A 122888-nucleotide genomic window follows, 5' to 3' on the forward strand; every position below is an offset into this window, starting at 1 on the left:
CTAGCCAAATATGTATCTAACAAGTTTTGTCACAACACGGTTTTGGGATAATAATTTTATTAATTAAAGTGAAATTTATACTTTAAAGAATTTAATCGGTTTAAATACAAAGTTAAGGACCCAATTGAATGGGAATTTAATTTATTAAGGATTAAATCAGAATGAATTTGAAGTATAGTTCCCAAATTACAAAGGTCAGGATTGAATTGAATGTGGGGTAAAATCTAAAATATGTTTTGAAAACCTTGAAATAGTTCATCTGTCGTTTCCCATAAATTCATCGTCGGTGGTCGCCGAGATTTTTTTAAAACCTTTATTGTTGATAATTTCTAAGCCTCATGCTCTGTCGTCGTTTTATCTTTAATCGAGTTGCTTCTGGTCTCAGATGACTCGCACTGTCATGCTCGTTTCAGATCAATCCTTAGATATGGGATTTGAGGTTAATATCCACGGTTCTCCCCAAAAACCCAAGAGACATCACTCTCACTGTCATCTCCTCCATCAAGTTGTCGCTCGAGGTGATCACGTATCATCGCTCCACTCTTAAGTAGATCGGAACCACTCTCATTCAAGCCAGCCTTACTTTGCATGTTCGACCCGAGTTATGCACGGGTATTATTAATTAAATGAGTAGTTTCTTCATTTAAGTATCGTGTTTCAGTGCTCATGTAGAGTTATGTTATCGTAGGTTTTCACATCACAAGACCTAGTATTGTCGATTGTGAAAAGGTTGTTGTTAGCCGATAATGTTAGTATATAGAGGTGTGTTCCTCGACTAGTGCTACACTTTATGCTTAAAGCAAAACTATGTGTGGTTTACGTTTCATAAACCGCATTGAGTGTGTGATGACATATGTATGTAATACTGATGTTTTATGATTTCTAATTGCGAGTATATTGTCTTTTCGTCTTACATTAGGTAAGTATGTTTAATTCCTGAATTATTTTACAACTATATGTGTCTCAAGCCTTATTATGTACTTGGGGTTTGTGATGATTTGATAAAAGATTATTTTTTTGAGTTCCAATTCGAAAGGTAATGTTCATACCCTATTTTCAATTTTGAGTTTCTCTTCGAAAAATAAAGTCTCTATCCCGTTTTTTATTTTGAATTCTTCATCAGAGGTTAACTTAGTCTCCTCTTTGGAGGGTTAGTTCACATTGAGTTTCTTGTTTTGAGTTATTTGGAGATTAACTCAGACTCCTCTTCAGAGGATTAGTCCACATCTTATTTCCTGTTTTGAGTTGCTCTTCGAAGGCTAATTCAACCTCCTTTTCGGAGGGTTAGTCTCCACCTTGTTTCCTCTTTTGTGTATCCTTCGGAGGTTCGAGGATTCTCTTTGGAGAGTAAGGTCGTCATCATGTATGATTATAAGGAGACGTAGATTTGACGATCAGAGGTTTAGAATTGATTTTATATTATAAGGTCTTCATGTATGTTGATTGAAATAATTTTGTTTTGTGATTGTAAGGTCTTCATCATGTATGTTGATTGAGATATTTATGTTTTTATGTCAATGTTTATTTGTACTTAGAGTACACACTACTCTCTATAGTTCACTCATTTTTATTCTTTTTTTTCAGATTATCCAAATATAGGACTAGTTTGACAATCAAATATTTGGTTTCGATTTTATATTATAAGGTGATTAAATATTAATTTAAACAATATTTAAATTATGACATGAATTTATTTTTATTATCTTATTTAATAATAATTTTAAGATTGATTCGTTAAATATGTGTTTCTTAATTTGATATTTATGATTCGATCGTTACTTTTAGACCGAATCTTGGGAGTTACAAGTTTTTTAGGCGAGTATGTACCAATTGCCATTGTAGTGGTTGTCCATAGATGACTAAAATCCCACCTAAGAAATCTCAGCACCAATCCGCCCCTCTAATTCCTTGTTTTATTTCGTTGAAATGGGTAAAGGCTGCTGATTTTAAAGTCAATCCACTTGGTCTTCCTAATATGTACTTTACTACCGTTGACAAAATTTCAAACAAACACAGCTATAGTTTACTGTATGTTATTGGTGCATTACTCTAGGGATGGCAGTATGACCCGAATCCACGGGGAAACCTGTAATCCGATCAAGTTCGGGTCGGGTCGGGTTGAATGATATCGGGTCGGATATCGGATATTTTTTCGGGGATTTTTTTCGGGTCGGGTTCGGGTTCGGGCAAGGTATCCCCGCCCCGATTATACATATATATAATATATTTTTTATATTAATTATATAAAATAGTTTTGGGTTCGGGTTTGTGTTTGGGTATAATATTTCGGGTCGGGTTCGGGGACGGGGTAAAAAAAATCCCCGACGGGACGCCCCGATAAAAAACCCGTCGGGGTCGGGGATTCATTTCGGGTTCGGGGACGGGGCGAGCAAAACCCACCCCGAACCCGACCCGTTGCCATTCCTAATTACTCCTAACCTAGAAAAAAAAGATTTCCCTAATCTGAAAAAGATGTAAGGTTTATCAAAATGTTAAATTAAAAAAACAAGGAAAAGAAAACAAAGAAGAAAATGGTATTTATACATTTAATAAACATTTGACAAGTTGCCCTTGAGCATGTGTCAAACAGAATACATTGGCATAAAACACATTGTGCTGATGAACATGGGAAATCAATCTGGAAGGTAATTCTTTCAAACAAGGAGAAAAGAAAATGAAAAAGTGTGAGCTCTGCGATTCTTTAGCAAAGATGTACTGTGAATCAGATCAAGCCATCTTGTGCTGGGATTGTGATTCCAGAGTTCATGGTGCCAATTTTCTTGTTGCTAAACATCTAAGAACTCTTCTCTGTCACCTCTGTCAATCTCCGACGCCCTGGAATGGCTCCGGAACGAAGCTCGGTCCAACTGTTTCCGTTTGCGAGAATTGTGTCGATCAAAATGATTCTAGAGAGGAGATGAACTACGAAGAAACACACGATGACGACGTCGATGACGGGGAGGAGGAGGGTAGTGAAGATGATGATGACGGAGATAGCGGTGATGATGAAGAAAATCAAGTCGTTCCGTTGTCATCTACAGCGCCACCGGTTTCCAGCTCTTCGACGAGTGAAGAATGTTCCGCCGGTTTCGCAACGAGACGGTAGTAGATCCCTCTTCTCGAGTAAGCTAATGTTTCTCTCTTGATCATCCAGGTTGCTCATATTGTCCGCAACATCATGAATTTGTCAAATGGCGATGACTTTATTTCATCCAAAAACCAGAAATAATAACACAACACTGTTTGATGTCTGCAAATGACAAAAGTTCCTTCTAAAGCAGACTTTTATGTTCCTTTTTTTTCTTGTTTAATTATCAGCTAATTGGTTTTTCACCATTGTATAGCTGCAAATGTTAAAGGAGGCCAGGAACATCTAATAAATTTTGTTTTTTTATCATACAAATATGTAAGAAAACAGCATTAACCTGAACATAGGATCAGATATTAGCATGAATTTCAGAGGTAAATTGCATTATATTATGACATTTTTGGCAGGGCTAAATTTTAGTATTTTAAGAAGATAGCACCAAATCTCCATAACGACAACATTTTCATTATCCTTTTTTTTCATTTCCGATACATTTTGAGTGGAATCATGACAGGCCAATTTCCCTTTAATTATTGGTATCTCTCAATATTTGAAGTGCCTCAGAATTTAATTATTTTATTATATAAAATGAGTATGACAAGTGGAATTAACCATTTACATGTGCAACAATAAAACCCAGAATTTCATTTCCATTCATATAACTTCACCTTCACCACAAGATTCACACAGACAAAACCGTTGAAAAAACCAAAGGTTGTATTCAATGTTTTGTTTTTGCATGCGCCACTGGTTTTGGGCAGTTCTGTGTATAAGTTGTTTTCTTAACAATTATTATATATTTTAATATACCCACCATCACATCGGCATCTGCAGACAAATTATTAACATTAATTAATTAGTATTTAGTACCAAATTATTAACAGAATAAAAAACGTTGCTTAATTACGTAATTTATTTAAGAAATCCTGATTACGCGCCATCGACCAACCACAGGAATCCTTTGATTCTTATGGTATTGAACATCCGAGTATGTTAGCTATATGTAAGATTAGAACTTAGAAGGATTAATTAAAAACCAAGGCATGAGTTTTGGAGAATGAAGGGAAAGCTTCCGATAGCTCACGTGCTTACCATAAAAATAATCATGAAAATTAGTATTCACGTTCCAGGTTGCTTAGTTAGTAGTCTAGTCGATTAAAGAACTAAGAAAACTTTACATTATTGTGAAAATAAAATAAAGAAAAAAACAAAGTGTAATACGTATGTGTTACATTTTATATTTTTTAACATTTCTATAAAAAAAATGAGGATAAACTACAAGATTGATCACTTTCGTTTAAGTTTTATATAATTTTTCTCATTGAATTCAAAAAATATAAGATTTGTGTAGATGCTCGGTTTCATCCTGTGACTTCGTTCGAGTTCTAGATCCAGTACAAGTTACAGTGTGGTTCAGTGAGAGCCCAAATGAGTCTAAACTAGTTGGAGGCCCATCTCAAGCCCAATGGACAGCAGCTGCATGCAGAAAAAAAAAGAGATTGACGTTGGTTTTTAGCAGTTAAAATAATCAGATAGTGAGGGATTAACTATTGAAAACTAAATGAGGGAATTAACCACGGGAATCTATCAACTAAGGAAGGGGAACACATAACAGAAGAGAGGACGGAGCCAAAGAAAAAAAAGGAAAGAAAAGAGGAACCAGTGGAGAGACATCAACAATTAACCGAGATAACCAAAAGAACCGGAGATTAAAGACCAGAAACAAAGAAAGCAACAGTTAGAGATTACCAATCAAAACTCTATTAGTCATCAACAATTCCACATTGTAGAGGAATACAAAGAGAGACAACAGTGTAACCTCATAATTCAAAACCAGAGAAAGCAATAAAATACGAGGAATTTCGAGGTACTTTTCTTGGGTGTCATTTTCGGTTTTTCTATATATATATTTCTTTTTTTTTTGTGTTCGTGTTATTTTACAATTAGAGGAAACTAAGCAATACCCTTTCAAAAAACAGAATCCATGTGAAGCAGTGCAAACATTAAAAGTTTCCAAAATTTCTTTATTTTCTTTTGAACCACAAGTAGTTTTCTTTGAAACCCAGGCAGTGATAGAGAAGATGAGTTAGTTTATATACCTTGCTCGGTCTCGTTTTTTACTCGTATCGGAGATACCTTAGGACAATTAGTTGGGCGTCGGCGAGCAGCTGTTTTCGTGGACCATTCGTAAGAGTAGAAGTGAGGTCTTGAGAATTTTAAAAATAGAATAAAAAGGAAAAGAGAACTTACCTTAACTTTAGAGCATCATGTCATCGTCGATGGGTTGAGGTTAGAGTTGAATGGGAGGCTCAGTTTTGAGTTCGACCGAAGAAGTGAAAAGTCGAGGAGAAGCCATGGGTTCTGTGAGAGGGAGTTTGAGTGTGAGGAGAGAGAGAGAGAGCTGGGTAATTGATATCAGGTTTAGTTTTTTTTACCCTACATATAAATTCATTAAAACAACAGTGTTTAGCCTTAATATGCGTGTAGTGAGTTGAATAATTACCTGTGAATTCCATTAACTTTGAACCTTTGTGTTAGATTATTTTAAATTTTCTTCACATATTATATATATATATATGTGTGTGTGTGTGTGTGTAAGTCTATATTTCATGAATGCGTGTTGTATGCATGGCTTTCTATATTCTACCTATATATGTGATGTATAATATAATATATATATATATATATATATATATATATATGTACTGACATGTAAGTAGTTATTTTGCATCTCGTGTATGTCATATGAGTATCTTTCATAATAGATAACAGTCATTTGTGCATAATGTGTTTATGTCCTCTAATTACATTGACTGATTTAATATGTGTAAAATATAGTGAATTTATTTGATTGTTAACACGTATATTTAATTACATGTATCTTTAATTTCTAATGTATGACATTTTTTGCACAATTTGCATGGTAACCTCATTTGCATAACTCGACATATTACATAATTGTATTAAGGGTAATACACTTTTAATTTAAAATTGTTTTAAGTGGGCTGTCATAACGCATTTGAGGTCCATTTTTAATGATTTTAAAATAAAAGTGTATCCCATTAGTGACGCCTAAAAATTGATCCATCACTTTAAAATTTGGGAATAGAAGAAATAGAAATTTTCGGCTATTTAAATTTATCGAGAAAAGGTTGTTATAGCTTTTAAGATCTGGTCTCGATATTTGTAAATAATCGAACATTCTTTATCTTTCTAAAATGACTTGATAATTTTAATTTAATTTATTTGGGTGCTTTTGAATGTTTTTAAATTTACATATTTGTTTTATGGGATCAAAAATCAAATTAAGTTCGAATTTGTAAAGTTCATTGCAAAGACGTTAATTAATCGACTAGGTACCAATTTAGGGCGTTGTGGTGGTGCTAATCCTTCCCCACACGTAACCGACTCCCGAACTCATTTTTTTGTAACGCAAACCTCAATTTGTTGTTTTAATTAAAATTAATTTTTATTTAAAATGACAAAGCGTTTTTGGGTGCCCAATCACACCCTAATCAAAGATTGGTGGCGACTCTTCAAACCGTATTTTTTTATCGTAAAGGAAATCTAAAAATTTTCGAAACGAGAGGTCTTTTAAATCGCATTTGTTTTTGAATTAAGAAGAGGATAATTAAGAATTAATGTGTTTTTCAAAATATCACTTTTTTCATTTTAAGAAAAAAATCGTTTCGACGGCTTGGCGACTCCGCTGGGGAAATTTTTAGAGAGTCAGGTCGATAGTCGATTAATTAATTGTCTTTGCAATTGAAAATTATAAATTCGTTTTAATTTGATTTTTGATCCCTTGTTTGGTTTTTAATAAGTTTTGTTTGCATTTTGATTTGTAATTTGATTAACCAATAAATAGTTGTACTGATCTGTTTGCTAATGGTTTCAGAATAATTGTTTGTTTTGAGAATTGATTTTGAGTGTTTCTATTGTGTGTGTTTTCGATTTTCCTCACACACTGAACAGTTGCATTTTCATGACATGAGCTAAAACCCTGCTCCGTCTTATTTAAGTAAGAGTGAGAGACTATGCCCTCGTGTGATTTTCACCTCCGCATGGAATAGTGGATCGCTCCTGGAGCTCACGCCTTATGGTCCTCGTGATGGTATTCACCTCCGCATGGACATAAGGAGGTGTGTTCCCTCGAAATTGAACTCGATCCCCTAAAGCCTATGATAGGACAGGATTGAGGGTTCGGTAGCCCAAGGGGACACCGACAAGGACAATTCGAGAACCTATTACTTTAGAACCGAACCCAGCATATAGTGAACATAGAGTCTGAACTTAAATTGAGCCAACCCCAAGCCTTAAGAATCCCGTGAGGAGTGTACACAAGGAAAAGCTTTTTTTGAGTCATTTATTTTCGTTTTTCGAATAAATACATGCGAACTAGATATCATGCGGTTAGGTTTATTTTTCAAACAAGCATGCGAATTAGATATCATGCGGTTAGGATTTCTTTTTGTGAATAACAAAGCATGGGGATAGATATCATGTTGGGTAGGATCTGATAAAACATGATTGGGTAGCCAGCATGTGGGTAGGATTCTTTAACAAATTATTATCCCTACTTAATTGCTTTATGTTTACTAACCGATCTTTTGTTGTCTTTGCCTTGTTTCTTTTTTGTTTGCATTGCACTATCCATTACATGGTGTTGATTTGGGATCGATGTCCATATAGAAGGCCAGTAATATGGAATGAATGGTTCACAAAGAGGTTGAGGACAATGCAGATGTTCTGAGATGGTCGGAACAGCCCCAACTGACCAACGAGGACAGTGTGATGCCTGGATACGTGTCGGAGTTATTTGGTTACACTCACATCAATGTACGTCAGAATGATCTGAGTGAGCTAAGAGAGGTATGGGAAGATGGGAAGCAGCCGATAAGGAGATGTTTTATCAGTTATACGGCGATATTCCTTATCTTCTGGATGTTCCTATTGACTGAAATCTGTTTAGAGCATTGGTGCAGTTCTGGAATCCGGCTTATAGCTGTTTCACATTTGGTAGGGTGGATCTGACACCAACAAAAGAGGAGTATCAAGCTTTTGTCCGTTGTTTGAGGTTCCAAATGGATAAAGTATATACCAAGCTGTCAATCACTCCTTCATTTAAGAAGAAATTACTATTGATGACCGAAATGAGTGAAGATTGGGTAGTTAGAAACATTAAGAAGAAGGGAGACAGTGAGTGCGTATCTTGGGTTGCTTTGAAAAATGTAATTGTTCATCACCCTGATAAGAGAAAGAAGCTTGACTTGTTTGCTTTATGGATTTATGGGCTCGTTATTTTTCCAAATGTACTAGGATATGTAGACGTATTTCGTTGACCTGTTTGAAAGATTAGACAAGTGTGTGGATTCTGTTCCAGCCATTCTAGCTGAGATGTTATGGTCTTTAAGTTCTTGTAAGTGCGAGGGAGAATGACGCTTTATAGGGTGTGCGCCATTGTTGCTAGTGTGGATTCTAAGTCATTTCAAACATGTTGAAAGGGCACCAGGACGAGTGTTTCTAGATTGGTTTTCGCCTTTGAAGGATTTTCTTTCTAAAGAATGGCCTGGGGGTTTCACCGAAGAAAAATGGATGGTTATCTTCAAGGATATCAGAGATGGTGATATTTTGTGGCGAGCTTCGTGGAATGTCTCTTCGGATATACTTTATAGATGTGTAGAGCGAGATTGGGTTCATTTTCCAAGTATATGGGGTTTTATCGGGTATGCACCGCTACTAGTTTCTAGACAGTATGGGTTAAGGCAGTTTATTCCAGCCACATGGGACTTGGTAGAGTCGGATTTTGCATTCAAAGGAGATCAATATAGGGGTAAAGTTAAAGGGGTTGCTGAGGTCTGGAAGCAAACTCGCCGTGTGAATATGTTCACCTATGATCTCGAGTTATCTCAAGAGTACAAGCAGTGGAGAAGCGGTCGAGTAAATGACAACATCCCGATGGTGAATCCTGAAAACATTCAACCTGTGGAAGAACAGTTGAGAATGGTTCCATCTCCATTAGAGTTAGCTAAGCGAGATTTCGAAGCAGAAAGAAGACAATGGAGAATGACTTTTCAGAAGCTAGAAGATGAAGTATAGCAAAAGGGATTGGAGATTGACATTCAGAAGAGTAGAACAGATCGAATTGAAAGAGTGGAGAAGCAACTTCGATTAGACTTTGATGATCTTCAGCCAACTTATCAGCGAATGGTAAAAGCTCAGACAGGTTCTAGCTCGAGTAAGTCATCTGTCGAATGGAGGCAAGAAGTGGCGAGCCTCAAGAGAGTAACCGGAGCGAGTCAAGAAGAGCTCAAGCAAAGCAGACACCAAGTTAAGATTTTATCGAAAGAAAAGAGTTCTTTAGAGTAGCGGTTACAAGAGATTCAAGCCCAAAACGAGAAGTTGAAGGGGAAGATTTCAAATTTAGAGATTGCATTACGACGATACCGAAGCAGGGAAGGTAGCTCAAGCAGTAGGGAGGTTGAGAGTTTGAAAAAATAAATGAGTGAGCTTGAAGCCATGGTTCAAGATTTTTAGAGGCGAGCAAGTGAGCTATCAATAATTCCTTATGAGGGGGCTATACAGTGGCATTTTCGATGGGAGCAAGCTCAGGCGAGAGTTAAGCAAAGAGAGGACCTTATTTCTTGTTACTTAGGACACGCGCGGGAATAGCTCAATATTTGGTCATTCTATCTGAGGAAGCTGCTGATGTGACTGAAGAACTGGATCTTGAGGCTGAAGAAAAGCAGAAGATTGTGGAGTTGCTAGCACATGTACAACAAATATGAGAGGTGGTACAGATTTATTTGTGATATATTTGAACTTTGCAATTGAACGCCGTTATAATATAAATAGTTGTTTTAAGGAGTCGTTCTATGATCAACACCCTGCATTTTGCATATGCATTTAAATTTTTGCATCGCATTTTATTCATTCATAATCATATATTTCATATTCATTAATAAAAATCAACGTTAACAAAAGGACTATGTGGCAGAGGGGAATTAAAAAAGGTCAGGAAATGAGAAAGGCCAGATTGGCTGGTGAAGACCTTAGCTAGGAACCCATGACCTTCCTGCCGTTGAGCATCATTTTCATTTCTGGGGGCATATATTTCAAGGGAATTTAAGGGGAACGAAGTGATGGTTGAGAAGGCCTTAGAAGATCTAGGCATTAATGTTATAAATGATGGTGAGTTTGAGGAAATGATAACTACGGGCATTTACCTTGCACCGTCGGGCTTCGTGTTGAACAATTGGACCGCGGAAGAACTGCCTGTAGTTTACAAATATTTTACAGAGTAATGCACTGGAACTTTCTCCCTGTTGTTCATACCCTGGGGCAATAGGTGATTTTATATAAAGCGTTAAGCTGTGTGTTTTTACTCGTTTTCAATAAAAGATGCATTCTGTTAGTTCAAAATGTCAAACATTCTCCCATGCATTTTTTCATTCTTTGTTGTATATATGTATGTATTTATCCTTTTCTATTTATTTATATGGAAAATATCCTCTCATATGTATATATGTATATATATCTTCTCTTTCATTATTTTTTCAGGAGCTCAGATATCAATAATATGAATGCTAACGACCCTGACCCGGAGATTGATTTCGAGAAGCCTATATGTCAAGGGGAAATCGAAGATTGTGATGATGATAAGGGATGTGAACTACCTTCTAAATTGCTAAAAATGGTAGAGAATGAAGATAAGCAAATTATGCCTCATAAAGAGCCTACTGAGATTTTGAATTTGGGGACAGATGAGGATAAGAGAAGTAAAGATTGGTATCACTCTGTCAGTTGGAGGTCGACAAGATTTGATAGAATTGCTTCGAGAATACAAGGATGTGTTGCTTGGTCATACAAAGTTATGTCGGGTTTAGATATAGAGTTGGTTGTCCATAAACAACCAATAAAGCCTGAATATAAACCGGTACAACAAAAACTGAGAAGAATGAGACTCGAGATGCTGCTCAAGATTAAAGAGAAAGTGAAGAAACAATTTGATGTCGGGTTTCTTAAAGTGGCTAAATATCCTGAATGGGTGGCGAATATCGTCCCAGTACCAAAGAAGGATGAGAAAGTTCGAATGTGTGTCGACTACAGAGATCTCAACCGAGCTAGTCCAAAGGATAATTTTCATTTGCCACATATAGTCACTCTAGTGGATAATACTGCTGGAAATTCTTTGTTCTGTTTTATGGATTATTTCTCTAGCTATAATCAAATTAAGATGAACCCTGAAGATATGGAAAAACGACGTTTATTACCATGTGGGGAACGTTTTGTTATAAAGTAATGCTGTTTGGATTGAAGAATGAAGGGGTAACATATCAAAGGGTCATGGTGACGTTATTTCACAACATGATGCATAAAGAAATAGAAGTTTATGTCGATGATATGATTGTCAAAGCTAAGACAGAGGAAGAACACATTGGGAATTTGAGAAAGCTCTTTAAAAGACTAAGAAGATACCAACTAAAATCAACCCAAATAAATGTACTTTTGGGGTGACATCTAGAAGCTTTTGGGATTCGTAGTAAGCAAAAAGGAATTGAAATAGACCCAGATAAAGTAAAAGTTATTCAAGACTTATCAGCTCCACGAACACATAAAGAAGTCAGAGGATTTTCGGGTAGATTGAATTATATAGCTCAGTTTATTTCACAGCTGACAGAAAAGTGTGATCTCATATTCCGCATTCTTCGCAAGAATAACTCAGGGGAATGGAGTGAGGATTGTCAAAGAGATTTTGAAGCAGTGAAAAGATATTTGTCGAGCACTCCAATCTTAGCGCCACCCATCTCAAGCAAACCATTTATTTTGTATTTGTCGGTTTATGAAAATTCAATGGGGTGTGCTGGGGCAACGTGACCAAACTGAGAAGAAAGAAATGGCTATCTATTATCTCAACAAGAAGTTCACTAAATGTGAGACTATATACTCACCCATTGAAAAGTTGTGTTGCGTTTTAGTATGGGCTACCCGAAGGCTTAGGCAATATATGTTGTATCATACTACTTGGCTTATATCCAAGCTTGATCCCTTGAAGTATCTTATGGGTGTGCCTGTATTATCTGAAAGATTAGCTCTTTGGCAGATCTTATTGTTCGAATTTGACATCCAGTATGTAAACCAAACAGCAGTTAAAGGAAGTGTATAGCGTAATTCATTGCAAGTAGGGCTTCAGAAAAATATGAGTCGTTGATCTTTGATTTCCCAGATGAGGATTTAATGACTATTTCGGTGGAAGAAGCAGTTGTATCAACTAGTAAATATTGGAAGCTGAACTTTGATGGTGCTTCAAATGCCATGGGATATGGAATCGGGGTAATTTTGGTCTCACCAGAGGGAAAACATTATCCTTTTACCAGTCGACTTAATTTTGATTGTACAAACAATATGGTCGAGTATGAAGCTTGTGTTATGGGTCTTAGAGCTTCTGTTGAACGTAAAGTAAAAATGCTCAAGGTGTATGGGGATTCAACTTTATTAATTTACCAACTCAGAGGAGAATGAGAGACAAAAGATCCTAAGCTTGTAGAATATCATAAGTTGGTTATGGAACTTGTTGAAGAATTTGAAGAAGTAACTTTCAATTATCTCCCCAGAGAAGAGAATCAAATGGTAGATGCCTTGGCCACACTGGCAGCAACATTTAAGATGAATGAGCATTCAAATATGACACCCATTGAAATGAAGGCTTATGAGTATCCAGCCCATTGTTTTAATATTGAAGAGGAAGAAGATGGAAACCCCTGGTATTATGATATCTTGCAATATATAAGGTATCAGAGTTATCCGGAACAAGCCAATGAGAATGATACAATAACCATTAGAAGAATGACATCAATGTATGTGTTTGATGGTGAGACTCTATATAATAAAAGTCTGGATCAGGTCTTGTTAAGGTGTGTTGACACGAAAGAAGCCAAGTTGATTCTTGAAGAAGTGCATGGGGGAATACGTGGTACCCATGCTAATGGGCATGCTAAGGCTAGACAGATTATGAGATTTGGGTATTATTGGTCAACTATGAAAACAGACGGTATCAATTATGCCCGAAAATGTCACAAATGTCAGATTTATGGAGATAAGATATAATCCTCCTCATCCGTTGCAAGTAATGACAGCGCCGTGGCCATTCTCAATGTGGGGCATGGATGTTATTGGACAAATTTTGCCCAAAGCTTCAAATGGTCATCGCTTCATCCTGGTAGCCATAGATTACTTCACCAAGTGGGTAGAAGCAGCTTCTTATGCAAATGTTACCCAGTCGACAGTATACAAATTCTTAAAGAAGTAGATCATTTGTAGATATGGTTTACCAGAGAGGATTATCTCCGATAATGCGTTGAATTTAAACAATAAGATGATGGACTCGTTTTGTAAGCAGTTCAAAATAAAGCATCATAATTCCACCATTTATCGCCCAAAGATGAATGGGACAGTAGAGGCGGCTAATAAGAACATCAAAAGGCTCATAGAGAAGATGACTGAGACCTATAAGGATTGGCATGAGAAGTTTTCATTTGCTCTGTTTGCCTATCGTACTGCAGTACGGACCAACTCCATTTTCTCTGGTATATGGGATGGAAGATGTCTTACCTATTGAGGTGGAAATTCCCTCACTTCAGATTTTGTCAGACGTGAAGCTCAATGAGGCAGAATGGGTACACGCTAGGTATAACCAGTTGAACTTGATTGAAGAAAAGAGATTGAAAGCTATTTGTCACGGTCAGATGTACCAAAAATGTATGATACGGGCACATGGTAAGAAAGTTCGCCTTCGAGAATTCCATGAGGGAGATTTGGTGCTTAAAAGAATGTTGCTTGCTCAGAAAGATTTCCGAGGAAAGTGGATGCCCAACTGGGAAGGACAAGAAAGCCTTTTTTGGTGGAGCTCTAGTCTTAACCGAAATGGACGGATCAAAATTACCTTATCCAGGTGAATTCCGACGCTGTTAAAAGATATTTCTCTTGAAGAAGAAATAAAAAAATTAAAACTAAAAAACTAAAAGGAAAATGAAAAAAAATGAAAAATGGTGAAAGAAAAAATGAAAGAAAAAGAAGAAAAGAGAAAAGAGAAAATGAAAAATGAAAAAAAAAGAAAAAGAAATAAAAGGGGGGTTCAAGATGAAAACCCGAAAAGGGCGTCTTGAAACCAAAGGAGGTCTCAAGTTGAAAACCCGCAAAGGGCGACTTGAGTTTTGTTTAAATTCAGAATTTGTGCATGGTGGAGGTTCTGAATTGATTTTGGAAGTGGAAAGAGCTCCTGATATAGATAGTAATAATGACAGTTGGTGATCAGGGTTGAGACTAAAGATTAATGATAGAGATTTGAGAGTTTAGAAGTAGCTTCACACTCTTAAGCATCATCACAATTTTGGAGATCCTTTCGACAGAAGCTACACTCGAGTCATTCTAACGGCGTGCCAGTTCAAAAGCATTTGCATTATTGATATTTGAAGATGCCTACTCTTTTGTTCTTTTGCTTTTCCCAATTAAAAGTTTGCCATGTAGTTACCTAAAAATTCTCTGCATTATATAAATAAAAAGATGTCTTTTCTTGTTAACTTCCCTTTTGCAAACATCTTATTTTGAAAAGTTAAAACATATAGCTTAACTTGAAGTACATAAGATCATTTTTGTATTATTTTGCAAAAGGTTTTGGAAAATGCAGGTATTCTAAAGCTGACAATGGTTTAAACATGTAAGCTTGTGTGGCTACGGCAAACTAAAATCTTGAAATTCGGAGAAAATCTCAGCCATTAGAAGATGATCCAAAGAGATTGTCATTGATCAAGAAGTTGGTCATGAGTACCGGTGGGTTTCAAGAAAGAAAGGAGTCAAGGTCATGTTAAGTCGAGAGATATGGAATTGAGATTGTTAGTTGGGGTGAACTGGTCAAATGTTCTGTGCTCAAGATGAAACCGAGTTCCATTGAGATCAAGAGAGATGGTGTTCCTTCGAAGAAGAAAATGCATTAAATTGTATAATTGCATGCATTTTAGGCATGAATAGGATCATGGCATCCATAATTACATGATGACTTAAATATCTACATGTTTCACAGGGATAGTTGAAGATTGAAGATATTGAAGTATCGAGATGAAGATAATTGGTTTTGAGATCTTGACAAGAATGATGTTTATATGAAAACTGAGCCAAAGCAGATTCACGTATCCAATGGCTTCCAGACAAGTTTTCACGATGGAGATGGATTTTTAGAAATTTTCTCAAATTCTAAATTTTTGAATATAATTTTTCAAGTATATGTTCATGATTGATAATGTTTGATTTTCAGTTTGACCTTCAAAACAATTTAATCTTAAGCCTTCACGGAAGAGTAGTGAAGCAAACTAATTTTATGAAGATCGAGTCATATACTCTCTGATAGAATAGGGAGCGGACCCGTTTATTGAAAATTGTTCGAGTTATATACTCTCTGATAGAATAGGGAGCAGACCCGTTTGTTGAAGATTGTTCGAGTTCTATACTCTCTGATAGAATAGGGATCGGACCCTTTTATTGAAGATTATTCGAGTTATATACTCTCTGAAGGAATAGAGAGCGGACCCGTTTCATGAAGATTGTTTGAGTTCTATACTCTCTGAAGGAATAGAGAGCGGATCCGTTTTATGAAGATTGTTCTAGTTCTATACTCTCTGAAGGAATAGAGAGCGGACCCGTTTGTTGAAGATTGTTCGAGTTCTATACTCTCTGAAGGAATAGAGAGCGAACCCGTTTTATGAAGATTTTTTGAGTTCTATACTCCCTGAATGAATAGGGAGCGGACTCGTTTGTTGAAGATTGTTCGAGTTCTATACTCTCTGAAGGAATAGAGAGCAGACCCGTTTGTTGAAGATTGTTCGAGTTCTATACTCTCTGAAGGAATAGAGAGCAAACCTGTTTTATGAAGATTGTTCGAGTTCTATACTCCCTTAACGAATAGGGTGCGAACTTGTTTTATGAAGATTGTCCGAGTCTTATACTCCCTGAAGGAATAGGGAGCGGACCCGTCATTTGAAGATTTTTCAAGTTTCATTTATCCCGAAATAACAGTGGGTGCTTTAATCTTTTGAAGTTCTCAGCACCGGACAAACTCGATCATCTTTTGATCTTTGCTCTATTCTCGTTATACAACAATAAGCAAATAGGGGTAGCTGTAGATGCTAGGTTTCGTTCGGGGACTTCTTTCAAGTTCTAGATCCAGTACGAGTTACAGTGTGGATCAATGAGAGCCCAAATGAGTCCAAACCAGTTGGAGGCCCATCTCAAGCCCAATAGACAGCAGCTGCATACAGGAAAAAAAGATTGACGTTGGTTTTTAGCAGTTAAAATAGTCAGATAGTGGGGGATTAACTACTGAAAACTAAATGAGGGAATTAACCACGGGAATCTATCAACTAAAGAAGGGGAACACATAGCAGAAGAGAGGACGGAGCCAAAGAAAAAAGGAAAGAAAAGAGGGAACCAATGGAGAGACATCAACAATTAACCTAGAGAACTAGAAGAACCAGAGATTAAAGACCAGAAACAAAGAAAGCAACAGTTAGAGATTACCAATAAAAACTCTATTAGTCATCAACAATTCCACATTGTAGAGGAATACAAAGAGAGACAACAGTGTAACCTCATAATTCAAAACCAGAGAAAGCAATAAAACACGAGGAATTTCGAGGTATTTTTCTTGGGTGTCATTTTCGGTTTTTCTATATATATATTTCTTTTTCTTTTTTTGTGTTCGTGTTATTTTACAATTAGAGGAAATTAAGCAATACCCTTTCAAGAAACATAATCCATATGAAGCAGTGCAAACATTAAAAGTTTCCTAAATTTCTTTATTTTCTTTTGAACCACTAGTTTTCTTTGAAACCCAGGCAGTGATAGAGAAGATAAGTTAGTTTATATACCTTGCTCGGTCTCGTATTTTACTCGTATCGGAGATACCTTAGGACAGTTAGTCGGGCGTCGGTGAGCAGCTGTTTTTGTGAACCATTCGCAAGAGTAAAAGTGAGGTATTGAGAATTTTAAAAATATAATAAAAAGGAAAAGATAACTTACCTTAACTTTAGAGCACCATGTCATCGTCGACGGGTTGAGTTTAGCGTTGAATGGGAGGCTCGGTTTTGGGTTCGACTGAAGTAGTGAGAAGCCGAAGAGAAGCCATGGGTTCTGTGAGAGGGAGTTTGAGTGTGAGGCGAGAGAGAGAGCTGAGTAATTGATATCATGTTTAGTATTTTTTACCCTACATATAAATTCATTAAAACGACAGTGTTTAGCCTTAATATGCGTGTAGTAAGTTGAATAATTACATGTGAATTCCATTAACTTTGAACCTTTGTGTTAGATTATTTTAAAATTTCTTCAAATATTATATATATATATATATATATATATATATGCGTGTGTAAGTCTATATTTCATGAATGCGTGTTGTATGCATTGCTTTCTATATTCTACCTATATATATATGTGTGATGTATAATATAATATCGATATATATATATATATATATATATATATGTATACGTACTGACATGTAAGTAGTTATTTTGCATCTCGTGTATGTCATATGAGTATCTTTCATAATAGGTAATAGTCATTTGTGCATAATGTGTTTATGTCCTCTAATTACATTGACTGATTTAATATGTGTAAAATATAGTGAATTTATTTGATTGTTAACACGTAGATTTAATTACATATATGACGACAAACTCTGCTATTAGGATGTCCTTGGGGTGTGGTGTCTGTTTCCGAAAAATTGAGGGAGGGAAGACTACGGTGGTTTGGGCATGTCCTTAGGCGACTACCGTCGGATGCGGTAAGGAGGGTAGAGTCGATTACAGTCGACGGTGCCAGAAGGAAAGGACGACCAAGGCGAAAGTGGGAAGACTGCTTGAGATCTGATTTGAGGGATTTAGCCCTTACCGAAGACATGACCTCTGATAGGAAAATATGGAGGCTAAAGACTAGGGTAGTCGAGTAGTGTGGGTCACATCTATAGGGTGTATCATCTCTGTCTTCTTTTAATGTCTTTGTAGTATTTTCCATGACTTATACTTTTTATACGTTTCTGTTATTGGTATTTATGAAGGATTAGAACTGGGCTTGCTAACGTTGACTTCTGTGTATCATTCTCTTCATGTTTCCTCTTTTAAATTTAGTCGGATCTTATCTTATGTTTCTGTCTATATGCAGAGATCCTTTCGCAGGGATTATTATGCAGGGATTAATTCTCGTTACAGACGCACATATGATTTTAATGACTGCATATGAATACTGTTTAGCTATGTATTTATGTATTTATTTATACATGCATTGCATTTTATCTAAATTTTTAATTTTCTGACTGCCGGAGGTCTTCCACGGAAGTTACTCTCAACCTGGCGTTGGGGGTAGCCTACTACCCTACCTCCCCCTTACCCCATACATATGGGAATTGGGTTTTGTTGTTGTTGTTGTTGTTGCATGGTAACCTCATTTGCATAACTCAACATATTACATAATTGAATTAAGGGTAATACACTTTTAATTTAAAATTGTTTTAAGTGGGCTGTCATAATGCATTTGAGGTCCATTTTTAATGATTTTAAAATAAAATTGTATCTCGTTAGTGACGCCTTAAAATTTATCCATCACTTTAAAATTTGGGAATGGAAGAAAAAGAAATGTTCGGCTATTTAAATTTATCGAGAAAAGGTTGTTATAGCTTTTAAGATTTGGTCTCGATATTTGTAAATAATCGAACATTCTTTATCTTTCTAAAACGACTTGGTAATTTTAATTTAATTTATTTGAGTGCTTTTGAATGTTTTTAAATTTACATCTTTGTTTTATGAGATCAAAAATCAAATTAAGTTTGAATTTGTAAAGTTCATTGCAAAGACGTTAATCGACTAGGTACCGATTTAGGGCGTTGTGGGGGTGCTAATCCTTCCCCACACGTAACCGACTCCTGAACTCATTTTTTTGTAACGCAAACCTCAATTTGTTGTTTTAATTAAAATTAATTTTTATTTAAAATGACAAAGCGTTTTTGGGTGCCCAATCACACCCTAATCAAATATTGGTGGCGACTCTTCAAGTCGTATTTTTTCGATCGTAAAGGAAATCCAAAATTTTTCGAAACGAGAGGTCTTTTAAATCGCATTTGTTTTTGAATTAAGAAGAGGATAATTAAGAATTAATGTGGTTTTCAAAATCTCACTTTTTTCATTTTAAGAAAAAAATCGTTTCGACAATTTGGTATTTTTATTTTTATTTAATTAAGATTTGGTCACTAGGACGTTGGCTGTCATTAGTTTGATGATGTAGCATGTTAGAATAATGATTTAATTTTTATTTTAACCCTTGAACTTTACGTAAAATACTAATTGTTGACCTTTTTATAAATCTAAAGCAGTTTAAGGACCAATTTTCTATTTACTCTTTTTCCTTCTCCTGAAAAAAAATCACCATTTGAAGACCGACAACAACGTCAACCCAATTTTTATTTGGAAAATAATAATGCAAATGAAAAAAATGGGTCCATGCTGATGGCTTTGATTTTTGTGAGAATCTATATCAAATGCTTCTTGGAGATGAATAAATCGATGGAGTTGATTCTTCTGAAAGGAGGAGATCCAAGAGCGACCCCGATGGTTTGGGCCTTTGTGTCGGTGATGCTGGAAAGTAGGGATTAACAAAGAGTTTCAATCTTCTCCACAACAAGTTTCTATGCATAATGAAGCCATGAGGTCCACATTGCTTGGTAGAAACGATAAGGCCAAAAGGGTGATTCATTAGGGTCTTATGGTATTGGTTACAATCAGTCCAATGATTTGGTTTCAAAACCGATTTGGTACAATAACCGGAGAAACTATATTTTGGAGAAGAGAATGGAACAATGCAAGAGTTTTAACAGTGGGGCAATTCTGTTACAGAACTCCCAACAATGTGGAATGGAATGGATAGTGATGGAGGTACAGGTGTCATTGCTTCTTTGACTTCTCCTGGGTTCTTGTTGGACATTCTCAAGACTGGTATCGGCTGGAAAAGCCTCGCACAAACGGCGGAGGTAGCGAGAAGCCGGCACAATCGTGAAGTAGAGCTTTGCCAAAGATGAAATATTAAAAAATGGTAAATAAAAATTTTGTCGCTAAAATACTTTAGATTTATAAAAGGTCTACAATTAGTATTTTATCTAAAGTTGAGTGGTTAAAATAAAAATTAAACATGTCACGTTATCAAACTAACGTCAGTCAACGTAATAGTGACTACATCTTAATTAAATAAAAAAGAAAGTGGTCAAATTTTATATTTTTTTAATTCAGTGAAAAAAATATACAAAACTTAAACGAAAATGATCAATCTTGTAGTTTACCCAAAATATAAATATTAACCAATTGAGTAGATTAAGTGGTTAAGGTCATCTCTAACCCTTATCTCTACTCTACAACATCTCTATCTCTACTCTAAAGATGAAACAATAATTTATCTCCAGCACTATCTTTACATTACCACCAATTCTACTTTATTAACAATATTTAACTATTATAATATTGATTTTACAAATATAAAATAAAACATATACATTTCTATTAAATATCAAGATAAAAAGCATAAATAAAACATTCATAAATAACATTGCGAAAATACAAATAAATAAAAAAATTACAATTCATAATATTAATGCGAAAAAACATAAAAAGATAGTGTAAATTATAATAAAAAACATAAAAGATAGAATAAGAGAAAATAATGTAACAAAGAAAATGAAAAAAATAACAAAAAAAATAACAAAATCAGAAATCAGAAATCAGAAAAACAACAAAATATATATATATAATATGTAGCGCAGGTACAGTACAACTGTAACTGTCTTCACAATCCAACATTAAAGTGACGATAGGTTGGAGTTGAAATTCATCTCCAAAATGGAGATTGCAGCCACTCCAGCGATGCGCTGGAGTTGGTCTAAAGAAAATATTGTTCTCACTTACAGTCTTAGGTTCGAATAACTACATCTGTAGGGTATATATGCATGATAAATAATTAAAAAAATTATAAATAAATACTATCATATATTCATCTTAGAAATTATTCAACATATATGATTAATATTTAATGTGATGATGTAAAAATTTATACAGTGTTAAAGAACTAGATGATGATATATATATGCCATAATATTTTAAAACTAAATTCAACTAAATAATTAATTTATGATGATATATTCTAGTTTATTCAATTAACGTATATAACGTTTTTTGAACAACATTAATGCATCATATATTAGTACGTGAAATATCTAGTTAATAAGTTATACGCATACACTATGGTGTGAAAATGTTTTACACAAACAAACGCGAGATTTTTTGTCACGAGATATAAATCTATATATCTATTTTAACTGAATTTGGATTATATAGTTTATGTTTATGGATAGATTTTTTTTATTTTGTTTGATTTTATTTTGTGTTGGGTTTTTTAATTTTAATTGAATATTATGATTTGTTTGTCGATTTAATTTTAATCTTATGTTATGATTTGTTTTTTGATGTAATCAGATTTATTCGTATCTATCTTTTGTTTAATTTTTTAGTTGAATTTATAGTATTTTTCTTTATAAAATCCTTATATGATCTCAAGGGACTAATTGTTTGTGTAAATAATTATAAGAAAATATTTTAATTATGAGTTTGATTTACAACAATGATTGTAAACCTTCATTGTATGGATTTTTTTAATAAAATTAGTGGATTCTATAAAATAAAATAAAATAATAAAAAACTTATTTTCTTATTTACAATAAATTATCTGTTGAATGGTTAGGGGTAAGCTTTCGATCGATCAAGCCGAGTAAAAAAATTTCGAGTTATTCAAGTTGACGAGTCCTATTTTATAAATCAAATTTGATTTAATTTTTTCAATTGAGTCCAGTTTATAAAACTCGAGTCTAGTTTGGTTGTTTGAGTTTATGTTTAAATTTAATTGTAAATATTTATAATATTATTGTACTATTTGATTCCAATTTAAATGATTTTCTATAACTATATACAATATATTTTTTTACAAATGTGATATACATATATTTATACAGAATCGAGAGACTCGACTTAAACTTGAAAATCAATCTACTGATTATTAAAAATTTCGAGTTATATTTTATAACTCAACTAAAATTTAATATTTTTTTCGAGTCGATTTGAGCTTATGAAATTATGACTCATAGTCAATTCGAGTCGAGTTTTTAAATTAATTCAAATCTGAAAATTTTGTTTTTGCAGTCGAGTCTAATTTTTCTCAACGCTATAGATGGTACACAGAAAATCAATGCAATCAATAAAAGGTGAGCCGGTTGAGCCGTTCTTAGTATCGCAAGAAAAATAATGAATTCTCAATATTTTGGACTGGGCCAAGCCCGAGTAACACTAAAACACCAATTTATCATGAAAGATTTTATTTTTATTATATATATATATATATTGCTCTTATGTATTTATGAAATGCAAACAAAATCAATTGAATTTCTGCATTAAAACACAATTAAACCCTTTTTGAACTTAAAAAAATATATTAAGTGTTTTTTTATTTGTTATCTTGATCAATTTGATCTATTAATTAACAAACGAACAAATTAAATGATAACATATGACATTTGTCTAAATCAATAAACACACACCGGAGTTCTTGTACTTAAGCTTAACACTGTATCTAAACTCGATTCGCTAATTTCATTAATCGCCGTCTCTCGCATTGCATTAAAGCATTTCAACCGGTTTTCCTGTCACAAAAAAAGTAATAGATTCATTCACTAATGTAAAATAATTAAAAGAAAATCAATGCCATAGTGTTACCAGTTTCTTTATTCACATATTCACAACACAAAATTGAGATTTCGAAAGATGGAAACTGCAATGGGAATAGCTCATGAGATGCTGATGCTGCAATTATTGATGGTTCTATCTGTTTTCTGATAAAAGCACATAACAACAGACATGTTCTATGTTCTGTTTGTAATAAATTATTATTACAAGCTTGGAAGATTATGTTTGTAGTTCTATTTTTAAATGCTCGTCTCAAAGTTGGATCTTTAAGTTCAAACAAGATCTAAAGAAACAGATAAACCAGAAGGGTCTTATCGATCTCATTCGCCGATTCAACGTATCAAGAATCATACGCTCGATCCACTGCTTTGCCGGTACGTCAAAGATGAATCCTTCTACTCTCTGTTTCATTTGTATCATCAGTTTTTACATGAAGGTAACAAACAATTATGGAAACCAAGAGAGATGATTTTCGAACCTGCAAATTGGAGGAGGAAGGCTTTTCTCTCATATTTGCAGCCAAAGAAATACAAGCCATCACAAGTAGCCTCAACATCGACCAAAACTCTGTTTGGTTACCGAGAAAACAAATGAAAATATATGCAGCTAGTCTACATACAGGAATTTCTTGCCTGGAGATGAACCGATAGATCCATGTATTTTTACCCAGGTATGTCTTGTAAGGATCAAGGCTACATGAGTCATGTGTCTTGTAATTTTTTTTTTTTTGCATTTTATACAGTTAATCTTAGTCATTCATATCATTTTTTTTACGTTTTATACTATATCAACCGATTTTGTCGAATAAAAATATTATCATATCCGACCATTATAGATAATAATTTGGATAATATATATTTTTGAATTTTAAGAATTGCCATGTCAAGATTATGCGATAAAATAACTAGACTTGGACCCTCCTTTCAATTAATAAAAATTTGAATAATCAATTAAGGTTGGTTTTTATGTAAAATAGTCTTGAGAATCAAATTCCAAATGCATTTGATAAAAGAGAAAACATTAAAATCTTTAAAAATTTATATACTTTTAACATTATTATAAAATATAATTATATTTAAATATATTTGAATTTATAATTTTTATATATTATAATAATAATGTCAATTAAACTAATATTCAATCAACTTATATTTGAATATGATATTTTTAATTAATTTAAAAAAAACACTTATTTCACTTTATTTTTAATCATATAAGTGACTCTTTAAATTAAGACTTGTAAGTTCTTAGATAATATATGACAAAGAAAAATTATATTTATCTACGCACTTAATTTAATATATATATAAGTTATAGTGACTTGATGATATCCTTCAATCTCATCACTGTTAATTTTAATAGACAGTCGTTAAAAAATCATTTACATGCGTATTTATCACGATTGATTTTTGTTAGTATATTCATAATGATATTTTACTCTGTAAAAACATAATTGGTCTTCTGATTCAATCTCCATTTTTTAAAATCTAGTCTCCGTGTACGTAATAAGATACCATGAAGTGCCTACAATTCAACACAAAGGGTTGGGCGACTCCCAAACTTGTAAATCCAATTACCTTGATTATTTCCCCACCATAATATCACTATTATTTCCCAGCATTAACAACCATAGTTGGGTCTTTTCCATTCTTTCAAGTTTATCGCGCAAAACTCATCAAATGTATATTTTGTGAACATTCAAAAGTCACGGCATAACCAAACAACATTGAGCCTACAAACGAACACTGAAATATCTATCTATTTATTTAGATGGAACTTTATGGTTTTCTATACAATTTGTTTAAAAAATCAAAACCCCAAACTGGCAGTTTTAATCACACAAAACCTTCCAAAAGAGAGAAGAAAATCCATCGTTCAACACCCAATTCATGATAATAAACATCAAATCAACCTGAGTAAATTTTAACTAAATTACATGCAATTATTGCCGTAGATATAACCACTTACTGGCCTCATTGTAGGACTCGACCCTGTGGTGTATCCGATCCACTTCTTCCCTGTTCTTCCCCACCCGGCACCACCATTCCTGAGTAAACCGGCACCGCACCCGCATTTCTAACTCCAAAATATATAGGCTGTTTCACACCGTCAGGACCCGGTCTTATTGCCGGGTCATAATGATCCACGTGCGTAACCGGCCTGTATGCTTGACCAACACCAGGAACTGGTTGATGATACCCAACGGGTACTTGACCCGTAGAAATTGGATATTGCTGGACAAACTGAGGCCGGATTTGAACAGGTTGAACAGGACCCGGAACATAATAAACAGGTATTTTCTGTACAGAAGGAGCTGGATAACGAGAATCCGAAACATAATGCCACAGAGGAGGATTACCCGAATATGCCGTTGTCTGCGAAACGGGTTGCTCCACGAAACTCTCCGTTTGATTCTGCTTTGTCTCAAAACCCGGTTCGGGGTTAGCGGGTTTGATCTTGACGGATGGAAGATCCGGCATTGGAGGTACAACCGGAGCTGATGAGGTGGAACAAAAGGGTGATGAAGAAACAACTGGGGCAGGAGAACCCGGATCCGAAACCGAGATATTATCATGGAAGAGGTGACGTGTACCTAATTTCGTGCCACGAGGTTGAACCTCATCGGAGTTATCGAACCCGAATAAATAATCGGGTACCTCCGACACGATCGAGGAAACCTCGGAACGGCCGCTTTCGAGCCCGGAAGCATTGGCTCCACTGTTGAGCGCATCTAAGAACCAGTGCTCGCGATTTACCGAGCCGTCCAAAAGTGAGCTGATGCTACTGGCTCGTGAGTCATCATCGCCTTTGGAGAATAGAAAAAGCCGCAGCCGAGCTAGCCGAGGGTTTTGATTCTGTGCTAACCGCTTATACTCTTCCATCATGTTCTCGAGATCTTCGTCGGTAGTCACCGAGATCAACGCATCAAGATCCTCGTTTGGAATCTGATACTTAACACTCGCGTTCGCAATCCCTGATCACAAAAACAAAGTAAGACCAGATTAAAAGAATTCAAACAAAGGATTTCCTTCTTCTTTTTTTGTTATTTAATGGATTGCCTGAGAGTTTGGAGAGTTTGGTGGTGAGGGATGCGAAGGAGGTAGACCGATGGACGGCGACGATTCGAGTATCGCCGCCGACGTAACGGAGCTGATTATCATGCGGACGAGGGAGAATCTTGCCGCCGAAACTGCAAATGAAGCGTACACGTGTATGAGTGTCGTTCATAGCATGGTGGTCGGAGCGTGGAGAAGACGCGATGGAATCGGTGGTGGAATCCAACTCAGAGAGGTGATGCGATGACATGTTGATGGCTGCTGGTAGTTACTTGTTGCCGTTAGGGGGAAAATCGGTTAAAGGAAAGAAAAAAAAGAGTAAAGACTGAGTGAAGGAAAAAAGTTATGTTTTTTCCTTTATTGCGTTGGATTCTCCGTTGAAGAATGTCTGCGTCTGAAAAGCCCTGAATGAACTAGAAGTGGCGGTGAGAAATCATATATGACAAACGAATCAGGACCCTTAAATTTGCCTTTGACGAAATCATGCAAGCCAACTCCAATTGTCTTTCAGTATCAAAGTGGGCCGCCCCTACACTATACATAAATTAATGATTTAATATCTGTATTTCAAAGAACTTCTTTGGTGCATAAAAAATTGAACTCCACCGTGCAAAGGGTTCTATTTCTAACTCTAAGCCACTTGATTTATAGAGTTAGTTGCTAAGTTAAGTAATTAGTATGTAAGCAATGACGTTGACTTCGACTAAACAATGACCCTATTTGTTTCTCAAGAATTAATTTTTCAAATATGTTGCATTAAATTTATTGCTGAAAGATATAAGATTTTGTTCAGGATTTCTTTCTTTTCCCTAACTATACTTCTTCTCTCTTTTTTAGTCTACAATTCTAATTTTAATATCGGTTATCTATCGTCGAAAATTACTACTTTTTTATTCTTTTGCATAATATGTTCTTTGTTTTTCTTTTTCATTTATGATTGTTTTTTTTTTTTCTCTCGTGATATGTTTTTTCTCTACTCTTATGGCACGTTTTTTATGACTTTGATATTTTTTTTTATATTTGCGATCGTGTTGGTGTTCGCACAAAGATCCTCCCGCATTTGTTTTTTGATTGCTTTATCAGTAATCACATATTGTAACGTTTCACTTTAGTAAAATGTTATTTACTGATATAATGAAAATTGTATAACAAAATAACCTGCCAAATTATTTAGTTCACTCACCACTCTTTTATCACTTCGTAAAGCGTTTGATTTGATATAGACAATGAGTTTTATGAAGGTTATTGTGTTCTTTTGATATTGTACGTCATTCTCAATGAATGCTTTGTTTTTCTTCATATCTTTGGGTTTAATATTTTTGTTTTATGCATGAGTTTTTGTGTGTGACTATTGTCCAAATTTTCTCTTTATGTTTGGGTGCGTTATAATTTTGATTCATCCTATTATTTTTGTTAATGAAATTTAGTTACCAATGTTCAAAACAAATATTGTCAAAATAGTCCAACCTTTTAACATTTTGTCATTAGGAACCTAAAATTAAAACTAAAACTAAACATATTGTTAATCAATAGGACAGCTGATGTTATATTTTTATTTTTTTCAATAATGATGTGATATTATTTTATGGTGACACATCAATATTTTTATTAATTTTTTAACGAAAAAATATCAAAATAATACTAATACTAAACATTATAATGATTTTGAGTAAAATAATTAGATAATTAGAATGAAATAAAAGTGATAACTATAGTACTAGACATACAGTATACCGTAAATAGTTTGAGGAAGAAAGTAGCCAATTCGAGACAGGAGCTAAGTGCGTAGCTAGAATTCGTAAGTGCGTAGCTAGAATTCGGAAGTGCGGGATTTGGAAAATGTAGAGGCAGCGGAGGATTAGCAAAATTTGATTCAATTTAAAAAAATTATTTTTTTATTTGATTTGATGTTCAATTTTTTAGTAAAATAATATTTAATTTGTAATTTTATAAATTCATATTGAATCAAAAAGTTTTAAAATAAATTTTAAGTTATAAAATAAGTTTTGAATAACTCATTTTTTTAGTAATTAATGAATTGATTTTTATTTTTTTATCAAGCCCTCAATTATATATATACATATGTGAAAATATAAAGAAATATATATGTATATCGCATATAAAAAAGTAAAAATAAATAAATAAATATTATATGATTATAGAAAGTTATTTAAATTGACATCAATTAATACCATAACGTTTAAAATATTTACAATTAAATTTAAATAAAAACTTGAACAACTCAATTTAATTCAAATTTAATATATTTGTATCAATTAAAAAAAAACTCATTAATTAAAATAACTTAAAAAATAAAACTCATTCAATCCCATGCACACCCTAAAAGCTACTACATGCTGATGAAGCACGGATGTCATTGTCTGACTGTATCCCGCAACGTGGCCACCAGTCACTTCCTTTAAAGTATAAATTTTTTTTAATTTTAAGTCTTTCACAGAAACTGCTCTGTACCTGACGTTGGAGAAATCCTACTATCCTATCTCACCCCATTACATATGGGAATAGGGTAAGGTAATTTTATTAGATTGATCCATTTCCTTTTATATTTTATACACTTATGCACACTAAATTCAAAAAAAAATATTGGTCACTTATATGATTAATTTATTAAATTTTGATCAATTACATCATTGGTTGTTCAGTTTGATCACTGAACCATTAACTCTCTCCATTCTAATGACACTACACGTTAGTCGAAAGAGATTAATTTTTATTTTACTCTTAATTTTTTTAGAGTACTAATTTGGCATTAAACTTTATATGAAATATCATTTGATCCTAATATTTAGATAAAATATCAATTTGACCCCTAAATTTAACCAAAATCTCATATTACAGTTACCACTTGCTACTGTCATGTCGGTTACAGTCAATTGGCATCATCGTTGTCATCATCGAGGACTAGACTCCAAAATTAATTGTTCACGTTCTTTTGATATCTCAAATATGAATCTAGTCAATTTTTTAGAACCCTTTAACTTTCTTTAAAATTAAACTATAATAATAAATTTATTATTACTTGTTGAAACCTTTTGACCACGATTACCTTCTCTCTAAATCTAGTATTGCTTGTTGAAACCATATTTCTTCGTCTTATCGTTCTTTCTCTGCATTCTATAGGTTTATTTTTTTTTATCTGGATTGTACTAATCGTTAAGAATCATCAAGATAGATTTCAGATAGAATAAATTGATGATTATTAGGCATATTTTAGAGGTTGACTAGTTCATTTCATATATCTTCCAAAAATAATAATTATATTCTATCAGATCCATATATCAGTTTAATTAAAAAAAGTTCAAATATTAACCTTTGAAAATTTTAACAGAGTTACAGTTTAAGATAACTTATTAGATACCATTCAAGTTCAAGTAATTAATTAAAATAATAAATCTTAAAATCAAATACAAATATCAAAATAAATATTCATTAACGCAAACCTTTTCGATACAAAGATGAAAATGAGTAGGCTATAGATTGTCCAAACCCAGTAGTTTTGTCTCGAAGGTCGTGTTTGGCCAGAAAGCTTTAGAGCTGGTTCTTCCAAAGGGGCCATGGGCGAGAAAATTAATTAATTTTTGAAATAAATAAAAAAAATAGTTATTTTTATTATTTTATATTAAAACACTTGTTTGTACACTATAAAAAATTAAGTTGATAAATCAGTCATAAGATGAAGAGAGGAGATTAATACGTTCCGTGAGAAAGGTCCCACGACACTCCACTGGAGTATTCCTTCGCCTACGACCAAAGAGAAGCACGTGTAATTTTGCCCTACACCACTTTGCGGAGATAATGTGGTCATTTATGTTTGTTAAAAAATTAATGAAAAAATAAGTGTTTAATTAGGTGTTTAAAGAATTTTTCGTTGTAAATCGTTTCTTAATATTTTTTCTGTTACACTATTAGGAGTTAAACGTTTTCTCTGTTACACTTTTAGGTGTTCACACAGTAACAACCGTTAAAAAATCATTAAGTGACATGTGTCATTCTTATATTTTGACTTAATGTAAAAATAAGTGTCCAAACTATACCTTAAATTAATTTTAGGTGTCTAAAGAATTTTTTGCTAAGAATATGTTCCTAACGTTTTTGACATTACACTTTTAGGTGCCTAGGCTCTAATAATAGTTAAATTCGATTGTTACCTAACACGTGTCGCGTTTATTTTTTTTAAAATCATTATCTTAAAAAAAGTTAAAATATTACTTTAAAAACATTAAGTAAAAAAACTCCCCTTCCGCCTACAAAAATTTCCCCTCCTCATTTGCGTTTAAAACCCCTTCTATCATTTTTATAAATCCCTAAAGTTAATTTAGGATAACAATGATAAATTTAAAAATAAGATTTGGGATTTGAGTATTAAGTTTAAGGGTTTAAGTTTAAATTTATGAATTTAAAGGCATTATGACGACAAAAAGATGGATGATCAATAGTGGAGGTTCGGTGATGGGTAAGTGACCGTTCGGTGATGACGAAGACGGTTGGTGATGATCGACGATAGTTGGTAATAAGATTGAAATGAAAGATTTTAGGGATGTAAGATTTTTTAATTTTAAAAAATTATTTTTTAATTAATAATATTATTAAGTTTTATTAAATAATGATTTAAAAAATATATACACATGAGACATGTCAATTACAAATTTTTTAACAATCGTTACAACCTATACAACTAAAAATATAACGTTGAAAACGTTAGATATATATTCATAACGAAAAATTCTTTAGGCACATATAAGGTAACTTAAGGTATATTTTACGAATTTATTTTTACGTTAAGCTAAAATATAATCTTGACATGTGTCACTTATCTTAACGGTCGTTACTGTATAGGCAGTTAAAAGTGTAACAGAGAAAGCGTTAGAGGCTTAAAAGTGTAACATAGAAGACATTAAATATTTTTTTTAACGAAAAATTATTTAGACATCTAAAGTTAACTTAAGGGGTGTTTGGTTCAAGGATTGTGAGATTCCAATGGGATGAGAATCCCATATTCCCATGTTTGGTTGGTCGGGAATCTCATTCCCGGTAATGTTTTATTACCAATGGTAGATTTTTTGGAGTATATTATCGGGAATGTCATTACCTCCCTTCCCTTAGGTATTGTAACATTACCGGCGTTTTGGACTAAAATGCCCTTAAATTATTATTTTTTTCAAAAAAACATCACTATTCTGTAATTAAATAATAAAAATTCTACGAATGTTAAATTACAAATTTATCCTTAAATTATTTTAGATTTACAAAAAAAAATCTATAATTAAAATTTTATATGAAGTTCAGGGGTTAAATTTTTTTACCCTTCATTAAACCTTTTTTATATTTTTATTTTTGTAAAAAAATTATATAAATATTATGAATTTAATTTTTTAAAGAAAATATATAATATTTTACAATTTGTAATATTATACAAATATATAATAAGGATAATTTGGTCAAATATGCATTCCAATAATCTTTTATTCCTTTAACCCAACACAGTAATCTTACATTCCTGCTAAACCAACCAAACACAAAATACAATATTCTCAGTAATCCTATTAACTGGTAATCTTTTATTCCCACTGATAATCTTACATTCCGTAAATCAAACACACTCTTAGAGTATAATTAAGTAATAAGTATCGCTTAAATATGTATTGAGTTCAAGGCCTTGTTAATTTAAAAAATTCATATTTGGACACTCACCTACCAGTACATCACAAGTAGACTCGAATTAATCAGGGCAAAGTGTTAAAAAATCTAGAAGATAAAAAAGTAGGGACAAAACTATGTTTTGTTTCGGGGGCCAGTGCCTGTATATTTTAATAATTAGAAAATATAGATAAATATTAAACTACACTTTTTAATTTTGTTTTTATCACGTTATTTTTATGATTAATTATATTTTTTAATTATATTTTATCTCATTATTTTTATGATTAATTATATTTTATATTTTATTGATATTGATTCCATCGATGATGAATAATTTTTGTTGACGACTTAAAAATTAATTTTGTTTTTGTTTTCGACAATAAATAATATTAACATCACACATTATATTGACACGACCTAGGTAAAACTGGCTAAAAGTCAACAACATCAACACATTGCTTTGGTGATTTTCGGTCCATTCATTATGGAGAACTTAAAATTAAAAAAGAAGGAACTGTCAATCGTGTTGACTTCCTCATGAGGTAGATCCCCAAATTAAATCCTAATAAATATATTATGTAATTCATTATCTTCTTCACGTTCTGACAAAACCCTGATCTCACAATCATACAGGGTAAACTACAGATATCATCGTTGAACTTTATTATTTCTCTATTTTCTCAATGAATTTTAAATCTTTTCAATTTACTCACTCATTTTACACCGGTTAAACCGCTACTAGTGAACCGTAAGGAATTGCTAAATCGGCTATGAACCGTTCAAACCGGACCGGACCGTGAACCAGTTGAAATCTGATTCTGTTTTTTTTCTAAAAAAAATTAAATCAAACGACGTCGTTTGTTAAACAAGCCGAGTCGAACTCGAGTATTGCTGAGCTCGACTCGAACTCAAAAACTTTAAAAGTAAACTCAACTCGACTCAAAAACTCACGAGCTAAAAATTATCAAGTTCAACTCTAACTCAAAATATAATATTAAAACTTGAACTCAAATAAAATTTAAAAGCTCGATTGAAGCCTGAAATTCGATCTCGAAGCGAAAGAATAATTGCTAATAATATTCTTCACCACCCATTTGCTGCTCACCAACCTTGGCACTGAGAGGCGTTGTTGGATCTTGTCCCGACCTTGCTAAGAATTCTCCAAAGCAGTGACACGGATATCCATGGAAACACAACTTTAACAGTTGATAGTACATATATGTAAGATAGTGCAATGTTGAAAATGTTTCGTGACGACATTTAGTCCTGAGAAGACGACGACGACAAATACTTACAGTAAATAAAATAAAAAATTGTTAAAGAGAGGGAGTAAAAAGAAAGCTTACAGTTGTGGTAAAAGGAGACGTGAACCATGATTTTGGGCAGAGGCATTGTTTGTCTCAACGCTTTGACACTACTACTTGCCTCTACCAAAGGCTAGCAAAATGGTTTTATAAGGTAAAACCTAAAACTACTAAAAGCCTCAAAAATGAGAACAAAGAATAAAATAATAATACTCAAATAGTCTCTCATCATAAGAAATGAATAGCTCAACAAAGAAAAAAAATGGAGCTTTGGTTCGTTCGGGTTGATGACAAGAAACAGAGAGAAATGAGAGATGGAGGAGGAGGAAGAAAAATGGTTCGTTCGGGTTGATGACAGAAAATGGAGAGAAATGGGAGGTGTAGGAGGAAGAAGAAGAAAGAAGAAAAAGGGAGAAAATAAAGAAAAACTCATTAATGTATAAAGTTTAGTGATTAGAAAAAAATATTAAAAGTAAAGTGAGTGAAATAAAGAGAGACTAAAGTTTAGTGAGTAAATTTGTAATTTACTTAATCATACAATAGAATATATATAATATTAAAAAGAGTTAACTTCATCATATCTCCCTAAACTATGACTTTTATTCTAAATAAATCCTTAAACTTTTGATCATTTCAGTTTCATCGTCAAACTATGACTCTCATTCTAAATTAATCTCTAAACTTTTGAATATTTCAATTTCACCCACAAAGTCATCCAAATATGTAATTGGTTTCAAGCATAGTTTAACCTAAAATTTATATAATTTTTTAACGTAGTTTAAGTGGTAGTAATCTCTTGCAAGTTGTCTAATGTTTAGCTCTTTTCTCTTTTAAATTTTCATTTCCCTTCTTTGATAAGATGATGATACATGGGGTCGTTTTATTTATCTAAATAAAATTATTAAAAAAACCGACATACAAACTATAAAGAAAGATAAAGAAAATAACATGAAAAATTAAAAACCTATCAAGCGATTTTAGTAGTTGAAATGAGTGTTATTTTTTTTGAGATCTTAGATTCGAGCAATTGTGTCCGTATGGTGTGTGTGGGTTGTCAAGGGTTAAGAAAGATTATGAACAAATATCACCCTTATAATCATCTCGTACCATTAAGAAAAACATGAAAAACTAAAAATCTACGTTAGTGATCAAAATGAGAAAATAATAATAAATTGGTGACTTATAATGTAGTTTATCTTCTTTTTTCTCATTTTGTGCGTATATATATATATATATATCCGTGATAGCATGTGCCCGACCTTGCTACTATTATTTATTTATATATATTCTGAAGCATACCACGTTTTCATTGAGCAAAGGAAAACAATTTTACAGAAACTTCTTGTAGAATTGCAGTAATTCACGTCCCCCATTGTACAAGAAGCAAACATGACTCTTGTTGATGTAGGAGATTCGCCTTCAAGGCTAGAGGTTTGTGTTTTTTCTTCTTCTTCTTCTTCATTGGTACTATCAATGGTGTTTAAGATTCTTCTCGATTTAACTACATGCATTATTCACTATTTTACCCTGGAAATTAATCAGGGAAAGGTCAGTGCCACAATAATTTGCTGGATTCTGGGATTCGGATCTATTGTTTCTTGGAATAGCATGGTGACAATAGGAGATTATTACTACAATTTATTTCCAGTAAGTAACTCTCTGCTTTTATGTTGAAGAAGCTACAAATCTATGGAGTTTTTTTTTTCGTTTTCTGAGATCATTTGGTCTAATGATTTTTTTCTTTGCATTGGAAGAACTACCATCCTTCTAGGGTGCTTACTCTCGTTTATCAACCCTTTGCTCTCGGAACAGTGGCGATACTGACATACAAAGAATCAAAGATCAATACAAGACGAAGGAACATAATCGGCTACTCCATTTCCTTTGCGAGTACTTTCATGCTTATACTGGTAAAGTTAACTACTCCTATATATGCATATTCCTTCCACTTGGTTGAAAACAAGCTTTATCTTTTCTTTGATAGTTGGACTTAGCCACATCAGGGAGGGGAGGACTCGGATCGTACATGGGTATATGTGCATTAGTTGCTTCGTTTGGAGTGGCGGATGGCTGTATTCAAGGTGGAGTTGTTGGTGATTTATCTTTCATGCTCCCTGAATTTATCCAGGTTGTCTTTCTAGGATAAACTATGATTTTTATCGCTCAAATTTCAAAATCAACTCAATCGAAGTTGAGCAGTGAAAAGTGTAGTTTACCCTTTTTCTTTTATATATTTCCCAAGGTTTTAGGTACTTGATTTAATTGTTAATGGCTGTTCCGTTGTTCAGTCCTTCTGTGCTGGTTTGGCTGCATCTGGTGCTGTGACCTCTGCTTTGAGGCTTATCACCAAAGCAGCCTTCAGTAACTCCGACAACGGTCTTCGAAAAGGAGCACGTATGTGGCTTTTCTTCTCGGAAAGGCATCTCTGAAAAGTTCATTGATTAATTGTCTTTCCTTTTTGCAGTGTTGTTTCTAGCTATTTCTACATTTTTCGAGTTCCTTTGTCTGCTGTTGTATACATATTACTTCCCTAAATTGCCAATAGTGAAGTACTTCCGGTCGAAGGCAGCCTCAGAAGGAGCAAAAACTGTGAAAGCTGATCTTGTAGCTGCTGGAATCCAAACCAAAGATGACCAAGTCAGTGCTGCAACCTTTTTCTAACATGGTTTTTGTCAGAACTCTTTAAACATTCCTTAATCGTGTATAGTCCTTTTCATTTTTCCAGCATGAAGAGAATGCTAATCAAGTTGAGCGGCTAAGCAACAAGCAACTATTCTTGCGAAACATAGACTACGCACTTGACCTTTACCTGATATACGTCTTGAAATTGTCGATTATCCCCGGATTCTTATTCGAAAACACCGGTGAACACCAGTTGGGTACATGGTAAGTCGTCATTGACAATCACACCCGTCAGCCCTCCCTTGGTCTATCCCCTGTCTAATGGTTGATATGTTTTTCAGGTATCCACTTGTGTTGTTAGCAGCTTTCAATGTGTGGGATCTGATATCAAGATATCTTCCCCTAGTGAAATTCTTGAAGATAGAATCCAGAAAAGGTCTTATGATTGCAATACTTCCTCGTTTCTTACTGATCCCTGCTTTCTACTTCACCGCCAAGTACGGCGATCAAGGGTGGATGATATTGCTCGTATCGATCTTGGGTTTAACGAATGGTTACTTTATCATCTGTGTCATGACTACAGCACCTAAAGGCTACAAGGTTTGTGTCACCATTGTCATTTGCAGCTTGAGATTTCCTAGAAATCTTAGTATAAGTAACAGTTTCTAATGAAAAACTTGTTTCTTTTTTGTAGGGACCTGAGCAAAATGCACTGGGTAATTTACTAATACTATGTTTACAGAGTGGAATATTTTCAGGGATAGCTTTGGACTGGTTGTGGCTCATTGGTAAAAAGAATGCCTTCTAATATATTTAACTCTTTCTTGTCAAGTACAGCTAACATATCTCAGTGGTTAAAATGAATTATTGTTGTTCTTAGAGGTCATTAATTTAAGTACCAGTGTCTGTAAGAGTGATTGAGTGTTCAGTTTCAGATAGTTAAGAGTACTTAAAACATATATTACTTTATAATCACATTCAATTTAATAAAAACAAAAATTGTTAGTAAATATAATGCTCATAATACCCTTTTAAGATAGTGACATAAAATTATAAAGTTATTATCTTTTTCAAACGTTTTTAAAAAACACTTAGATTTTTCTAGAATTTAATATTTGGATCACAAGTATGTCTAAAATTTATTAGCATAATATTTTACTCTCAATCATCTGATATTGAACGCTCATATTCCTACATACATAATGCTCGAATCCGGACCTCAATGAATAATAATTCCTCCTTAACCACTTGGATCAAAAATAAAAACTCCATATATATACACACTCCATGTAGCACATTCGATCAAAAAATCGATAAAGCAAAGGTTCAACAAAATTTCCAATTCTTAAACCAATTAAGCTCGTATACATCAAAATATTTGTCCCTCTATTTTGCAAAGAATTTAAAGAATATGGTTTTTTTGACACTTTATTTCCTTCCTGTGTTGCCCCCATTTTTCTTTACAGTTTTCACCTGTGATTCATGGGGGCTAAGATAATAAACAGTGAAGCGACAATTAATTTCAGAAAATCTTGAGAGGATGCCTTCAACAAACCATGTCCGATAATGTTGTTTTATGGAGCCATCAGCCCATCAATAGTGTAGGAAAGAGATTTTGCCCAGTGAGCTTTGAGTAGCAATGTCTGTAGCGTATGCATTATGTTATATCCTGGATCTAGTTTCCTTTGCCAACCCTACATGTTTAAACAAGTACAGAAATGTGGTAATGATTTAAATCAATTGACCGAGATCAAAATGATGATCATATGGAGTAGGTTTATTTCCATGTAGTGAAGGCCTTTCAGCAAGTCAAGCGTAGGACCGTCGGGAAACTATCCCGAGATCGGATACACCCCTATTCTTAATTTTGAGACTCAACTAACCGGACAGATATATTCCGTCTCCAATGGATGATTAAAGGATCGATATGAAAGTTCGGATAAAGAAGAAAGTTACCTCGAGAACCAATGTTGTGACCATCACAGTGCATACATTGCCATCGATATTGACTCTGTGACACCTTACTTTCTCAAGGAGTTGATGCATGCATTCAGCCGGATGGACAAGATCACCCTCTGGAGTACCCCAAAAAGTGAAGGCTTCTTCTACTTCCTGCCTCAACAAGGTATTAAAAAACTAAGCATACGAGCGCGCACACATGCGAAGAGCTTGTTAGGAAAGGAAGAGTTGCACTACGGGAATATACATGGGCACATAAGGAGAAAAAAATAACAAGAAGGCACATCTGCATTCATCACCTCAATAAAAGCCTTAGGATTCGGGCAGTTTTGTTGTTGCGATAGTCTGAGCGTGCACTCTGCTGCAGTCCGTCCATCTCTACGGGCAACAGCCTTAAAAAATTCCAATAAGTTTAGGCGGTCACCGTTAGAAAGTTCAGCAGTCATGCCTACATCAAGGAAGATGACATGCGGCTTTGATTTCAAAAGCCGTTTTCGAGTAGCCTTGTTCTGAGACATCCGGACAAGGATATTGCCTGGATGCATGTCTGCATGAATAAAGTTGTCCACCTGAAAGAAGAAAATTATAAAAATCAACAATTGGGAATGAGATACAAATGTTATGAGAACCATAAGCAAACCAATTAGAAATGATTACCAGAAGCATCTTCAAAAGTGCATGAGTTCCGATATGAGCAAGTGCGGCCTTAATCCGATCATGTCCTTGAAGGTCATCAACATAATACGCGACACTTTCCCCTTGCTCATAAGTTTCCACTAAAACAGCAGGATGCACAAGCGGATACACTGGCTTCGGGAAAGAAACATCCCTCCACCTCCGGAAATTATATATAAAGCGGTTCAAATGGGCCGCTTCCCTTGCGAGATCAACTTGAAACATCATGAAAACACCAAACTGCTGGACGCTCTCGTCCAATCTTAACCAATTCAGAGTTGGAATGAACCTTGATAACTTTGCCACTGAGTTGATAATCATAAAATCTCTCCTAATCGATTCACCAACACCGGGATGTCTAACTTTTACTGCAACAACCATGGGCTTGACCTGCTGACCGGCGAAATCTCAAAGTAGCCCGGTGCACCTGAGCTATACTTCCAGATGCCACAGGTTCCTCTTCAAATGCTCAAAAACTTCAGAGAGCTTACGGCCAAATGCACTTTCAATGGTTTTCTTTGAGTAGGCAAAGCTATGTTCTGGAGCTTTACTATGAAGCTCTGAAAGCTTGATGCAAAGGTCTCTAGGGAAGAGATCCGGCCGCGTTGCCGCCCATTGACCCCACTTTATGAATGCAGGACCCGCAATTTCAAGTGTGCGATGCACAACCTCAAGCCACTTTTTCCTGAATTGAGGACCACAAGAATCGGAAAACGGTGCCATTATTATACTAGGAGAGAACAAAACTGTAAGATACAGAGCCCTCACCAGCAATACAACACCTTCAAGCACTGAAAGTAACAAAGAGGAAACAAGAGCATGCCCATTTCGTGCTTGCATGGAGAACGAATTCTGCGATGAGTGATACTCTGGCTCTACTAAAGTTCTCTGTGCCAGTGCCACTCGTCCATACGTCAAGCCAAGAACACCAGGAACTATCAGATGCGAGCGGGATAATGCTAAGCTGACTGCTTGAGCAATCCTGCTTATGCAGGGGGATGCACGACGACTGGCAAAACATTTACAAGCAAGCTTTTCCAATTAACCTGAGCATGCTGAGTCATCATCACTGCACTACTGGCAGAGAAAAAGGAATGGTTCCTGGCAAAATAACCTCGACACAACCCATCCTTGGCATTCTGCAATAACAATGGGGGCTTTCCTTCAATGATGAACCTATAATCGGAGTACACACTGTATTGTGGCCGGCGCAATCCGATGGTAACAACCGTTCCATGCTTCCTACAATCTGAATGGATCCTAGTATGGTTTGAAAAAGCAGATTGTGCAGCTTTCCTAATAGTTGCAAATGTCAAAAGTCTGTATTCCAACAATTCTCTCATCATTAACCATGTAAATTCTATAAATCTTAGACTCTATTCTAAATTTCTTAAAAAGAAAGGTAATCATTCAAAACCCAATTGTCAAATTCACAAAACATAACAGCACAAATTCTTTTCTACCTCCTAAGTTGTTGGAAATAATAATTTCATCTCTCATATAGAAATAGAACTCAAAGCCCCAAAACCCAGGAAACATAAAAAGTTCTCATAAAATGAATCAAAACAGCTCAAAAGGGTCAAGTGATGAACCTGGACATTGCGATACAGATAAACAAGGTAAAAGAGGGAGCTTTGAAGAGGTTAACGTACGAAGGCTGTGAACAATAGAAGCAGCAGCAGAAAACGAAGTACTTGAATGCATTTTCTCATGGGCGAGTCCCTTTTGATCAACAAACAAAACCCGGGTACATCTTTAATGCCCAAAACGCCATTCTTTTGCTTACGTGACGGTAAAAACCCGGACGCGGCAGAGGATGAAGAAGAAAGAAGACATCTTCGGCAGCTTGAATGGGCCTGAGGTTAGAGAAGATGTCGACTCGGGTAGTTCTGGGTGGGCTTCACGCAGTTGCCTTCTTTATTGGAAAGGGTCAAAAAAGCAAACTCCGATGATTCTGGAAAGGACAAAATATCCTGGAGCCTCTGTAGCTAATTCCGTTAATGAAATCGAATGGCCACTAAAGGTTGAATCTTTGATTCAAATTTGGTGGCTAAATATTTCCAGAGCAGTTGACCTTATTCCCAAATTCAAAAAACAATTTACTATTATATATATAGTCATTGGTTACGTCTGCTTCTTCCATGGTTATTTCCTCTGAGCACTAACAATCTATGTTCTAAGAGGCCATAATCGTCCCAAAATGTCTGGAATCATTGCAAGAAAGTAAGCAACAGCTCGGTCGGACAAATCATATGCCATTGTCAGCCTAATCAAATGGAAAAGTTTGGAGAATAATCTATGAAGCACTAATCCATCATCATTGGGCAGTTCCAATTCTCATTATCTTAGCATTACAATCTCTGGCTTGTTTTTGGGTCTCTTAGAGGATTAAAATCTGGGCCATTCTCCAATTGTAAAATGTTTCAAGAAAATTGGGGTTCTTGCCAGTGTTGATTGGAGACATAGCTAAGGGTTTTATTGTTCGATTTTAATCGAATTAACTAATGGAACTAAAATTTAGTATGATTAATCAATCGAGTAATTAGATGTATCCATCAACGGTCAAACAAATTTCAAAGTTTGATGGTTAGTTATTTCGATTTGAAATAGACTAATTAATCGAATTAATCGGAATATTAAATATATATATATATATATATATATATATATATATATATATTTAAGCACAAACTCATTTAAAATCAATATCTAACTATTTTTTAAACATTTACACTCATATAACTTTTAAGATCTAATTAAATTTTAATTAAATGACAAAAAAGTCATCAATTAAACTCAAATTAATCTAACTAAAAATTTATAATAAATTTCAATTAATTTAAAAATAGACCAAATTAACTGAAACTATTTAATTTAATTAATAATTTTAAAAAATAATTAATTCAATTTAATCGATAATAGAATTAACTTATGAACTCTCCTAAACACACCTTCTTCATAATAATTTACCACATAAATAAATTTATGGATGATTATGGGAAGTATAGTTTACTATACATGTATAAAACTATAGAAATTTAATTTTCAGTAACAAAATGAACTTCATTTCCAAGGAATCGTATCCTTAGCCTCCCTCGATTCATCCCAATACATGTGTCAACAAATAGCGGGCCTAAAATTAATTGGGATGTAGCTGAGGATCTCATATAAAAAGTCGTCCGACATACCATATTTCTTTCTGACTTTGACATTTGGCTTAGTTGAGTGCTTACATTTTCCATATTTACTTATTGCTGATGTCTGCTTTGATCTTTGGTAAAAATACATGCAAAAGTCGTTTATTTAGTAATGGATTTGGTCACATAATCTAAAAATATTTTTAAAACTAAATTTTGAGAATATAACATTATATGATATATTATTAAAAATATTACATTGTTTTATTTAGTTTATTTGGAGGGATAAATAATATAGTGTTGGGTTTGAAGAATATTAGATTATTTATAAGTAAATTATATTAAATTGTCCCCAGTGGTAAATGAATTGTTGTTATTTCTTCAAGTCTCAAGTTCGAGCACCAGAAATATCAGGAGTACGAGCGTTCAATGCCAAATGGTTGAGAGTTATCTTTGAGCATATATTACCTTGTATTTACCACATATTATTAAAAAAGTATTTATGTTACATTATCTAAATTTATAAAAAGTTTTACACTTAATATGTTATTAGCATAGCTAGTATGTTACACAATATTTAAAAAATTACATAAATACATACTGTGTATTTACTTTTATTATATCATAATAGGGTTTTAAGTTGATTTTTAGTGATAAAAAATTGTTTAAATCATTTTACAAAAATATTTCAGATTTACATTATAAGCTTAAACTATTTTTTTCTTTCAAAATTATACATATCGTTACATTTTGATTTCATTTTGATGATCATCCGTTAAAAAATTGATAGTGATGTTGGCGTATCACAATAAGATAATGTTACACTATCATTAAAAAAATTGTCACGCCAATAATTCTGTTTTTTTTAATGATAGACGTGGCATATCCGAAAATATTTTTGAGTGTGGGCATGGATATATTAGTAACACAAAATTTTCGTATGAGGTTGACACAAATAAAATTTCAGGGTGGACACAATCAACAAAATAAGTAAGTAATCGAAGAAAATTTGAATTTCAGGGTAGGCATGATTGCCACATATGATAGGTGATCAAAATGAACTCAAAACATAATGTTATGTATGATTTTGAAAAGAATAGTTAATTGATCAAAACATAATCACAAAAATAAATAGATGATTAAATATTAAAAAAATAAATTAACTTTTAATAAAAGTTAAATTATATAATATAATTGAATTAAAATTTTATAATCTACATAAAAATCAAATTCAATGATGTAATTGTATACCTACAGCAAACCACAAATAGTAATTCAACAGCATATCACAAAAGTTTTCAACTGATAATTACACGAAAGTGGCTGTTAACACATACTAGTAAAAGGTGGGACACAGTTAATAGCTTATTTTTATTTAATCCTTCAAGAAAGAAAGACAGACAACAAACATGAATTTGTCAAATAATTCATGAAGTAGTTTCTATAGGTAAAAAGACTTGTTTTTTTAAAGATTTTAATTAGAATAATTATGTTGATATGATATATATTATCGATTAATTAAAAAAATTAAAGAAATATTATTTTATAACCACTCGTATTATTAAAAAGGAAAAAGACATGAATTTGCTAAAGCTGGAAGCAATGATGGTTTAAGGTAACAGCAAAGCCTATTGTGTAGACAGAAACATAGGTTTGCTTCTGTAATTGAAGCATTCAGAGAACAACCCTTTTTCTTTTTAGGATTAGCACATTCTTAATAATCTAAACAAGAGCGGATTCTCCGTCAAATTATCAACAAGAAAATTTTCTTTGGGCGGTGGAGATATTGAGAATGTCATTTTCTCTGGCTCTTTGGTCGGCTCATTGTCAATGAAACCATTACTTTACCTTATAAATTCTATGCTCATCGACACACATGGGGATGCATACAGAAGAGAAAGAGATATGCCTTCGAGTTTTGACCCTGAAACCAATCTAATATTTTTTTAGAATTCGTTAATTTTATTAAAAATAGATTCAAATTATAATAAATTTTATGACCAAAATCCTAAATTAAACACATAACAAGAACATTTTCCTAAACACAAAAAACACTAGCTACTTAAGGTCACACAAGGACCATACAAGAAAATGTTAAAATAATTAACTAAATATACTAGAACAAAAGGTAAATACGAACATATATGACTGTATCAGAAAATGAACCACAAAAGATAGTGAAATTATTGAAAGACCGTCGACAAACTGCAAATCAAAACCGAGTGACTTGAAAATATTATCCACGAACACAAATTGTGTATCCAAATTCAATATAAGAGTCTAAAGCAAGAAAGAACAACATGATAATAAATAAACGCCATATAGATCATTCATAACGAAGAAAAATCCAATCCAGTAAAAAGGAAAAACGAAAACAACAAAAAACGTGCTATAAAGACAGAGAAAAACGTGCCATGAAGATAAAAGAAGAGATGTGATAAAGACATCATTATTAAAAATAAAAAATAAGAAAAAAACAAAGATACGCTATAATAAAACAAAAGAAAAACAATGAATACCAACAGTCGGCTACTAGCACCAAGGCTACTGACCCTGTCGATCACAAAGATAAAAAAAGAAAAATGACTAACGACGGCTAAGGAAAAAAGAGAGAAAAATAGGACAAACCCTAAAACCAACCCAATATTTTTAATGCAAATAGAGACTTTAATTATATTAAAAAAAGAAATATCTAAGATTATAATGAAGTTTACAACCATAAAATGTAAACTAAACATATAATTGAGATATTTTTCTATATATAACCATTGACAAAAGAAACTAGTCACTCGAGATCATATAATGACCATACAAGGAAAATGCTAAAAATTCATCCAAAAAACTCGAACAAAATATAGATACAAATAGATCTGATTGCATTGGCAAATGAACCAATGGATCAAACTACTGAAAGACTACCGACAATCGCAAATCAAAGTCGAGCGTTGTGAGAAAACTATCTTACAACACAAATTGTATATCCAAATTCAATATAAGGGTCCAAAACAAGGAAGATTAACATGATAACAAATAAATGATATCTTGATAAGTCGAAGCGACGTCAAATCCAATCCCGAGAAAATTAACCGAAAATAATAGTCAAACGACCACTAAAAAAACTGAAAATGTGTTAAAAGATAGATGAAAGTGTATTATAAAGACAAAGTTATTAGAAATTAAAAACAAAGAAAAAAAAGATACAATATGAGAAAAATGAAGGGAAAATAAGGAATATCAGTTATCAATCTTATATTATTATTATTATTTTTATATTTATATTTATTGAATATAAATTATTAAAAGTGTTATTCAAAATATTTACAATTAGTAAATTATTCAATAATTCATAAAAAAAGTAATGTATTTCATATTTAAAATATTCTTTAATCCATATTTGTAAGCAAATGTTATGCATAAATACCATAAATCTGGCGAATTAACAAAGCCAATAGCATCATATTGTTAGGTATGATTTGCTTCATTATTTTATTGGTGAATACGTATTTTCGGGGACAAGATTCATCTGGCTGTCTATTTCATATGAATTGAATAAATATATAGTATATGGTAAGATGGCTAATATATATATATATGATAAGATACAAATATGATCTTGCTTCGTAATACAATAATCTTAATTAAAATTAATTACTAGAAGAAAACTTTACACGGGTTACGAGTTTTGATCTTGGAACTACATGAAACCATTAATGTCTAAAATATCTGAGATTTCAAACTTTAAATTGTTGTTGTCGTAGTTTTCTCTTTCGTCTTCGGTAATGTTGCTACCGTTGACGTATGTCGAGCTCGACAAAGGCGTCGATAAAACCGATTCGAGTGAAGGGTCGATGACGGTTTGATGATCAGAGCCGTAATAGTTATAATCTGACGGTAGCGGCATGTAATCTTCAGTCAAATTTGAAGGCATGGCATTGCCTTGATAGCCACTCAAGCCACTGATATTTGATTGAAACTTCTGGTCCACGAGCTGTGTTTCGTTAGTAGATGGAACACTACATGTTGGGATTTCATTAGACTGCATTAATGGCTGATTAAGGAAAATCTGGTTTTGGTTGTAAAGAGATGAGCTTAAGATCCACGAGAGATCGAGAAGATCCAGCCGAGGACGATGAGTCACCGGATCGATCCCCATTCGAAGCAGAATCTTTCTAATGTGAGTGTTCCAATAATTTTTTATTTCGTTATCTGTTCTTCCCGGCAACCGAGCAGCAATAGCAGACCACCTAAAAACACACAAGAAAAAAGAACACTATAAAAACAAAGAGAAACATAACTAAAAACAGTATCGGTCAGAGTAGTAAGAAATTATATATATTTTTTCTTTATTTCTCGTTTAAGAATCTTACTTGTTGCCTAATATACTATGTAATTGAATTATAATCTCTTCTTCTTCAAAAGAAAACCTTCCTCTCTTGATATCAGGCCTCAAGTAATTAGTCCATCGAAGACGACAACTCTTTCCGCATCTTTGCAACCCTAAAGTATTTACACATTAAAAATTTCAACCAAAGAAGAAAACATCAACATAATTCATCCACAGGGTTTTACCAGCATTCTTTGGGAGTGTCCTCCAATTTCCATAACCATATTTTTGAATATAATGAACCAATTTCCGATCCTCTTCCGGTGTCCATGACCCTTTTTTGAGGCTGTTTTTATCACAACAAGGTTCTCTTCCCATGTTTTTGCCTGAAAATGATACAGAGAGAGATGGTGCAGCAAAGTCCCGTATGGGGACGTACATGTATAAATAGCGAGAGATAGGTGAGCCAAGTCAAAAATGATTCGGTACCGTCCTCTGCTTATTAATATGCAACGTGTCCATATCTTTATTGTTATCATCATTTGGCTTTTAATAAATCTAACGTATATCGGTCTAATATCTCTTCAATATCTATTTAATTGTGATTATTTTTGTCTAACATTTTCTTAGTTGAAAATGTATCGAGTGACTTCAGTAATAAATAAATGTTGTTATTTCTTGAGACTTTGAGTTCGAACAATTACGTATACAGATAATGTGCGTTATTAATAGAGAACATATACTATTATATAACCACCCCAGAGTATTTAAAAAAATATTTTCTAAGTTAAGAGTATCACTCCTTACCTACTGGATTCATATTATGAACAATACTACTAGATAATCACCTACTGTTGTTCCGATACAAATCTTATCGTCAACGCAATCAAATATGGGTCGAGAATGAATCACTCACAAAGCTAATAGTGATGTATATGAATTTTATTTATGCTGCAAACTGCAATGCGATAGATAACTTCTTAAGTCTTCATCTTTGTTCGCAGCCACATTTGAACATGATGATTGCTTTTGTTTTGTCCACAAATTGTCAAGGCTCAACTTCGCTGGTGCAGTCACGTCCTAGCAATTATTATTGAAGGCTTTGCTTCCAAAAGTAGACTATGAGCCGCTTTCTGATGGCGATATATGCTATATATCTCTAAGATCAATTTGTATATGTTTTCAAGTATATACTATTAATATTCGGATTTATGTTAAACATAAATTAATAATTTTAATAATTAGAAAAACAAATAAATATCAGGTTAAGTAATGAAAAACTTGATTTTATAAAAATAAAATCTTAAATTTGTAGAAGAAGAAAAATTAGTGTTAAGAGATTATTCTTTAAAGTAATTTAACGATGATCATTAAAATTATTGGAAATAATAGTTTATTAATCACACTTTATAATGTCCTATCCATGATTAATATTGTTGATATTTAATAAAAAATATAAATAAATATCATTTTATAATAATTCATACTATTAAAAAAATCCCAAAAAGTAAATAAAAAGAAAGTGTGTAACTATCCCTAAAACCATATATTAACGGGTTATGGTTTTGGATGGTCCTCATTTTGGGCTGCCATCGTCTTAGCTAGGTGGTGTGGAGATGGTCGATTGAAAGTGGGCTTCAAATGGAGATATTATAGTCAAATCCCACAAGAAACATCCAACAATCAATCGCAGACATCTGTTTGTCCTTATCCACTTATCTCCAATCTTAGTCATTGTCTTTGTCCTTTGTAATAATAATAAAAAAACTCTTTGGACGCGTTTTCCACTGTTGAAAAACGCCCTTGTGACCTCCTCGCTATTTCTATATATACCCAGGCTTGATCTCCTTGCAAATACTTTTTGGATCTAATCTTTTCCTTTTGTAAATCCAAACCAAACATCCATGTCTGAATGTAAGCTGATGCCTCTCAAAGATTCTGCCTCCTCCTCCTCTCTTCTTCTTCTTCTTCGACGGCTTATTCTTGTTCCTCCAAGCAAGCAAGGTGTTTCCCCACCGCGGTCAATGCCTGTGGGGCTTTCAAGGTTGCCGCCGCCAACAACGACCGGCTGAAGCAGGCTGAAGAGTCTCTCTGGACCGTCCTGTATTTGAGTTGTTGGGGTCCTAACTAAGCCCCACTGTTGTAATAATTTTTACGTGTACATATCCTTTTACATGTTCATAAGGGAGTACAAATATGCAGTGTGGAGGATCATAAAGCCCTACTGATTAGTTATATCATGTTTCCCATCTCTAATTTCCTTATGGTTAACTAAAGAATAAGACATTTGACCTAGCTAAAAATGCTTCGTATGATTAATGTTACACCTCATGCATGACAAGTATGATACATATAAATACATACATGGCATGCTTGTCCATCCTCTTATAAAGAAAGTAAAATATTCCAGATCACAATTATTTTTTTATAACAAATAAATCCTTTTAAAAAAATTACAAACATGTCATTTAATTAAAATAGCATTACAAACATGTTATTAACCATTAAATAATAGATAAAATAACAATTTAGTTTTCAAAATTTTACGGTCTATCAATTTAGCCATAATTCAAAATAATTTAATAATTTTAATCTTCATTTTTTAAAATTTCATCATTTTAATCTTTCCTTACTAACTATTGAACAAGACACTTGACCTAGCTAAAAAATGCTTCATATAATTAATATAACACCTCATGCATGACAAGTATGATACATGCATACTTACATGGACAAATTAACATCATGGAATAAATTTGTGCCCAACCCGTTTTTAAACCCATTGACTCAGAACCCATACACCAACAAGCTAATTTACTTTGCTTGGATAGAGCCATGCCCATGCTTCTCATCTCCATCCCCACCACATAAAACTCCATAAACATTAGCCATGTTATGATTGAAAACTTATAACCGGAAAAAAGTGTGATTTTACACTTACCTGGTACAACCCTTTATCAAACTATGATTTTACACTCACCTCGTACAACCCTTTATCAAACACCATTGGTATCCAATCCTAGAAATCTTCAAACACTAGCCAAAAACCAGACCAGTTTTTCACCAGCCACCAAGTTGTTCTTTACTACAAGAAAACATGTAATAAGAAGATGTATTAATAGCCAAGGTGGTGAAGGGGAGAAGAAGACAGAAAGGAGGAGTTTCCTTTCTCTAGAAGAAGCTGGTTTGGTGGAAATATCTGGTTTAAGCACTCATGAAAGGTTCCTATGTCGATTAACGGTAAACCCTCTCTTCTCTAATTTTTCAATGTTATTTAAGTGTAAACATTAAGGAACTGGGATGGGATGTGTTTGCAGATATCATCTTTAAAATTACTGAGAGTGATATCAGAACAAGAAGGATGTTCAATTGAAGAACTGAATGGTGGAAGGGTATGTGATTGGTTTGTGAAAGATAAACTGAAGAGGGAACAAGATATAGATTCTGCAGTTCTTCAATGGGATGAATCTGAATTCCCAGTTTGAGACTTTTGTTTCCTGCTTCATTTCTATCCCTGGCTAAATATATAAAGGTTTTATGATGTTTGATATTGGTTGTCCCCTCTGATAAACTTTGGTTCACACAATCCCCTTTCCACTAATGCAAGATTGATTGTTCTAGAAATAAAATATTGTTCTTCTAGAATTCATATTCAACGGTTGTATTTATAAGTTGTATATAAATTATTAGTAATTAAAAAATATTTTAAACATAAAGACTCGAAAAAATAGACTCTCCATTTAATTTCTGACCCGATGTGTAAAGATTCTTTACCTGAGTGGATGCACTTTACCCCTAGAAGACCAAGTACATACTAATTATTTTGGATAAATTATTTAATATAGTTCAATATATTAAAGGAAGAAAAAATAAAAAATTTTGAATACCCATTTTATTGAAAAGAAGAAAATATTATAATTTTTAGATCTTATTTCTAAATTTTTGATCAAATTCACCCTCAATCCAATTTAATCGATTTTTTAAAAAAGCTGTAATTAATCTGATAAGTTGAAGGTACTAATTTTTCTTAAATAATATTAAAGATTAATATTCTTAAAGGTAGAACAAGTCCAATTATAAAATTATTCTTTTAATAAATATCTATAATATTTCATCCGTTTTAATTGATAAATAAATATATATATATATATATATATATTAAAATTTATTTATACACGGTAAAACCAAAGAATCTTATTTTCCTACAAAATTTTAAAAAAGATAATCTAATTTAATATTAAAAAAGACGGAAATGAGTTAAACTGAAAATATTATAAAAATTATAATATTTTAGATTCAACGTAATTTAAAATATTAAAATCTATATAATATATTCAATTACAACATAAAATGTTAAAAAATAGAAAAATGTTTTTTATTGCCAAAAAAATATTACAAAAAATTAACATACAAGGTTCAATTAAAAATATTATTAAAAAAGTAATATTTTTTCTATTTGTCCACGTGTTTCATCAACTACTCTAACTAAAAGTTTTTTGTAATTTACTGTTTAACCCTCAAAATCGTCGTTGACGTTGACATGCTTTTTTTTCCGCGGCTGTTTGCAGAAACATAGCAGGTGGAAATTAACTCGGAAATAACTGTATTTCAAATTAAACCAAAAAAGGTTATGGTCAAATTCTAGAAAACTCCCTGTAGTATATATTTTTAACGGATTTAATCTCTTTATTTTAATATAATAGTTTCAAATCTATATTTCTTTGAACTATGTACTTTCAGTCATTAATTGAGACCAATGATTTCACATTATTTATTTTATAGATATATGAAAATTCAAGGTATATACACCAAATATGTTTGAAAAAAAGTAATGTTAAATTAGTTGATAAAATTAACAAATAAAATTGATCTCTTAACTGAAAATACATATTTCAGAAAATAGTGTACCAAGTAAAATAATTGTATACCAAGGGACTAGATTCGCCAAATATTATAATACAAAGACCTTTAGTAAAATTTGACCAAAATTTAAGTAGTAAAAATTTGAAGAACAGTGGAGGATACGGTGCCGTTGGGGAAGCTTGATTGATCGTCCCCGCTGGTTTAAATGCAAAGGGCAAAACGGACTTCAAGTTCTGACAAGTCAAATACAGTACAACCGAGCGCTTAAATCCCACACGCTCTTTCTCTCTTCTCTCTGTCTCTTTTCCTTTGTCACGAGTTTCTCGATTCGAGTAGCAGTTAAAGGTTCCTTTTGTGCTTTCGAAAACTTAAAAAAGGTGCCGTACATAAGCTTCTGATTGTTTCGATAGAGGGATGACGGCGATAGAAACCGACCAAAAGTCGCCGTCCGATGGCAAAGTTTGGGGGTTTTTCAAGCTGCCTTTCAGACAAACCGGGAACGGTAACAGTACGACATCGTCTTCTGTTTCCTCGGCTTCGAATCTGCATACTCAAAGTCGACCTCATGTCGAAGGATCCAATCATCACGGCTCCGCTAACTCCGTTTCCTCCGTCGCCAAGTCGTTTTTAGCGACTCGTCGCCGGCTCAAGCTTGATCCGGCTAATAAGCTCTACTTTCCATGTATGTACTCTTCTTTGCAGTATTTTCAGATTCTAAATTTTCCGTTTGTTTGATGCTTATTTCGGGAAATTAACAATGATAAGAGAAGAATTTAAGAGTAGAGTTTTCTGAGGATCAAGATTGTTGATTAAAGTGGCTGATATAAGCATACTAAATTTTGTATTTTCTTTTTAAAATTTTTGCTACTCAGTATTTGAAATATTTAGACTTAATTCAGGAATTTTTCTATTTGGTTCATTTCCGAATCTAGATTTCAATTATCTTGTTCTTAATTGTTTATTTTGTTTTTCCAAGATGAACCTGGCAAACAAGTTAGGAGCGCGGTGAGGATAAAAAACACGAGCAAGTCATACACGGCTTTCAAGGTAAATAAAACCTTAATTAAACCTTTGGAAATTTTCATTTCTACTTTTTTTTTCTTTGTTGCCTTTCTTGTTGTCCATGTTTGCTTTATTATAATTTATATAAGCTAGAGATAGAAGTGGAATAATGTTGTGTTTTATGACGGTTGCTTTGATCTGTAATGACTGTGATGAACCCCGGTTGCTTTGATCTGTAATGAGTAATGATTGTGATGAACCCTTTCGTTTCTGTTGGTTTAGTTTCAAACCACCGCTCCGAAGAGTTGTTTCATGCGCCCACCGGGCACTATTCTTGCCCCGGGCGAGAGCATCATTGCAGCGGGTAATTGCTTCTTTTACACTCTTTTGTGTGTGTACTCACATTGGCATCAATATATATGTGTTACTGTTCATTTTGTCTTCCGAAATATTCTTATGATTTTCTCTTCCTGGTTTGAATGGATTTACTAGTCTTTAAGTTTGTGGAGCAACCGGAGAATAATGAAAAGCCAATGGAGCATAAGAGCAGGGTTAAGTTCAAAATCATGAGTCTCAAGGTGAAGGGTCCGATGAACTATGTTCCCGAGCTGGTGAGTTGAACTTCTCCTGTATAACTGTGTTTTCATATGATCCACATGTTTTCCATTTTCTATCTTGATGACAGAGAATAATAAGAGTTTTAATAGTTTTACCATATTTAGATTCGAGTGAGCTTATGATGAATATAATAATATTCTGTTGATGCACATAATATTTACTTGGTGTTTAAATTATCCTAAAAACAACTTTATGAGGATGGCATTACTGATAAGCAGTTCTATAGCTTGATTTGGATTCTTGTATTTCCAGGGCTTTATAATTTGAAGCATAAAATGTCACTATGGAACAAAACTTCTCTATCCAAATATTCTTCTTTATGGGATCTGTACCTTCTGTCTACAACATAAAAGAAATTACTGTGCTTTACGTCCAGAATTGTTCTTTCATTTTTATTTATGTACTTTGCAATTTTGTCATCGAGATGTCCTGTTGTTGCTGTAAATCGACTTTTGAAGGCAACATATGCCCAATTATAATGCTTAATCGGATAAGAATATCTTGAAAAGCTGATATTGGGCCTATTTTGATAGAGCAAGCATGGTTTTGTCAATCATTCTTTGGGGTTGTATAGGCTCCCTTTGTTTGATGCTCAATTGAGAATACTCTTTCAACATCTAAACTATTGATTGCTCTTCTCCCCATATGATCTTTTTCTTTAAGGTGGATATTTGTAAATCATGTAATTGATCTTTGGTGTCTGTATTTTGTAGTTTGATGAGCAAAAGGATCAAGTTGCAATAGAGCAAATATTACGGGTTGTTTTTCTAGATCCGAAGCGCCCTTGCCCTGTAAGTATTGTTACCATCTTACCATCTTAAGCCATCAGATTTATGTGCATGTATTCACGCTTGCATGATACTTATCAATTATCATGCATACCAAATTATCGAATCCAAGCAAACTAATTAGTCTAAATATATATATGTTTAAGGCTCTGGAAAAATCGAAGCGCCAATTAGTTGATGCTGATGCCGCAGTTGAGGCACGCAAAAAGCCTCCGGAGGATGCTGGTCCGAAACTCCTCGGTGAAGGACTTGTGATAGATGAATGGGTAAGTTTTCTCGTAATCGCCTGATGGAAATTATTCTTATAGACGTTTTACTTCCATGATATGAATTACTTATGACCATAAATTTATGTCGTGCAGAAAGAGCGAAGGGAAAGATACCTTGCTCGACAGCAGGTTGACGGAGTAGACTCAGCTTAAAGCAGCAATTCTCGGTCAGTTGCCTCGTCATATGTTTGAAGTTTTATATAATCATCTCGAATCATTTCATGTAACGAAAAGGGTGTTGTCTTGGAAGAATGATGAGAAAATTTCAAAATCTTTTGTTGTAAAAAAAAGAGAGAAAAAGAAAAGTGAAGCTACACTTTCTGTACTTGGAGACTTGAAGCTGAAAACTCAAAACTCAGCTAGTTGTTACTATCTGCATTGTAGATAATGTGATTTTGTCGCCGCCCTAAGGGGATTTAAGCTGTTCTTTACGGGAGTGCTTCAGTGCAGGGATGGATAAAGGGAGGGTTAACGGGGCAGAGATTCCTTGAAAATTTCAAATTCTAACTAATATAATTATTTGTTTTATATTTTCTATTAATATGTTTTTGCCTCCTAAATGACGTTTTCTGTCCTCTTTGAGAGGGAGAGGACCATAGTCCTAATCATCATTTTCACCAATCTTACTCAAATCTAAAGTTTTTAAGGAAAATAATACTCTATTTAATCACTAAATTCATTTGATGGGTTCAATTTATTTAATCTTACTTATTTAATATTTATAATATTTCTTACATGTTTTATTTTAAAACTTTTTTAAATATATCTAAGTGAATACAAAGTAATATGTATTTAAAGAATTTTAACCATTTAATAATGAATGCTTATATCTTTATATGTTGTGACTTCAAAAAATAATAATAATTTCTAATCATTAAGATCAATGCTATTTTAAAACATTATGAATATAAAACGATATATCAAAATTTGATCCCTATATAATACTGATTTCTTTCGATCGATGAGCGAGGTCCGATTGTAGCAATGAACGCGCTACGATTCAGGTCCAGAATCTATGAGGCTGATTACATGCCCATTATCATTTTCCTTTTAATTCTATTTCTTGATTAATTCTATTTTTATGTTGTTTTTAATTGTTAACGATATTATTTATTTATTTTATTATATATATGATTCAAATTAAAAATTCATAGTTAATCCAAAAATTGTCTCATATGAAAGTTCCACTATTACACTATGGGAAAAAAGCAAGTAAAACTTCTTGATTCTTCATTTGGAATAAAGTTTGTGGAAATAATATTATTATTTATCTTATATTTTATGATTAATTTGATATTGGCCCACTAAGTGACTGCACAAACTGGCATTATCAATGGTTAGTTGTGGTATTTTATGATAAATATGCCAATTATAACTGCCTACTTTTAAAGAAAAATCAAAATATTGTGGTATAAAGGGTGAACAAAAGAAAACAACTTGAAATAAAAAAAATAAACGGATATGAAATTTTAACCAATTCACTAATTATAAATCATAATATTTTAAATTTACCTTTTCTATTCAAGATCCTTCGTTATCCATAAAGAATACGACTCGAGAGTCATTATTAAGACCAATTCACGGATAAATACAATTACTCTAATAAATAACAATCCAATGCCAATTTAACTCATTGATAGGATTTAGTGATGAAAGAGAATGTTATTTTTTTTAGAGATCTTAGGTTCAAGTAATTGTGTCTACAAAGTGTATACATTGTCGGATCATCTTGATTTCAAGATATATTACCGCCTTTGGTGTGATCATGACCTTAACTGCACATATCCGTCAATTAAGATTTCGATCTTAGCGAGTCGCTCAAGAATTAAAGGTAAGAGTTTTTTTTTCTTTTATCTTTTCTGTCTTTTCCTCTTTTTATGACTTCGTTTTCTTTTTTAGGCCTCTTCACGTGTTTTCTCTGTCTATATTTTCGGATAGAGTGTATTGTGTGTTGTTTGTGTATCGTATTTTGAGATTCATATATGTTGTATACAGACAAATATGGTTATTGTGAGAGATGATGGTCAAATTTTTAATGATTTTAATATGTTAGGATAAAAGAGCAAAGGGTGAGAGACGTAGGGAAAATTATTGAATTAGTTGATTGGGTCGTTGAGTTAGTCTAAATCAAAATTTGAATCTAAATCCAAATTTTAGATTGAATTTTAAGTTTATATTTAAGATTCAAATTCCAATATTTTCAGAGTACGATATAATTAGACTTAAATAAAATCGATATTGATAATTTAAACATGAAATGTAAATTATATGTTATAGTGAATATAAGAACATAAAAAAGATTTTATAGACAAAGGAGGAGGTGATGGACCAACATTTAAAAGACAAGGGAATAACACTATAGCACATGATTCTTTTATATAATCAAATGCACTGACACACCGAAAGGATAAAGTAACCAACAAATTAAATTCCATTTATCCACTTTTTTTCCTTCTTACCTAAAATAAATTATATAAAAAAAAATTCTTAAAATCGTTAATAACTGGTTTTTTAAATATATTTTATGACAAAATTCTAGCTGTAGACTCATCCATATTTTATGATTCATATTTTCTCTTATTTGATTTTAGAAATAAATCTAAACGGGACAAACAAAAACCTTGACCACTTGATTACTTGATGTATTTGTTTCTTTTAAGCACATCTTGAAAAATAATCCATTCATTTTAGTTCTTATATTATAAGATTTACAACTTTAATCCTCAACAATTTTATATTTTTGTCCCAACTCCTCGATAAAAAAAATTTAGGTTTTGTCCTTGATTAGTTGCAAAGTTAATCAAAAGTTTTATTACTTATAAATTGAATTAAGCTAAAATAATAAAGGATTTTGATATTAAGTCTTTAATTTTATCAATTTTTCCTTTGATCTTAAATTTTTTCCCTCCATCGCCTTACTAAAAAAAACCTTAATTTCATGATTTAAAATCACATTCTATCGTGTTTTTATGACTTCATACCCGGCCGAACCGAAGTGTTTTTAGTTAATCGATCGATCGGTTATTCGATTTTAGGGTTAATAATCGATTAACGGTTAATAATTTTTTAAATTTCAGTTATCGATTAATTCAGTTCGAATTTGATTAACCAATCGAATTAATCAAATTAACTGAAATTATTAAATATTTAATATGTTATTTATATATTACATAGTTTTATGAATGTTTAAACTTCAATTTTAACATAATTAGTCGAAAATATTAAACATTTAATATATAATATATTATTTATAAATTTTGATTAATTCGGTTAATCGACTGAATTAATTGAACTTTATTTGATTCAATTAATAATTTCTGAATAAATTTCAATTCAATTAATTCAGTTTGTGGAAATAATATTATCATTTATGCTATATTTTATGATTTTGATATTTACCCATTATGTGTCTTTTTTTTTTTTAATTTTCAAAAACATTGTGGTATAAAGAGTGAATAAAACAAAAACAACTCGCAATAAAAAAATGAAATTTTAACCAATTAACTAACATAATTCATATATAACCTTAATCGAAGAACATTGAAATCAATATTAAAAAAGCTAAACTTAATTAATATAGAGTGAATTAAACATTCTTTGCACCCTGGCCTCCCTTGCTCAGCTCCAAATCTCCATTAATGGGGTAATCAAGATCTTCCATGAAGAGGGATCAGTACCAGTGTGACTTCCACACTTGGTTCATCCCTTCGATCGGAATATCCTTCGTCTCTGGCAGGAATAGTAGATAAAGATCGACATTATCACGACGAACAAGGCGAAGAACAGGAAGAGTCCGAACTTCAAGTGGCGCCAAAGCGTGGTTAAGAACAGTTGAGCCACTAAAAATGTGAATATCATGTTGACGGACACATTGACACTCTGCGCGGCTGATCGGATTTCCAACGGGAAGATTTCACTAGGAACCAACCATCCTAATGGTCCCCATGACCACGCGAATCCGGCGACGTAAACGGAGATGAAAACCACCACGACAACCACGTACCATTTAGGCAAATCGCCAGGGTTCCCACTGGCTTCAAACTTATAACCAATGCAGGCAGCTACAACAGCATAAAAATACACATAAAAAATTAGTACACATTGTAAAAGTCGTTGATGGCAAAAAAAAGAAGAAAGCTGGCAGATCAACATTTGAACGCCACCCTCTAGGAAAAGGAATCGCCGACCCATTTACCGACCCTGTAGATCGAAACCAATGTCGCAGCAACATTAAGATACCGGTTATCACAGCGGACATGAGGGAAGCATCATCTCCGAAGCCTATCGTGTTGAACAATACGGGGGCATAAAACATAATCACATTAATGCCGGTTAGTTGTTGAAAGAAAGGGATTAAGATGACCATTGTCAAATGAGGCCTGTATTTCGTCTATAACAAGTTTCTCCAAGGGTGTTCAACTAGCTTCGATGTATAACTAGAAGCAACAATGTCTGTAAATTCCTCGTCACATCGTCAACCCCACAGATTCTCTTGAGTTTCAATCGAGCTTCCTCGATTTGACCATGTTCAATCATCGAGTTCGGTGTATCGGGAGGAGTAGGGATCCAATTGTGATGATAAGGGCAGGGAGCATAGCACCACCCAAACTCAGTCGCCAACCCCAACCGCCTTTGATCTTAGCAAGAAGTAATTCAACACATTGGCAATAAGAATGCCAATTGTGATTGATAATTGGAACTCGATGTTCAATGCTCCTCTGTATCTGTAGGTTGCCATCTCGGAGAGGTACAACGGCGTAGACTGTTTACAGTAACGAACGCGATTTTACGATACTAAAGCGGATTTATGAATCTGTTTAGATAATACGTTCGATATATGAATCTTACTTGATTGGAGAATGCAACACCGAACCCGAGTAACATTCGACCAACAATCAACATCCAGACAGCTTTAGCAAAGCCATTGATGAGAGCTCCGGCGAAGAAAAGTAAACCACCGAAAAGCATGGATAATCTCCGGCCAAGCTTACGGGTGACGGTGGAACTGCCAAGGAAGCCAAAAGGGCAGCCAAATACAGTGACGATGTGAACATCGTCAGTGTTTGGCTATTGTATTGGCAATACTGATTCGTCGACTTATTAGCTTCCTTCTTCTCCCAAACTTTTCGGAAGAATTTTTGAAGAAAAGGAACCATAGTCGTCACTCCACCAATAAAAAGAAAACATCATTAATATCTACCAAGAAAGGATTTTTTGGGATGTTCTAGATATATTATACCTGAAATACCAATATCATAACCGAAGATCAAAACCCCCATGGCAGCGACGATACATGTTACAGTGACGAATGGGGTGAGGTTTCCCGCGTATTCCTTGCCGTTACCCGGCCCTATTCCTCCGGCTGCCAGCATGTTTTATCTTTCTTTGTTTTAATATTAAAGAAATGTAAAGCTGGAAACAGGTGATTAAGACGGAGAACAAATAGTAATAGTATATATGAAACTAGGTAAGGAGATACAGGGTTAAGGGTTGCATGGGTGTTCTTTATATAATATTATTATATTGGCACACTGTTTCGGATATCATCAAAATTTAAACAATATATTATTTATAGCTGAATTTTTAATTTCTTCAAGTATTATATTATATTTTAGTTTTTATTTAATTATATCAATGTATCATTATTTCGATAATGATATGATGTTGTGATTGACGGTTATAATGTCAACGTTGTACCAAAATAACATCATTTTAGTTTGATTATTTTAACATCTAAAAAACTTAAAATGACATCATTTTATTAGAGAGATTTGAGAAAAAAATGTTAAGTGATCCAACAAACCTAGATTACTAAAATTGAATGTCAAGAATTCAACCATCAAGTCAAACTAAGAGCTTGCTAATTAATTTTAATATTTTAATTAAATAAAGTTTTCCACCAATTAGGTGGTGACACATATCACTATTAAAATATGTCTCAATAATCGATTGACATGTGGCACATCTTGATTAGAGGGTTAATTTTTTGAATTAAATTAAAATTAGGACTAAATTGATAAAAAAAATGTAAGCATTGAGGACCAATTGTATATTTATACCAATTGCACTTCCATCAAATGTTGACAAAATTTTGAAGATGATGGTCATTTCGACACCATCCCCATAGTTAGATGCTCATTCAAGTAGTTTACTCTTTAATTTAAGTACTTAAAGAAAAAAACATAACTTAAGGGACTTATATTTAATTTAAGCCAAAATTTTAATTATAATATATGTCAAGAATGGGATTCGAACCAATGCCTTTTCGGACTATTACCTGAAACTAGCGCCTTAGACCAACTCCGCCATCTTGGCGGCTATCTGAACTTTTTAACACATTTTGTCATTCTTTTATTTTTTGTATGATCATATCCTATTACTGGTTTGTGGGATTTTTTTTTTGTGCAGTTCGAATTATCATTAAACTAAAGTGAAGTTCTCACTTAAGGCTGGGGGCTTAATTTACTTGTTAGCTGACCTATTACCATATGTAATGGAGTAAGGGAGGTAGGGTAATAGGTTGCCCCAAATGCTAGGTTGAGAGCAACTTCCGTGGAAGACCTTCGGCAATTATGAATTGCTCACCGTATGACTCGATTCCACGACCACAAGGTTAAGAGTCTTGCGCTCTACCAACGTGGGGCTTAATTTACTTAATTAATTGGTAATTAGAATTAAGTTTAAATTAATTTTTTATACCGTTACAAAGTAAAGAGAGTAAGATTATATGCTCACGATTTAAATTATAGAATTTTAAGTAGGGGTGTTCGTTAGATTAATTCGATTATCGACTAAACTAAATTTTTATTAATCGAACTTTTTTTCTTTAACCATTAATCATATCGAACTTTATATATATATATATATATATACTAGTTAGAGTAATTTGAGATTCTTAGAGGTATTTTTTTATTTGGGTTAAATTTTAATCAAGTCTTGATAATTTAATGAGTCTAGTGTGGTTAAAAATAATTGAGTATTAATTCTTAATGAGTTTGGACTTAAAATATGTATTTAATGTATAATATATTTAATATTTTTTATTAATTAACTAATTTCGAACCGAATTAACAATTTATCAAACATTGAAAAAAAAATTAACCGTTCCCTAAACTAAACTAATTCAATGACTAACCATTTTAACATAACTAATTCAATTTGATCAATTAAATTAATTAAAACTTAGAAGTGAATATCCCTATTTTTTTTTATCGTTATCAAGACATATTTGCATAAAAGAAAAGGTTGTTAACGTTAACCTATATTGTCTCACGTTATTAGCATAAAAATGTAATTATATTGTTAATATATTATTATTAATTATTTATTAAGTAAAGAGGTATTATAATTAAGGAAAATGTTGAGATTCAAACACACAAAGTGTGACAACATGTGTATTATTGACCACTTGACCACACAAAGTGAAAAAATAAAGAATACCAAAGGTCGATAACCAACACCAAAACTAACACCACCGTCAATCAATAAAGACAAAAAAAAAAAAAAAAAAAGAAAAAACCATACAAAGAAAATGAGAAAAAATTAGGACCATTAAAAAGTGTGAAAATTTTTTTATAAAAATATAAATATTAAATACATTGTAAAACATAAAATATATAACGGTTAGTGTTTATATTGTTTTTAGGGTGGAAATACTTCACTGCAAAAAAATACTTTGAAACGAATTAAGTGAGAATTTCGTTGAGGATAATTTCAATATCATCTAATACGAATTTCAATCATACTATTATTGATATAGCATTAGTTTAAGCTACAGTATTTCATTTCTGCAATGGATAGAGAGATAACTCTTTTACTTTTTAGAACTCCAAAAAAAAAAAAAAAAAATTTTGATCAACGACAATCTCAATCATTACCCTAATCGACATCACAAGAAATAGTCGGAAAAACTAAATGAAAGTTCTTTTAGATAAACATTTTGTGGGATGGCAGGCTCTGATGTAACTACGATGTCATTGAATTTAGAAGAATATGTATAAATAGGAAGGTTTCATGAGTTGTTCTAGGCATGTACGTAAGTGAAAGCCAACTGCTCTTTTTCAGTTTTAAGCTTCCCTGCTTACATATTTTGTGGATATAATTGGAGAGGTACATTGCAATTGTGTAGAGGATCAATAGAGAGGTGCATGAAACTAGACTGAAAGGCAACAGAACACTGTTCAAAGTTCAAAGTTCAAAGTTCAAAGGAGCATGCCATTGATGTTTTAACAGCAATTAAATACCCTATAAAAATTAGTAATCTAAGTACACTGATAAATTTACTCAAGTAAAGACGAAAATTTTATGTTGAGAGTGAACTTCTAAAATTTTAATAGGTGACAAACATATAAAATTTTAGGATGTAAAAACAGATTTTAAGTAGAAAATAGATGGAAAATATATAAGGTATAAAGAAATTTTAAATTTCTAAGAGGCAACTGGTATATTTTTAATGGATCTTAGATATATAAAGAATGGTTGAAGTTCAAAAACAGCATAAAATTTCCAGATAATGAAATTCTTCGCAAAACCACCAAAGCTCTGTGGCTGGGCAGCAATTATTATCAAATGAAGAAATTGCTAAAAAGCGGAAGGAAAAACCAAAATTTCCTACAGCATTCAATCAAAGCTGTAGACCTCGTAATGTTTAATAAGTTGCAATTCAGCTCTGAAAATGACCTCTTAAATGCCACTGGTATCCCTCCCGAAAATAAAACGCCTCAACCAGTCCGAGACCACCAATGCCCTTGTGCGCCAACTAACTTGCTTGCTGAGTTTCAATAAAAAGAATACATGTTAGAATAACAGCCTCACCAAATTCAATTTCCAAAATAAGTCTGAAGTTCATGCTGAATTTGGAAGCAAGATGCTTGGTGTTGAAACTGGTTCCTACCTTGCGTAGACGGAATACCAGAGCCACTGTGAACTGTGCCCAATAGAGACCCAATCACCGGGAAGTTGAGCAGCCGTTTGCTCCCCTCCCAAAGGAGCAAATTGTCCCAAGTGCCTGTACCTGTAACAGCATCACCAGAGTTTATGGCAAGGGTTTATAATTTTCCTTGGTTGTTGTACTAATGCATCACATTTGAGGTGTTTTATTGACAGCTTTCCCCAAGTAAAAGACTGAATTATCTCCTCTCTCAAAGATTGGAATGCTCTTTAAATATATAATAAGCTATTTACTTTAGAATCGAACACCACCATGTATCGAGACGGGATAAAAGTTCAATATGTACCTGAAGGGATGGAACCGATGGCGACCTGTTCCCCTGAACCTAGGGGGACCTTCAGGATTCTTTTCGCAGTCTTCCATACGGTTGAAGCACTTAGCAAGATAGGCACCTTGCTGATTTGCAACCTGAAACATTTATAGATGGTTATAGTGTATGTCATGCAAACGCATTATTTAGTCCCACTGTGCAATTAATGAAGTAGGATAACTACCTGTGCTGTTGCAGGAAGATTCTTCATCTGAGAATCGACTTCAGAGAGAGCTGCTTTAAATTCTTCAATATTGAGCTCCATGGATTCTTTTGCAGCGTCCCCTTTGGCTTCTTTCACAAGATCAACAATGTTACGCTTCTGCTTGTTCTTCAGATACAGCTCCACTTGAGGGTATCTTTCACATATATCATCAAGGGTTTCTTGAAATTCTTTGACTGTAAGTGTCCCCGAGTTGTCCTTGTCTGCCTTTTTAAATATTTCTGCTATATCTTCCTATATTTTATAGGAGTTTAGAGGAGAAAGAAGAGAAAAATAAATACCAGCCATGACCGAGAATCATAAAAGAACAGCAGAATTTTACAAATAGGTACCATGACTTTCCGCTGGTTAATAGTTGCACAGTCACCCAATGCATAAATGTTATCAAATCCCTCAACTCGCAGCCATTCATTGCAAGAGCACGCCTATTACCCTTTTCAAACATAATCAATAGTGGCTCAGTGTGTATAATTAGAAGAGCGAAAACAAACGTGTATGAACGTCATTGAAACATAGTCAATGGAGGATGGAAAGAATACAATGAGATGAATTCCTAGGTCCAAAAGTAATTATTACCTGACCGATTTGCTTCATAAACTCCCTTATGAGAGGACGAGGCCCAATGCCAGTTGACCAGAGAACCATTCCATATGGTGTAGAAGTTGTTTTGCCATTACCTCTGGCTTTTGTAGAAATTTCATTTTCATTTATTCCTGTGACCATTGACCCCAATTTCACATCAATGCCCTCTCTTCCAAATTTGTTTTCAGCAAAATTTGTGATTCTTTTGTCAAACCTGAAAATAAGAATGTATTACAAGCTTCAGAAAACTTCAGATTGTCAAATAGATACCTCAACAAACCTTGAATGTACGAATCCAGAAAGTTTTATAAAATTACTTAGAAATTGATTTCACGTTGATATGATGAAAAAATAAAAGCTTCTCAGTGATAACAGTTGTCACGATAACGATAATGATGAAAAAACCAAGTACCGGTGCATATTTTTAAGGAGAATTTGAATTTCACATTACATGTTCAATATATGGTCTGTAGCCTCGAGAAGTGTTATTTTCACCAAGTCTTTGACTTTTGGATATAGTCTGACCACATCCTCGTTGACGAAGTCATGAAGTTCAGCGGCAAATTCTACACCTGTAGGGCCACCGCCAACAATCACAAAGTGAAGAATTTTTCTTTCTTTCCTCGTCACATAAACTTGGTAAGCTTGCCTTCTCAAAGGACTCAATAACATTCTTATGAATCTTCTGAGCATCGTCAATTTTCCTGCAAAAGGAATCACATTGCTTAAAAATGAAGAAAAGAAAACAAACAAAATGGTATAAGATGGAAATGGCTCCTACCACCATATACCCCAATCCTAAATGCAGTATGGAAGCAGAGGTTACCTTTAAGAAATGGCAATTTTCCATGACACCAGGAGTATTAAAGGTGTTGACCTGAGCTCCCACGGCTATAATAAGGTAGTCATAATCTACTGCAAACTCTTCTTCCCCCTTTGAATGACTATCTATAGTAGCGCGACAGTAAATTTTCTTATTTTGAGGATCTATCTTGATGCATTCAGCTTCAGAGAAACTGATGTCAACATTTTTCTGCTCAAACATGAAACAGGCAAACCATCATCAGCACCCATCTAAAACTGGTTTTTCTGAATTCACAATATACGTATACCTTCATAGACAATCCACATTACCTTTCTGATGATGTTGCGAATTGGCTCGGCAATGCTGCGGGCTTCTACTTTACCACATGTAACTTGGTAGCAATGGGGTAAACACGAAGAAATTACGAGGAGACACAATTTCCACCTCATAAGTAGGGTTATTCAGGCTCTTCAAGAACTCATTCCTGCCCACCCAGTTCCAAGCAGCACCACTTTCTTTTCTTGGGAACTACTTCAGATAAAGCATGACCACCATCAGATGCAGTTGCATCAGCATGAGCAATGTGGCCTGACTGCCATTGTATGTGTTTGCCTCAGCATAAGCTATAAGGCTCCCACCACTGCACAAAAGTAATAGGCTTAGCTGAAAGAGAGTTTCAATTTTCAAAAATACAGTTGTTTTAAGACATGGTTTAACTATATATATATATCCAAAGATGCAGCTGAGATGCTACAGCAAACTACGTTAAATGACTGTATATGTATCAAAGAATATCAACAATTATGTGAAGTAAAAACAGGAACCTTGCAAGACAGTCCGTCATGCCAAAGAAAACATCAGCAATGCGCAGCAAGACAGCAAGAAAATTTCATTTTAGGAGAATATATCAGAATTTGGCTCCAAATTTCCAGGAAAACTTCGATTTACAGAGTCTGGCGTAATGTTATTTATGCATTAACCTCATTCTTGTAATTCCCTTTAGCTTCACCGTTAACACTTCTGGTGATGATAAAAGCTGGTTGAAGCATCTATTATTTCGCTCCCACCATATTAGGTAAAGAGGTAGCATTAAAAGCAAGGTGAAGTAAACACAGTTCATTTTTAACTAATCTTGACAAATTAATAAAATATGCAATATGCACTCAAGCTCCTAAACTTTACAAATACATTCAAGCAAGACAGGAAAAGAAAAGAAATCAAGTTTTTTAGATCATTTTCCATTCTTAATCCAAATTTTCTTATCTTCACTGTTTTAAAGAACCGATCAAAATTTCAATTTTCCAAGCATGCCGCAACTGCAATTCACTTTCACCGGCCATTGAAAATAGATGACACTTCACTTCCTATACTCAGACAGTTGCTCCGTTTTCAGAGTTTTGACAGAGCATTTCAAATTTCCACTGCTTTCGATTCAGCTCAAGATCTCAAAATCATTCATCAATCACCAGATCGATGGAAAAAAACTTATGTAAATTCACAGAAAACTACTAAAACAACCATGAAGCATGAACCACAAATCAACATTACTAAATCTGCAATGAGAAGTGAGACGAAAATAGAAACACAAACAAGCACTTAGCCAAGCTTTTAACAATTCATAGAAACAAAGCAAATCAAATATTTCAATAAACAGAACAAAAATAGAAAAAAAAAAAAAAAACCGGCGAATGAAGAAAGCACCTGATAGTAGAGACGACGAGAATCTTAGAAAGCGAAGGATAATCATTAAAGCTCTCGATAGTCTCCCGAAGAAGTTGAAGCTTCTCATCTTCGTGCTTCCTTGGATCTCTTTCTTTTTCACGTTAGCCTACAACAACCAACTCGAATTGACTTCTTTTAGTAAGCAGAAAATTTTCCTTTTTTCTCTCTTTTTTTCCTTTGATGTAAAATTAGGGGTTTTCAAAATAAATTACAATTAATATGTTATATTTTGATTTTTTAAAACCTTAAACCCTAATTAAAGCTGGAAAAAGGAAATAAGAGAAGCAACATTTGCATGTGAGAAAATATATTCTAGAGTGTGTTCATATAAAAAAAACAGGTTGTTAATTGAGGAATGGTAGGTCAATGTTGGCATTTTGCACATTGCCTTAACGTCTTTCTTTTGTGTTCTTCCACAACTATAGCTATCATGTTTTCCGTCGCCGCTAAGCATATTTTTAAGGGTAAATTACGTATTTAATCACTTAATTTTCAGTTTTGTTTTAGTCACCTAACTACGTTCTTCAAAATTATACTTAAACTTAAGTTTTGACCACATGCCGTTAAAAAATTAACGGTGATGATAATATGACCCTTAAAGTAATATAATGTCATTATGAAAAAATATAAGAAAAATCATCACTTCAATAGTTCTGTTTTTTTAATAATGAGTGACCAATACAATTAAAAAGTGTAATTTATGTATAAAAAAAAAAAATTGAATGACTAAAATAGAACCACAAAATAATAAATATGTAATTATCTAATTTTCCCCTAAAAAATCATAGCATATTCTTTATGCGACAATTAGCTGTCCAAAATTACGGAATCCAACTTTTATATTATGGCATTCATAATAAATATCTACTTACGCATTAATGTAATTAAAAAACAAAAGTATTCGTGTTTTTTTAAATATTTTGATCTAATGATAACTTGCATTTTTATAAATTTAAATATTATGTAAATCAAATTTTATTTTAAAATTTTGAGTTTAATATTTAATTAGATCTAGTATTTTTTGAAATTCGGTAATTTTGTTCCTTCCGATTTGCAAATTTCAATATTAATTCCATCCTTTGCACGTGATATAATTTGAATTTTAAATTTTATTTTTCTTTCAAATTTTAATTTAATTCTTTAATAAATTTTTAAAGTGATCAAAAAACTACTTTTAGAATTTTGATGAGAAAAAGTGAACATATTTAAAACTAAAGTGATCATATCCGTAGTTTACCGATAAATAGCACCAAGAACGTGGGAGACAGGACAACCAGTGAAACAACGTTTTCGTCCTAGTCAAAGTTTGTAAAGGAAAAAAAAGATACTCATTTATGTTGGAGCCTGCCCAAGATCTTGCTTTGACACGAAACTCCATTAAATTAGAGCCGTTTATTTCCCCAAACACCCGGGGGGACTTTTCACAATTATTTATTTCCATCGACCAGCCACCGTCGCAGTTCGCTTGGATTTGGCTTTTATATATATAGGCCGCAGCCGTAGCCAGCTGGATCTTCTAAAATTCCAAGAATTTGACCCTTTGATCTCACGTTTCTAATAATTTTTATTTTGAATAAAAGATTACGTTATCATAAATATTTGGTATCAAATTTTATTAGTTCATATCCATTCCGTTCTTATTTGATTAAATACCATAAATATTTAAATTATTTGTGGATTGTGTAAATTTTATTTTTATGAAAATGATAGAGTTTTTTTATGTGTAATTTTAAAATTATTTCTTTTAAGGTAAGATATAGTTGTCTTCTTAGTTAACGATTATTTAGTTATTTTGTTTATATATCATTACTTTAGACTTTAAGTTGATTCTCTTATGTTGATATATGTTTTCTCTCCCTAAATATAATTGTGTTGTCATAGTATATTATTATTAATATCGATAGTGATTATCAATCATCGTTAATAATGCTATTTATTTGTATATTTTTAAATTATTTGATTATTTTTTTAAATCGATCATATTTTAATGTGTGTTAGGATTCACTTAAAATTTAAATTATTTTAAATTTTACACAATTTTATCTATCATAATATATATATATATATATATATATATATATATATATATATATATATATATATATATATATATATATATATATATATATACATATATGGTTATTTGATGGATATAAAAGTAATTACAATTCAAAAAGCAAATTGAATTACATGTTTAGGAAAGTAAAAAAGTAGTAACTTTTGGAGATAAAAACGCATTTTGAATTATGAATAAGTTAATTCTAAACAACCCTAAATTCATCAAAGCTACGTCGTGTAAGAGTTATGAATAAGAATCTTTGCCGTATATTCTTGCATTTGTCTTCCCATTGCCAACTCACATAGTATGTGCCGCAGCTTTCTTCTTTAAAATAATAAAAACAGTATAAGCAGACATGTTCTCAGTATGATGCTTATTTTGCTCAACAAACTTTCTTGCGCATCAAGTCGGCTGCACCGAGCTTTGATCTACCCTTTATTTTAGTATTTTTAATTTCTTTTAGCTCACGACACATCACCAAATAATAGAAACTTTTTTGGGTTTTGATTCTTAGTGTGAAAAACAACGCCATTAACATTTTCTCTTAAAACCCTCTCCAATAATATTGGGACAGTCGTCCACTTCAGGAACAGAAAGCTCAAATATTTCCAAAGTAATGTTCTTCTTCTTGGTTTCAGTTAGGCATTCTTTGTGCTTAAAGGCTGTTCATTTGTTACAATTCCTTCTATCAGTTCATTGTGCATGCATGTTATATGTTTGATAAGTGTTTTCTGTGTGGGGTTTTACTGTAATTTCTCTTTTTTAAATGTGCATTCACATGGCTAAAGTTTGTCAAACTTGATCTTGGAGTGAAAATCTTTGTTTTGTGGAATCTTTTGTGTTTGTTTTTAGTAATTTCATAGGTTAAACAATTCATGGTGCTCGTTGATTTTTTTTAATAGAAGGATTTTATTAGATATTTATTAAGCCGCCTCTAGTCTTCCCATGTTGCAAAGTCAGAACTTTCTTGGCAATGATCGATTGAATTCTCTTCATATATATATGGTGTTTAGTGATGGATTTAGCTGGTATTGCTCTGAAATAATGTATTCCCTTCAATCGTTGAAAACACTTTAACAAGATTGATTATACTTGTATCGAGCATATATGCTCGTATTGATACTCACATGGCCTTCGGGAAGAGTTCACCTAAATGTTTGATGGAATTTGGAATGAAAGCTGACAGCTTTTAGTTTTTATATTAGGTCCTCAAACTTCACCAGCTTTCTCCAAATGGGCAAAGAAAAGTTGGCATTTGCTTTCTTATATTTTAGCCTTGGAAACAAACGTTCTCCTAAATGATTATACTTATATCGAACATATATACTCTTAATGATACTCAAATGGCCTTGGGAAAAAGTTCACCTGAATGTTTTGATGAAATTTGGAATGACAGCTGACAGCTCCCATTTGAACATATTTTTGTCTGCATTGCATTTGATGACCAAAAGTCGTTTCAAACCGGTTAAATCTGTTTGACCAAGTAAGTTATAATGTTTAAATTGGTTTTGCAGGTGATTATAATAAGGTAAGTCGCCGACATCTGATGTACTGAATTGATTTCTATTCGAATTTTATTCCTCTCCCCAGCTTCTCTATATAATCTCAATCCAGGCCTTTTACTATATTGGAATTGCACAGCTTACTTTTGTTTAACCCCTTGACAGATATAAGGTCTTGCTGGAATTGATTAAAACAAGTTATTCATGGCACTTGCACGGTTTGGCAGAAGTGGCTTGAGAAGCTCAGGAGCTACCGTTGGCAATTACATGACCGAGAGGAATACCTTCTTCGAAAGAGTATCCGACCACAAAATTTCTTTCTTTCCCTTGAAAAAGGCAATGTGCACAGCAACTTGACATGCCTTTCCACCACAGAAAGGTTAAATCACATGGGTTTCTGGAGCAGGGAAATTAGGACAACCCCACATTATCAGTTTCCGTTAGCTGAACGATTAGAGGATTCAGAATCGGAACATGATGAACCGAGGTATCCAGGATTAGAGGCAACCAAGCCAGTTGAAAAGCCTAGAGTGGTTGTCCTTGGTACTGGATGGGCAGCATGCCGGTTCCTCAAGGGGATTGACACCAGAATCTATGATGTTGTTTGCATATCACCTCGAAACCACATGGTCTTCACCCCTTTGCTTGCTTCAACTTGTGTTGGGACACTTGAATTCCGCTCAGTTTCCGAACCTGTTACCCAGATACAGTCTGCATTGGCAACAAGCCCCAACTCCTACTTCTTTCTTGCTTCTTGTATAAGCCTCGACACTACCAATCATGAGGTGAGTCAATGCATACCAGTAAAATATTCAATTTTTCGGTATCTACCTTTCCACTAATCAGTTTGTATGCCATATTGTGCATAAATACTCATGATAGGTATACTGTGAGGCAATGAGCAATGGCGGACTACCTCAAGAACCGTATCAATTTAAAGTTGCATATGACAAACTTGTAATTGCCGCTGGAGCTGAGCCATTAACTTTTGGTATCAAGGGTGTGAAAGAAAATGCATATTTTCTTCGTGAAGTGAATCATGCCCAAGAAATAAGGAAGAAACTTCTTTGAACTTAATGCACTCTGAAAATCCAGGCGAGTGATTTGATTTCCGGCCATAAATTTTTCTCTCTGGTCTCCTTTGGATCCTTGGTCTGTACTTGTTTCATATAATCATACCAGAAACCTCCCATTACGACGACTCTCTGTCTCGGTTCTAAATCCCATAATAGTGGTTTATAGATTATTACGTTCTCTTACAGTTTGGTTTGTTATTGCAGGCTTACCGGAAGAAGAAAAGAAACGCCTATTGCACTGTGTTATTATTGGAGGTGGCCCAACAGGCGTCGAGTTCAGCGGTGAGTTGAGTGATTTCATAAGGAGAGATGTCCATGAGAGGTACAGTCATGTAAAAGATTACATCAAGGTCACACTTATAGAGGTATTTAGGACCAACAAAGCAAACCCTTTCTTAAATCCAACAAGTAATATATATATGTATATGGATGCTGATTTTGCCAATATCGATACCCTTGATCAGGCAAATGAGATTCTATCATCCTTTGATGTCCGACTCCGACAGTATGCAACAAATCACTTGAAGAAGGTAATTTGAATCCCTCTCTATGTCCCATAAATCTTGTTTTTTCTGTAATTCCCGAACCTATTCGTGACACTTCGAAACTTTGGATCAGTCCGGTGTGCACCTCATGAGAGGTGTTGTGAAAGAGGTTCATCCCAAAAAGATTATTCTCAGTGATGGAACTGATGTCACATATGGCCTCTTAGTTTGGTCTACTGGTGTTGGTCCCTCCGAATTCATCAAATCATTAAATCCCCAAGTCCCCTGGTGGAAGGTATAAATACTAGCATTGCTTTGCAACACTACCAATACATATGTCTATGATCAGATTTAACTTAAACTTTAAAGGGGTATGCAGGATTGGTGTTGATCAATGGTTGTGCATACCATCGGTAGAAGATGTATTCGCACTCGGCGATTGTGCCGGTTTCCTCGAACAGACAGGGAAGCCTGTCCTTCCAGCTCTAGCTCAGGTTGCGGAAAGGCAAGGCAAGTACCTGGTGGAGGTGTTCAACAGGATTGGGAAACAGGATGGGGGCAGGGCCTTCAGTGCCAAAGACATGTCCCTAGGACCCTTTTGTCTATAAACATCTCGGAAGTATGGCATCAGTCGGTCGGTACAAGGCCCTAGTTGATCTTCGCCAATCCAAGGTAACATCAACACCCCATTTTAAACATTCACAAAGTTTACCAGTTCTATAAACTTGTGTGCTGCCTGTGCCAGGACGCTCAAGGCATATCACTTGCCGGGTTCGTCAGCTGGTTGATTTGGCGATCGGCTTACTTGACGCGTGTGGTTAGTTGGAGGAACCGGTTCTATGTGGCGGTTAACTGGGCTACTACGCTGGTTTTTGGCAGAGATGACTCCAGAATAGGCTGAGACATGGCATGATCATGACAGTCATTGGCTTTGATTGGTGTTTTAATAAATTACAGCTTATATGCCATAAAACTTCCTTGATTCCACATTTATTCTCTTTATTTTGTATTATTTTATTGTCAGCTTAATGTTGATAGAACTGATCAAAATTCAGAGAAACAAACATAGATTCAAGCATGTTTATCATCATTTTCATCCTTTAGTTGCCAGGTGCTAACGAATAGGGAAGTTGGAGATGAGTCATCAATCTCTTAATGAATTTTGGGTTAATTCCATTTTCTTCTTGATTTGAAATTTATAGAAAATCATTGCTTGACATTTCTCTTTTCCAACTCTCGGTTAATAGCAAAAGTAAAAGAAGAGAATATATGATTTGATGTGTTTTAATTTGATCAAGGTGTTTCTTTTTAAAAATTTGAGTTTAGATAGAATTGGATTAATCTTTTTTAATGATAATATAGGGTCAGGCTATACTTTTACTTTAAAAATTAAATTGTTGTCTTAAATTCAAATCAATAAGATAAGATATAAAAAATATTATATTCAAATCAGATTTTAGTGGATTAAAAATACGACCCGACCCGACATATCTATTACCATCCCTAACATTTGCATTTTATGAAGAAACAGTTTGCTAGATGTTACTGTAATAGGATATATGGTTGATTACTCGTCCATTCATTATGTGGGTAAATTACCCTTTTAGAACCTTCACATTTCCTTTCTTTATTCCTTTAAAAATTTGAATAGTCCTTAATTCTTTCATTCGGGTCTTTGTTCAAATCAATCAAATAATAATATCAAAAATTTTATTCTATTAATCGATTAATTTTAGATTATTTTCTTTTTAATCAATTAATTTTCTCTTGAATTGCTTTGATCTGTGTCCAATATTTATTCAATCATGAGCTCATTTAATCTGTTTATTAGCTAACAAGTTGCATTAATCTAGTAGCATAACCAATAGGTGTTTGTTTAGCGACTTGACTCGAATTTCATTACCTTATTTTGATTGATTGATTAATTAATTTAATTCCCAAGTTTTGGTTATTATTTTTAATAATTTGAATATGGAGTACGATTGTAAATATATTACATTTTTAAAAAATATATTTTCTTTTAAAATTTCAAAAGTGTTATTGAAATAGACAAACATAAATTCTTAAATAGTAAAAAAACAATAATTAATCAAATATTAAAGAGTAATAAAGCATTCACGTCATGATAACAAATGCTGAAGTATGGTGATATAAATTATTAAACTATTTATGAATCACCGATAACCAATTGATGTTGTTGGATGATATATTAGATTCTCTAAATAAAGTTAAAAAATCAAATTTAATGTTTATGACGAGCAAATTGATTTTTTTAAAGAGGGTACTTTGTATTAAGATGAATTATAAAGTATACCACCTCAAGGACCTCATTAAAAAACCTCCATAATCCTAAATGGAGGAAAAAGAGTGTATCTTGTGGTGGTAAAACAAACACACATAACATTGTAACATCATTTAGGCCAAACCCACGGCCAACTACAAACCCCTAACCAACACAGACAACTAACAAAAAGAATAGATTACATACTGAGAAATATACTCCTACAGCAAACTAGAGGAAAACCTTAGCACCATAACGAAACAACACCGACACCCTGAGTTTGATCAAAGGCACACATCTTAAAAATGTATATACACTTGCAGAAGGCTCGGACAAGGACCGGAACACATTACCATGGATCGAGAACTTCTCAATACTGACCATCATGCCAAACAGAAAACCACACACTTTAGATCCCAAAAAAGAGAACACCAAACACACGAGCACCTAATCCAAGTAGCTCCAAACTGAACACCCAGAAACACGAAGAAGCTCCAACCCGAAATCCATCAACTTTCCTCAAACGCAGAAACTATAATAAATGGAACTTCTAGAACCTAAAGATACTGGAAACAGACAGGGGCTAACCATATGGGATGTCTCTCTAATAAAAAATTCGGGGAATAAGAGTTCTGCATCTCTAGCACATGCGCAACATCACACAATTCCATATCAGACCCCCTCAAGTGCCCAAAAAAAATGACCCCCCAATGCATTAAAATCCACACCTCATACAACCAAAACATGTATCAAATCCATAATATACTGTCGGGGAAACCAAAAAACAACCCATACCTCTTCGAAATAAGAACCCTCACCTTCCCTCAACACTTGAATGCCACGTACCACTACCAGAAAATGAGCCAACATAAAACACACGATGATCTTCCTGACCATCCTTCATATAGTGCGCATGGATAAGAAATGAATGAGGACCAGTGGGATGAACCAACACCTAAATGAACCAGCAAAAAAACTGAGCATGACCGGAACTAGCAACCAACAACAGAGAAATTCCCATCAAGAGACAGTATGGGCACAACAAAAAATCATCGCCGACAACCTCCTTAAAACCCACTAAAAGAATATCATGCGAGCAACAACATGACATAACTCCAACACTACTCCACTAATAAAGTGCTTTAATGAAACTACCAACAATAACACTACCTCGAATCCAACAACTCCAAGAGAACCCTCCTGCAACCTAGAGAGCTACTCAACACCGTCAAACTATTAATCTCCGCTCCATCACCCGGCCCAAAGCCATCTGTGAACTCTCTATCTTCGACACGAACCCCGAACGAAATAAGATGGAAAACCCTATCATAAATATAACGAAACAAATTACCGGCACCACCAAAACACTCTGCACAACCAAAACAATCAGGCTTCCTCAAAACAGACACTTAATGTAACACCCTCAACCCATACCTGACCCGGATACGAGTCCAAGATGTCACATTGACTAAACAAAACAATACTTAAAAAACCGATAAAACATTCTAACTTATTTTATTAAAATAAAATACTATATATATATATTAATACAAGTTTATCAAAATAATCAGAGCATACATCACTTGACACTTTGATTACATGACAACATTCATTTACATAACAAAAGGACCTACTGCTCAAGTTGCCTCTGATTTGATAGTTGCAGGAGTAATGTTGTCCAGCTGCTTAACATGTCTCGTCTACTTTCTTGGATCCTACGTGTGAAACACTCACACGCTAAGTCATCGACTTAGTGAGGCAATATAATAATAATAATAACAAAGAAATGTAATGGAAATGCCATAATTTAATGGAATGAGATAAAAATCAATGCTAACCATGCAGTTTATATCACCATGTTCTTTACCTGTAAGCATACTATATTGACATTCATTCAAACTTATTTTATTAAAATAAAATACTATATATATATTAATACAAGTTTATCAAAATAATCAGCATACATCACTTGACACTTTGATTACATGCCAACATTCATTTACATAACAAAAGGACCTACTGCTCAAGTTGCCTCTGATTTGATAGTTGCAGGAGTAATGTTGTCCAGCTGCTTAACATGTCTCGTCTACTTTCTTGGATCCTACGTGTGAAACACTCACACGCTAAGTCATCGACTTAGTGAGGCAATATATAATAATAATAACAAAGAAATGTAATGGAAATGCCATAATTTAATGGAATGAGATAAAATCAAATGCTTAACCATGCAGTTTATATCACCATGTTCTTTACCTGTAAGCATAATATTGACATTCATGAATTCATATTAATAAGATTATTGGCCCATGATACCATACTGAGAACCTAAGGTATGTGAGTACTGAGGTTGTGCACTATGATGTCACCACAGCTCGTATAAATGCAACGAAGTGCCACGTAGAATTACCGAAGTGTCGCGTAGAATTGCACCGTAGTGCCATATAATATTGTCCTAAGGACCACATAGAAAATTTCCTTAAAAATCATACATATGCCAATGATCAAGTATGTGTCTTAAAAGACCTCACACATGTTCCAAAGAATACATATATATCCGAAGGACCTCGTAGACTCTACTCTTGGCATGCCAACTATACCTATAGTTCTCATCTACATAACATGGGTTTCCACCATTCCATAATTTATATTGTATATACATATAATTTCCATACCTTTATCACATAGACATATCATGTTCCATCACTTTATCACATAGCTTATATAACCTTTCCTGTATATTCATGTCACTTAATGCATATAATATGAATTCATGTCATGTCTAATATGAAATGCGATCATGTATCAAAATATTGAATCTAGACTTATCACAAGTCTAGAACTGAATAGAATACTATATTCATGCTATGCATATGCACTCACCTATATTTCCTTGCTTTTTCCTCGATCGATCTACGGCAATTGTTCTGGAACTTGTTTAGGCTCGGTATCTACAGAGTAATTCATTGATGCTAATCAATATACTAATTAATGTATTCTAAACTATCATTTCTTGGGCTAAAAGAAAAGCCATTTTCATTTTAATGAAGGTATGCATCGATGCACCACACCATGCATCGATGCATAAATCCTATTCGATGTTTATATTTAAGGGGGTGTATCGATGCACTCCTTATGCATCGATGCACTGATGTCATTCGATTTGTATTTTAAAAGAGTGCATCGATGCACTTCATGTGCATCGGTACCTTGAACAATTTCTGGGATTTATCCTTGATGCATCGGTGCACATTGAATGTGCATCGATGCATCCAAAATGTCATTTTAAGCACGAAAATCTCTTATAATCTTCTCTACACTTTATATTTCACCTCCTTTTATATCCCTAACTTGCATACACTTACGTAAACTAATTATTATCCATTCGATACCTTTAAAACTTAGAAATTCAATTCTCCATATAAAATTTAAGAATTTCATTCAATTTCCAACATGTTCTAAATCGAATTCTAACACTTCATATCCTTTAATTAGCTTGATGACAAGTCAAATCCCACTTCAACCTTAAAAGAATTTGATGATTAAGAAGAAACTCACCTTTAACTTGGTCTCACGGGAAGAAGAAGAAAGAAGAAGAAGAAGAAGAGAAATCTGGAAACTTTTGGTCTTTCTCACTAGCTTCCACGTGGGAATAAATATCCTCAAATAAGATTTAATTATTTCTCTTGCTAAAAGACTCATTTGCCCTCATAATTTCCTTTCTTTGCTTATCCATCCTATATGAAACATTCTCATTAAATCTTTCAACTATTCAATTTATCTACTTTGGTCACTAAATTTTAAAATTTCACAATTTGATCACTAACCCGGTATAAAGGATGTTACAAATCTTCTAATGTTCTCATGTTGCTTCATTTACTTAATCTTTCTTATCATCATCAGAAAACTTACTTTTCAATCCTTTAACTTTTCAATTATCTTTTTCCTTTATACATTCATATCATGTCACTTATCATTTAAACAACAACCAGTAACTAGTAACTTTAATCCATTTCTGTCTTTTCTCTCCTTCCATTATGCATTTCCTTTGACCTTTCAAAAATCCATATAATGTCACCCATTACATAGACAGTAACATTCATTTTCATCACTCAACATCATAAATCCATCTCTAACTACCTTATAATAATAACCAAATTCGTTTTCCATCATCATTTAACCAAGAACACGACCTTAAATCTTCTTTAAATATGATTCAACATACACTTTAAAGAATCTTTTCACATCACCTTGCACACTTTTCTTACTTTTATATCAAAATTATCATCTACACTTCCATATAACCTTTATTGTGTCTGGTTCTTTAACTCAATCCCTTTCATTTCTTTATTACATTCTTCCTTTATTTATTACTTATACACAAATCATATCTTTCCTTTCATATTCACATACTCTTGTCTTATCATCTATACTCAACTCTATGTACCAATCTTCATTGCATCCTCATAGCTTTGATAACCTATTTCTTATACAGAACTTCATTCTTTATCATTTCTTATACTTGTATTTTCCTTCCTTAAGGTTCCATGCAAATACTTATTTCCTTTTCTACATCATAGCTATCTGAGCAAAATACACAACTATATTCAGATTCATATTATAATTGATTAACTCAGCTTTATCTTTTCCTCCAATCTTATAACTCTATCACTTTTACTTTGACAACTAATCAATAACATCTGTTCCATCTAGGGCACAAGCCCTAGTCAACCAATCATATGCATCCTTTCCAATCGAAATTATCTCAAAATTAGTTTACTTAACTTATCAATTTCAACCTCTATAGACTCACATATCTATAGTTCTCACATGTGTATATAGGCTAATAAAGAAATAACAAAAAACATATTACATGTGACTTGTATGCTTTTATGCTATGAATTGTATTATATGATTTATATGATTAAATGTGGATTGCATGATTAAATGAGTAAAATGTTGGTTAAAATGCTAGGTATAAGAGGATATGTGTAACATCCTCAATACCAGGTTAGTGATCAAATTGTAAAGTTTCAGAATTTGATGACTAAAGTAGAAGAATGAAATAGTTCAATGATTATTTGAATATATATTGAAGGTTATTTAGTAATTATTAAAGGAAATTAAGGGTTAAATGGTCATTTGACCAGAAAGATTTTTATATTTCTTTTTAAGGTAATATAAACGTGGGAATTTGGAGAAACATCCAGAGTTCTCTTCTCCTTTCTTCTTCTTCATACGTGGGAGAGCAAGGCAAAGGTGAGAGTTTTATTAGTTGATTATTATTTGAATTTTAAGTTTGTTTTGATTCTTTGGGTATTAAATAAGCTAAGGAAAGCTTATATGTGATTTAAACAATAAGATAAAGGAATTATGAAGGAATTTGCAATATGAGTTTTAAGATGAAATTTTGATATGGTATGGTTATTGAAGTTTTATGGATGAATTTGACTTGTCATCAATCTAATTAAGAAGTATGAAGTGTTAGAATTGGAATTAGAACACATTGAAAATTTGGTATGATTTTTGAATCTCATATGGAAGATAGGATTTTGAGGTTTAAGATGAAATAAATGAATATAGATTGGTTTAAGTATGTGTACTAGAGTTAAGAATGAAAAGGGGATGATATGAAGTGTTTGAGTGGAAATGAAGTAATTTCGGGTTGAAAATATGATTTCTGGGCAAGGGGAATCGGTACCCATTCAAGGGGAACCGATACCCCTTCAAACGAACAACATTTCCAGAATGTCATTAGGGAATCGATACCCCCTTAGTAGGGAACCGATTCCCCCTAAAGGAAAAATGTGCATATTGGTTTAATAAGTTCGTTTAAGTTGCTAGTATCCAATTACAAGGTGTAGTATCTAATGATTGTCTTAAATGTATAATTATGTAGATTCAGAGCCTAACCAAGTTCCGAAATCATTGACAAGTAAGATCGATCAAGGGGAAAGATAAGAGATTGGAATTGACTAGTGAGGCCAGGTGAGTGCATATTCAATAGTATATGATGTGCGATGGAAATAAGACTTGCGATGAGTCTATTTCCTGAAGTGTTACACATGAATTCCTGATTAAAGGCATGAGTTGAATATGCATGTATGTATGCTTGATTATGTGAATTGATCTGTTCTTTTATGTGCTCTAAGTGATATGACTTATGGTATTTCTATTATAAGTTACATGATATGTTATGTATGTTAAATGGATTATGTGATGGTATAAGAAATGATATGAAATATATATGTGAAAACAAGTATGTTATGAGATAAGATCTATGTGATACATGCAACATATGATATTAGATATATGTTTACACATACATGTGGTATGTGACAGAAAAAAAGGAACATGTGATTATGAGACCAATGATTACACGTACATGTGATACGTGACTGAAAAGAAAAGATATGTGTTTATAAGAGAAAGCATATGAATAAGTAATGTGAACTGTTATAAATGATAATGCCATGTTATGTGATATGAGAGCTAGGGGTATAGTTGGCAATTCCAAGGGTCGGGGTTTACCTATGTTCTTCGGACATATGGACTGTTTACCTATGTTCTTCGGGACATATGGACTGTTTACCTATGTCCTTCGGGACATATGGACTGATTACCTAGGTTCTTCGGAATCTATGGACTGGTCCTTCGGGACATTGATCGAGCTGTGGGACAACATATGTGTGCACAACCTCAATGTACTCACATACCTTAAGTTCTCACTAGTGTACATGGGCTAATAAAGTGATTAAACAAGCATACTGAATGTGATATGTATACGATGGGTTTATAAGTGGTTTGAAATGTGTTACGTGAACCATATGATGTTGGTGTGTACAGTGTTTGATTGAAAAGGTTAACAATAAAAGTATGTGATTACATGATAACTGTTAATGATTGAATTATGTGTATGTATGTATTTACTGTAATTAATCTGATATGATTTTATATGATACGAAGAATGCATGGAATTGGTATAACATGATAGAACAGAACATGCATGTATTGATATATGTTATGAAGTGCATTATATGTCGTTATGCCTCACTAAGTCTTCGACTTAGCGTGTGATTGTTTCACACGTAGGTTTCGAGAAGAGTAAAGAGTAATGCGGAGCAAGACAGGTAAGTTTTCCTTACCAAATGTCAGATCAGAAAATATATGTATTGTATATAGAGTGTAGTTGGCATGTAGTCTAAAGACATAAATTGTATGAACTCTGATATATATTTTGTAAACGTTTTGAATAAGTTAAATGTTATCAAAGTTTTTAAATTACTTACTATTTTATACGAATAAATGTTTGAAAAGTCAATGTGACACTTCGGACTCGTATCCAGATCAGATACGGGTTGGGGTTGTTACAATATGTACGAAGTAAGATAAATAATAATGATATTGATAATGAAATGAGGCTAATGATGGAAACGATGAGTATATGTGTGTATATATGTTCTTACATGTAATGATATATTGCATATCTGTTATAGGGATTTGTTACATGAATAAGGGTATGAGTGATAGCAGTAATAGTTCATGCATGATTACAAGTTATAGTTTACATTATATGTTTAATTGCCTCACTAAGTTATAGACTTAACGTGTGATTGTTTCACACGTATGTTACAGAAGTGAGAAGAAAAGTGAAGAAGAGCAAAACAGGTCAGCATCTCCCTTACAAAGATTTCAGATCAGAAAATATATGATTAAATGTGTTTGGTTAATTTAAATATAATTGGCATGTACTAATTGATTGAGTCCTTCGGGATATATATGTATTCTTTGGAACATGTGTGAGGTCTTTTAAGACACATACTTGATCCTTGGCATATGTATATGATTCTTAAGAAAATTTTCTATGTGGTCCTTAGGGACAATATTATATGGCACTACGGTGCAATTCTACGCGACACTTCGGTGCAATTCTACGCGACACTTCGGTGCAATTCTACGTGGCACTTCGGTGCATTTATACGAGCTGTGGTGACAACATAGTGCACAACCTCACAGTACTCACATACCTTAGGTTCTCAGTATAGTATCATGGGCCAATAATCTTATTAATATGAATTCATGAATGTCAATATATTATGCTTACAGGTAAAGAACATGGTGATATAAATTGCATGGTTAAGCATTTGATTTTATCTCATTCCATTAAATTATGGCATTTCCATTACATTTCTTTTTTATTATTATTATATTGCCTCACTAAGTCGATGACTTAGCGTGTGAGTGTTTCACACGTAGGATCCAAGAAAGTAGACGAGACAGGTTAAGCAGCTGGACAACATTACTCCTGCAACTATCAGATCAGATGCAACTTGAGCAGTAGGTCCTTTTGTTATGAAAATGAAAGTTGGCATGTAATCAAAGTGTCAAGTGATGTATGCTCTGATTATTTTGATAAACTTGTATTAATATATGTATAGTATTTTATTTTAATAAAATAAGTTCTAATGTTTTATCGGTTTTTTTAAGTATTGTTTTGTTTAGTCAATGTGACATCCTGGACTCGTATCCGGGTCGAGTATGGGTTGAGGGTGTTACATTTAATAGTATCAGAGCATTAAAATCCCACAGTTCCTATTTCGTAGCTTATATATTGTTCTTATATCTTTTTATAAACATATAAACACTTAGATCATAATTTCCTAATTTATTGTACATAATCATATCATCATTTATATTCATAACCCCTAACTCATATTTTATTCTCTTATGCTTACATAGATCCTATAACATATATTGTAGCATACTAACATATATCACTTATATAAATTCATTTATATACAAATTTCTTATATTATCTTAATTCAAGTTTACATTACTCTTATAACATTTTCCTATGACTTCATAGATCTTTACCAAGTAATTTCTATATCATAGCTCATCTAAGCACATCAATCTTTCTCATACAACTTATCTCTCATATGATTATCATTATTTATGTAAAGATCTCCTAATTGATATTCTATTTTCATATTGTCCTATAAATCAATGCTAGTTAGTTTATCTCACTTTTCATTTAATACTATAAGTAAATTATAATAGTTTCCATAAACTTGACTCATGTAATTTATGTTTTGCTATTATATCTTCATCTAAACATATATTTACATGTTCATGATCACTTAACTTATTTTCTTTCTATAGTTATCACATACAACATTTACTATTATACATGATTCGTGCCCTTATAACTTATTTCACATATTCATATATCTCATAAGGTTCACATATAGTTACATATTTTGTTCCCATAACCCATATCATATAATTCACATCTTATAACATATAATATGAACAAAGCATACACATAATACAAACTTAATCATGCTTCTATTCATGCAAACATAAAATATTGGAAACATACTTATCACAAGTCTAATTTCCATATAATAATATGCACAATCTTATAATATGCACTCACCTATATTTCCTTGTTTTTTCCTCGATCGATCTTACGAGGCAATTGTTCTGGAACTTGTTTAGGCTCGGTATCTACAAAGTAATTCAATGATGCTAATCAGTATACTAATTAATGTATTCTAAACTATCATTTCTTGGGCTAAAAGAAAAGACATTTTCATCTTTTAATGAAGGTATGCATCGATGCACCACACCATGCATCGATGCATAAATCCTATTCGATGTTTATATTTAAGGGGGTGCATCGATACACTCATTATGTATCGATGCACTGATGGCATTCGATATTTGTATTTTAAAAGAGTGCATCGATGCACTTCATGTGCATCGGTACACCTTGAACAATTTCTGGAATTTATCATTGATGCATCGGTCGATGCACATAGCCCATAAATGTCATTTTAAGCACGAAAATCTCTTTATAATCTTCTCTACATTTTATATTTCACCTCCTTTTATATCCCTAACTTGAATACACTTGGAAACTCTAAGAGCCGACATCCACACTCTATTCACCTAAATGCCAGAAACAAATCTGATGCTAATTTGAACCGAGAAAAAACAAGAAAAACAAGAAAAAAAAACTTTAAAACTGAAGCTCTCCTTCGACCTCCCATCTTCCCCCGAGACCGCAAAACATGCTTCATGCTTTCTTCAGAGCCTCACAAAAACAAGAATGGATCCACCGCAGAGCTCCGCAAAGAAACACGTATGACATTGAAACCAAACTCCAAGAAACTTCCATAAAAGAAGACGATAGAATCCTCTAGCTATCGTTACTAACAGGACATCGTGAATCATCTTGAAGGAGGCGAAGCTTAGCAATCAACCATGGCGGCGGAGGCAGATAAGAGAAAACAAAACTACATTTTCCGGAGCAAATTGATTAAGAGGATTTTTCTCAAATAAACCTTTATAAAAAAAATTTTGAAATAATTGATCAATAAATCAAATATGAAGAGTAAAAAAAACTATTTATTAGTCACGGGGTTTTGTACTGTTATAATCAAAGAAAGAAAAATCTGGTGATAACTCCAAGCACAGTTAATGACGGTACTCCATAAAGTTGAGTGAGAGAAAATTTCCCATTTTCCCACTGCGGCTTTCATAAACAGAGATCATATCAGATCAGATCATGCAGTGAAATAATGCAATTCGGACTTAGTGGCCAATCCAGAGCTTATCCCTTTCCTTCTCATATTACTCTCCTTATGCGTAGACACCACCATCATCATCATCGTCTGAACACACACTCCTTCCATTCCTTTCACACATGTCAATCATGCATGACCCCATGATCATTCCTGTATGTAAATATAATATAGTTTATGAGTCATTCATCATGTTCATGTGTCTTCTTTGAAAAATACAAAGAAACAGGCAAAGCAAATAAATATGAAAAAGGAAGACTGCACTTGGATTAACGTTAAACGTATTCATGAAATCATGATGACCTAATACCCCAACTTTGCATTTAAATTATACAAATCAAAGAAATATTGCAATGGAATATAGGGTTTGAATGTAGAAAGTTTAAGCTTTCAAGTTATGAGTCGTTAATTACCCAGTTATAGGCATGGGTGATGATTACATTACTTGATAACACTTGTAAGGTTCAACGTGGGGATTATGAGTTTATGACGACTAGCAGTGGAGGACGTAAGGGACATTATGTCCATCTTAAAATTCGATTTTTTTCAAGTTATTTGTATATTTTAGTGATGATATTCATCTTAAAATTTTATTTGTGTGTGTTTTTTATAAAAAAAATTATATTATTAATTTATATGTTCACCATCAAAAAAAAATTTTAATCCATCACTAACTTCTAGAAAAATATACGTGCAGTGGCAGATGCACTAAGCCCCCATAGGGGCCAAGTGCATCCCATTATTTTAGAAATGTAGTTAAATTTAACTTATTGAGTCAAGGAAAAAAAAATTACAAATTTTACATACCCATTAATTTTAAGAAAATAAAATTAAAATTTTAGACATCCATTCTTAAATTTCTGGATCCACCACGGTATACGTGCAAACTTAAACTTATCAAAGATGTTTCTTTTCCTCTTAATCCATCAATGAAGTTTAATGACCATTTAAAACCTTCCTTATCATTGCTTAAGTGCACTTAACCTTCATCGATTATTGAAGGAGAACTGAAAAGGAAAGATCTTATCTACATTTAACGTTAATAGAAAGGTAAATCGATAAATTACGGATTCCTTTAATATTATTTTCTAAAATATATAATATTGAAAAAACATCTCTAATGTTCGATTGAATTCTGAGGCTGCATTTTTCTTGGAAAATGATCAAATAGTTTCAGTCACTCACATTTTGTCCTTTTTCCCCCCTCCCATTTCCATATTTATACACCTTTTTTCAAGGTCTTAACGTCCACCAAAGCCACAAAGAAGAGAGTAAGAGTGTCCAATCAAGCTCCCAAATGCCTTTAAATTGTTCTACCCTGGGTTTCAGAGTCCCACATCTCCCGGGACAACAAACCAAAGTACCCGACACCACCAAGTTAACATCGACAACCTACGTAGGAACTTGCTTCCCAACAACGCTTAGGAAAAAACTCCATCAAAACAAGTCCTTCCACATTGTTTCTCAGTCAAAGTTTAACCAAAACTACTCTCCTTATTCTCCTGTAATGGAAGACCAGAGAGAGGTTGTTGTTTCACCTGCAGGACAAGAAACATATGCTCAGGAATTGGATGTCGCTGTCAGGGCTGTTCAAATGGCTTGTTCACTCTGTCAGAATGTTCCACACACTACTTCAGTTCTGGCAGGTATATCGATCACCTTTGTACTATTTGATTCTTTGTCTGAATTGGGTTGTTGACAATAATGTTGTTCTACTGATCATCTTGATTATGGTTTGCAATCAGATTGGAGTGTTCAAGTAATAGTAAGCTGGATACTTTGCGAATCTTTCGGGTGTCTAAATGTATCGATTCTGGCCAAAGAAGATGTTCAAAGCCTCTCAACAGCAGATGCAACTGGTATGTTGGATACTGTGGTGAAAACAGTCAATGAGTGTCTAACCGAGGCGCCGCATTTTGGGATTAAGGGACCGGAAAGGCCGCTCGGGAGTTCGGATGTTCTCGAAGCCATTAGTCACTGCAATTCAACTGGAGGCCATATTGGAAGGTTTTGGGCACTTGGCTCCGTACGAGGTGATCCATACTCTGTTTCTTTAGCATTAATAGATGGTGGGGAAGTTGTGCTCGGTGTTCTTGGTTGCCCGAATTATCCGATGAAGAAGGAATGGCTAGCTTATCAACTTCGCTATCACCGGATCCTATCGAAACTGGCCCCAGCAACATCAGAATCATGGGATAAAGGGTGTGTGATTTATGCAAGGAAAGGTAGTGGTAAGGCTTGGATACAACCTTTACACCAGAAGAACAAGCTGCTAACAAGGCCAAACTCTGCAAACTCGGTTCAGGTATCCTTAATCGATAATCCAGGGTTGGCTACTTTCTGTGATCCAGTCGAGAAGTCGAATTCAACCCACTCCTTCACAGCAGGATTATCTCACAATCATGGCCTTAGGTGCATATATATTTTTAATGTTTTATCTATTTTCCATGTATAAACTTTATACGTATAACAAAAACCATGATTATCTGTTCCGTGAATGCAGGAAGCAACCGCTGCGTGTGTACAACACGGAAAAATATGTGGCCATAGCTCGAGGAGACGCTGAAATATTTATGACCTTCACGAGAACCGGGAACAAGGAGAAGATATGGGATCATGCAGCTGGTGTTCTTATCATACAGGAAGCTGGTGGTGTTGTAACAGATGCAGGGGGATCTCCATTGGATTTTTCGAAAGGTATGTTCATAGAAGGTCTCGATCGAGGTATAATCGCTAGTGCCGGAGCTAAACTGCATGAAGAAATCATCAACGCCATTGATGCTAGCTGGAACTCCTCCAATCTATGATCAATTTTACATTTGCATATGGATTACTGCAAACCAAAGATGCTATAGTAGAGTGAGGGCCGCTATGTAATGGTCTTTAATCTTACTGGTTATTTATATATAAAGCTCAAGTTATGAAGTTGATTCGGCATCAGCCAATAAGTTTGGTTTTCATCATAAGTACTAATACCTTTGTACAGAGTGGGTTATTTGGATATATAAGTTACGTCTGTATAGTCACTTTTAGTAGATATATAGTAAAGTATTAAGTAAGTGTGAGATTCGAATATTCTTATTCGAGTTTATATTTATAAACAAATAAATTGCATTTCACTCATATATCGAGTACAATTTGATATGCTTTTTAATTGAAAATAGTTTTGTTGGGTCATTAAATCATGAGCAGATTGATGAAGTGCTTGTTATGTTACTTTTTTTCTTTCAGAAAACTCTGAATCACTTTTCTGGTCTGTCATCCTCAATCATTATTTATAATAAAATTATATCAAAATATTTATATTTCTCTTCTTTTTCTTTTTTTATATGATTAATTTTTACAAAACTCAATCAAAATTGTTGAAAAACTTTCCAAATTTTGACTGTCTAATGTCTTATTCTCCTTTATTATCTACTTGTGAAATTAGTTTACAGATATATTATTCATATTCTTGAAAGAATGCTTCTTACCGTTAGAGCTTTCAAACTTGTACATTAAACCCTTCAAATATAATAAAATTCTAAATTTTAAAAAATGATAAAATTTTATATAAAATTAGTAAGCTAAGAGTTTTCGAGAAATTTTTAAATCAATAGAATGATAGAAGACGATAAAATAAATTTCTCAGTATTTAAAATGACAAAAAAATTAAAGAATGATGATTTTTGATAAAAACTAAAAATAAAATTAACTTTAAATCTGATAAAGAAAATAATGAGGTGAAAAAAAAGAATATCATATAAAATAAAAAAAAATTTATGACTTCATTATCAACGTATATCAATATAAAAATATCGGTAAACTACACGGAAGACTACCAAACTATGCTCAATAATTAATTTGACCACCGAATTTTTTTTGACTAAACCTTAGCTCTGATACCATTAAATGTAACACCCCAACCCGTACCCGACCCGAATACGAGTCCGATGTGTCACATTGACTTTTCAAACTTTGACTCTTTTGAAAAACAGAGAAATTTAAAACTTTGTTTAAAGCAAAATACTTTAATTTACATAAAAATGACCACAAAATACAAACTCCATCAGAGTACTCGTAATTAACGACTTATTACATGCCAACACTCTATACACACCAAAATACATACTTTGTCGATTACTTCTGATTTGATCTTCTAGTAATAATTCTGTCCTGGCCACTTCTATTCTTGCTCTTTTCGTTTCTTGGTACCTACGTGTAAATCACTTACACGCTAAGTCATAGACTTAGAGTGGCAATAAATAAACATTTAACAACCAATTCATGAATACGCATTCTTATCATTTGATCATGACATTTCAACATGCGTGTATCTATTACACGATAACATATATAAGCATGTCATGCACATGTAAAACTTACATTCTTGTGCCACTTTCACTTTAATTTATCTTTCAATTGTATTGCCAATATATATTATTGAGAATAGAGGTATGTGAGTACACTGAGGTTGTGCACACATATGCTATCACCACAACTCGTATAAATGTACCGAAGGACCTATCATCCCGAAGGATGTCATCTGTGTCCCGAAGGACCTATCATATGTCTTATAGGACATATGTAACCCTCGACTCTTGGCATGCCAACTATACCTATAACTCTCATATCATATACTATGGGCATTTATTATGAATATGTTTCTCATCACTTGTTCTTTCTCTTCTATCACATACCACATGTATGTGTAACCATGTATTTCATATCATATCACATGTATCACGTATTACATATTCATATGTCATTTCATATCATATCACATGTATCACGTATTACATATTCATATGTCATTTCATATCATATCACATGTATCACGTATTGCATATTCATATATCATTTCATATAGTCACATAGCTTATCTCATTTCACATTGGTCATGTCTCATAACATATATCACATATGCATATTATGTAACATATATAATAACCTATACTCATTTCATGTATTCATGCACATATAAGAATCACCAATCAAATAACATTTTAGGAGTCACTTCTTACCATAGTAACTCCATCACTGACTCATCGCAAGCCAATGTTCTTTCAATAATATAAGTACAATTAAAATTGCACTCACCTTAGCCTTGTTTGATTTGAATCAATTCTAATCCTTTGATTATTCTAGAACTTGTTTAGGCTCAATATCTACATAAATATAACATTTCAAAACAACTATCAGAAGCCTAAACCTTAACCTTGATGTTAACAACTTAAACCGGTTTAATGAATCAAATTCCATTTTTTCATTTAGGGGGAATCGATACCCCCCAGGGGGAATCTGTTCCCGGGGAATCGATACCCCCCAGGGGGGAATCTGTTCGCCCTGCACATACTTGAATTTTCGTCCAAGAGGGGGAATCGATTCCCTTCATAGGGTATCGGTTCCCTCTACCCAGAAATTGTATTTTAACCCCGAAAATCATCATTTCTTCACTTAATTCTTTTATTTTAAACCACTATCATGTCATTAAACTCAACTACCATTACTTAAACCAACTTATATCCATGAAAATCATCTATAACTTCAAAATCCTATCCTTCATATGTAATTCAAGAATCATACTCAAATTTTAATATGTTCTAAATACAATTCTAACACTTCATATTCCTTAATTAGCATGATGACAAGTCAAATTTAACTTCAAATTCAACTTATCAACTCTTTCCCATAATTTCATATAAAAACTCATTTTCTTAAATCTATTATAACTTCTTAATCTTTTGATTATAAGACAACTTAAGCTTAGTTATCATCTAATGATCAAAACCTAATCTTTAATTTAACAAATAATCAACAAATCAGAAAACCCTTACCTTCGCCTAGCTTCCACGGTTGGGAGAAGAAGAAAGGAAGAAGAAATAGTTTTCATATAACTCTTTCCCCCACCCCCCACGTGATTCATTCATTTTATTGGAGAAAAAATATCTTTCATGCTAAATAACCATTTTGCCCTTTAATTCTTTGGATAATTACTATAAACTTTTAGGAAATATTTTCGAACAAATCATTGAACTATTCAATCATCTTACTTTAATCACCAAATTATGAAACTTTACAATTTAACCACTAACCCGTATTTTGGGATGTTACAAATCTCTCCCCCTTAAGAAAATTCGTCCTCGAATTTTCACTGTACAAATAGATGGGAACTGTCTACTTATATATTGTACTTCCATATTATACTACAGATCCACCTCTTTTAAAGATCCATAAGGTCCAATGAATGTAGGACTGAGCTATACTATACAGAGAATCTTATTCGGAACAAGACATTAATAAATACTTTATCACTTATCCAGAAATTCCATTTTTTTAACTATATATATAGAACTTCTGTTAACTATCCACTATCTTAATTTTTTTTTCATTTTTCTTCAACTTCTTTGATCCAATCCGTCCATACAAAATCTCAAATATTTCTATTCAACTAACTTAATAGTTTCCAGCTTTTTACACAATGTCACAAAAAAACTATTTTGATATATTTCTTTACTTGTGAACCTACTACTCATTAAATAAACTCAATAATAACTCTTCCTATGACAACATTTTCTGACTTTAAGTCTTTAACTTTCCCTTCGTGGTTGCAATTACTAAACTTATTTTCAATCAACAAGGAATTACATTCATTCTTATCTTTTCACTCATTCGATTCTACACCTTTTAATCTTTATAAATTTGTATAAATATAATGTCGCTCATCATGGAAATAATAAGGTTCCATCCATACGGTAATCTCAATCCTTATCACTCAACATCATGAGTCCGTTGATTTCTTTCATCAATCTCTAATGACTTACAACATAAACCAAATATTTATTCTTATACTATCTTCATCCAAATTATTATACACCTTTCTTTCTAAATTTTACTCATATCAATCTTGAAATTGATGTCAATACTCTTTTTATCATCTCAAAAGTAACATGCTTATCTTTAACAACTTGATTAGAGAGAATACTATCATTCAAATATATCTCAAATTTCCTTCATTCATATAAATAAATCCTTATCTCTTTTACTATATTTACATGGTTAAGAAACACAACCTTAAACCAATACATATTACACTTGGTTAACTTAGTCTGACATTCTTTTTCCGATCTTTTAAACTCTATTATACTCTCCCCTTTGCATGATTTTTTTTCCTAATACGATACTTTAAGAAAAATTTATCGTCTTCATAAAATTCAATTTATTTCTGCCTCAAGTCTGCCTAATACTTTTGTCGATTAGATGTCATCTTGAAATTATCTTAAATTATCTTTACTTTATCCTCAACCACTTACAATAAATCCTGGAAAATAAAATTCTGATCCTTTAACTTGAACCAAATTAATGATGTCCGACATTTTCTCTCAAATAAAACTTCATACAGAGTCATCTTAATGCTCAATTGATAATTATTATTATAGACAAATTCTACTAAAGGTAAATAATTTTCCCATGATTCTTTGAACTCGATCATACATACCCTTTTTAAAGTATGAATCATATGTTAAACTCACTATTTGTCTATGCATAGATATCAATGCTACAATTAATTTAAATTCCTAAGACCTTTTCAAAGATTTCCACAACTTTGAGATAATCTTAAATCTTCATCAGATATAATTAAGACATACAATTTACAAAATCCAACAATCTTTTCATATAACCTTACATACTTATCCAAGAAATATTTACCTCAGTATGATAAATTGAGTTTCTTCATAAATCTCCAAATTTAGTCTCTACTGAAATTCTGATACAAAATTCATAACTCTTTATCCTTTCCACTTAGAATTGAAAAATTCTTACTTTTATTCCAAACTTATACTTTACACCTCATCATAACTCTTTTCATTCTTAAACCTTTAAACTCTATCATTTAATTTCCTTATCTCTTTATTCCTTCACAAATCAAAATCTCCTTGCAATCTAAATCCTTTCATTCATTTTTTTACTCCATTACGTTTTTCATATCTATATGAAAAACATCATAATAACACTTGTACTTATATCTGATTAATAATATTTATCACATTTTCATAATCTTAATATTTAGCATTATTTTCACTTAACTTTATTCTTTATCATTTCTTATACTTGCATTATTTTTATTCCTCAAAGCGCCTTTTAAAACCTGTAAACACTCTTCTCATTGCCTTAATCATATATATATATATATAGGATCCAAATACCTAACCATATTCAAATCCATATCATACTTGATTAATTCACTTTATATTTTCTTCCAATCAGAATTATCTCAACAATAGTTTACTTAACTTATCAAATCCACATTCATTCTCATGTATCATGAAATTTTATTTGTTCACTCTCAACATTTCATCATCTTCCATGTTATACAATAATTACTGACATATCTATTTCTTAAACTTTTTCCGAAACAATATTCACATCAATAAATCTTCCATTATTCACATTACAACATTTATTTACCATATTTTAGCTCAACTGCATAGCAACTAAATTATCTCATTTAAATTCTCCACTTTATAATAGTGGATATCCTTTAACATTATTTAATAGCACCTCAAATTTTAAACGAAATCTTTAATTTTTAATCTAGGGTACAACCTTTATCCACTCAATCATATACCATATTTTCAATCAAATTATATATATATATATATATATATATATATTCCAATGATATCTTACTCAACTTTTCAAACTTTTCTATTACTCTATATCATCTCTTGAACATTCAAATCATTATCTCACATACACATACTTAAACTCATTTATATCCCTTTAATATAATTTTCTTGCTTCAATTTTCATAACTTCTAACAGAGCTTTTAACCCAATTCACAAAGGTTGTCTTTAACTCTGACTTGTCATCAATTAACTCCTTATTTAAACTTCAAATATCAGACCCTACTGCTTTAGTCTGTCTGACTCTCATCTGATTTGATTCTCTGGCGAAGAATACAACTAATTCATATCTGGTTTGAAGTTGAAAGCTAGAATCTCTATCTTTCTTTAATGGTGCTTAACTCTATTAAACACTAATTCTCTTAATCATCTGAATTTTTTTCCCAATCCTTTTATTCTTAGCTCTCTATAGAATTTTAACGTGATTAATCATTTCTTGAATTGAGAAAAATTTCAAAACCAGTAACACTCTTTTAATTTAAGGCGCAAGCCTTAAACAACCAATCACATGTTCTTTCTTATCCTTCCTAATCAAAATCAACACAACAATAAATCTGTTTAACTTATTAAACTTATACTCATACACATGCATGTGTAACTTCTTTGTTAATCTCATATATTCGAGCTTCATTTGTTTTATAAAGTGATCATTCATGTACTTATTCATAAATTCTTCTACAAATGATAACCACGTCACTTGATATTTTAATATTCTTATGGTGACATTTATTCACCATACTTCTAGCTTACCTACGTAGTAATAAAACTACGCAATTTAACTTCTCCACTTTGGAGAAATGAAAATTTTCTAATATTATCTTCCTACCATTTAATCAAATTTCCATAACAATGGAACATTTCTCAAATTCACCCTTAAATTTAGGTGTTCTCAACTCTTTTCAATATATTAACTCTATGAATTATATAAGTATAAAATTAAAATGTAACACCCTCAACCCGTATCCGACCCGGATACAAGTCTGAGGTGTCACATTGACTTTTCTAACTTTAAACTTTTAACGAAAACCAATGAAATTTAAAGCTTTTATTAAAATAACATTGTCACTGTACACGAGTTAACCAAAACAAGACAAAACTAATCAGAGCATTTGTAACTACCACTTTTCTTACATGCCAACACACTACATACAACAAAATACCTATTGTGACTTTACTTCTGATCTGATCACTGAGTAGAGATAGGTTGATCTGCAAAGTCCTATTCTTGATTCTCCTGCTCTTCGAAACCTACGTGTAAAAAAACACTTACACGCTAAGTCATAGACTTAGTGAGGCATAATTACATAATAAAGAATTACTAAAATATAAACAGGTCATCTACTATCCAAACACCATTATACTATCATACCATCATGTATTATACCACATATGAGCCAATATAAATCATAATAATACCATATTAAGATACAATTATATACATCCTCGTTATGTCTTATTTAAGCCCATATACACTATTGAGAACCCAAGGTATACGAGTATTATGAGGTTGTGCACACGTATTCTGTCACCACAGCTCAATGAATATTCTGAAGGACCTATCCAGAGGTCATAAAGATCCTCGGTAACTATCCAGAGGTCATAAAGATCCTCGGTAACTATCCAGAGGTCACAAAGATCCTCGGTAACTATCCAGAGGTCATAAAGATCCTCGGTAACTATCCAGAGGTCATAAAGATCCTCGGTAACTGTCCATAGGTCCCGAAGAACCTAGGTAAACTATCCATATGTTCCTTAGAACATAGGTATACTGTCAATATGTCTCAAAAGATATAGGTAGTTCTTTGACTCTTGGCATGCCAACTATACTTACAGTTCTCATAACTCATATCATGGGCATTGTCTTTCACCTTATTACATATTCACATACCATATCACATTATCTTTTTCTATAGCTCTTTATCACCTGTTCATATGATCATCTTATTACCTATACCTTTTCATATAACCATTACATACATACATACATACATACATACATACATACATACATACATATATATATACATACATACATACATACATACATACATACATACATACATACATACATGTCATCATTTATGTTTTTATCATACTCCTATAGTATTATCATTCATCTCTTGTTCATTTTTCATCCAATAACTTATATAAATGTATATATATCACGTATACTAGTTTCTAGGTCCCATCACACTAGCATATTTCCATATTCTTTCTTATGTCCTTTCCATACTTCTTATTTCATATTCTTATGAAATCATATTGGTCATTTTAACTATTTCACATATTTAACACATTTATCTACCTATTTACACAACTCATATAATATATATATACTGTAACATGTCAATAAATATGCTTATTCATACATATAAACCATAACAAACACATCACACACACTTCATATACCTAATATAGATATCTCGTAACTCATTAAATCCCATATGACATATACCTTCATATATAAGCTCTAATCTGGAAAAATAGACTTACCACAATCTGCATAGTATATCCCATAATGCATATGGTATGAATTCATATCATATTTAATAATATTGAATGAATCATGTATCAAGATATTAAATCTAGACTTATCGCAAGTCTAAAACTGAATATACTAACATAATCATGTTATGCACATGCACTCACCATGATATCTCTCACAAATCTGACAGTGTCTCTGTTGTGCTCTTCCATCACCAGACTTTCCTAATTGAGTATATCTAGCTCTCATCTGATTTGATCCTCTAGCAGAGGATACCACTGATTCAGACCTTACTTGGTATTGGAACCCAGAATCTCTACCTCTCTTGGGTGGTACAGAGCTCGACGAAGCCCCCGTTCTTTTGAAAGATTGAGCTTTCTGATCCCCAAACTGCTCGTTCTGAGCTCTTTCTAGAGCTTTAGCACGATTTACTACTTACTGAAACGAGGACAAGTTCAAAACAATCAACATCTCTTTTAGCCTTGGTCGTAGTCCTTCAACAAACCACTCACATGCTTTTTTCTCTGTCCGAATCAATTCGGCCGCAAATCGACTTAACTTGTTGAATTCACACTCATATTCATACACTGTGCGATTCATCTGTTTTAGATTCAAAAATTCTTGCTTCATTTGCCTGATAAATTGGTCTCCTATATACTTATGCTTAAACTCTTCTAAGAACAAAGACCATGTCACTTGATCATTGGTCATTCTCAAAGTGACATTTATCCACCAAATTCTCGCTTGCCCACGAAGCAAAGAGACCACTCCATCTAACTTCTCTACATTAGAACAGTGGAGTCCATCTAACATAATTTTTACATCATTAAGCCAAAGGTCCGCAGCAACAGGACCTTCTTCGGCTTCACCTTTAAACTCTGTAGCTCCTAAACCCTTCAACTCCTTTGCAACATTCATTCTTGGAGTCGAAGTAACAGGAGGTTGATAACGCGTCAATACCGCATCTAATGTTCTAAAGAACACATCTTGATCAGTTACAGGCACTCCAGAAGGTGTCTGTTCTTCACCTTGCCTGGCCAGGGCAGGTGAATTACTGCTCTCAGCGGGCCGATCATCTCCCGCTTGACTTCTATAACTATCATGTCCGGACATCTAATAAGAGATAACCAAATATTTCTATCAGCTAAACAACATACTCATTATTCGTATCAGATCAGAAGTTCTTACTACTGTGTTGGCATGAACACTTTTTAAGACACTATGGACTCCGGTTTATGCCGAGAATCGACTAAACCGTAGCTCTGATACCATTAAATGTAACACCCTCAACCCGTATCCGACCCGGATACAAGTCTGAGGTGTCACATTGACTTTTCTAACTTTAAACTTTTAACGAAAACCAATGAAATTTAAAGCTTTTATTAAAATAACATTGTCACTGTACACGAGTTAACCAAAACAAGACAAAACTAATCAGAGCATTTGTAACTACCACTTTTCTTACATGCCAACACACTACATATAACAAAATACCTATTGTGACTTTACTTCTGATCTGATCACTGAGTAGAGATAGGTTGATCTGCAAATTCCTATTCTTGATTCTCCTGCTCTTCGAAACCTACGTGTAAAAAAACACTTACACGCTAAGTCATAGACTTAGTGAGGCATAATTACATAATAAAGAATTACTAAAATATAAACAGGTCATCTACTATCCAAACACCATTATACTATCATACCATCATGTATTATACCACATATGAGCCAATATAAATCATAATAATACCATATTAAGATACAATTATATACATCCTCGTTATGTCTTATTTAAGCCCATATACACTATTGAGAACCCAAGGTATACGAGTATTATGAGGTTGTGCACACGTATTCTGTCACCACAGCTCAATGAATATTCTGAAGGACCTATCCAGAGGTCATAAAGATCCTCGGTAACTATCCAGAGGTCATAAAGATCCTCGGTAACTATCCAGAGGTCATAAAGATCCTCGGTAACTATCCAGAGGTCATAAAGATCCTCGGTAACTATCCAGAGGTCATAAAGATCCTCGGTAACTATCCAGAGGTCATAAAGATCCTCGGTAACTATCCAGAGGTCATAAAGATCCTCGGTAACTATCCAGAGGTCATAAAGATCCTCGGTAACTGTCCATAGATCCCGAAGAACCTAGGTAAACTATCCATATGTTCCTTAGAACATAGGTATATTGTCCATATGTCTCAAAAGACATAGGTAGTTCTTTGACTCTTGGCATGCCAACTATACTTACAGTTCTCATAACTCATATCATGGGCATTGTCTTTCACCTTATTACATATTCACATACCATATCACATTATCTTTTTCTATAGCTCTTTATCACCTGTTCATATGATCATCTTATTACCTATACCTTTTCATATAACCATTACATACATACATACATACATGTCATCATTTATGTTTTTATCATACTCCTATAGTATTATCATTCATCTCTTGTTCATTTTTCATCCAATAACTTATATAAATGTATATATATCACGTATACTAGTTCCTAGGTCTCATCACACTAGCATATTTCCATATTCTTTCTTATGTCCTTTCCATACTTCTTATTTCATATTCTTATGAAATCATATTGGTCATTTTAACTATTTCACATATTTAACACATTTATCTACCTATTTACACAACTCATATATATATATATATGGATAAGGATGGGAGATTTTCCAGAAAAATCTCTTCTCTCTTTTCTTCTTTATTTTCTCTTCTCCACGTGTGAAGCCAAGCAAAGGTGAGTTTTCTCTTGAGCTGATTATGTGCTGAAATTTAAGTTTAGTTTTGATTATTAGATGCTAAGTAAGATTAAGGAAGGATTAATTTGCTTTAAAACAACAAAATGAAGAGTTTATGAAGATTTAAAGATTTGGAGTTTTTGAATGAAATATCGAAATAAAGTTTATATTGAGAATTGAAAGTTGAATTTGACTTGTCATCAAGTTAATTAAGGGATAGGAAGTGTTAGAATAGGAATTTGAACATGTTGCAAAACTAGTATAATTTTTGCAATTACATAGGAATGACTAGATTTGAAGTTAAAGAAGTGATTATGGAATAGAAATAAGTTTAAGTATGTGTATTAAAGTTAGGAGTATTAAAGGAATTAAAATAGGAAGGTTTGAGTTAAAAATTGAGGATTTTCGAGTTTAGAATACAATTTCTGGGTAGAGGGAACCGATACCCTATGAATGGGAATCGATTCCCCCTCTTGAACGAAAAATTCCAGTATGTTCAGGGGGTATCGATTCCCCTGGGGGGTATCGATTCCCCCTAAATGAAAATATAGAATTTGATTCATTAAACCGGTTTAAGTTATTAACATCAAGTTTAAAGTTTAGGCTTCTGATAGTTGTTTTGAAATGATATATTTATATAGATATTGAGTCTAAACAAGTTCCGGAATAATCAAATGATTATAATCGAATCAAAGCAAGGCTAAGGTGAGTGCAATTTAAATTGTACTTATGTGATTGATCAAACATTGGCTTGCGATGAGTCAATGATAGAGTTACTATGGTAAGAAGTAACTTATATAATGTTATGTGATTACTCTGTGTGCATTAGTACATAGAAATGGATGTATGTTTATATGTTACATGATTTACATGCTTACATGAAAATGCAACATATGATATTAGATATGTGCTTACACATACATTTGGTATGTGATAGAAGAGAAGGAACATGTGATTATGAGATCAAGGATTACACGTACATGTGATACGTGACTGAAAATAAAAGATATGTGTTTATAAGAGAAAGAATATGAATAAGTAATGTGAACGGTCATAAATGATAATGCCCATGTTATGTGATATGAGAGCTAGGGGTATAGTTGGCATGCCAAGGGTCGAGGGTTACCTATGTTCTTCCGGACATATGGACTGTTTACCTATGTTCTTCGGGACATATGGACTGTTTACCTATGTTCTTCGGGACATATGGACTGATTACCTAGGTTCTTCGGAATCTATGGACTGGTCCTTCGGGACATTTATACGAGCTGTTGTGACAGCATAGTGGTGCACAACCTCAATGTACTCATATACCTTAAGTTCTCAAAAGTATACATGGGCTAATACATGGTCCTTACAGAGAGTAAATAAATAAATTGATTTGCTACTATGTATGTTTTGTTGTGAAGTAGTATATGTGTTCTATGGTATGTAGAGAAATATTCGATATATGTATTTATACGATAAAAAGGTATTAAAAGTACTTGTATTATCTCATGTTATCATGTATACTGAATTATATGCGACTCTATTGAATTCATAGATTGAATGTTTATATTATGAGAAATGCATTATTATTATGTTTTTGCTTCACTAAGTCTATGACTTAGCGTGTAAGTGATTTACACGTAGGTACTGAGAAGCAGAAGGATCAAAGCTAAGTTCAAAGTAACAACATATCTCTGCTCAAAGACCAGATCAGAAGTAAATTACATAGTATGTATTATTATATGATAAATAGGTTGGCATGTAAATAAAGTAGGTAAATTAGGTATTTCTGCTCTGATCGAGTTTTGTAATATTCTAAACATATTTATATAAGTACAAATGCAAAGAAATGAACTGTTAAATTTTTACGAGTGTTATGTACAATTTACGAAAATCACTGTAGCAGGTTACTGTATTACTGTTCATATCGTATTTTACCGTTCATAAACACGTTTTTATCTCAAGATTTTATACCAAACATAATTGAATAATACATGATTGTATTTTCTTAATATAAATTCAAATGTTCAGTTATTTTACAAGAATAAAGGTTTTGAAAATGTCAATGTGACATCTCGGACTCGTATCCAGGTCGGGTACGGGTTGGGGTGTTACATAAAACACATCATAATATCATTCAACATCATGAATCACTCTCTAATCTTATACAGGCATTCCCTGAGGTTTTCGCTCTTCTCCCTGCCTGGCCAGGGCAGGTGAATGCTATTACCTTCAGATCTATCACCTTGTATTTCACTTTAGAAACTCTTATGATCATATATCTAATATAACATAGTATTTTAATTCTATTAGCAAGACAGTACACTTACTATTCCATCAGATTAAAAGTTTTCACTATTTTGTTGGCATGTATACCTTATAAAATGCTCTAGACTCCGATTTATGCCGAGAATCGACTAAACCTTAGCTCTGATACCATTAAATGTAACACCCCAACCCGTACGCGACCTGAATACGAGTCCGAGGTGTCACATTGACTTTTTAAACTTTGACTCTTTTGAAAAACAGAGAAATTTAAAACTTTGTTTAAAGCAAAATACGTTAATTTACATAAAAATGACCACAAAATACAAACTCCATCAGAGTACTCGTAATTAACGACTTATTACATGACAACACTCTATACACACCAAAATACATACTTTGTCGATTACTTCTGATCTGATCTTCTAGTAATAATATTGTCCTGACCACTTCTATTCTTGCTCTTTTCGTTTCTTGGTACCTACGTGTAAATCACTTACACGCTAAGTCATAGACTTAGTGAGGCAATAAATAAACATTTAACAACCAATTCATGAATATGCATTCTTATCATTTGATCATGACATTTCAACATGCATGTATCTATTACACGATAACATATATAAGCATGTCATGCACATGTAAAACTTACCTTCTTGTGCCACTTTCACTTTAATTTATCTTTCAATTGTATTTCCCATGTATATTATTGAGAATAGAGGTATACGAGTACACTGAGGTTGTGCACACATATGCTGTCACCACAGCTCGTATAAATGTCCCGAAGGACCTATCATCCCGAAGGATGTCATCTGTGTCCCGAAGGACCTATCATATGTCTTATATGACATATGTAACCCTCGACTCTTGGCATACCAACTATACCTATAACTCTCGTATCATATACTATGGGAATTTATTATGAATATGTTTCTCATCACTTGTTCTTTCTCTTCTATCACATACCACATGTATGTGTAACCATGTATTTCATATCATATCACATGTATCACGTATTACATATTCATATGTCATTTCATATCATATCACATGTATCACGTATTACATATTCATATGTCATTTCATATCATATCACATGTATCACATATTACATATTCATATGTCATTTCATATCATATCACATGTATCACGTATTGCATATTCATATATCATTTCATATAGTCACATTAGCTTATCTCATTTCACATTGGTCATGTCTCATAACATATATCACATATGCATATTATGTAACATATATATAACCTATCTCATTTCATGTATGCATGCACATATAAGAATCACCAATCAAATAACATTTTAGGAGTCACTTCTTACCATAGTAACTCCATCACTGACTCATCGCAAGCTAATGTTCGTTCAATAATATAAGTACAATTAAAATTGCATTCACCTTAGCCTTGTTTGATTTGAATCAATTCTAATCCTTTGATTATTCCAGAACTTGTTTAGGCTCAATATCTATATAAATATAATATTTCAAAACAACTATCAGAAGCTTAAACCTTAACCTTGATGTTAACAACTTAAACCGGTTTAATGAATCAAATTTCATTTTTTTATTTAGGGGTGAATCGATACCCCCTAGGGGGAATCTGTTCCCCCTGCACATACTGGAATTTTCGTCTAAGAGAGGGAATCGATTCCCTTCATAGGGTATCGATTCCCTCTACCCAGAAATTGTATTTTAACCCCGAAAATCATCAATTCTTCACTTAATTCTTCTATTTTAAACCCCTATCATGTCATTAAACTCACTCCATTACTTAAAACCAACTTATATCCATGAAAATCATCTATAACTTCAAATCCTATCCTTCATATGTAATTCAATAATCATACTCAAATTTTAATATGTTCTAAATACAATTCTAACACTTCATATTCCTTAATTAGCATGATGACAAGTCAAATTTAACTTCAAATTCAACTTATCAACTCTTTCCCATAATTTCATATAAAAACTTGTTTTCTTAAATCTATTATAACTTCTTCATCTTTTGATTATAAGACAACTTAAGCTTTCCTTAAGCTTAGTTATCATCCAATGATCAAAACCTAATCTTTAATTTCACAAATAATCAACAAATCAGAAAACCCTTACCTTTGCCTAGCTCCCACGGTTGGGAGAAGAAGAAAGGAAGAAGAAAGAGTTTTCAGATAACTCTTTCCCCCACCCCCCACGTGATTCATTCATTTTATTGGAGAAAAAATATCTTTCATGCTAAATGACCATTTTACCCTTTAATTCTTTGGATAATTACTATAAACTTTTAGGAAATATTTTCGAACAAATCATTAAACTATTCAATATCTTACTTTAATCACCAAATTCTGAAACTTTACAGTTTAATCACTAACCCGTATTTTGGGATGTTACAGATGCTACTCACGAAGGTTAATTCTTCTTCCCATTTCTATTTGGTTGTTAGTTGGTCATTTGTTGTGTTTGAGGTTTGTATATAGTTTTAAAGGGTACCATGGTTGTGTTGATTCGTTTGGTTGAGGGATGTGAGAAATGAACAAGAGAGTGAAGGTCATAGGTAAACTTGACCATTCGTCGATGGGATAATGAACTTATTAAGGGTGAGGGTGAGTTGTAATTTTTAGATTTTGGAATATAATTTAGGAATTTAGGGATTGAATCTTAAGTTTAAGAGTATAATTTAAAATTTTTAAATTATTTTTATTTTAATCATGCGTGATATTAAAATATTTTACGTCATATAAAAATAATAAAATAATTTATATCATCTTAGAATGATAAAAGAAATTTAATGTATAACATTCAATAAATAAATTAAAAAAATAAAATTATAGTAAATAAAATAGGAGAAAGAGTAAATTCAAAATGAATTGAATAGTTTATCATTCAAAATAAATGACAAAATAATGAAAAATTACAGTGATTTTCCTAAAAAATACTATTTTTTAATTATTTACGTGTCAGATATTGTTAGAAAAAATATTACGGATCTAAATATTTATAAAAAGGCGCGACCCATACGTCTTATGCTGATGTGGCGTAACGTGTTGAAAGGTGCGGCTCATGCACCACGTCTTACGCCACGTGTAAAGATTGGATGCTAGTTTTGTAATTTTTTTTAAAATGATGTCTAATATCTAATTACTTTTTGTAAGGTGATTTTTTATGTAAAAACGTCAATTTATTTATTTATTTTTTTTGTGAGTGAAAAAAAATTTTGTGCATTAAAATCTTTAAATATTCTTTTACAAATTATTTTATAATTCGAAATTTTTTATTTTTGCATTAAATTACACAATACGTATAATATAGTATAGTTAAACTTTGAGGATAAGTAATTTAAAATATAAATAATTTTATAATATTTTTTTCAAAATGATTAAAAAAATGAGTGATTCCTTTTTTCGGAAAAATCACCAAAAATTACAGATAAATAATTATTTGTTCAAAAGGTCAATGGCAAAATAAATTAGAAATCCAATCTGTGAAGGATCCATCCGGCGGCCGGCAGCCAGCTTACACAGAATCCGGTCAGTTTAGCCTCTTGTTACCTTTATACTCCGGCAACCACCGTAGGCTCGAACGGGAACGGAAAGAACTGCTTTCCCCTTCTTTATTTTGGCTGGTTTAGTTTTTTTCTATTTTTTTTACCAACACCTTACCCAAAAGCTATAGAGCTTATTCCATCCATTCCCTAACAATTTTGCTTAAAATTACATTGAAATAGCTCTCATGTTCCCCAAAGTTCATGCATTACTCAAGTTCAAGTTTCTCGTCTCTGCCTCGAACTGCAGCTTCTGGGTTCCGAACTATGTTTTTCGGATCACTGCCACCTATTCGACAATATGCCAAAACCAAGTTGAAAGCCTGAGGGAAGAAGCTGTAGAGCATCCGAGAGACTCCGTTGAGATTTCAGGAAATGGGGTTGCGGCGAGGATGATTTGTCGAAGATCTTTTCGCGCAAGCCTTCATTACGCCACGCTCAAGTCACTCCTCTTTTATCCAAATTCAACTTGCTGAGTAGCTTGGGACTTACCGGTTCTGACCTTGTCAAAATAATCAATTGTCGCCCTCGTTTCCTTTCTTCTCGTATCAATAATTGCTTCGACGAGCGGATCGATTTTTTCATTAGGCTGTTTGGATCACGAGAAATGCTGCGTAAAGTACTCATTAGGAACCCTTCACTCTTGATATATGATTTCCACAATAAGGTGAAACCAGTCATTGCAATGTATGAAGAGTTTGGGATTACCGGAAATGATTTGATTGCTATGCTCATCTCGCGTCCCACAATGATTTCAAGGACTTCTTTCAATGAGGAGAAGATGGAATACATAAAGAAAACAGGGGTTTCAAGAGGTTCCAAAATGTACAAGTATGTGGTTTCACTCATCGGGATATCGCGGATCGAGACTTTACGTGAGAAGGTGACGAACTTGGAAAAATTCGGTTGTTCGGAGGGGAGGTTTGGAGTCTCTTCGGACGTTCACCCCTTATTTTTACACTCTCAGTTGATAAAGTTCAAAGGAACATGACTTTTGTCTTGGGGACGATGAAGCTCTCTCCGAAAGTGGTGCTTAAAAAACCATTTTTGCTGTTCAGCAGTCTCGAAGCCGTGTTGAAACCGCGGGTGTTGTTGGCTCGGAAGATAAAGGAAATGGACTTTTATCCACAGGTTGATGGATCGATCATGTTGAGGGCACTGAGGATGAAAGAAGATCGATTCTTGAATGTGTTCGTTAAATGTCATCCACAAGATGTGGCCACTGAACTGTTGGAGTTCTACAAGCATGCCAAAGGTCTCAAGCCATTGGCCGAATCCTCTAAAAAAACACAGCGTAAAGGATTTCCATTTTAAGCATTTTCGTTCACCATTTCTTTTGTTCATTTGAAAGTTCATTACTTTAAAGGTCGAGGTTGTTATCTTTTCGGAAACTCGGATATTTCCCATGCTGGATTTTACATGTTTAAAAATTTCAGACTTACAACTGTTGTTCTTAATCGGTGATGACTGATGTGAGACAATTTTTGGCATATAAAATGGATCCCTTGGTGTTTTCTGCACCTTATCCCCGTCTAAGGTGGTACATATACAAGATTTTATATTAACTTGTAACTTTAAAGTACAGAATTATAAAATTTTAGAAGATGAATACAAGTCACTAATGAAAAAAATATAAAAAGTAATTAAATTATATAAAAGTTTAAAAATTTAAGTGAACGGTCGCATCTATTTGGTCCATCCATGAGATGACGAAGAGCTGATACTTATTCTCTACATGACAGCTCTTTCGTAGATATGTACATTTTCATCTCTGTTTCTCGGATCTTACTCTTCGTTTCTCTTACAAGGGTAAAATACGATTATTGTCTTCTTCGATTCTTTTGGATCCAATTCTCGTTCTAAGGTTCAACCATGGATTCTTGTCTTCTTAACACATCACATGAATCAGAGTTAGCTACAAAATAAGAGAGCACTTTTTTATCTGACTAAATGTTTTGGTTTAAACAATCTTTAGGTTTCGATCAATTTCAAACTCGAATAAATTAATATTTCTCAAAATATTTTTTGTATGTAAATTATTACATACAATTTTTTAAACACTTGTGAAATAAATGCAAAATCAAATATCATTGTAACTCCAAAATATATTGTCTTCACTTACCATAATACTACAATTACAAGTCAAACATAAAAAACATTTAAATTATTTAATTGAAAAAAATGTACAATGAATTTTCTAAGAATTTTTAGATTTGGAGAGAGAAAAAGAGTTTAATTAAAAAAAGATAAAACAAATGTCATAAGAAATTGAAAAACTGAAAAAATATATATCTCATTTTGTTTAAAAGATTATCCAATCATAGTTAAAAATGTGTCATGTATAGACCAAAAAAAAGGTCAAAGAAGTCATATATCTTTTTTGTTTTTTCACTTTCAAATAGAGATTGAATAAATTAATCTCCTTTTTCAAGATGAATCAATTTGTTTAATTTTAAAATAGCATGACTTGCAGAGTGTTTAAACTAAAAGATTCAAGTCAACTAACTATAACTTTAAATTTTAGACCAAAATATTCACTTTTCAAACATAATAATTAACTAGACATGATCATAGCATAATAGTGAAGTTTGATAAATAAGAAGGTTGTGATTGTGGAAAAATAACTTCTAATAAAGGTTTACATTTTTCTAATTTTTTACATATCAAACGTTAGAAGATAAATAAGTGATTAACTCAACTGAATAAATTTAATGTAAATTCGTAAGACGGTTTAATTCGATTTAATAAAAGTAATTTGATCAAATCATGAATCCCATTTTCTACTACAAAAATCTTTGGAAACAATATTATCAATACAAATGTATGAATGAGTGGATGCAAAGAGCCATTGGTATTCAATGGGCTTCATTTTCTCTATATATTGCAGCAAGCTTACTAGAATATAAAGTGATAAAATCAAATGTTGTTCTTAATTTTAGATTTGAATGATTATATATATATTATTTAAAAAATGTTCTAGTAATTAACGATCAGTTGGTTTAGTGGGATGAGGCATTAGGTTTCTTAAGCAATGTCAAGGGTTTGAATCCTGGCGTTTGCGAATGAAGCAAACTGGGTTGGGAGAGTCGTCATTGCCTCTACAATACCCGATCTGGATTAGTCGGTCAATAGATTGGATACCAGTGGTTAATTCAAAATAAATGTTCTGAATGTATATTATCTTATAAATTGTAATCACTTCAAAATATTGGGATTCTTTCATCTAATTAATTCATGGGAAATTATATCAGCTCCGAATTAAAGACATTCAATGACGTATAAAATGTCCAATATTAATGGTTCTTTTATGTTTGTTCAACTGTCCCACACAAATTATATCCACTTAAATACTTCCCATGTGTCATGTGCTCTTTGTGATGTGATGCCTAAAATAGTCACAAATTCATTTATGAGACGGCATATGTTAAAGGGTAGTTACAATTACATGGAGTTGGATCAAAGTCAAATTATAGAAATTTTGAATCTGATTTAAATATGAGATTTGAGACCCCATTTTTAAAAGAAAAATATATGAAAAGTCCTCAAAATTTTATTTTCATTTTCTGAAACACTCTTAATTTCCCCCACTAAAGTTTCAATCTATTTTTTAAATTTCTTTTAATTTTTCGAGATTAAATATATTTTCTCCGATTTCAACAATAGAAAGATAAAAAAGATGAGACGAACAACATATATTGATTTAATATTGATCAGATGATGAAGAATATAGATTAGAGTCGTTTTTTATATGAGTTTTAGGTAGAATGTCATAAGTTCTTTTAAAAAATAGAAAAATCTAAATTGATGGAGTGATACAAACGATAATGAGAGAAGTTTGTCATTGTTTGGAGCTGAAAGAAAAAAACGTTAAAGAACGTCGGTTCGGTAGTAACATAATATGGTGATGAACTTCAGAAAAAAAGTATTGAAAAGACGACGAAATAGAAATAAAAAAACACAAGAAATAAAAGCAAAAGAAATAGGTGGACATGTAGCTATTACGTTAGTAAAAAGACAGTTCATATTTCCATGTTATTTTTTATTTAACTTTGAGTAATCAAAATAAGAATAATTCGAAAGTTTTATGATGAAAATAAAGAATTTTTAAACTGATTGACTAAGACAATAATACGTTCAATGTTGAGTGATGAAAACATAGTTTACCCTTCTAATAGTTAGAGAGCACAAATATCACATTTACACTAGTCGATTCATCTTCATATGTAAGGGAACTAATATTTTTAGCGATCGGTTAATCGGTATCATTAACTTTAACGATTTAATTAATTAAATTATAAAATAAAGATGTAATCAATTAACAGTTCCAATTTAATTTAAATGCATCTCCCCATCTAATTTTCATGGATTAGATGTGATGCTAACAGCATGTAAGACAATGAATTGTGACACATTCATACTAATTTTCAATCATTATTAATGAGCCCATCCATCACATTCAAACCAAATATTAATAACCATTGAAAAGAAGTTACTTTGGTCAAGTTGGATTGCCCCACCATTTTTGATTTGTTCTCCGTATCTTTGATTGTCATAGACAATCGAATATCAGAAGTAACACAATGATATTTAAGATTGAAAAAAAAAGTTCATTGATTTTTTTAATATTATTGATCTGATTAGTCTAATTAACTTTTAAATATAATAAAATTTTTCAACATCATTATTTTATTTACAAGACTCGAATTCCAAACTTTATTTAAATGAATTAAATTATTTGTCGTTCGATCTGACAAGGATATCAAATTCTACTGTCCGAGTTTATGATAGGGTGGGACCGAATATTTGCACATGAACATGGACCATATCCTTAACGTGAAGTATCAATCCAACAAAAGTTTAAAACAATGAATCAGTAAAGTATTAATGAGTTTATAAATTGAAGTTGGATGCATTATGGCATGTTTGAGACATTGCAAGCATTTACCCTTTTTCTTTTTGTTATAAGTATAAACCCCATATCTTTTTAACTTCATAAATTTCTTTTATGGCCGACGGGCAATAGTAGTTGGGTGGGCGTACTTGTAGTATCATATAATAGAATCTAAGAATTAAAAGGGTTGTGTTGAATAATGTACATGATCAGTCAGATTAAATTTTTATTCTACTCAAATTCGATTTAAATATAATATATTTTATTCGTCGTCCAATTTGATTCGAGTTAAAAAAGATTCATGATACCTGAAAACTTGATTTGATTTTTAAGGTAAAAACTCTATTCATACCCATATTCGACTGATTTGATATATATATTTTCATTTTAATAAGTAAAATAGGAACATAATTGAAAAATATATAACGAAAGGATATTATAATATTATCTCTATATATATTAATTTTGTTATTATTCTCGAGTCAGGTCGAAATTTTTTATTCTAAATCTAAACTCGATCCAATCTAAACTTAAATTAAAAAAAAAATGCTTAATATAAAAATAAGTGCTCAAACTATATTGTTTTTCTCATTTAGGTGCCTAAACTATTTTTCGATCAATCTAGGTGTCTAACGTTACAAAATGATACCATTTTAAGTGTCCCGATTCAAGGCTAGTGACGGTGGTTGTGTTTTCAGTAGGGATTCGATCGATGACAATAGCGACAAACGTTGGTGGCCGTGTGGGTTCAAGGATTAGAATAAAGGTTTCCAAAATTTTTTGTTTTTCTTAAGATTCTCGAATTTTTTAAGAAATTATATTTTAAAAATTTTTATTTTAAATAAAAATTTTCTAAATTATCAGAACGTGACACACACTTAATGGAATTTTTTAATGTTGTTATGGTCAGGGCACTTAAAGTGGTAGCGTCTGTCATGTTGGTCATTTGAATTGACAAAAAATAGTTTAGGCACATAAATGAGAAAAATAGTATTGTTTGAATACTTATTTGGGTAAAGTACACAAATGGTCCCCCAACTATATGATACTACTTTATTGAGTCATTCGACTATTAAAAGTTATAAAATGGTCTCCCGACTATCGAGAGTTTCTTTGTTTAGTCCCTCAATTATTAAAAGTTACAAAATGGTCACCCAACTATTTATTTTTTTGAAACTAATCCTTTTTCGTTAAAAAAATTAATGGTAGTTTGAGTTGGACGTTATCCTACTAACTAAGATATAATAAAAATGATCTCATAATTTCAAAAGATTATCACATATTAGTCAGCATGTTAACGTCTAGCTCAGATGATTATTTTTTTTAACGAAAAATGATGAGTTTGGTACATAATGAATAGTCGGGTGACCATTTTGTAACTTTTAATAATAGTCGAAGGACATTTGTATATTTTACCCTACTTATTTTTATATTAAACTTAAAAAAATAATTCTATCAAATCGTCTAATTCAAGTAAGGTACTCATGTAACAACCCGGATATTTTCAAAATAATATTTAATTGAAATGGAGGTTTTAATTGTGAAAATCGAAATTGTGGGGACTAAATTGAAGATTTTAAAACTTGGAGCTTGTTTTAGTGTTAAAGAAAATTTAGGGACCAAGCCCTAAATTTACCCAAGAAAGTTAGGTATGTTATTTCTGTTTCAAAACAGAAAACCACACCTCAATTGCTCCCAAATTCCCTTCCCCCTACGTCGGTTTCCGACTTAGATCCCGACGCCGTCCGAATTCCGATCGTCGTTCTGAAATCACCATCGTGTTCGTTATCGAGTCAGGAACAATCCCCTTAAACTAATTGAAGCGAAACGCTGCCAAACGTCGAGAATTTCAAGTCAAAGCATCGACGTTTTTTTTAGCTCTATCGCCGGGAAAATCTCAAATTCACCGCCGATCGTTGCTCCGTTTACGACACCTCCTGCACCATCGTGTTCCTTGTGCCATTTCGAGTCTGCTGGTGTCATCCTCGGTCTCAGTCGACGGCGGCGCGTGAGGAGGTAGAGCAGTCAAAGATTCGGCCAAGTTGAAATCGAGCTATCCGCCGTTCAAAAATTTGAACCGATCTTTGTAAGTATCTTGAAATCGCTCAAAATAATTTTTAGAAATTTTTTCGGGATTTTTAGAGCCCCAGAGGAGGTCTCACGCGCCACACGCGCCGCCGCAAGGAGAGTGGAAGCTGGAAAACAGGTTTAACCGGTTTTGACCGGTTCGAACCGATTTGACCGGTCAGAACCGGTTTGACCCGACCCGACCCGACCGACCCGTCGTTTGACCTGACCCGACCATTGACCGTTGACCGTGATCGTTGACCTCCTTTGACCAAAACTTAAAATGACTTTGACCGACCATTAAACGACCATTAATCTTTTTCGAGTATACCTATTCTGATATTTTTTGACGTCCCGAATCCATTTCCGAAGTCCGTTTTGTCAAATTCGAACCCAGAAGGCCTCAAATCGACAGTCAAAGTGGTTGACTTTGACTTGACCAAGAATTTAATTTTCGAAAAGTCATACTTTATGTTTTTCGACGTCCTGATTCCGATTCCGCAATCCGTTTGACCAAATTCAGACTCAAAATCCTCCAAATTGATAGTCAAACCCTGAAAATACTTATATACTTAAGAATTTTAGCTTTGAATAATTAAGTAAGATTTAGGGCTGATAAATTATTATTGTTTGAAGGTACAAGAGACTCTCCGGATCGTTCGACAGCTCGATCCAGCTCTTTTAGATCAATTAAACCACGTGTGCCAGTATTCACCCGTTCGAAAACTGTAGCAGAACGTGGTGAAACCAGCAATCAGTAGATCTACTATTTGAACCTATTATCGAGGTGTGTTCCTTAATTATTACTGAACTGTTTTATTGGTTTTAATATGAGGTACACTGAGTTCTTTGGTTATTGTTTTATTGATGCACCAATTTAATGTGATGATTTATGGAATTTGTGTCATGGTGCAATTGAACTTTTGGATTGAATTACAATAGTATAGCTCTGATCAAGCTAATAAACAGAATGGGCCTAATGTGACTCTTGGGGCCCCAAGATACATTAGGTTGGCTTCCCTTGCTGTGTGCTTAGGGTAAACTATATGGACTTGGACTTACGGGCTTAAGGATACAAGCTCTAAAGCTTATCCTTAGGTTGACTTTCTTTTTGCTGTGTGCTTAGAGTAAGCTATATGGAAAATAGTTTTGGAAATTACTGATGTGTACAAGAAAAGAGTTTAAACTATGATTTCAAAAGTTAAACTCTTTTATGAATTTATGAGATTTATTGGATTATGATTTGTTTAATGTACCTATTGTGATTTTCACACTGAGCCTAGCTCACATTTCGAAAATATTTTCCCCCTTTCAGATACTGTTGGTAGATACATCAGTTTGAGCACTTGGAGGATCAACATATCTCTTGAAGTATATCTGATTGTAATGTTTATCTTGCTAGTTGACTTATTTTGGTGACATGGACCTATTTAAAGTATCGTATTTTAGGATGATGACACTTTGCTATTACTGTTCGTTTATTGTGATTTTGATTTTGAAGACCAGTTTTAAATTAATTTATACTTATTGGTATTATATTTATAAGTTGGGTTTTGATGGTATAATTTATTTCATGACATTTATAATATGATTTTACATTGATTGAATAACGGTTTCAGAAAATGTCTTTAAGAATCATAATGTGATCTACTAGACTTAGTCGAAACGCATAGGCCGGGTCTAAGGGTTATAACTCATCCTTAATTGTGTCACTAAACATGAAGAATTAAGATAGGGTCATAATGGTGCCCAACCTACTCATTCATGGCGGACCCTCAACCTCAACTGTCACCAACTCTCTCTCTCTCTTTCCTACATAAATGTCTCATTTACACACTTTAAATATCCTCTCTTCTCTTCATTTGAAAACGAAATCTCCAGGTGAAAAATCTCTAATAAGTACAGCAAAAATGATGAACCCCAAAAGCACCTTCATCTTGGCCATTCTCATTATCTCCGCTTCACTATCCGCAGCTAGCAGGCCTGATCATTTCGAACCCTTATCGTCTTCCCAGCAGAAGCGAAACAAAGGCAGCAAAACAAACGGCCAAAACAGCAACAATGGTGGGATTGGTGGGTTGTTTGGACCAGGATCGGCTGGTGTTGGGATTCCGGGGTGGGAAATGGGATCATAGGCGGTGGTTATGGAGCCGGAGTCGGAGGTCCGAGTGGAGGTTACTCGAAAGGTGGTGTGATTAGGCCGAGTGTTGTTTGCAAAGAGAAGGGTCCTTGTTTCAACAAGAAGCTCACATGCCCTGTTAAGTGCTTCACCTCGTTTAGCCGCTCCGGGAAAGGGTATGGCACCGGTGGCGGTGGTGGCAGCTGCACCATGGATTGTAAGAAAAAATGTATTGCTTATTGTTAAGTGGCTAATATATATATATATAATTAGTAGCTAATTATTCTACCACGCATTGATGATCAGATGCATGGAGTTTTTTAATTAAAAATCACGAGTATAATATTTATGTACTATCTTGGGAGTGAGTTTTTTCTACCACTCTACTGGTGGATAAGCTATTATACTTTCATTTAAATAAAGAGATATTATATTATAGATTAATTTTTATAAATACTTATAATGGTGTTGGTGTCACGTGTTATATTATGATATCTATAAAGAAATTTAGAGACATTTCTCCGAATAATTGTACAGTAATCTTCTCCATGATCATGAAGGTTCAAGGGTATACTAAAGCTATAAAATGTGAGGAAAATAAATGTCTTTTTTATTTAGAGAGATCATTTGTCTACCATGAATACAATATTGGTACGATATGATTCGGCAAATTATTAAAATAATGATTAAAAAAACTTTAATTTTAAAATAATATTCATTTTTATCCCATAAAACGAATGTACACTCACATAATAGGTCTTTTCAAAGATTATTCTTCAAAAGAAATGTTTTTACTTTATTTTGTAAAGGATCTACCACATAAGCAAATGTATTTTTAATTAATCAAAGCGTTCAATATATATTTGTAAAGCTTGAAATATTTTAATTAATCGAACATTAAATTTACATTCAGAAGGGCGAAGCAAGTTTAGTGAAAATTTGAAGACTCATCAACCATTATCAACATGACCGATAATTGTCGATACGATGACTGATCATACTGAGCAACGAGTGGTGGCCAGGATTTGAACAGGGGGAGAAAAAAAAAAGAGATTTTTATAATGATCCAATATAACGTTACTGTTGGTGTAAATTTATTTTTTTCAAAACGTCATTTTGATCCGGTTGTCATATTATAATACAATTAATTATTTAACGACATAATAATCAAAACAAGATTAAGAAGAAAGTTGATTAATTATTTATCTAGTTTTCCCTAAATTTGTGTATCAATTCACTGTCCCTATTGATTCCATTGTACTTTATTCTTATGATGGACGGACATGTCTGTCATCATTAAACTCATGGTCTTGACTACACTTACAATCGCAAAATGAAACTCTATACATGAAAATAAACCATTCAAGCCTTTGTATATCCTGTCTGCTAATCAAACTCCAAGAGAAAAAGAGAGATAATATTATAGGAAAACATACACAATAAATTACAGAGATCGGTGCAACAAATCGACACTGACGAGAAGAATAAATACGATGTTAATCGTATATCTCGTTGAAGCTAGTCTGTGGCATTATATGGCAGCCCTCATAGCTCCTCTTGCAGCCTCACGCTTCATCTCAGCAGCTCTACCGCTGCCACGGAAATACATGTATACTTGCTGCAAAGCCAACAAACCAATGTTATTACAAATTCCGTTCGTGCACGTTTACATGATCGTCGCAACCAACAAGATCAGGAACTCAACGAACCTGGATAACCCATAAGCTTACGAATGATTCGACGCAGATAATCCAAACCCAATGAAGTAGAAGATCTATGCAAACAAAGTAAAATTTCCATCAAAATGGTTAAGAGAAATCAAGAGTAAAACAGTTAAAACTTTTTCTGCTAACATCAACTGCAATGGCGATGTTCGAGCCTTAAGTAGTAAACATCATTCATTCATTCTTACTGTTCCCATCTATATAAGCATCTCAATGTGATAAATTTCTCGGGTTAAATGCTTCCCTGTTTTAAGAGGATGTGCTTACCCCAACCAATACGTGGTCACCGATAAGATCTACTGCCGGTAGAATCCCGCTGTATAGGACAAAACAGCATCAGTAAGATTTATGAAGAAATATTTGAACTAGAACACCATAATTGAGATAGAAGAATCCGGAAAAATGTACTTTTGGAAGATAAGTGTATCATGTTAACTCAAATGCATTGATGTAGTGCAAGTAAAGACGGATGCAATTCATCAGTCCAACTTAAAATAATTTAGGAACATACGTTAGTGATTTCCCTCTAAAAACTATAGGGGGAGCCACAGCAGCAAAGATGCAGAAGCCGATGTGAACCTATAAACAGGAAAGAAAAAGCGATAAAAGGATCAGTACCTATCGACTCCTCAAACAAAAGGAACATATCTAATTATCTATCGAAGAAACACAATGTATTACCAAATAAAAGAGGAAGAACCGGCCAAATGACAAAGCACTTTCTTTCCTGCATTATAGTCATAAGGGGAAAAATTATTTCAATTAAAATAATGGATGATTATTGATTAGCAAGTTCAAGGAACATGAACAGCCAAATTTAAGAAAATGACAACGGAAGTTGGCATTAGAGGCAAGCCAACGTTTAGAAAAGGTATGCAAAACTGAACTGCGATATTAAGGAACAGAGTGGAGTAGGTTGTACCTAGAAGCACGATACAATGGGCGATACCACAAAACATAGGCTCCCGGAACCCCTGCTACGAAGAAGATAATAGCCAAAAACCAGATCCTCACACCTAAACAATAATAAATACAGTAAACACAACAAAATCCTAACATTATATATTTGAAGGAAAACAATAAATAAGGAAGTGCATTTCTAAACCAACCTTCTCCACTGATCCATGCTGCGGTAACAGCTACGAAGTTCCATAAAAGGCACAGAAACAATCCTGCATGGAATCACCATACATCACCCTACTGCACGTAACCAAATGACTTGCACAAAAAGCCTTTCCAGCTAAAGAGTTGAACAAAATAAAAGCATGGTACAAATAATCACCCAATGCAATCATTCAGAGATTACAAACTCATATGAACGGATCACAGATTTTCATTTTGGTCTACAAGATTGAACATTGAGCAATGCATAGATGGACCAAGCAATATAAAAATGGTAAATAAGCCTTCGGAAATCCTTGCATACCTAAAAATGTTGAAAATGCGACATACTGCACTCTTTGTAGATGAACTGGTATGTCATTTGCAATATCATGATGAATGATTGGGAAAAATGGTGGCCAATTTTTCTCTTCCAAAACAATTCCAGCTGCAAAACAGAGAAGTCAAACTCTCGCTAACGGTAGAAATGTAAGAGTAATTGAACATAATCGAAAATATAATCAGGTCAAAAATATTTTGCAAAAGAAGTGTTATCTACAACAAGTTTTGAAACAATGAGAAAAACCAAATGTTTTTATGTGAATAGTCAAATTATAATGGAAGGTACCTCTTGCTGCTGCCTCTTCTTTCCGTCTCACTTCCTGCATGGAATAAGCTAATCAGCGAAAATTGTAGGGATCAAATAATTCATAGGGTGCCAAAGGGAAGGCAACAAATTAAGTTCTTGCTATTTATTTATGAAACAATCATGCATGGACAGAAACTTGCATCTTAAAATCATCCTTCTAACTTAGCACACCAATACAAAGACATAACACATTTTCAACTTATTTATGAAACAAACAAGTTTGAATGAAAACTTTCATCTTACAACTATGGCTGTAAATGAGACGAGTCAGATCGTGAGCTACTCGAGATCGACTCAATCAAAGCTCGATAAATACTCATCTAGAGCTCGAGCTCCACTCGAGTTCTTAACGAGCCGAAATGAGCTACTTCATACTTCATGATTTCTCCCTCAAAGTATACACTTTTTTTTCTCATTTTGCACCATAAGCTTTTTTTTTCTATGTTTGCCCCTTAAACTATCATTTTCGTCTCATTTCACACTGAGAATTATCGCCATCAAATAAGAACATGTCACATGTCAAATTCTTATTAGCCGTTTTTTTGTTTGGGGGTAAGCTGAGATGTAAATGATAGTTTAGGGGCAGGCTGAGGAAAAAATAGTTTAGGGTGCAAACCGAGAAAGTGTTACTTTGAGGGGAAATCATGAATTAAGCCTAATTTGTAAGACAAATTGTTGAAATATATTTGGCCTTTCGCTACATTTGATTCTAAATGTTTGATACAACATATTAGGGAGAAAATTTGGAACAAAAATAAAATCTATGATCTGTAAAATAAGAATGAATTCGAAGTTATAAAATTTCTTTCCGCAATATACCTGCTCCCGCCTTTTCAGTTCAGCCTCCTTAGCTTGTAGTTCCTTCTCTTTCTTCTTCAAATCCTAGATTTATGCAATGAAACAATAACAGTGAGATTAAACGCTTAACCAAACTATGTAAATAGCATTTAGAGACAAGTTTTCAGCCTTCAATAACCTGAAATGATCCTCCTGAAGCTGTATCCAGAGGAATGTCAATTGTCGCATCACGATCATAATTGAAACCAGCAGGTTCTGGAGGCAGTGGTGAAAGTCTTGAGTTTGATGCAGGTGGAGCGCTTGGAACATTCTGAAAAAGTATTCACAGCACATATTTGAAAAGCAAGTATTAATATGAGAAAACTTTCCGGTTTACCTATGTTTTGAAGCAATGCTCAGAGGCCAAATTTGACATAACCAAATCACAACAATATATCAATCAACCTATCTTTTATGAACTAAATCATCATAAACCTTGACATATCCAAACTAATTCCAAACTCTATCAGCATTAGAGAAAGAACTAAGTTTCTAGGTTGACAACTATGATTCAATGTGCTCAAGGGATTAAATAGTGGTAGTTTAGAGCAACATCACCTCAAGTTTTGATTTTACATATCATCAGTGACCAAGTATCCATGTCTCAGCGACAAGCTTAAAACCCGGCCTTTCAAATACAAAGCACTCTTCAATGTCCATGGATATAAAGGGAACAAAACAACCAAAGCCTTATGCTAAATTTCACATTCTCTACCCGTTCTAGTCAATATATGTCCTAAAACAGTTCTCGTCTTAACCACAACAATAAGTTTCGAATTAAACATTCCCTTGAAACTTTATAAACAGGGATTTAGTTTACCTTTGAAAACAGACCACCAAATTTAGACTGGCCAGATGCCTTCCCTCTCACAGCAGGATCCTGCAGGCACAAATTATTTAAACCAAAGAATAATATGAGAACTGAAGTTGCCTAGCATCTGTATACTAATTTATACATATGAATCAAGTTATAAAACCCAGTAAATGCATCATAGTCTTCATTTCAATGATTAAGGTTCATCAAAGTGCAAAAGAACATGTTTTTTAGCTCTGGGAAAACGATTATTTTTAAAACGAAATTGATTATAATTCAATAATTGAACAAGCTTGATATGGATTTCTACTTTATTTAATGCAATTTCAGTAACAAAGAGAACATAAAAGTCGTTGAAATGATCACATCAACTACAACAACCATGCAAAACACTTCCCATAAATGAATCCAACCCAAATTTCAGATCAGTGAGTAAAATTAAAGTCAACGTATAATCTGTTAATAAACCTTTCATCAGACACCTAAAAGCTTCGAAAATAGTGTCTTAAATAAAACGAAGACAGAGCTCGCTACCAAAACATCATCAAATAACAAGAAGAGAAACTGACCGAGAAAGGGTTAACTTCGTCTTCTTCTTCAGCGAATGGGTTTTCGTCGTAACGACCAGCCATGGGTTTAGGATTTTTTTTTTCTGCAAAAGCTTTTAGAAAAAAAAAGAAATTGAAAATGGGATAAATATAAATGATGAAGATCTAAACTAGAGAGAAGAAAAAGGAAGAAGCTTTTATAAGAAGCTAAATGAAAACTCAAAGTCAATAATTTTATCCCTTTGAATAAGTTTTGTGTTCTTACAGAAATAAGAGCGAAATTTTCTAGAGAGATAAAACGTGGTTTCGCGGTTGAGGAGATAGAGAGGGGAATAAAAGTTGGACATTTCGGTTGACAGTTTTTGTTGGAAATATAAAGTAGGATTGAACAGCGGGAAAATAAAGTTACTTTGGTATAACACAAATATAGTCCTTAATATTTATAGTTTTATCAATTTAGACATGATGTTTTAGTTAAATTTAGTCTCAACAATTTTTTTAATTAAATTGTTCTGATTTTAATAAAAAAACATGATTTTATGGTTAAAATTTAAACATCGTTAATAAGGTCACCCGTGTGGCACTGGTAACTATGTGTATTTTGTTATCTACGTGCATAAATTAATAAAACGTTCAATAAATTATTTATAAATATATTATTCATTTGTACTCATTAATTAAATTAAATAAATACAAACAAAAATCTTATGTTCACTATTGAGCAAATAAGTTTGAAAGATGTGTGACTCTTTTATTCTGTTTATGAATTTGTTTATTAACTCGTTAAATTTAGAATGATGTAGCGATTTTTTAGAAAAAATTATACTTAGTATCACTTAATTGTGAGTTTAATAATAAATATATTTTTTAAAATTACAAATAGATTATTAAATATTATATGAAATAATGATGTGACATGATAAAATAATAATTGTAGTTTTTAAAAATTTATATAGATTATTAATTTAATCCTAATCTATAATAATTTAATAAAGGTAACTCTTCATATTTAAATATTCAATCATTTTAATCTTTGTTCTTCTCCTAAATTGCTTATTTTTCTCCTAGAAATATTACATTATTTTCCTGTTACTTTTCTGACATAACATAGTTATCCAACTAATGTTGATCCAATAGGTTTGTTGGTTTGACAGTTTCACAAAAATACTAAATTGATGGAAATTTTTAATATGAAGAGATAAATTTATTGAATTATTTTTAATTGGGATAAAATTGATAGAATATATAAATTTCAGAGGACAAAAAAGTTATTATACCAGGACACATTAAACTTTCATTTCAATTTTAAGGACTAAATAATTTACTTATAATAATATTTTTAATTGGGCAACATGTTTGAAAATAGTTTTAAAAAAGTGGCATGTTGGCTCCTAAACCCATAAGGCCACAATTAAGTGACCTTGAGTGTAATTTACCCATTTTCTTATGAGTTGTTTTAGTTTAATTGAAACCGTACATTTTTTTTATTCGGAATTTTGTCACACGAGAGAATTGGAACCATGGTTTTTAGAACCGGATCGGTTAGCGAACCGATTATATTATCGGTTCATTGGTTCAACCGGTTGAATCGGTTCGATCGGTCGAAAGAATCGGATGACGTCATAATTATTTAAAAAATTAAATAAAAATATTAAAAATATTTAATAAAAAATAAATTTTTATATCACAAGTCATATTCGAAGCAAGTCATAACATATATAAGTTAAAAACCATAAAATCAAGTAAAACAAAATGATTCAAATTAACTACAACATAATATTAAGGTAAAAGATATTAAATAATAAATATAATTATATAACTATAATTAAAAAATAAATTTGGGGTTAAAAAATCATAACAAAATGATATTGTTTGGTTTAATTTTTTTTTTAAAAATCCTACATGGATAAAAAACATAGAAGAGCATCCCAAAAGTCTAAAGAGTAAAAATATGAGAACAAAACAATCTCACATTGCTAAGAAACATAGAAGCGCATCACAACTAACTTCTATAAATAATAGAGGTAATTTGACATTCAAAATCATGGAGTCTTTTGGTGAGCATTGAGTGAACTATTCTTTCACTTCAATCAAGCTCGAATTTTAGGCTTCAATTGAGCTTCTAATTTTTTTTGAGTTCAAGTTTCAATATTATATTTCGAGTTTGAGTTGAACTTGATAATTTTTAGCTTGTGAGTTTGAGTTGAGTTGAGCTTACTTTTAAAGTTTTCAAGTTCGAGTCGAGCTCAGCAATACTAGAGTTCGACTTGGCTCGTTTAACAAACGACGTTGTTTGGTTTAATTTTTTTTAAAAAAACAAAAATCCCGGGTTTTCTCGGTTTTTTCCACTTTTCAGCCGGTCCGGTTCGAACGGTTCAGCAGTTATGGCCGGTTCACTAATAGCGGTTCAACCAGTTTAGATTGAACCGGACTAAGCAACGGTTCCCGGTTGAACCGACCGATCGAGTCCGATTTTCAAAACAGAGGTTAGAACTTCAGGGTTTTTTTTTCTATCGATTCGTAAGGTTTTGTTTTAATTAATTTATATTAATTTATGTCGTATATTTATATTAGTAGATAGATTTTTTACTATAAATTTTTTATACATTCAAAATATCAAATTTTAAATTTACTTAAGTAATATCAAATTATTTATCATTTAAATCAACCCTATTAGTTTCAATTAATTCTCTTTAATACTCCCTTTTGAGTCCAAATTCACAAATGGAAGTCGAACTTTTTAATTTCCAGGAATTTAATTAACTGTTATTAAAGAACAAATCAAGCGTCATTTAATAGTTAAATAAAAGTAAATATTTATAAAAAATGTTAAGTTAAAATTTTCACTTTTTAAAACATCTAGAAGAGCCCGTGGTTGAATAAAAAATGGTGTAGACCAATGAAGTTGGAAAATTCAAAATGAATGAATTAATTCATTAAATTTAGGAATTAAATAATTGACTCTTTACAAAACGACCTCCTCACCCAGCCCGGGTTGGGCCGGATATGGTAGAGGTTTTAAAACTTCTAGAATAAATAGTATGTGATTTAAATAATTTTAAAAATATATTATTTAAATTTAATAATAAATTATATATTACTATAAAATTATGTTTTTAATGTTATATAATTTTTAATAAAAATAATCAGATCAAATATGATCTTGAATTTTAAAATGATCTAATATATTAAAAATCTGATTACCTAAATATAAAATAATAATAATAATAATAATAAAAGTGGCGTTTCATGTGTTTGTTGTACAATAATGTTGGTTTCAACGTCAATGGTCCCAATCTTGAGGCTGCTTCCATATTTTCTCCATAAATTTGTCTTTCTAGAACAGCAAATTAAGATAAATATTGTACTTCAAAAGATTGTGAAATTAAGTTGGTGAGAGTTTATTTAGAGATTTGGGGTATACTGTATTTCAAAATCGTCATGCAGTTACGGTAATTATCTTTAGAGTCGTCTTTTTTTACAAATATTTTAAATAAGAAAATTTAAAATTATTAGAGCTAAAATAAAAAGAAAACAAAAAAAATGAGACACATGTTGTAAAAAAATTTATATTTTGGGTTTATTCATTTATTTTATTTTGATCTCTATTTTTATTTTTTTATTCTAATTTTGACAATTTTAAAAAATGCGATTAAAATCATTTGAAATAAACGATAACTTTAAGAATTGTTATAATTGTATGAAATGCAGGTCAAAATATATCTCATATCTGTAAATAGATCCCTACCAATCCTATTTTATTACTATTTTGCAAGTACACAATTTCTCTAATTTTATCTTTGAGTACATTTTTATTTTTTAGAAGAAAAGAAAACGTTTGGTGCTAGCTAATGAAAATTATAGAATTGTTGATTATTTTTGTTTTTAGATATATAAAATCTGAAGGGATGCGATGGGTACAATTTAATTAACAAAAACGCGTTTAACTTGTAATTTTAATTATTAAATTTTCAACCACTCCCTTTAAATATAAATATAAGAAAAGCAAAGATTCTTGAATATAATATTTTCATCACCAAACATACATTTGGCGTATGAAGGTAACCCTCAAGAGTTGAACATCAAAATTGTTTGCTTCTTCAGAATTTATGACACTTTTAGTTAGGTCCCTCTGAATTTTTTTGTGCCCTCAATTCTTTTTAAAAAAGAATTTATGAACATATATATATATATATATATTTACATATACCTGATTTCAAATCTCAACTTGAAATCATTCATCAAATCATTTATTAAATAATTTGATCTTTATTTTTTTTCCGTATGATTTTTTTATTAAATTTGAACCACGTGTTTCTTAACAACTATATTTCTTAACAACTACATGATATTTGTGTAATTTATAATTCATTTTTTGACATTAAATTTTCTCTTTGTATAAATTGGTTTTTTAACTTTATATTTTATTAATTTTATTCATCTGTTTTATAATTTTTTTTTCTTAATAATTTGTTGATTTCTTTATACTTCCATTAATGGTATCCTCAAAATTTACTTTTAAAAGATAATATTATAAATATATTATATAATATTTAATTTATAAAATAACATTATAAATGTTAGAATGATATAAAAATATACATATGCATGTTATATATAATTAGAGCATAGAGGGAGTTGCTAGAATGGAA

General features: G+C 32.8%; 7 protein-coding genes and 8 pseudogenes across 10 annotated transcripts; 8 read left to right on the forward strand and 7 right to left on the reverse strand.

Annotated features, from left to right (window-relative positions):
- Positions 1–2544: 2544 nt before the first annotated feature.
- On the forward strand, positions 2545–3357 carry LOC120217457 (B-box zinc finger protein 21-like). The gene has a single exon (XM_039214546.1). The coding sequence runs from the start codon at positions 2675–2677 to the stop codon at positions 3104–3106; it is 432 nt and encodes a 143-aa protein (XP_039070477.1). The 5' UTR covers positions 2545–2674; the 3' UTR covers positions 3107–3357.
- Positions 3358–22748: 19391 nt separating this feature from the next.
- Positions 22749–23641, reverse strand: LOC120217373 (annotated as a pseudogene).
- Positions 23642–24764: 1123 nt separating this feature from the next.
- LOC120217636 lies at positions 24765–32127 on the reverse strand. Of its 2 annotated transcripts, XM_039214711.1 has the most exons (3): positions 32119–32127; positions 25968–26225; positions 24765–25882 (listed from the first exon to the last, which is right to left on the reverse strand). In XM_039214711.1, exons 2-3 carry the CDS (start codon positions 26212–26214, stop codon positions 24882–24884), a joined length of 1248 nt encoding a protein of 415 aa, XP_039070642.1. In that variant the 5' UTR covers positions 26215–26225; positions 32119–32127; the 3' UTR covers positions 24765–24881. The 2 variants fall into 2 exon arrangements, with proteins under 2 accessions (XP_039070642.1, XP_039070641.1); XM_039214710.1 differs by lacking the exon at positions 32119–32127 and having other exon boundaries at positions 25968–26233.
- A 2086-nt stretch (positions 32128–34213) lies between these two features.
- Positions 34214–36382, forward strand: LOC120217638 (equilibrative nucleotide transporter 3-like). Of its 3 annotated transcripts, XM_039214713.1 has the most exons (10): positions 34214–34248; positions 34311–34360; positions 34472–34576; positions 34684–34839; positions 34914–35057; positions 35218–35323; positions 35394–35568; positions 35639–35815; positions 35893–36151; positions 36246–36382. In XM_039214713.1, exons 2-10 carry the CDS (start codon positions 34319–34321, stop codon positions 36357–36359), a joined length of 1278 nt encoding a protein of 425 aa, XP_039070644.1. In that variant the 5' UTR covers positions 34214–34248; positions 34311–34318; the 3' UTR covers positions 36360–36382. The 3 variants fall into 3 exon arrangements, with proteins under 3 accessions (XP_039070644.1, XP_039070643.1, XP_039070645.1); XM_039214712.1 differs by lacking the exon at positions 34214–34248 and having other exon boundaries at positions 34257–34360; positions 35394–35566; positions 35637–35815; XM_039214714.1 differs by lacking the exon at positions 34214–34248 and having other exon boundaries at positions 34257–34360; positions 35394–35566; positions 35655–35815.
- A 500-nt stretch (positions 36383–36882) lies between these two features.
- Positions 36883–40082, reverse strand: LOC120217639 (annotated as a pseudogene).
- Positions 40083–45000: 4918 nt separating this feature from the next.
- On the reverse strand, positions 45001–46024 carry LOC120217640 (transcription factor MYB102-like). Its single transcript, XM_039214716.1, has 3 exons — positions 45892–46024; positions 45690–45819; positions 45001–45566 (listed from the first exon to the last, which is right to left on the reverse strand). Exons 1-3 carry the CDS (start codon positions 46022–46024, stop codon positions 45017–45019), a joined length of 813 nt encoding a protein of 270 aa, XP_039070647.1. The 3' UTR covers positions 45001–45016.
- A 2580-nt stretch (positions 46025–48604) lies between these two features.
- On the forward strand, positions 48605–49136 carry LOC120217642. Its single transcript, XM_039214718.1, has 2 exons — positions 48605–48886; positions 48964–49136. Exons 1-2 carry the CDS (start codon positions 48611–48613, stop codon positions 49129–49131), a joined length of 444 nt encoding a protein of 147 aa, XP_039070649.1. The 5' UTR covers positions 48605–48610; the 3' UTR covers positions 49132–49136.
- Positions 49137–50730: 1594 nt separating this feature from the next.
- LOC120217641 (vesicle-associated protein 4-2-like) lies at positions 50731–53601 on the forward strand. Its single transcript, XM_039214717.1, has 7 exons — positions 50731–51191; positions 51486–51556; positions 51794–51875; positions 52004–52122; positions 52843–52920; positions 53064–53183; positions 53280–53601. Exons 1-7 carry the CDS (start codon positions 50924–50926, stop codon positions 53337–53339), a joined length of 798 nt encoding a protein of 265 aa, XP_039070648.1. The 5' UTR covers positions 50731–50923; the 3' UTR covers positions 53340–53601.
- A 3103-nt stretch (positions 53602–56704) lies between these two features.
- Positions 56705–58598, reverse strand: LOC120217645 (annotated as a pseudogene).
- A 3112-nt stretch (positions 58599–61710) lies between these two features.
- Positions 61711–65845, reverse strand: LOC120217644 (annotated as a pseudogene).
- Positions 65846–68322: 2477 nt separating this feature from the next.
- On the forward strand, positions 68323–71987 carry LOC120217646 (annotated as a pseudogene).
- A 13015-nt stretch (positions 71988–85002) lies between these two features.
- On the forward strand, positions 85003–86779 carry LOC120217796 (PAP-specific phosphatase HAL2-like). Its single transcript, XM_039214868.1, has 4 exons — positions 85003–85413; positions 85513–86179; positions 86271–86589; positions 86669–86779. The coding sequence occupies exons 1-3, from the start codon at positions 85065–85067 to the stop codon at positions 86572–86574; spliced, it is 1320 nt and encodes a 439-aa protein (XP_039070799.1). The 5' UTR covers positions 85003–85064; the 3' UTR covers positions 86575–86589; positions 86669–86779.
- Positions 86780–102474: 15695 nt separating this feature from the next.
- On the forward strand, positions 102475–104895 carry LOC120217374 (annotated as a pseudogene).
- Positions 104896–112290: 7395 nt separating this feature from the next.
- LOC120217647 lies at positions 112291–112889 on the forward strand (annotated as a pseudogene).
- A 1182-nt stretch (positions 112890–114071) lies between these two features.
- On the reverse strand, positions 114072–118347 carry LOC120217648 (annotated as a pseudogene).
- Between the last annotated feature and the right edge of the window lie 4541 nt (positions 118348–122888).

The sequence above is a fragment of the Hibiscus syriacus genome, unplaced genomic scaffold (assembly GCF_006381635.1).
Source record: "Hibiscus syriacus cultivar Baekdansim isolate YM2019G1 unplaced genomic scaffold, ASM638163v2 tig00110187_pilon, whole genome shotgun sequence".
Classification (NCBI taxonomy): Eukaryota; Viridiplantae; Streptophyta; class Magnoliopsida; order Malvales; family Malvaceae; genus Hibiscus; species Hibiscus syriacus.

Excerpts from the sequence above, each read along its gene's own strand:
- LOC120217640 (XM_039214716.1), bottom strand. The coding sequence starts at position 46,024 with ATGGGAAGAGAACCTTGTTGTGATAAAAACAGCCTCAAAAAAGGGTCA. Across the intron at positions 45,820-45,891 it reads GACACTCCCAAAGAATGCTG|GGTTGCAAAGATGCGGAAAG; the intron begins GTAAAACCCTGT and ends TAAATACTTTAG. Across the intron at positions 45,567-45,689 it reads CATAGTATATTAGGCAACAA|GTGGTCTGCTATTGCTGCTC; the intron begins GTAAGATTCTTA and ends GTGTGTTTTTAG.
- LOC120217638 (XM_039214713.1), top strand. The coding sequence starts at position 34,319 with ATGACTCTTGTTGATGTAGGAGATTCGCCTTCAAGGCTAGAG. Across the intron at positions 35,816-35,892 it reads GAACACCAGTTGGGTACATG|GTATCCACTTGTGTTGTTAG; the intron begins GTAAGTCGTCAT and ends TATGTTTTTCAG. Across the intron at positions 36,152-36,245 it reads CAGCACCTAAAGGCTACAAG|GGACCTGAGCAAAATGCACT; the intron begins GTTTGTGTCACC and ends TCTTTTTTGTAG.
- LOC120217796 (XM_039214868.1), top strand. The coding sequence starts at position 85,065 with ATGCCTTTAAATTGTTCTACCCTGGGTTTCAGAGTCCCACATCTCCCG. Across the intron at positions 85,414-85,512 it reads CACTACTTCAGTTCTGGCAG|ATTGGAGTGTTCAAGTAATA; the intron begins GTATATCGATCA and ends GTTTGCAATCAG. Across the intron at positions 86,180-86,270 it reads TCTCACAATCATGGCCTTAG|GAAGCAACCGCTGCGTGTGT; the intron begins GTGCATATATAT and ends CCGTGAATGCAG.
- LOC120217636 (XM_039214711.1), bottom strand. The coding sequence starts at position 26,214 with ATGTCATCGCATCACCTCTCTGAGTTGGATTCCACCACCGATTCCATC. Across the intron at positions 25,883-25,967 it reads CAAACTCTCCAAACTCTCAG|GGATTGCGAACGCGAGTGTT; the intron begins GCAATCCATTAA and ends TTTTGTGATCAG.
- LOC120217457 (XM_039214546.1), top strand. The coding sequence starts at position 2,675 with ATGAAAAAGTGTGAGCTCTGCGATTCTTTAGCAAAGATGTACTGTGAA.
- LOC120217641 (XM_039214717.1), top strand. The coding sequence starts at position 50,924 with ATGACGGCGATAGAAACCGACCAAAAGTCGCCGTCCGATGGCAAAGTT. Across the intron at positions 51,876-52,003 it reads CGAGAGCATCATTGCAGCGG|TCTTTAAGTTTGTGGAGCAA; the intron begins GTAATTGCTTCT and ends TGGATTTACTAG. Across the intron at positions 52,921-53,063 it reads ATCCGAAGCGCCCTTGCCCT|GCTCTGGAAAAATCGAAGCG; the intron begins GTAAGTATTGTT and ends TATATGTTTAAG.
- LOC120217642 (XM_039214718.1), top strand. The coding sequence starts at position 48,611 with ATGATTTTACACTCACCTCGTACAACCCTTTATCAAACACCATTGGTA. Across the intron at positions 48,887-48,963 it reads GGTTCCTATGTCGATTAACG|ATATCATCTTTAAAATTACT; the intron begins GTAAACCCTCTC and ends ATGTGTTTGCAG.